Source organism: Mus musculus, chromosome X, assembly GCF_000001635.26.
Source record: "Mus musculus strain C57BL/6J chromosome X, GRCm38.p6 C57BL/6J".
NCBI classification, from domain to species: Eukaryota; Metazoa; Chordata; class Mammalia; order Rodentia; family Muridae; genus Mus; species Mus musculus.
Window position 1 is genome coordinate 75,354,798 of NC_000086.7, and position 143,199 is coordinate 75,497,996.

Here is a 143,199-nt window from a genome sequence, read left to right on the forward strand (position 1 = left end):
CATATCCTATATCTGACATATTCAGTTAAATCTTTCTCTGATTCATCAGTTGGACTGCCCTGCAATTAGACATCACATTCAAACATGGTTGCTTTCTTTTAAAAATAACCTCAACTTCATTGTTAGGAATTAAATGTATGTACTAAGGGTGTGTCTGTATTCTAGCCACACCATACTGTAATCCAGGGCATGTTTGCATTCTAGCTGGATAGTATCTTTGGATACTCCTTGCCAGAGCAACTGTGTTCCTGGATTAAAATTCTTCTACAACTTTCCTCTTTCTTTTTTTTTTTAAATATTTTTATTATTATGTATTTTCCTCAATTACATTTAGAATGCTATCCCCAAAGTCCCCCATACCCTCCCCACCACTTCCCTACCCACCCATTCCCATTTTTTGGCCCTGGCATTCCCCTGTACTGGGGCATATAAAGTTTGCCTGTCCAATGGGCCTCTCTTTCCAGTGATGGCCGACTAGGCCATCTTTTGATACATATGCAGCTAGAGTCAAGAGCTCTGGGGTACTGGTTAGTTCATAATGTTGTTGCACCTACAGGGTTGCAGATCTCTTTAGCTCCTTGGATATGTTCTCTAGCTCCTCCACTGGGGGCCCTGTGATCCATCCAATAGCTGACTGTGAGCATCCACTTCTGTGTTTGCTAGGCCCCGGCCTAGTCTCACAAGAGACAGCTATATCAGGGTCCTTTCATCCAACGCTTGCTAGTGTATACAATGGTGTCATCGTTTGGAGGCTAATTATGGGATGGATCCCTGGATATGGCAGTCTCTAGATGGTCCATCCTTTTGTCTCAGCTCCAACTTTCACCTCTCCTTTAATTTGTTTACTTCCTTGAACATAGGATTCAGTTGTATTCTACTTCCTGGTGCCCCTTTATTCTTTGAACTATACATTCTGTATTTTTTCTTTTTAAGCATCCTATGCTTGGTAAAAATGCTCTTCATAAGACTGAACCACAGGATAAAGTCTACACTAGGCTTTTTTAAAACTTCTTTTGTCAATACAATTAATCTGAATATTTACTTTAGACAAGGGCAAAAAGCAGCCACATTATTCTCTAAAATATCATAAGAACAGTCTCTAGACCACATACTAAAATTCTTCTCCTTTGAAAACTCTTTAGCCAGGCTCTCATGGTTCAAATCACCCTCAGCACCAATGGGTTCCTTAATTCTAATAGGATGGCCCATTAAGGCCCCAATTAAAGCATTCTACCTTTTTCCAAATCCAAAGTCCCCAAATCCACATTCTTCCAAACAAAAAATATGGTCAGGCCTATCACAGCAATACTGCACTCCTGGTACCAATTTCTGTCTTAGTTATGTTTCCATTACTGTGAAAAGGCATCATCACCAAGGCAACTCTTTTAAGAGACAACATTTAATTAGGCCTAGCTTACACATTCAGGAGGGGGTTAGTGAGCAGGATATAAAATGAATACGTAAAAAAATTAAATTAAATTTTAAAAATGTATAAGTTTATTATGGTCTCTATGTATTAGTCATAAAATATTGGCTTATAAATTATGATGTATGGTTAAAATCTGTAATATTGATAACAGAAAGTTGGTGTAAAAATAAATGACTAAGGGTTAAAGCCATTTTGGGCAACAACACATGGCTGAGCCAAACAGGTCTCTAAGAATACTTTTAAATTAGGATAATATTTTTATGTAATTCCTATCCTAAAAACCAGACTTATAAAAGATAAAGTTTAAAACAATGTTTCTTAATTGACACATTAAAACTGCATCTTCATGCATTCATATACAAGAAATTTTCTTGCTGACAGCCAAACTTTGTAATATTAGAACAATATATTTGGTATTTTACAGACACTAGATTGGTAAACAGTTAAAATGTAGTTTTGTGGAGAGAGAGATGGCTCAGCAGGTAAGAGCAATGACTGATCTTCCAAAGGTCTTGAGTTCAAATCCCAGCAACCACATAATGGCTCACAACCACTCATAATGTGATCTGACACCCTCTTCTGGTGCGTCTGAAGTCAGCTACAGTGTATTTATGTATAATAATAAATAAATATATCTTAAAATAAACAAAAAGAAAACAAAATGGAGGTAAACCTGGAAAAGGAAACCTAGGAAAGAGGTCAGGAATTACAGATGTAAGTATCACCAACAGAATACAAGAGATAGAAGAGAGAATCTCAGGTGTAAAAGAAACTGTAGAAGAGATTGACACATGTGTCAAAGAAAATTCAAAACATAAAAAACTCCTAACCCAAAGCATACAAGAAATGCAGAACACAATGAAAAGACCAAATATAAGAAAAACTGGATTAGAAGAGAATGAAGATTCTCAGTTCAAAGGACCTGAAAATGTCTTCAACAAAATCAAAGAAGAAAACTTCCCAATTAGGGAAACAACACCCTTCTCAATAGTCACAAATAGTATAAAATATCTTGGCGTAACTCTAACTAAGGAGGTGAAAGATCTGTATGATAAAAACTTCAAATCTCTGAAGAAAGAAATTAAAGAAGATCTCAGAAGATGGAAAGATCTCCCATGCTCATGGATTGGCAGGATCAACATTGTAAAAATGTCTATCTTGCCAAAAGCAATCTACAGATTCAATGCAATCCCCATCAAAATTCCAACTCAATTCTTCAACGAATTAGAAGGAGCAATTTGCAAATTCATCTGGAATAACAAAAAAACCTAGGATAGCAAAAACTCTTCTCAAGGATAAAAGAACCTCTGGTGGAATCACCATGCCTGACCTAAAGCTTTACTACAGAGCAATTGTGATAAAAACTGCATGGTACTGGTATAGAAACAGACAAGTAGACCAATGGAATAGAATTGAAGACCCAGAAATGAACCCACACACCTATGGTCACTTGATCTTCGACAAGGGAGCTAAAACCATCCAGTGGAAGAAAGACAGCATTTTCAACAATTGGTGCTGGCACAACTGGCTGTTATCGTGTAGAAGAATGCGAATCGATCCATACTTATCTCCTTGTACTAAGGTCAAATCTAAGTGGATCAAGGAACTTCACATAAAACCAGAGACACTGAAACTTATAGAGGAGAAAGTGGGGAAAAGCCTTGAAGATATGGGCACAGGGGAAAAATTCCTGAACAGAACAGCAATGGCTTGTGCTGTAAGATCGAGAATCGACAAATGGGACCTAATGAAACTCCAAAGTTTCTGCAAGGCAAAAGACACCGTCAATAAGACAAAAAGACCACCAACAGATTGGGAAAGGATCTTTACCTATCCTAAATCAGATAGGAGACTAATATCCAACATATATAAAGAACTCAAGAAGGTGGACTTCAGAAAATCAAATAACCCCATTAAAAAATGGGGCTCAGAACTGAACAAAGAATTCTCACCTGAGGAATACCGAATGGCTGAGAAGCACCTGAAAAAATGTTCAACATCCTTAATCATCAGGGAAATGCAAATCAAAACAACCCTGAGATTCCACCTCACACCAGTCAGAATGGCTAAGATCAAAAATTCAGGTGACAGCAGATGCTGGCGAGGATGTGGAGAAAGAGGAACACTCCTCCATTGTTGGTGGGAGTGCAGGCTTGTACAACCACTCTGGAAATCAGTCTGGCGGTTCCTCAGAAAACTGGACATAGTACTACCGGAGGATCCAGCAATACCTCTCCTGGGCATATATCCAGAAGATGCCCCAACAGGTAAGAAGGACACATGCTCCACTATGTTCATAGCAGCCTTATTTATAATAGCCAGAAGCTGGAAAGAACCTAGATGCCCCTCAACAGAGGAATGGATACAGAAAATGTGGTACATCTACACAATGGAGTACTACTCAGCTATTAAAAAGAATGAATTTATGAAATTCCTAGCCAAATGGATGGACCTGGAGGGCATCATCCTGAGTGAGGTAACACATTCACAAAGAAACTCACACAATATGTATTCACTGATAAGTGGATCTTAGCCCCAAACCTAGGATACCCAAGATATAAGGTACAATTTGCTAAACACATGAAACTCAAGAAGAATGAAGACTGAAGTGTGGACACTATGCCCCTCCTTAGAATTGGGAACAAAACACCCATGGAAGGAGTTACAGAGACAAAGTTTGGAGCTGAGATGAAAGGATGGACCATGTAGAGACTGCCATAGCCAGGGATCCACCCCATAATCAGCATCCAAACGCTGACACCATTGCATACACTAGCAAGATTTTATTGAAAGGACGCAGATGTAGCTGTCTCTTGTGAGACTATGCCGGGGCCCAGCAAACACAGAAGTGGATGCTCACAGTCAGCTAATGGATGGATCATAGGGCTCCCAATGGAGGAGCTAGAGAAAGTAGCCAAGGAGCTAAAGGGATCTGCAACCCTATAGGTGGAATAACATTATGAGCTAACCAGTACCCCGGAGCTCTTGACTCTAGCTGCATATATATCAAAAGATGGCCTAGTCGGCCATCACTGGAAAGAGAGGCCCATTGGACTTGCAAACTTTATATGCCCCAGTACAGGGGAATACCAGGGCCAAAAAGGGGGAGTGGGTGGGCAGGGGAGTGGGGGTGGGTGGATATGGGGGACTTTTGGTATAGCATTGGAAATGTAAATGAGTTAAATACCTAATAAAAAATGGAAAAAAAAATAAATAAAAATAAAAAAAAAAAAAAAAAAGAACTCAAGAAGGTAGACTTCAGAAAATCGAACAACCCCATTAAAAAATGGGGCTCAGAACTGAACAAAGAATTCTCACCTGAGGAATACTGAATGGCAGAGAAGCACCTGAAAAAATGTTCAACATCCTTAATCATCAGGGAAATGCAAATCAAAACAACCCTGAGATTCCACCTCACACCAGTCAGAATGGCTAAGATCAAAAATTCAGGTGACAGCAGATGCTGGCGTGGATGTGGAGAAAGAGGAACACTCCTCCATTTTTGGTGGGATTGCAGGCTTATACAACCACTCTGGAAATCAGTCTGGCGGTTCCTCAGAAAATTGGACATAGTACTACCGGAGGATCCAGCAATACCTCTTCTGGGCATATATCCAGAAGATGCCCCAACTGGTAAGAAGGACACATGCTCCACTATGTTCATAGCAGCCTTATTTATAATAGCCAGAAGCTGGAAAGAACCCAGATGCCCCTCAACAGAGGAATGGATACAGAAAATGTGGTACATCTACACAATGGAGTACTACTCAGCTATTAAAAAGAATGAATTTATGAAATTCCTAGCCAAATGGATGGACCTGGAGGGCATCATCCTGAGTGAGGTAACACATTCACAAAGAAACTCACACAATATGTATTCACTGATAAGTGGATCTTAGCCCCAAACCTAGGATACCCAAGATATAAGATATAATTTGCTAAACACATGAAACTCAAGGAGAATGAAGACTGAAGTGTGGACACTATGCCCCTCCTTAGATTTGGGAACAAAACACCCATGGAAGGAGTTACAGAGACGGAGTTTGGAGCTGAGATGAAAGGATGGACCATGTAGAGACTGCCATAGCCAGGGATCCACCCCATAATCAGCATCCAAACGCTGACACCATTGCATACACTAGCAAGATTTTATTGAAAGGACGCAGATGTAGCTGTCTCTTGTGAGACTATGCCGGGGCCCAGCAAACACAGAAGTGGATGCTCACAGTCAGCTAATGGATGGATCATAGGGCTCCCAATGGAGGAGCTAGAGAAAGTAGCCAAGGAGCTAAAGGGATCTGCAACCCTATAGGTGGAATAACATTATGAGCTAACCAGTACCCCGGAGCTCTTGACTCTAGCTGCATATATATCAAAAGATGGCCTAGTCGGCCATCACTGGAAAGAGAGGCCCATTGGACTTGCAAACTTTATATGCCCCAGTACAGGGGAATACCAGGGCCAAAAAGGGGGAGTGGGTGGGCAGGGGAGTGGGGGTGGGTGGATATGGGGGACTTTTGGTATAGCATTGGAAATGTAAATGAGTTAAATACCTAATAAAAAATGGAAAAAAAAATAAATAAAAATAAAAAAAAAAAAAAAAAAGAACTCAAGAAGGTAGACTTCAGAAAATCGAACAACCCCATTAAAAAATGGGGCTCAGAACTGAACAAAGAATTCTCACCTGAGGAATACTGAATGGCAGAGAAGCACCTGAAAAAATGTTCAACATCCTTAATCATCAGGGAAATGCAAATCAAAACAACCCTGAGATTCCACCTCACACCAGTCAGAATGGCTAAGATCAAAAATTCAGGTGACAGCAGATGCTGGCGTGGATGTGGAGAAAGAGGAACACTCCTCCATTTTTGGTGGGATTGCAGGCTTATACAACCACTCTGGAAATCAGTCTGGCGGTTCCTCAGAAAATTGGACATAGTACTACCGGAGGATCCAGCAATACCTCTTCTGGGCATATATCCAGAAGATGCCCCAACTGGTAAGAAGGACACATGCTCCACTATGTTCATAGCAGCCTTATTTATAATAGCCAGAAGCTGGAAAGAACCCAGATGCCCCTCAACAGAGGAATGGATACAGAAAATGTGGTACATCTACACAATGGAGTACTACTCAGCTATTAAAAAGAATGAATTTATGAAATTCCTAGCCAAATGGATGGACCTGGAGGGCATCATCCTGAGTGAGGTAACACATTCACAAAGGAACTCACACAATATGTACTCACTGATAAGTGGATATTAGCCCCAAACCTAGGATTCCCAAGATATAAGGTACAATTTGCTAAACACATGAAACTCAAGAAGAATGAAGACTGAAGTGTGGACACTATGCCCCTCCTTAGAATTGGGAACAAAACACCCATGGAAGGAGTTACAGAGACAAAGTTTGGAGCTGAGATGAAAGGATGGACCATGTAGAGACTGCCATAGCCAGGGATCCACCCCATAATCAGCATCCAAACGCTGACACCATTGCATACCCTAGCATGATTTTATTGAAAGGACCCAGATGTAGCTATCTCTTGTGAGACTATGCCGGGGCCTAGCAAACACAGAAGTGGATGCTCACAGTCAGCTAATGGATGGATCACAGGGCTCCCAATGGAGGAGCTAGAGAAAGAACCCAAGGAGCTAAAGGGATCTGCAACCCTATAGGTGGAACAACATTATGAACTAAGCAGTACCCCGGAGCTCTTGACTCTAGCTGCATATGTATCAAAAGATGGCCTAGTCGGCCATCACTGGAAAGAGAGGCCCATTGGACAGGCAAACTTTGTATGCCCCAGTACAGGGGAACGCCAGGGCCAAAAAGGGGGAGTGGGTGGGTAGGGGAGTGGGGGTGGGTGGGTATGGGGGACTTTTGGTATAGCATTGGAAATGTAAATGAGCTAAATACCTAATAAAAAATGGAAAAAAAAGTTCTTTAAAAAGGAAAAAAAATGGTTCCTAAACAGTTACAGCTGGGTTTAATATAATATATATATATATATATATATATATATATATATATATATATATATATATACATACCTGTATTGTAAGTCGTTATTTCTAGTTATAGAAGAAAAGATTGTGGGTCTTAACACAACTTAGTCATTTAGATAAGTGTGGGATTTACAGTTTAACAAGGAAAGTCATGTCTAATGAGTAGAAAATACTTTGTGAAATAGCTCCCAATTAAATTAGGCTGCTTGTCCTAGTCATTAAAATTCAGATAATGAGCTTGGATAATAGGGAGACCAAATCCTATCAGACAGCAAATTGAGAAACTTAGCTACAATGCTAATTCTAACACTAATAAATACTTTTACCCCAAAAATACATGTTGCAAATGGACTGGATAAAAGAATATCATACATGTTTTCTGATATTCTTTAAAGCCATTCCTTCCTTTCCCTATTATTTCCCTGTTATATACCATACTATGCAATGGAAAAGTAGGATTTAACTATGTCAAAAATTGTAAGACTGCACCAACAGAAAATAGTTAATAAATAAAAATTTAAATGTCAAAAAAAAAAACCTTCCCCAACCTACAGGAATAGATGGCCATAAAGGTACAAGAAGCCTATAGAACACCAAATAAATGGGACCAGAAAAGAAAATCCTCTCATCACATAATAATCAAAACACTAAATGCACAGAATAAAGAAAAATATTAAAAGCTTCAAGGGAAAATGGTCAAGTAACATAAATAGGTAGACCTATCAGAATTACACCAGACTTCTCAACAGAGATTATGAAAGCCAGAAGAGCCTGATCAGAGGTCATGCAGACTCTAAGAAAACACAAATGCCAACCCAGTATACTATACCCAGCAAAACTCTCAATCAACATAGATGGAGAAACCAAAATTTTGTTTTCCAGAAAAAAACCAAATTCAAACAGTATCTATCTATCTATCTATCTATCTATCTATCTATATATCTATCTATCTATCTATCTATCCAGCCATACAGAGGATCCTAGAAGGAAAACTCCAACAAAAGGTAGGTATTTGCACCAAAGAAAGGACAAGATATTAAGCATCTTACAACAAAACCAAAAAGGAGAGAACCACAAGCACATAAAGTCACCTACAAAAACAAACATATCAAGAAGCAACAGTCATCTCTCTTTAATATCTCTTAATATTAAAGAGTCTTCTCATATTCCACCTCTTTCATTAGGAAATTCCAAAGAGTAGGAAGTTTGTTTGCTATTTGGCCACATTAGTTTGAAAATTCCCAAGTTAAGACCTTTCCACTTCAGAATGACAACTTATAGGTGTGATTTATTTTATTTTATTTCATTTTATTTATTATTATATCTATGTACACTGTAGCTGTCTTCAGACACACCAGAAGAGGGCGTCACATCTCATTATGGATGGTTGTGAGCCATCATGTGGTTGCGGGGATTTGAACTTAGGACCTTCTGAAGATTAATCAGTGCTCTTAACTGCTGAGCCATCTCTCCAGCCCAGACAACTTAGGGTATATAATATAGACTATGTGTTCCAATAATTTACTAATGATTTCCTTTATTTGTAAATGCTATAGACTATTTTGACAGTATTGGAGTCAACTGGCAACCCATTCACCTCTTTCCTATATTATGAGGTTAAGCAGAAACTAGCTAGAGTGGAGCCCATGGTCAAATATGTTATTTTAATGACCTCATCTTAATCTGCTAAACAGCTATTAGCATGTGATAATAAGGAGATGAGGAACTATTAAAAGTCCTTTCCTTAAAAATCAAATTCATCTTCATTTGATGAGACATAATCTCCCCTAGAAAATTATTTGGGCAAAGGATGGCTGACATGATAGGTTTTTTAGGATTCTCAGCCTGATTCCACAAGGGAGAACACAGGGGCTTAGAATAAAAATAGCAGCATTCCACCCACTCCCACTTTCCAAGACATTTCTCATTGGGAGGAGGGTCACAAGAAATCCACCAAGTAATAATTTGACTTTGTCCTAAAAGTTACAGGGTTATCTGGTAATAGTAGATCTTTTCTCAAAAATTTCAAAGTCCTAAAGGAGGGAACTTTTTTCCTTTGGCATAGCTTAGTTAGGCAAGATACTCACCTCTAGGCCAATCAACTACAACCAAAAGACAGCATTAATAGATAAACTGTTCATCTCTGGACCAACACTGTGACCACAGAGGATCAGACTTTTAAAAAGTGGCACATCCTGTTTGAAATATATTTAGAAGGGGCATTAAAAAAAAAGATGTCTGTATTTATTTTATGTATGTGAGTACACTGTCACTCTTCTTTAGATAAACCAGAAGAGGGCATCAAATCACATTATAGATGGTTGTGAGCCAACATGTGGTTGCTGGGAATTGAACTCAGTGCTCTTAACAGCCGAGCCATCTCTCCAGCCCTGAAGGGGCATTTTTTTTTAATATAGGATCTCACTTTATAGCTCAGGTTGGCCTATAATTTATAGTGATCCTCCTGAGTGCTGAAATTAGAGGTGTGTACTATAAATCTTTATTAGCAATGCTTTGGTGCTTCCATGGTCCCAATGTAAAAAATAAAACATGTTAGACAAGTATTCTATCACTAAGCTATACTTCAGGCCTCATAAAAATATGTCTAATGGGTGAGGAACATATAATTTTAGGAAGAAAAAGCAAATGGCGTTTTTTATACTTTTGTTCTTATATGGAACAGTGACTACATGCTAGGTATTATGTTATATACTACGGAAACAACAAATGTACACAATGAACCTATTTTGAAATATTTACATTCTAGTATCTTTGAGGTACAAACTGTAAAACTAATATCAGAAACCATGAATGATGAATGCCTCAATTAAAGATTAGTTTGCTTCTTGTGTCTTTGCCTTTCTTGTGAACTCCTTATATAAATTTATATTAGTAAAACTCTTTCTTGTGTGACAAGACCTTTTCATAGGCAGATAAAATAAGGTTGGTGCTCCTCTTCCCCATATAGCTCTTCCATAGTTTACAATATCAATAAATATTTTTGAAAGATATTTCCTTATTATCATCACCTTATGTAAAAATCAAAGCAAATCTTGAGTTTTCAGTGGCTTTCCCATAATGTTAAAGAAGTCTACCCAGAAATGACAGTAAAAGAGAAAGAAATATAGAGTGAAATTGTGAGAAAAAAAATGATGCGAACGTATCACTTGGACCCAGCCACACCAAGTTTACTTCATGGAAATTTCCAGTTATATAAACAAAATTCAACATTACCTATACAAATCCCTGCACAGTAGAACAGTGTTTCAGAGTTTAAGTTTTAGGGTTGGCTGGGTCTACTTGTGGACCTGATTCCACTACTGGCAAGCACATGGTCTTGAACATATAAGTAATTATTGCTGATACTGTTATTAAATTTGAATACTTATATACAAAAGAATGGATAGAATTCAAGGTATGACATTGCTATGATTTAATCATGTCTCTCAGTTTCTTATGATGGAGACTTTGTCCCAGTGTAACAGTATTGAGATATTTAAGAAAGAAAGGTTAATTTTGGCTCATTGTTCCAAATGTTTACATCTATGATCACTTATTATATTATATTACATGGAGTAGTCACTATAGTTGATGCTCTTAGAACTTAGAACTATTAATTAAATAATCCTCTGACTTTGTAAGGGATCCAACTAAGTATTTTATTTTATAGTAATCCAAAATGGAGTAACATGCCCTTATTATCAAGAACATACTTCTTATTGTTCTACAACTAGAATGGCAGGGCAATAGGAGAGAATTTGACTTACCCTCAGAAGCTTTCCAGTAGGACACACCAACAGCATGAAGACTGACAGGATGAGAAGCCATGTTTTTAAGTGTAATGACCACTGTGTCATGAACCTCAGTCCAAATGGTAGGACCTAGCAAACCTGTTAAAATAAGATATCCCTCAAAGGTTACTTGAAGAATGACATACCAGAAATCCTGTCATTATAAAAGTAAGGGTTAAAGTCACAGCAGAAAACCCTATGGGTGGAACAACATTCTGAACTAACCAGTGCCGCCCCGGAGCTCGTGTCCCTAACTGCATATGTATCAGAGGATGGCCTAGTCAGCCATCAGTGGAAAGAGAGGCCCATTGGTCATGCAAACTTTATATGTCTCAGTGCAGGGGAATGCCAGGGCCGGGAAGTGGGAGTGGGTGGGTGGGGGAGTGGGGGGGTGTGGGGGGGACTTTTGGGATAGCACTGGAGATGTGAATGAAGAAAGTACCTAATAATAAATAAATAAAGAAATAAAAATAAAAAGATGTCATAAAAAAAAAAGTCACAGCAGAAGCTGATGAACAGCAGTTATGTTTTCCATTAACCCAAGTTTAGCCTCAGGGTTGTTCTGAGGAACTATTTCTGACAAACCTTTCAATGTATTCATTAATTTAACTATCTAGAAGAACAGCATTAAAAGCAAATAAAACAAATTCAAAAGTCTCAATAAATAAATAAATTTGGCATCGTTTAATAAAATGGCTGAATTAACATAAATGATTGGTAGAATAGAAAATAAGATTATAGAAGTATACAGGGAACATAATATGTAGGACCTTACTTATGTGAGGGGGAAAGGAAAAAAAAGTAGAAAGATCATAGGTGATTCCTATGATTGCATCTAGATTATCACAAGTTAGTTCATGACACAGAAATCAAGAAGAAATTAAGAGTTATAGTCTGTGGATATTTTTATAAGATGCCTCTAAATGGTTTATTGAATGAACTAAAGACAGTGGAGTAAAACTATGAAATACCTTTGTTTTTCCAAGATGACACAGTTTTTAACTGTATTCTGTGGAATTTCTCTTTCTTGAACTTTGACCAAGTCTCTAGTAATCATCCAGTATTAATAGGTGGTAATGGTTTTCCTTCTCAAGTGGCCTCCCTCCCATCTTGGAGTAGGGAACATACTAAGAATGTCTTACAAATAAATTCTCAAAAGTAAATCTTATATATTAGTAGCCTTCTTTCATACAGATTGCAGAGGAGTCATGGGCCAAAGGTTGATGAACCAGTTTGTGGCTACTACATGAAAAAAGGCTTAATTCTAAAGAGACAGCTCTTTAGAATTGAGAGTATTTCTTTCCTACAATTCTCAGCAACAATTCTTTTTTTTTCTCCTGTGGTCTTTTATTTGTGTTCTCTGATGATCATTTCCATAAAGGGTACTTTAAATTGTCCTTTCCATTTGCACTCAGCTCCTTTTTTAAAAAATTTTTATTAGGTATTTTCCTCATTTACATTTCCAATGCTATCCCAAAAGTCCCCCATACCCACCCCACCCCCACTCCCCTACCCACCCACTCCCCCTTTTTGGCCCTGGCATTCCCCTGTACTGGGGCATATAAAGTTTCTCAGCAACAATTCTAAGGCAGGTAATAATGGTGTTACTCAGTATTAGAACACTTGTTTAACATGTGCAAGGTCCTGGGTTGGATCTCTACCATTGATAAAAAACATTCCTAATGCAAAAAATATCTTAAGATCATGCTACAAGTTTATTTGACATTTAAGTGGAGATAAACAGTTGATATTTAGAGAAAGAGTCAAATAAATATAGAAGTGCAGTTATTAGAACATATATGAAAATTTAAAGCTACAAAACTGTAGAAGATAAAACTGGATTGAAGAGGGAAAGAGAAGGAAATAATCCAAGACCAAGCTTGTTGAAGCCAAGCAGTGGAGACAGAAAATACTGCCAGTTTATTTCCCTGAAGGTAGTTAAAGATACCTGGTTAAAGAATATAACCTTTGGTAACCACCCTCTGTAAGTGCAGTCCTGCCTGAGGTTAAGGATCCTTACTAGGAAATGCGGTGCCTAGTATCATAATTAGCACTCAATATTGTTTTCATTACCCATCCAGGGTGGCCTGGGCTTGGCAATGTTGAAAAGCTGGTCCTTGTACTCTACAAACACAGTCTTTTTATACATGATGGAGGTGTTGAATGGAAAAGATGTTGACATTCTAGGAAGAAATCTGGATAAAGAAAAGAAAATGTTATTCATTTTGAAGGACTTTGATTCCACTTCAAAAATCAGATGGAAACCCATTTTTTCATCCCATTCTCTTCTAATATCCATAAACAAATTAGAACTTGCAAATACATCCTGAAATTTCTTCCTTTTCTTCCCTATAATTATTGATTCAGATATTACCCTGCCTCTCCATAACAATTTTCTGCATGCAAAAGAAAGAACAAAAGTGAGGAAAATTCAGTAATTTTTTGTGTGTTTGTTTCAAAACTGTAAAATCAAGGTCAGCTTTTGCTCAAGCATTTACTGCATAAATCAAGACCTTTATCCATCCAAAGCCATAAAAGTCACATAAAGAGGAACAAAAGCTATCAGTATTTGAGCAATGTTACTTGAAAGTATTTTTTGTCTAATTTGGTTTGGACAATTTAATATCAGCTATTGTAAATGTATTTTTTAAAGTGGCAGTATTTCTCTATATCCCTGGCTAGCTCCCAAATGAATAAGACTGAGACTTCTACTTATTTAAACAAGCTTTACAGCACAAAACCTTGATCTATTCTCTAGCTACCTCCCAGCCAAAATCCCTGAGATGCTTGCATTTTATTATTGGTCTTGCCCTTTGGGTTTCAAATGTGTTCTCCCAGCATGTACCCTCTCACCCTCTCCATGTCTGAATACCCCTTCTTCTCCCTCTCTCCCTCCCCTGAATGTCAGAAGTCCCACCCTACTCTCTCCTCTGCCCAACCATTAGCTGATCAGCTTTTATTGACAATGCAGAAAATAAATGGTGAGTATTGTTTACACAAACTTGAAATAGGAGATATTTGGGATAAGCATTACAATGCCATGTCTAGATTGCAACAAGGTGTGGGGGCAGAGAAATTAGCATTTGAGTAATACAAGGATAATCTTTACACAGTGCACAAAAAGATTATGCCTACAAGCTATAAATGCATAAAAACACTAACCTCTAAACTTGGGCAGAGACCTGCTTATAAATCTGAAAACTTAAATGAAACAAGTGCATTACATATAAAGGTTAGGAACAAGGTTATAAGACCTCTTCCACTGGGGGTGGAGGGTAGGAGAAATAGCTCAGAGATTAAGAGCACTTGTTGCTTTGTCAGAGCAAGTTCAATTCCCAGCACTCACATAACCACCTCTCAATTGTCTGTAACTCCAGTTCCAGAGGATCCAATAGTCTCTTCTAACTTCTGCATACATGTGGTAAATATACATATACATTCAGGCAAAACACTCATACATATGAAATAAAATAAAATAAAATAACCTTTGTGAAACATGTAGACACCTAAACCATGGAGACACTATGGTGACCATGGGAAAATCCATCTGGGCACATACCATGACAGAGCTACCCAGTAGGTCCCTGTATTTGTTCCCTAAAAGATGTAACATACAGTATGGATGAGAAATGTGATGTCTTAATTCTTTTAGCAAAACATAGAACTGTGTCTGTCTGCCAATAGAGCAAATTCTGTCCTTCCCTGCCACACATGTGTGTGCAGGTCCTTTGTAGTCATCTAAAACATGAATCATAAGAAATGAGCAGTAGAAAGGAGAGAGTCTGAGACACTGGACAGAAGGCTGCACCCTTTCAGAGGGAAGTAAATGTAGAAGTAAAGGTTGGAAGGAGTAGCTGAAAGAAAGAGGCAGATTTCATAAGAAATACCTAACTGGGTGGTGGTAGTGGCACATGACTTTAATCCCAGCACTTGGGAGGCAGAGGCAGGCAGATCTCTAAGTTTGAGGCCAGCCTGTTCTACAGAGTAAGTTACATGATAGCCAGGGCTACAGAGAAAAATCTGTCTTGAAAAACAAAACAAAACATCTAGAAGGGATCTCACAAGTGATGACCATCTTTGGTTCCATTCACATAAAGAAAAAAAACCTGCTAGAAGAATAATTCATAGTCACAAATCCAGTCACAAAGGAAGACCTTAACAGTCCTCTGTTAGGATCTAGCAGTCAAATGTCTGAACTGATACTCTGTTTTTCAGAGACCTCTGTCAAGGACACTGACCAATCAGGGAAAGATGGAGCTTACCTCACTTCTATCATATTCTACTGGCCTGCTCTTCCACTTAGCCCCAAATTTCACTCCACTCCAGAGTTTCCAGGATACCTGAGAGCCAGTTGACTGGCTCTGTGAACAGAAGGCCTTGACAAAAGACATTCTATACTGGCTGTGGGCCAAAGGCCCAGGGTTGATAAGGAAGCTCTTCCAGTAAATAGAGTTTCTTTGAAGAAAAATGCATGGTAGAACTACATGGGTCAGAGGTCTAAACTAAGTGTAAAAGTTACAGGGGCCAGGGACCCTCTCATCCACTTTTGCCTCATCATACTTGTAGCCTTGCAGGAGATACCAGATGATGACCAGTTTCTGGGTAGAGGCACTCCCCTGGGCTTACAGACGGGTCAACATCATACACTGGTATAAGATAAAAATTGACTATTAATATACCACAACCCATTTGTTGGTGGCATTGGTATATAGTGGTAGAGGAAAAAATGCCTCAAATGGGCCGAACCTTAACCAGTTACTATTTAGTATACTGAAAGAGAAATTGCTCAGGATTCAGTTATATACAGACTATATGGCTGCTATATAAGATTATGTTCAAGCCGGGCATGGTGGCGCATGCCTTTAATCCCAGCACTTGGGAGGCTGAGACAGGTGGATTTCTGAGTTCGAGGCCAGCCTGGTCTACAAAGTGAGTTCCAGGACAGCCAGGAATATACAGAGAAACCCTGTCTCAAAAAACAAAACAAGGAGAAAAAAAAGACTATGTTCAGCAAGAAATGCCTTTGTTTTCTTGTCAGTAGCCTAGTAGAAAGGATTAAAAGATCAGTGACAAAGATTTCTGGAATAGAGACATACTAGTGAGTGTTCCAAAAGTAGAAAGATCTTCATACCACATGTCAGTGCTATACGAAAATTTCCATTGTTGAAGAAGCACAAAACAACATAGACAAAATATCATACAATCCATGCTATAGGCTAGCCTATTTACTGTTGCCACCTATTCCTAATATGCCAGCAACAGAAACCTATACTGAGTTCCTAATATGTCTGATTACCATGGAGACCAACCTGCTTCTCCATATCACATTAACTACTTTGGATCCATTCCATGCTAGAAATGACCATACTTCATTCTGATAATCAGACACAAATTATCTAGGTATTTGTTAGCCTTTCTTATGTGTAGTGTCTCCACTCACATGACTATCTGAAGCCTTACAGAGAATTAGAGTCTAGAATGTAAAGTCACACCAAGGAAACATTGTTCATACAAGGAAATGTGTTGGCAAGCTAATGGTCAAGGTATCTACTAGTTCTGTTTAACTCTCCCCATGAAGAATCTGTCAAAAGACAAAGATGAAGATCTAGCATGGAAGCTGGTCTCTGTGCTGATAGAATGGTAAAGGGGGAGGGGGTACATTCCCCTTGATTCACCAGACCCCCAGTGATCCACCTATGGAATTTATAATTCTCCTCTCTGACACAGTAAGCCAAGTGGGTTCAAAGGTCCCTGTACCAAAACTTCAAGTACCCTAATGAAATAGAAGCTAAGCCAGCTGCTTGAGAATTTATAGCTAATACTTGTGAAAGGAAGAACCAGCAAGTCAGAGGATGAATGCCTTCAATACTTACCCTCTGCAAGTATCTTGAGCAACAAAGAAGGGTACACCTAAGCATACTCTAATCTTATTCATCTCTAAAAATTTTCCACAGCATTGGTCTTGGCTATGTGTATTTCTGTCACTATTATATGTCTGTATCATTGAGTTTATTCTCCCTCTAGTTCATTCTCTTTACTCCCTTGCATGCTCTTTCATACTCGACAACACATCTCTAGTTTGTTACCTTTATCTTTTTTTCTATTTCATTTTCTTAGTTCTACTAAGTATGTTCTACCTATTTTCTTCAAATATTTTGATGTTTGTGAAGAATTCTCACATCCATATCCAGAGATAGGTAACTACCACGGTGCTTTTATTTTAAACATTTCTGACTTTTAAGACAAAAGATGGATACACAAGAGAGCTGTGTGTGAGTGTGTGTGTGTGATGGTCCATGATTATAATCTCAGCATTTAGGAGTCAAAAGCAGGAAGATCACTGGGAGTTTACAACCAGCCTAATTTCCATTGTTCCAGGACATTCAGGACAACCAAAATGAGACCCTGTCTTAAGAAAATACAAGGAAAAAAAAAAGATAAGAAAATATACAGAGAAAGTTTTCTAGGGAAAGCTCTTAGATGAGCACACAAAGCAAAAATCAAAAGCACGCAGAAGAAACACTTTTTCCTTCTCTGAAGAAGCTAGAAAAAATGAAAGTTCCAGGACAAGCAAGCTGTGGTTCAATTTAGAATTCTATTTAAAGTGACATAGTAGATATGTATTAAGTATTATCAGAATGAGTTACTGAGTTCTAGGATAAGTCTGTACCAGACAACATATAGCTCCCCAGCCTGAGACATTCTCAGAGTATTTCCCACTGTAACCGAAACAGGATTTACTTGCTAGCCTCAGCTTCAGTGACAGTAAGTGGCAGTGTTCCAAGGTTCACAAATTTTGTTTCCTCCTAACTTTTGTGCTTCCCTTGGAATTTGATATATAATTCTGCCAAAATGTACTTGGCAATAATTATTCCTGACATGAATTGTTGTTTCACTTTTTTATCTAAAACCAGCTGGAAAACCCATTATATTTTCTGACTCTTGCTTAGAAGAGGCTGAGCAGCTGCAGGAACAGATAATATAAATTTGAATCCCCTTAGCTGTTTATTTCAAACTTTGGCAGAGTCCGTCAGGATGTGTTTAGAGTCAGCTTATCCTGTTGTCAAAATAACTTAGATTATAAAATTGTATTATTAAAACAAAAATTCTCATTTTTTTCTGGTAAATACATGTGACTTCCTGCATAATAAAAAGCTAATGAATTATTTACTATATGGGATTCACTTTAAGAGTGTGTAATATATGTGTGTACTATCTCCCTCTCTCCTTCTCTCCTTCTCCCTGCCCTCCACTCTGTGTGTGAATATGGAAGTCAGAATTTGTTGTTTGGTGTTTTCTTTATCTCTATACCTTTTTAAAAAATCTTTATTATGTGTTTGTATCTGTGTGAGTATATGCTACATAAGTGCAGGTACTTGCAGAAACCAGAAGACAGCTTTGCATCCCTAAGACCTAGAGCCACAGGTGGCTGTGAGCCATCATGTGAGTGCTGGAAACTGAACGTGGGTCCTGTCCAAGAGCAGAAACAACTAAAGCACTGAGTCATCTCTCAGGATTCGACCTTATTTTTTGACACTGAACCTGGAGCTTACTGATTCAGATAGGCTGACTATATGGTAAAGTTCCAGGGATCTGTCTGCCTCTGCTTCCCCAGTGCTAGAATCTTTTACGTGGTTGCTAGTGATATGAACTCAGTTCTTCATGTTTGTAAAGAAAGTGCTTTAATGTTTCAGTCATTTCTCAACCCTCCTCAATTCAATTTTATAGTCAAAGTATTATTCGTTGTGCCAGGCCACTAGATTGCCATTATATAACACACACACACACACACACACACATACACACACACACACACACACACACACACACACGGTACACAAATATATAGCCTCTTTTGGACTTTCTTCAGGGTGCTATGCCTCAACTTCTCTGCATGACCCCTTTAATCCTGTGCCTCCAACTGCTACTGAGGCTGCATCCATGAACCCTTTATGTCTTTAAAACTAGTACTACCCGGGAAACTCTTTCACTACCAAGTTCAGCTGCCTGTATGGGGTACAATCTTGGCTTCCTATGGAGCACAGCTTCTATGTGCTGACTCTGAGGAAATATTTCCCACATGATTTTTACCTTAATGATGAATCTCTTCCTAATCACCAATTTCTCATCTCCAGCTAACCAGCACCAATTTCTCAGTAACACAAAGGTTTCACTTTAATGATGCTGGTCTCTTCAGCTCTAGCTGACCAGAACCAGATTCTTAATTCAAAATGTGTAACAGCTTGATAGAGTCTTTAAATGACTCTTAAATTTTCCTCTGGATCTTTATAATCCAGGCCTCCACCTGCTGCATTTCTCTTAACATACTTAACTTTCACAGTCCCAGAGAACAGTTTACCAAGGTCTGAACACTCAGTGACTTTTCTAGACCAAAGTTCCAAAGTCCTTCCATGATCCTACCCAGAACAACAGTCAGGTCTGTCACAGGAATGCCCCACAATCCTGGTACCAATATCTTAGTTAGGGTTTTTATTAACATGATGAAACACCATGATCCAAAATAACTTGGGGGGGGAAGAAATTTATTTGGCTTACATTTCCACAACACTATTCATTATTGAATTAAGTTACAACAGGAACTCAACTAGGGCAGGAACTTGGAGCAGGAGCTGCTGCAGAAGCCATAGAGGAGTTCTGCATACTAGCATACTTTTTCTGGCTTGCTCAGCCTGCTTTCTTAGAGAACCCAGGACAACTAGCCTAGTAGTAGAAAGATTGCAAGAGCCAGAGGATCATGGACTTTGCTGTGAGACTGTGTCCCCTAGTAATATCACCAACATAACCTCTCAAATGTAAGCTGAACAAGGGTGATACCAATACATATGCCAAAGTGGATGGGGAAACGCTCAGGAGGTCTTACCACTACACTAATTACTACAAGTAACTAAGGAATGCTGAGAGAGGTAGAAATAGTCTTTCCTAGAAAAGAACACACTAACTATCCAATGGTTAGCCCTGAAAACATACATACAGACTGAGGTTTTATATATATATATATATATATACATACACACACACACATATATCTAAGCAATGAAAATTAATTAAAAAATAGGCTATAAATTTGAAAGAACAATATAATGGAGAATTTAGATGGAGGAAAGGGAAGGAAGAAATGTTGTAACCATATTAGAATCAAAGAAAGTTTAAAAGTAGGTCTTTAAAAAAAAAAGAATATGAACAGGACTGGAGAGATGGCTCAGCAGTTCAGAGCACTGACTGATTTTCCAGAAGTGCTGCGTTCAATTCCCAGCAACCTCACAACCATCTGTAATGGGATTCGATACCCTTCTCTAGTGTGTCTGAAAACAGCTACAGTGCACTCACATATATAAAATAAGTACATAATATCTCTTAAAAAATAAACAACCCAATTTTAAAAGAAGGCTGTGGAAGTGAACAGAGTTCTCATGAGAAGAAATAAAAAAGCTAATAAACACTTTTAAAAGTGTTTAACATTATTAGCAACTAGAGAAATGAAAATGAAAATTACTTTGAGATTCCTTCTCATCCCAATTAGAATGACTATTACCATCAAAATAAGTAAATAAATAAATAAATAAATGGACAATAAGTTCTGGTGAGGATGTGGGAAAAGAGGAACCCTTATTTATGGAGTGTAAACTGGTGAAGCCACTTTGGAAATCAGTGTGGAGGTTTTCACAAAGCTACAAACAGAACTACAATATGAGCCAGGTATGCCACTACTAGATATATGCCTAAAAAACTCCATATTCTACTATGGAGGTTTTGCATATCCATGCCCATTACTGCTTTATTCACAATACCAAAGAAATGGAATTAACCTAGATAGCAATCAAATGATGAATGGATAATGAAAATGTAGTGTGTATATGCAAGGAACTATATGAGCTCTGGACACCCCAAGACCAAATTCTCAGCACAAAGGATCTTTATTTTCCCCAGAAGGACAAAGAGCAGGGAACGAAAGACAAGACAGGAGATAGAGGAGAAGGTAGAAGGGGAAAGAAACATGGGAGAGGTTTAAGATGTATTTGTCCTGGAATTATGGGTGGACAAGGACTGCTGCTGGATAGAGGAGACACATGTGGCACATAGGCAAAGGGCAGTTCATAAAGGTAAAATGGGAAACCCTGTGTTAGGATGAGGTGCTTAATTTTAATTGGGCATGTTAATTAGGTGAGCCAAAGGGGGATTTTGATCGCTGGACTTCAATACTTTGAAGGCTGAACCTTGGTAGTCAGCCTCAGGAAGAGGAAGTGGCCAAATAAGGAAATAGACCTTGATGACTAGCTTTAGGAATGTAAGCTAATAGCTTTTAGTAAGGCAGAGGGAATGGGAGACAAGGGCAAGGCCTGCCAGAGTCATGTTTGCCATGCCAAGGCTGGCCAGAGTCTTTCAATATATACAATGGAATTCAATTTAACTGTAAAGAAAAACAAAACAAAACCATGAAAGTTACAAGTAAATGGATGAAGATGGAACACAGAAAGAGAAATGTCACATGTTCTCTCTTATTTGTGGATCTTAGCTCTGAATCTTTAGGTTTGATTCTGTAACTTGGACTATCTGAGGAAGCCAAAAAATAAACAGAGACCACTGGGGAAGGGGGACAGAAGGAGCTCTAGAAATAGGGATGGCAGAACATAGTGGTAAAGAAAAACTGGAGGGGAGGCTTTCTAGTTGTTAGTTGGGAGGACTCTAAGAGAAGCCCCAAAACAATATAGGCTATTGTCATTGCTCTTGGCTACAGGCCAAATTATGAAGATAACATACTATTGTTGAAGACATCACATGCTTTGGTCATAGAAGTTGAGAGGAATTCAGCTAGTACTAACCTGGAAACCCCCTCCTTGTGGGTTAGCATTCATAGTGTCAGAAGGTGCTATGCAAGCTACCAACAGGGATAAGTTATCAGTTCTACCCAATGTAAAGCCCAAGAACCACAACAATGATGAGACCAGCAAGATGCCTCAATAGTTTAATAGTAGCACTTGTGTCTTAGAGGTAAACAACAGCTGTCTAACTAGATCTAAAATCTGTTCAGTTGAAGGGAATTCATTGCCTTGCCAAGAACCTCTGGCTAAAGAGATAACAGGCCCTACAGGAAGATCTACTACTACCCTACCACTAAAGTAATATAGTTTCCATCTGCCTTCTAAATACCCATCCTTATACCATAGGTAAGTACAGCTCTGATATCTCAAGCTTCTTTGTGCAAGAGACAGAGTCTATTAGAGAGAGCCACAACTAGTCAAAATGTAGAGAATAGGTGGCCATGGGGACCAGACCCAAATGGGAAATCTGTAATAAAGTATATCTAGGACTTAGGAAACATAATGGAAAAGTAGACAGAAAGATTATAAGAGACTAAGGACCAGAATGACTGTTTTGGGATAGTGTCTTCTGGGCAGAACAGGCATTCTGTACCAATGGACACATAAATTTGAGAGGAAATATTTGGGGGTGCATGAGAAAGTCGGAAGGGCAAATAGGGGGTAAAAATGATGCAAATAAAATTTACTCATGTATAAAATCCTCAAATTAAAAAACAACTCAGAAATGTTAAATTTTGTGGTGCATACCTGTTATTTCAGAACTCAAGAGGTAGAGACATGAGGATCAGAAGTTCAAAGTCATCTTTATCATCTACATAATAAGTTGGAAGCCAATATGGGCTACATGCAATCCTGTCTCAAATAAAATAAAACCTCCAAATTCATTCTTTTAAAGAACTACCACAAACAAAACAGGGAAATTTTTGGCAAGCTTATTCACAAATAACTAGCAAAGACACAGGAATTTAAGGGCGTGTAACTACAGACAATTTAAAGATTCATGAAAAAGTAAAACACTGTAGCAAAGCAATTGTTAAAACTAAAAGAGCTTTCCACTGGAAATGTTATCAACACTATCCTAAATCTCACTGGGGACAAATGGAATCATAAGTAAGTCTTGCCTAATTTTTAAATAACAGAGAATTCTATAGAAAAGGATGGAATACTCACCAATTTATATGATAAATTAAACCAAACTTTAATACCAAAACTCACTAATGATGATTAAAAATAAAGCTAGAGAGGTGAATGTGGTGGTGCAATTATGATAGGCTATTTACACAGATGGAAGTCAAGCTAAATAGATCACTCTCTAGATACCATTCAAAATAAATGTCAAGATAAATTAGAGTCAAAAATACTAAATTCTTACAACAAAATCTAGAAGGACATACATATAACCTTGAGGTGTGAAAGACATTTTAACCAACACTGTCAAAACTAAGGATGTGAAAAATTAATATTTGACTATAAAAATTAAGTGTTTTCATAAGTAAGTTATAAAGTAAGGCAAGAGATAGATAATCTTAGGAGAAATTATAATATAAATAAAGGATAATGAATACATGTAATAAGTGTTTTTGCAGCTAAAAAAAATGGAAGACCCCAAAGAAATATGGGTGAAACATAAAAAAAGTAAAGTCTGAAAAATTAACTCTGATAGCCAACACGCATTTTAAAAGATGATGAATCTCATTACAAATAAAATATTACAATTAAAGATACAATATTCTATGCTTATAAGACTGGAAAAAATTAAGCAATAATGTTAGACTTATTCCTGATGCAAATGCAGAGGTAAGTATAATCCCATGCTCTGAAGATCAAAATGCATGAAGAGTCTTGAACGTTCTAAAAATTTAAACTAAAACAGCTGATTGTGGTGGCTCATACCTTTAATCCCAAACTTAGGAAGCAGAGGCAAGTGGATATTTTGGAGTTCTGGGCCATTCTGGTCTTCATAGTGAGTCCCAGGCCAGCCAGAGATATAAAGACAAAACAAAAGAAAAAACTAAAACAGAACTATGTCCTTTGTTCCAGCAAGATACCACCAGATAATCTATTCACTAAAATAACAGTAATGTGTCTGGGATTTTATCTCAATGATAAAGCATTCATAAATAAAACAGGAGACCCGAAGTACCACAAAATGAGTGAATTGGTGAGTTAATGAACACAGTACATAACAATATATGATAAAGACCCTCTCCATTCCAAATGGTAATGAGATGAATGTGTTTATTTTTTTTGTGTAGATGTGTACTTTTGTGTAGAAATAATGTGTGTAACAACAACATTGTAAAAGTTAAAAATTACTGACTGGACCCCTTAGTCTACGCAGTCTAATTGCTTAGAATGTCTTTTCCCTACCACCCTCTCACACACATACACACAAACAAACACACACAGAGTTTTGATTAGTAATTATTAATTTTATAAAAATGGAATATTATACATAATTTATATGCTTTTACACTAAGAAACACCTAGTAGACTTTTCTCCATGTCAGTAGAAACAACCTTAATTCATCATTTGTAATATATGTATGAGTTGGGTCATACAAATAAACACAGTCAAAATCACATCTTCACAATGTTGCACTTGACAGAGGATTTTTACCTTGAGTCTGTATGCAGCACACTGAGCAGATCACTCTGAATATAGTTCCAGGACAATTCCACTGCACCAAGGTAGTATCTTCTGATGGCACTAGAGCAGAAATTGAAAAGGCTCAGAAAGAAGCAAGCGAAGAGTGCTATTTGCATGGCTTTTATTACTAGAAAATGTTCAACTAAAGAAATGAAAATTTAACTCTTCTCTAAAATAACTTTAGCTTTTAAGAACAAAAAGAAAATGTAATGATTTAGTAAAAAGTCCTAAATATTTTGCAGAGCATTTTCTGGAAGTTTATCTACTGTGAGTGAAAGTAGCATTAGCACAAAACAGATCTGAAAGGATTACTTCCTTTTGGGTAGTAGGAAGCAGGCACAGGAAAACTGGAATAGGAAGAGTGGCTGAGCTAAGGCTTAACCCATTTCCTGCTGGGTGCATCCTAACAAGTTTGAATCCTTAAGAAAAGGAACAGAATACTGAGGAGGGGCGTTCAGGTGTATTTAAATTCCTAGCCTATTCTAAAAGACTGTTCCTTGGTACCTGTAGCAAAGAAACTCTAGATAGTGAAGATTCTGGAGTCTGCATGGAATGTAAAAGCTTCCACTTTGGGATTCACCAGATTCCAGCCTACTTTCTCCGCAGAAACTTTCCAGCTGCCCACATGGCCTAGAGATCCAGATAGGATACCTGTACCATATGTTTTATTTGCTGTTGCTTTTTTATTAATGATTACTATGGGAGGCCCCAGGTAGTCATAGGCAGAGCTACTCTTGGACAGGTGTTCTTGAATTGTATAAGAAAATAGGCGGATCAAGACATAATGATCAGTCAGTAAGCAATGTTCCTCCATGATCTCTGATTCAGTTCTGGCACCCAGGTTCCTGCCCTTTTGAGATTCTGTCCTCATTTCCATCAGTGAAATTGATTAGTGAATTGTTTATTACATGGAAGTATAAGTTGAAATAAACCCTGTTGCTTTTGGTCATGGTGTTTTATTACAGCCAGAGAAACTTTAACTAAGACACCCTCCCTCCTCAAAAAGCTGGAAACAAACTTATCATATGACCCAGCTATATCACTCTTGGGCATACATCTAAAAGGATTGTACATTCCACTATAGAGATACTTGTATATCCATATTCATTGCCATTCAATTCATAATTGAATGAAAAAGGAAAGAGCCAACATCCACCAACTGAAGAATGGATAATGAAAATGTGGTACATTCACACAATGGAATATTTATTACTCAGCTGTAAAGAAAAATGAAATTAAATTTGCAGGTAAATGGATAGAGCTGGAAATAATCATTCTCCATAAGGTAACCTAGACCCAGAAAAACAAATGCCTCAGATTCTCTCTCACATGTGAATGCTAACTCTGAATCTTTAGATATCTGTCTTAAATTGGAGTATCCATAGAGATCAGGAAACTAGCAAGGGGCCAACAAGGGAAGGCAGATTTCAAGGGAAATGGGATATACTGCAGTTGATATGAAAAGGGAACAGGAGAAGTTGAAGGGTTACGTGGGGTAAGGATAGGAGGGCAGGAGAGAGAAGTGAGTATGGGTAGTGATTATTAACACTAAAGATACTTGAAAAAAATATGAAAACCTACTACTGTAGAAGCTTTTTAAATAAAATATACATGTATACATATATAAGAATTTAAATGGAGTTACCCCTACATCAGGATGACAATGTCCCTACTAAACACTGCAGGGTAACAAATATAAAGCCCAGTGCCAGGAATGGGTCACCTCTTTTGGAGTTTGTTGGCTCCATAAACCCCCAAACATTATAAGGTACTGCCAATTTTTTGGCAATCTACAGAACTTCATGGTTAAGATCGTATTGCTGATGACACAACATAGTTGAGTCATAAAACATGGGGAAATCAAGCTGGCACTGACAAGATTTCACAGTGCTGGAAGGTTACATGTGTGCTATTTGGGGTGACAAGTTATTGACAGTCTTACAAAGCATCTAAGAACCCTGTGAGGTACTATATAATGACTGATATGTCAAAATAGCCTCATTGCTATGGTAGTGGCATAAATATAGTAGGAGTAACTAATCACTTCATGTTTGTATTTAAGGCCCACTCCACAGGATAGAACCGATACCTGTTAGAAAGCCAAAACCCCATGGCTGCCTAAGTCATAGGGAAGAACTGCTTTCCTAAATGGACACAAAAATAAACTGTCTCCTCCCAATTTTTTTTACTATTATACCGATAAAATAGGGGATCTTTCACTCCTCATCTAAGAATCTTCTTTTTTCTAATAGACTCACAACTAGTATATGTACAGAGGATAAGAGGCAATAAAGTGCTCAATTCTAATTGAGATATTTGTATCACTCCCCTCTCCAGTCCCAAGGGATCGGAAGTCCTGTTTGGCCTCAGGTACTGCGTACACGTGCTGTACTCAAACACATGCAAATACTCATATACACAAAGTTAAAAAAAAAACTTTAAAGCGGAAGAAGCAGCAGTCATAATACAAGTGTACATTATTAAGTGGTTGGAATGCTTTTAAAAAGTGTAAGATGTGTTTTCCTGAACTTAAACAGCCTTGAAATTAATGTCAGAATTAACATAAGTTCATTGTTTACATAAATATGCAAAATCTAAAATAAATTAAAAAAAATAAAGGTGAGATAAACTCTGTCACCACCAAGGCAGAGAAGCTTTCTGCACACGTAGCAAGCATTCATTCCTCTGCGCAAGTGTGGGGCTGCAGCTGAGGTGGTTGTAGCAGCTGCTCCAGGACAGGAAAGATGTCTAATGGGACCAGGCCCCGCTGTCTCCGACTGCCAAGGGACTGGAAATATCTGCCCCCCCACCCCCTGCCGGAAGCCAGCTGCGGATGACTAACGCCTGTTCCTGGTCTCGTGGTCTGAAGCTGTGTCATCGCGATACTAGGGTCCCCCCCCCCCCCGCGCCCCCGAAATGGCCGCTAACAGTCAAGGTAAAGGCGGGAGCACGCGCGCAAGGGCCAGGGGTGGAATCACCTTTGTCGCTTAGAGTGAAGTACTGCTGGTTGCATGCTGAGTCGCTTGCTGGGTTCCTCCCTCCCCAGGGAGCTTCAATAGCACCTGGATAGGGCAGCGCGGAGACTTTTCTGGCGGGTGTTCTGGGATCTGGCCAAGGTCATACTTAAGCTGGCTTTTGAGTTACCCAGGGATGTTATCTCTGCCTAGCTCTTCTAGCCTTTCAGTGCCGCCCCTACCGAGGTGTCCCTAGGGAGATCCAGTTACTGTTCTCAGAAGCGATCTGGCTCCCTGACAGGAGTGTTTTTGTCTCTTACTGCCTCTCAAACACCTACAGTCCTCATTTTCATTGGTACTTTCCTAATTGATTGTTTTGAAAACAGTAGGAGATATAGTCGGCCCACTCAAAATAAAATCCCAGTGGAGCACTTTTTTTCTTTCTTTTTGTCCGTTTTCTTTTCTTTTCTTTAGTTACGTTAAGTCAGTCAATTCATTAAGCTCACAGTCATTACACTTGATGCAATTGCTGAGCAGAATACCTAGAAATTTCTGAGAAATCTTGTCTTACATAATTGTAGTGCTTACAATAATTATCGTTGTTTTCCTGGGCCTATAGACAAGGCTTGTAAATGTTGTTTACCAGTGTTTAATGAGCGGACTCTAATTGTTATCCATCCCATCTCACCCACCATCAACAGATAATTTGGTGTAGTCCAGTCTGGCCTCAAACTCAGCTATCCTTGTGTTTCAGCCTCTAGAGTGCGTGGAACTATACCCAACTAAATCCCACTTTTGACTAGAGCCATACGTTGAATGTATTGTATATGGTTTTTAAATATATATATATGAATATCTAGTGCTTCTAACACTATTGAAAGGACTTGCTTTGTACTGTGGAGTTACCTGAGTACCTTGATAGGAAAATGATATAATAGTATATGTAAATGTATTTCTATACTTCTTATTCAACTAATTTTGTGTATACTTAGGTCAATTCAACATCCTCTCTCTCTCTCTCTCTCTCTCTCTCTCTCTCTCTCTCTCTCTGTTTTTTGAGACAGGGTTTCTTTGTGTAGCCCTGTCTGTCCTGGAACTCAATCTATAGACCAGGCTGGCCTCAAACTAAGAAATCCGCCTGCCTCTGCCGGGCATGCACCACCACTGCCTGGCTTTTTCTTCTTCTTTTTTTTTTTATTAGATATTTTCTTTATTTACATTTAAAATGTTATCCCCTTTCCTGGTTTCCCCTCTGAAAACCCCCTATCCCATCCCCCCTTCCCCTGCTCACCAACCCACCCACTCTCTCTTCCTGGTCCTGGCATTCCCCTACACTGGGGCATCTAGCCCTCACAGGACCAAGGGCCTCTCCTCTCATTGATGACAGACAAGGCCATCCTCTGCTACATATGCAGCTGGAGCCATGTCCCTCCATGTGTACTCTTTGGTTGGTGGTTTAGTCCCTGGGAGTACTGGTTGGTTCATATTGTTGTTCCTCCTATGGGCCTGCAAGCTCCTTCAGCTCCTTCGGTCCTTTCTCTAGCTCTTCCATTGGGGGATCCTGTGCTCAGTCCAATATTTGGTCAAGAGCATCCACCTCTGTATTTGTCAGGCACTGGCAGAGCCTCTCAGGAGACAGTTATATCAGGCTCCTGTCAGCAAGCACTTTTTGGCATCGACAATAATGTCTGGATCAATGCAACATCTTATTGAATACTATAGCCTTTTGAATCTTGAACTTAGCCAGGCAGTGTTGGCACTCACCTTTAATTCCAGCACTGGGGAGGCAGGGGTGGGTGGATCCCTGTGAGCTTGAGACCAGTCTGGTTAATTCTGGGGCTCCACAGAGAAACTTTGTTTCACTGCTCCCAGCCCCAAAAACCTTTAATTTAGGTGGCTCTAAATTATACTGTAGTTTTGAAAGTTTGAACACTCTTAAACTTTCTTCCTAAGTTTTTTTTGTTTTTGTTTTTGTTTTTTTGTTTTTTTGGGTTTTTTTTTTTTTGCCGTTTATCATATAGAAGATTGACTTTTCTCATATGGTCTGTTTTCAGTGGGACTTTGATATTCCCATCCCAGTAAGAATTGGAATATATATTCTCTCTTCTTTAATCTGGATGGGAACTACTCTAGGCCAGTTTAGTGGTAGCAAAATTCAATAGCTTCTGAGGCCAGAACTTAAAATGATGACAGTTTTTTCTAGGTCCTTGACCTTTCCTTCACTTGAGACAGTCACCTCTTAAACTTAGCTTCAATGGTATTAAGGAAGTCCACTCTAGCCTCTGAGAAAAATAGTCTGTATATGCAACTGTAGACTTTTTAGATTATTATTTATTATTATATTATTCCAGACCCTGCCCTGTAAGTTTTCTAGCTGAAGCCTCAGATATCACAAAATGACAGAGAAGCCTTAATGGTGTGATTGAATTCCACATGCACAGAACCAACCAGAGATAATAGACAAAATAACTTTGTTTCATGATGTTTGAGCAATTTGTTGTACAGCTATTATAACTTCAACACTATTTTTGGTTCTTTGCCTGTCTATATACATTTTAAAATCCCTTAACCCAGTGGTTTTCAACCTTCCTAATGCTATGCCCCTTTAATGCAGTTTATCATGTTGTAGAAACACCAAGCATAGAATTGTTTTGTTGCTACTTCATAATTGTAATTTTGCTACTATTATAAATTGTAATGTACATATCTGATATGCAGGGTAGCTGATGTTTAACCCCAAAGGAGTCTGGATACACATGTTGAGAACCACTGCCTTAACCTGTAAAGGACATTTTGGTTTTGCTAAGGATTATATAATAATGAGAATGAACATCTTAATATTGAAACTCAGGTAGGAATCTAGCTCACAGGCTTAGCTTTTTAATCCCCTTAAATTTAGGAGGGGAGTGCTCTATAGTTTATCATTTTTTTCTTTTGCCTGCTAATATTTAGAAAGCACCTGCTTAATTTTATATATATATAAAGTTTTACAAGATAATTTAGGTATTGTTTTGTACAATAGCATTCATTTAGATAGCAGCCTGGATATTCATTCAAGTACTCTTCATTCCCTTGTTCATTTCTAGAGTTCTACTTAGCATTTCTTGGTTGAGTTACATCAGTTTGCCTCTTGAATGTTATTTCTCTCTTATTCTGGTAATCTTCTTGGACTCCAATTATATATGTGTGAAATATTCTGAAAATTTTTGCTTTGTTTAATTTTATAAAAATTATTTATTTATGTATTTATTTATTTAATAATGTATATGAGTACACTGTAGTTGTGTTCAGACACACCAGAAGAGGGCATCAGATCCCATTACAGATGGTTGTGAGCCACCATGTGGTTTCTAGGAATTGAATTCAGGACTTCTAGAAGAACAGCCAGTGCTCTTAACTGCTGAGCCATCTCTCCAGCCCCTCATGTAATTTCTTGATCATTTCTGATTCTGCCTCTATTTTCTATTCTTTTTTTAAAATGACAATTCTTGGGTTTTTCTTTTGTTTGTAAACAGTCTTACATGCTGAGTTTTTAACATTTGTTATCTTAATGCAGTATGTTTCCAAGGAAGAAGGATTGGACATAGTAGGTAAATCCAAGATGATCTTTGTTCAAACCAGGCATTATACTTTTTTTTCCCCTTTGGTTTTTTGAGACAGGGTTTCTCTGTGTAGCCCTGGCTATCCTGGAACTTACTCTGTAGACCAGGCTGGCCTCGAACTCAGAAATCCACCTGCCTCTGCCTCCCAAGTGCTGGAATTAAAGGCTGCACCACTACTGCGCCACCACTGCCTGGGACATTATACATTTTGTTAGCTTGTTTCCCATTCCAAAGCTTTGTTTCCTGATTACAAAATGGGATTAATAAGTAGTACCTATCTTTTCCTGTGCATTTAATTAAATAGTTTGTTACTAAGTACATTGTCTAGTAAAAAGCACCCGGTCAAATATTGTTTACTTATTCATTGGAGATCTATATAATACAGAAAATTGGTTTGTAGGTGGCTCCTAAAGAGGGGAATTTAAAAATACATATTTAGAATGCTTTTATTCCATAGCACTGTTTTTCCCTATGTCAGTTCAATTGTTTTTAAATTTGAGAGGAAAAACAATAGCAGACTAAGCCTAAGTTTTCAAGGTGCTACAATACATATATTCAAATTTATTTATTTTAGTCAGAATTTCTAAAATTCCAATCCAGAATTTCAGAGATATTTTACTATTTAAAATAGTTACCTGTCTGCTTTAAAAATCTCTTAATCTTGTTAGGAATAGTGGAAAACTATTATGAAAGTAAATATTTTCTTATTTTCTTAGTTCTTTTTTTAGTTTTTTATTTGCATATACTAATCATACACCATGATGGATTTTATTATGATTTTTATACATTTATACAATGTGTTTTAATCATATTTACTTTTGTCCTTCCCTATTCCTTCTGATCCCCTTCAATTGTTGTCTTGTCTTCACTATACTTTTTTTTGATGACCCATTGAGTTTCATTAGGCTTATTTATAGGAACATGTGTGAGAGATTGTTTACTAGCCCATAGGCACCTTACCATACCACTGAAGAAAATGTCTACTCCTTTGGCAGTAACCAGTAACTACATATCTTCATTCTTTTATAGGAAACTTTGATGGAAAATTTGAAGCACTGGATCTTGCAGAATTAACTAAAAAACAACCATGGTGGCGTAAGCTGTTTGGGCAGGAATCTGGGCCATCAGCTGAAAAATATAGTGTAGCAACCCAGCTGGTAATTGGGGGTGTTACTGGATGGTAAGTAGTGTTAAAGATTTGTAGTTTTTTGTGCCTGATTTAGTAGCATAGTTATAGAAACTGTCTACTCTAATTAATGAAAACACACTGACTTTACTGAAATTGTTCAATATGTAGTGGACCATCAAATTAAAGTACTATTTGATATTTATGCATGTACTGTCAGGTCCAAAAGAAACTTCACCCCCCCCCAAAAGACACTCCAAATATCCAGAAATAAGCTCAACCTGGACTATAAGAGGATTTCTGGTGGTTAGATGAAAAGTCAACATTCCTTAAGAACTTTTGAAAGATTCTCTTCTGTCAAAAGGAGTCATTCCCTTATCTCTGGAAAAAGAGATATATGGCTCTCCAATTAACACATATCAGCATATTAAGGTCCATGCTAGTTTTCAGGCTCCCTAAAGTCCCTATTCACAAGTACTTGTTATACATTTCAAAGCCCTAGCATTGGACTTTCTCTCCTCACAGCTACTCACACTTCATATAACCTGGCTATTCTCTCCTAAGATGCCCATGTCCAGACTGCTGACTATGTGTAATTTACTCCTCTTTCTGCTCTGGACTCTTCCAGATACCTCTGGCTGCTCTCTCTCTCATATCTACAATAAAAATCACCCCCTTAACTGTACCATGGAATGTCTGGTGCCAAAAACCTTGCATATAGGCAGGCACTATTTAAAGCTTATATATAGGTATCTCATCTCCTTCTTAAAATGACTTGGTAATTGTAATATCTATGTCCATTTTGTAGAAATTGAGGCTCAGAAAGTTTATCTAGATTCTAGGTCAAGGCAACATAGTAAGTGGTAGATTAAGATGTTAACCATTTATATTAGCTGTGCCAGATGTTAATGTTGCAGTTTTCATTTGTTGATGTGTATAAAATGTTTAGAGCCAATTCAGTGAGTGAGTAATGAATTCATCAATCTCAGAAAGTCCGTTTGAAAAATGTTATTGTAATGCAAATACACAGAACAGCTATCTATAAGGAATAGTTGGAGAACAAATTCCCATATAACAACCACTGAGGCTAAAAAATATGGCTAGTGTCCCCCAGAACTCTAAAAGTTGTTGGGGAGTTGCTTCTTTACTTAATTTTAATAATTTAGTGCAGTCAATTTGGTTTTGAACTTTGGATAAACACAATCACTATGAATTCTTTTGATTATTGCTTCTTTGTTGTTGTTTTGTTTTTCTGAGACAGGATTTATTTGTAGTTCTGGGTGTCCTAGAACTCATACTATATAACAGGTTGGCCTCAAACTCACAGAGACCCACCCACCTCTGCTTCCCGAGTGCTGGGATTAAAGACATACACTAGCACTGCCTGGCTTGATTCTTGCTTTTAAAAATGTTTTCTGTATTCAACCATATCATATGAAGCTCTAGCTTCTTCATTGTCATTTGTATTTAGAATTCCACTGTACTAATATACCATAGGATATTTTCCCAGTTGACCATTTTCAATTTTTAAATAATGTAGACAATGATGATATGAAATTATTATGCAAATTTCCTATTGTGAATGGGTACATTACTTCCTTGGTGTCTGTACCTAGTAGTCACTAAATTATTGGGTGTATACGTCTTTACCTTCATGAGATAGTGTCAGGCTGATGCCTAAAAGTGGTTACATTGCCACCAAGGACCAAGTGTTTCTGTTACACTACATCCTTGACCATATTTGTTGTTGCCATACTGGTAATTTCTTGCTAGCCTTTACAAGTAGTGTTTTTCTCATTGAGATTTTGTTTGCATTTTTTCCAAGTAGGGGTAAAAACTGAAGGCTTTTATATGTATTTATTTACTACTTAGACTTGTCTTTTATTAAATTCCATGTTTTCCCCCTCTGAAATTGTCATTTTTTGTAGTATTCATTTTTAAGAGTTTTGAGTGTGTGTGTGTGTATGTTGTGTGTGTATGTTGGTTTTGTTTTGTTTAGTTTTGTTTTGCAATGGAGTCTTTGGCTCAGCAATGAAGAAACTTAGCAGGGCCAGGCCTGGCAAACATGGTAATGCCCTCTTCCTTCTCCCATGTAAACCATAGATTACATCCTTAGTGCTAGCCATCAAGGTCTCTTCCCTTATTTGGACATGTTCTTATGCTAGACGCATTCCTCAGGGATGCAATCTATGTGAGAGGGAAGGGGAAAGGGCAAGATGCTGCCAGTACCATGTTTGGTAGGCCTGAGTCTGAGAAGTCCCTTCAAGCATGGTTCAGAACTTGTGATCCTCCTATCTCTGTGTCCCAAGTGCTGTTGTATACACAGATATTTATATTATGACTCATAACAGTAGCAAAATGACAGTTATGAAGTATCAATGAAAATAATGTTATAGTTGGGGGTCAGCACAACATGAGGAGCTGTAGTAAAGGGTCGCAGCATTAGGAAGGCTGAGAGCCACTGCGTTAGGATGATTCCTAGAACTCAGAGCTGTTTTACTCACAGTTACAACTTCATAACAAAATCAGGCAAGAAAAGATACACACAGGACAGCAGCCAGAAGAAACACATAAATGGATTTTCTACTTGTCTTTTATAGAGTCTTCTATATAAAGTGGATTTCTTGTATATAACTTATAGATAGATTTTACTTTTTTAAAGCACCCAGTTTTATATGGATTTGACCTTTAGTCCTCATGCTTACACAGTAAGTACTTTGTTCACTACACTATCTCCTCAGCCTCCTTCTCTTAAAATTCCAGTTTGAAATATCTTCCTTAAAAAGAAAAAAAAAGAACTATCTTCCTTTTGAAGAGAGTGTTTAGACTCTTTGTGTATAATTTCTTGAGGCAGGGTCTCTCTACATAGCCCTAGCTATCTGGAACTCTCTATGTAGACCACACTGGCCTCTGCCTCCTGAATGAATGTCAAGATTAAAGACATGCATTACTATGGCCAGCTTGCATATACACTTTTTGTTGACAAGCTTCATATAGGGTGGTACATGCATGTATTCTTGGTATATGCAAGGGGCCTAGTTAAAAAAAAAAAAACCCGAAATGGATGCTCCATGGTTAGAAGTGGGAAGAAATTTTTATTGTGGATAAGAGAGAGAAAGAACATCCAAGGCCATCTGAAAAAGTCCAGAGCCAAGAGAAAAAGAATCAGACTGGACATAGCCATATCTGCAAAACAAGGGAGAATAGCAGGGAATAGCAAGAGATAGAGTAGTGGGAATGGTAGTGAGAGAACAGTGGAAATAGTGAGAATTCGGGGGAGGGGGTACCTGGTCTATACAGAGAATAAAGTGGGTCTGGGGGAAAGGAAACCTGTTAACTGAAACAAACTCGGGGTTTGGGGTAGGGGTGGAGGTGAAATGGGCTAGGATGCTAATGTGGACTTTGAAATGTATAATGGGTACTCATGAATAGGGACTCTAGGAGCCTAGAGGCTAACATGAGCTTCTGTTTCTATACATTGTAAGAAGGAGCTAAATCATTTCAAAGTAAGTAGGATATTGTTAGAAGTTTGTGCTTGTGTGCATCTGACAGCGTGTCACGTCCGATCTTGGTTTGGTTTCATAGGTGCACTGGTTTCGTATTCCAGAAGGTTGGAAAATTGGCTGCAACAGCTGTAGGAGGTGGATTCTTTCTCCTTCAGGTTTGTCTGTTAAGTTTTTCTAGGTGTTTGGAAATTCTACCTGCTCATTAACATATTGTGAGAAATTGTAGCCTTGGATATATTACATTAAAATATAATGTAATTGTTTTTGTGTGCTATTTTTCAATGCTACTAATCATTTGAGTGAAATCTTAATTCCTAGTCACATTTTATTTCATGTTTATACTGTTAAGAGCCACCACGTGGTTGCTGAGAATCAAACTTGGATTCTTTGGAAGAGTAGCTAGTGTCTTAACCACTGAACTATCTCTCCGGCTAATTTTTTTTTTCTTATTGACTTCTATAACAACTTCACTGTTTATAAGTGCTAATGTTTTACTTTACATATACATGTGTTCTCTAATTTATTTGGGTAACTAATTGGTTGATGGTGTTATGGATAACCCTAATTTATCAGAAACAACATACTTGAATCGATTTTATTCTGTCCACATTTCCATGAAAAATTATTTACATTGAACTTACTACTTTGGCTTTCATTTTAACATCTTATTTTTAAATTTTATGTAAAACTTTGTAAAACTCAGTGTATACATTAAATGATTGCCAACAGTTGAAGACAGTTCTTTATTTCTATTACCAAATATGGAACATTGAATGTAGTATGTACATTTTGCCCAAAAGTCACAAAAATAACTAATTTCTCCAATAATGTAAGTCAAAAGAGTTTTGATTACCTATTTGCAAGATTTATCTTGACAAAAAGAAATGCCAAAGACCATGTTCCTTATTACTTTTTTATTACTGTTAAATTTGTAGCTGGCAAACCATACTGGATACATCAAAGTTGACTGGCAAAGAGTAGAAAAAGACATGAAGAAAGCCAAAGAGCAGTTGAAAATTCGTAAGAATAAGCAAATACCAACTGAGGTCAAGAGCAAAGCTGAGGAGGTAAGACTTGTTTTGTTCAGATTTAATATATGAAAAGTACAGGCAGTTTTGTGTAGAAAACAGGATATATAATTATCTTAGCAGTATAAAAAGCTTTATGATAACAAAGAACTTGGAGCAGTGAGACAAAAACTATATTCTATGTCACTCTTAGAATATCATTACTGTAAAAACAATTTGCATGGGACAAGGTCTCATTATATAACCCAGGCTGGCCTAAAATTCCTGCTTCAACCTCTTAAGTGCTAGGATAACATGTATGTGCTACCTAGTGTATTTCATGAAGGCACTTTAAAAATGTATTTTATTTTATTTTTTATCTGTATGTATTTTTGCCTATATGTATATCTGTATACGTACAGATACAAGTGTGTACCTGTGGTGCTTGTAGGGGCAATAAGAGGGCATCAGATCAGGGGCTGGAGAGATGGCTCAGCAGTTAAGAGCACTGACTGCTCTTCTAGGGTTCCCAAGTTCAATTCCCAGCCACCACATAGTGGCTCACAACCATCTGTAATGGGATGCAGTACCCTCTTTTGGTGTGTCTGATGGGTGCAACAGTGTACTCACATAAATAAAATAAGTAAATCTTTTAAAAAAGGGCATCAGATCTCATGGAACAACAGTTACCAATGGCTATGAGCTGTCATGTGGGTGCTGAGAATTGAACCTGGGTCTTCTGTCTTTCCAGCCTCTTGTAAAGCTTAGTAATTGAAATATTTGATGACCTTTGTCAGTAAATGAGAATACAAAGGAAATGAAGATAGTAGTTGTACTTAACTAGTTCTTATAAGAGTGGGGGTACCACAGTTGTTGGGGTGTACTGCCAATGTGAACATTTTGAATTACATTTTATCTCTGTGCCTGCTCATCTTTGAAATAGCCAAACTGTTTGTTCTGCACATGATTAGTAGAAATGCTTAGATTATAGATTGGTAGCCTTTTTCTGAAGATAACCAGATGGTAAATATTTTCAGTTTTTGAGTTATGGTCTCTATCACAACAACCTGACTTCCTCATATAGAGTGAAAATAGCCATAAATGATATATGTCCTCCACACACATGAATGCGCATTCATATATACATACTCCTCAGATAAACATATGAAAATATAAGTAATTTTTAAAAGATTTTTCTTTAGTAGACCTCTGTTTGAGGAAATATTAAGGGCTGCAGTGGAAGTGAAACAAGGAGACATAATGTCCTAGATTCATTTTGTTTCTGGAATAAAGTATTCTGACCAAAAGCAACTTAAGGGAGGAAAGGGTTGATCCAGCTTACAATTCTAGGCTTCAGGCCATCATTGAGGGGAAGTCAAGGCAGGAACTTGGACAGCTAATCACATTAATCCTAAATTGAGAGCAGAGAGAAACAAGTGGATCTTTGCTGTCTGCTTTCTCTCCCACACAGCATTTCCTCTGACCAAGTAATCAATTCATCGCCAAAGACCATGCGGCAAGAATTACAGAGAATGTTCTTGGCTGGTTGGCAGACAGGCTTCTGCTCACCTAGCTTTTTTGTACAGTTCATGTCTAGGGAATGGTGCTGCCCACAGTATTGTAGGCCATCCTATAGTAGCCAACAATCAGGACAGTCCCTTACAACATGCCCAGGTCAATATGATCTAGGTCAGTGGTTTTCATCCTTCCTAATGCTGTAACCCTTTAATATAATTCCTCATATTGTCGTGACCCCCCAATCATAAAATTATTTTCATTGCTACTTCATAACTGTAATTTTGCTATTGTTATGAATTATAATGCAAATTATCTATGTTTTCAAATGCTCTTAGGCAACCCAAGAACCACAGGTTGAAAAACACTGAAATAGAAATTCTCTTCTCAGATAATAGTTGGTTGTGTCAAGTTGACAGTTTAAGCTAACTAGGATATCTAGATACAGAGGTAGTGAAGAGACACTGTGTACTTTGCATAATGGTGCAAGGAGGATGGACGGAGAGTGATGGGAATGTAACAGTGCAAATGGCTTACATCGTTGGAAAGTGCTTAACTTCAAGAACTGATTTGGCCTGGCCTGGGGATATGGCTTAGTGGGTAAAGTGATTGCCATGCAAGTCTGAAGACCACAGTTTTGGATTCCTAGCACTCATGTGAGGCCAGGTGGGTGAGGTGGTCTGCTTTCAGTCCCAGGGCTATGGCAAGAATCACCAGAGCAAGCTGGCTAGCCTGCATCGTAATCTCTAGGTCCAGCAAGAGATCCTGCCTCAGTATATAATGTAAGTGAACCAGGAAGACACCTATCAATCTTGGCCCTTCATACGTATGTGCACATATTCATATATATGTATGTACAATAAATAAACACATTACACACACACCACATAATGCAAAAACAAAAAGAAATGATTAGGTCAGAATGTTGGATATGTATTATTTCATATTTCTCCTGAAGTAGTCAGGAGAATAATAAAATGATAAGATAGCCATACAGAATGCCTATCCATGTATGTACTAAACCTTAGATGAATAGGAAGTTTTGTAGTAAAGTAACTTAGTATCAAATCTTCTGTTTTTCAGGTTGTATCATTTGTAAAGAAGAATGTTCTAGTGACTGGAGGATTTTTTGGAGGCTTTCTGCTTGGCATGGCATCCTAAGAACTTCACTTCATTGTTCTATTTTTATAGTTGTTTGTTTCTTGCCAGCAGCTTCTACACTCCAACATAGGACAATCGGCACTCCTCTTCCTCATCTTCTCCTGTGCCTTCCTCCCTGTTGTAGCAAATCTGAATGGCTTTAATAGGCTTCTCCTGGTGCAAGGTCTTCTCAGGCCTTCTCAATTTAACACGTTGGAAGAGACAGTAGGTGTTAACTCTTCCAGTACCCTCCTTACTTGGTTGGTGTGTAGCTTAACAAGAATGTTCCTTTTCCCCTATGTAAGATCCTTTTCCAAACTCAATTTGTTACCTTATTACATGTTACATGAAAAGGAACCAAATACATTTGCCTTTAAGCATGAAAAAATTTTGGTATCTTGGTGTATGCTTTCTTTTTAAATTGGTTTTAGGCTATAGAAAGAGAGGTATTTATACTTACTATAATTATGTTGCCAAAATGGCAGTGTAAGTACCAACACTAAAAATATTAAATGAACTTCTGCAAACAATGCATGAAGTAATATAAGTATTATATATGGTAGGTGGGTCTTTATGGAAACCAGCTGTAAGAACTTCATGAAATACAACATTTAAGCAAGAATTTGAAATGTATTTCTTTTACATACGAGTACTCTATCTGCATGTTCAACTCTGTGCCAAATCCCATTACAGATGGTTGTAAGCCACCATGTGGTTGCTGGGAATTGGACTTAGGACCACTTGAAGAGCAACCAGTGCTCTTAACTGCTGAGCATCTCTCCAGTCCCTTAAGCAAAAATTTTAAAGAGATGTTCCAGGCATTCAGAATAAGAATAGCATATGTGTAATAAATTATTTTCATCAAATGCAATCTCCATCAGAAATATTGCTTAATATAAAAATCCATGTATACTTTACATTATTCCATAATAGCTATTACCATGAGCTCAACTCCAACTACAAAAGCATCTTCCAGAAGTTAAGTCTTCTATCATCTTCATTATACCCACAGGGCTTACTGCTTAATAGATTTCAAATATTTTTGAATATATTAATTGTATAAAGAAAGCTTCCCGTTAAAGGTTAGGTTTACCTCAAATGAATTCTTAGATATGTAGATGATCCTTTGTGCAATAGTATATTTTTAAGGTCATACATTAAGCATAATTACTTTTTTGACATACCTTAACATTGACATACTTTTGAAAATTGAAACTACCAGTGGATGTGTAAAACTAATTAGGATTCACCTATTTGCATTTCCTCACTACGTTTTGATTTTATTTGAGCCAATATAAGTTATTCTACTTGTAATACATATTAATCATCTTTCCTTACATGGTAGTATAACCAGCCTTGGTATATATTTTTCTCAAAAATTTGAAGATGATTTTTCACTATTTACTGTGGAAACATAAAGAGAGTACAGTGATTTCCCCAAGTATCCATTGCTTGCCTATAGCAATCATGTAATTGTATTTTTTATCAATTATTATAATATACCTGCCATTTTATTGTTTGCCATATGTATTCAATACTAAAAATCTAAATATTTTTTTGTTTTAAAACTTTAAAAAAGGGCTGGAGAGATGGCTTAGCCATTAAAGGCTAGGCTCACAACCAAAAGTATAAAACTTTTAAAAAAATCATAATACCTTTTTATTACAGAAAAATTAATAATGGTTAATGTCAAAACCATGCAGTATTTAAAATCCTCTTTGTATGTACAATATATTTATTGACACCTGTGTGCTATCATCTGTTTTATAGTTCTTTGTATTCTTCTTGGGGTTGTGCCATTTATGGTGATTCTTGATGTAGCCATGTTGTTCTCCCTGTGTCTTAAGTATCATTGGCATGGTGAGAGCAAAAGCTACTGCAATGCCCCTTTGGGTATGTGGTGAGGAGTGGTCATCTAGTATCTCTCTAGTGGGTTGGTAGCTGACTTCTGATCCATCTGCTTTCTTTCTGATTAATAGGGGTTACAACTAATAGACTAGTGGACTGGAGTTCCTTCAAAAGGTTATAATAGGTAATGGTCTAGACTCACATTCTACCCTGGTCTGAAATAAAATCTATAATTCTATCCTCAAGTTGGTCAGACTCCACTTGTGTTTGTGTAGAGGTGGTGCAGAGGGTTATTAGTCACAATTAGCACACTTCAAGCTCCAGTTTAGGTCAGTGGTTAGTGAAGTAGCCTCAAGCAGTTTGGGGAACCTCTATTGAGGGCTCATTGAGTCAGCATCTTTGCTTCATCTTAAATGGGAGATTACTGGGGATGTAGCTCAGTGGTAAAGCATTTACCTAGTGTTTGTGAGGGCCTGGGTTCAATCACCAACATTGTGAGAACAGAATAGCCAAGCAGGCTTGAGTTTAAATGGGAGATTACATTTTCTGAAAAAAGCAGGTAGCTGTCTTTCCATGCACAACCTAAATGTTACCAGGGTGAGGCAGTTACACTATTGAATACATTTGGTTTTGATTAGTGTTAATGTTTTCAATGAAAATGACCCCCATAGTCTCATAGGGAATGACACTAATAGGAGGTGTGTCCTTGTTGAAAGTAGGTGTACCTTATTGGAGGAAGTTTGTCACTGGGAGTGGGATTGAGGTTTCAGAAGATCAAGCAAGGCCTAGTGGTTCATTCTCTTGCCTACTGATCCAGATGTAAAGCTCAGTCCTTTCTCTAACACTGTGTCTGCCTGCCTAGATGATAGATGCTTCCCACCATAATGATAATGGACTAAACCTCTGAACTGTAAGCCAACCCCAATTAAATGTTTTCGTTTATAAGAGTTGCTGTGGTCATAGTGTCTCTTCACAGAAATAGAAACCCAAAATAAGACAATTAGCAAGACCTGTTAGGCAGGGCACATTTTTTTTTTCAAATACCCAAAATCCAATAAAATGATAGCCCCTTTACCAGAGGTGATAGAGTTGAATTTCCTTGATGTAAGATACTGAGAAGCTTGGTGTTTAAAACTGTGTTGGTATCTTTACTTCCCCTTGCTGGCAGAAATGCAGTAACATTACTTCCATCACTACTCTATAGCTCCTGGTTCACTTCTGGTACCCCTCAAGGGCACTATGGCTCTGCCCTGCATCCTTACCACTCTGGACAACCTTTGGACCAAATGCACCTCCCATAAGAGATAGGGTAAGATGAGGATGCTGCTACAGAGTTGCAATCCTTATGATATTCTCCATTAGACAGAAGGCCCAGGGGTAGAATCAGAGGCACTTTCTTTTCTGGCATGCCTGTGTGGGCTCAATGGATAGATTACAACATTTCTACTCTACGCAAGGCTCTGTAATACTATTTTTGACCAGAAACCCAGGGGATGTAGGCCCACCCATTGTTTGTGATCATTCTTATAACAGGCTAACAAGACTCCTTCAAATGACCCCTTGTTTGGCATGACCCCTCAACACTCTAGACATTGGTAAGCAGTTTTGAGGTTTTTGACTCCCCCGTATGCCCCGTCATTTGGGCCAGAGCCCTTGCTACTGGATCTGGGAAGTTAATGTCTCATAGATTATGACAGACTAGACATAATTCAAATGGATTCAGCAAAGAAAGAGCTATGTAATTCTAGTTACTCTAGTTTTAAGGTGTGTGTTGTGGTTTTTGAAGGTAGAAGTCTGTAGTTAATTATTAAGAATATCCTCCTCATTTTTTTCATATTTGTCAGAAAAAAATGTACACAACTAAGGGTTAAGCTCTTATTTTAAACCTGTACTTTTTTGTTTGAGAAAATATCACAAATCTCTTCCTGAAACATTGATATACAAATGAATTTGAAATTTTTTTCGTACAGTGTTTCATCTGAGAGGGAAGTTTTAGAAAGCAGGGAAATGAACCTGCTTCCTAAATTAGTAGTTTTCTTTCTTTTTGACATGAGAACTTGACTTTGTGAAATAGAGCCTTTATTTAAAATATTCTCTTTGGTCAGTTAATCAGATTTCTGTGAACTGTTGGAAAACTTTTAGTTCTGGACCTGATTTCCCAGAATCTATGCAGTGTTGCTTAGACCCTGTCCTGCTTTTATTCTTCTTAGGAGCTGGAGAATTTGAAGAAAAGCCAGCCTGCCTGCCTTCTTTTCCTTTGTCATTTCTTCCTCCTACTCCTTTCTGTTCTCAGTACCACTTTTCACATTTTTGATGTATCAAAACTATCTCCTTTTTCCAATAATAAAATGTTAAGAAATTATGTGATTACTAAGAGCATAAGTTCTGATCCTTGCTTACACAAGGGAATCACCTGTAGAATTTTAAATGTTGATGTGTGGCTCTTGTCCTAATGGTTTTTACTACACTGGTCCAAGATGGCATTGTGGCATGCTGAGGTTTCACATACCTCGGATTTTCTTGATGATCAGTGAAGACAGAACCACCGAAGAGTTGGAAGTAGGTGCTGAGAAAATTACAATTCTGTTAACAAGTGAATACTTTTTTGGTTTTTTTTTTGTTTGTTTGTTTTTTTTGTTTTTTTTGAGACAGGGTTTCTCTGTGTAGCCCTGGCTGTCCTGGAACTCACTTTATAGACCAGGCTGGCCTCGAACTCAGAAACCTGCCTGCCTCTGCCTCCCAAGTGCTGGGATTAAAGGCGTGCGCCACCACGCCCGAAGTGAATACTTTTTAAATTGTATTTTAAAATTAACTTGAAATGATTTCTGGATACTGAACACGAGTGTAATATCACAATTTACTAAGTTACATTGTCAAGAAGAAAGGCATACTATGACAAAATGGAAAAGTGGGGATTTTTGCCATCAGTATATGCTGAAACTCTGCTGCGCAAATGTCACCCTACAATTGATTTACCCACTATTATTGAAGAGTACTTCCCAGTGTTACTGTGTCAAAAATCCAGGAGCTAAAACTGAGATAATGCAGGGCAAATTTTTATTTTTAAAATAAAATTGTGCCTAGCTTATAGTCCCCCTTAGTAGGACAATGGGGTGGCATTTACGCTGTAGCAGAGGAATTCTTATATAGGTTCTTCATGCCTTTTGTAAGCAAGCAAAGCTTAACAGAAGCAGAACTTTTGCCATTAGTATTTAGCATAAACATATTATTACAAGTTTTAAATGCCAGTGTAGTCAGCCAGTTTCAGAAAGCCTCATTTTTCAAGTCAAGTTGACCTGGTTCTCAGGAGGTCTTTGTAGTCTGTTGGCTTAAAAGCAAAGCAAAGCAAAACAAAACAAACCAGAAATACAAGTGCAAGTACCAAGACTTTGGAAACAAGTCTGGAACTGACTTGGGAGAATGGAGGGCCTGTTATTATTTAACCCATATTAAACTCAATGGTGAAGGTAGAAATGGGGGAGTCAGCTTCTAACAGTAGCTAAAGTCTGTCAATCACTAACTGATTAACAGCATCACTAATAGCTGCTTGGAACTTTTTGTGTTTCCAAAATGAGGGATGAGATCATAGTTGTCACAAGAGTTCTTCCCCAGAGACTGAGTTTCAGTGTTAGTCTTGGTCAGCGTTATATAAAAAGTACTTCAGTGACTATTCAATTTTTATGTATGCCATAATAGCTAAAGAGAATAAGAATTATGTCAATGTCTTTCAATAGGTCTGTTAGCAAACTAAGACAGAATAGTTTAAAGAAAGGAACAACTACTTGGAAGCTCTTAAAATTCAAATTAAGGTAGTATTCTTAAAGAGACAAACCCTTACAATGTTTTAAAACTTGATTAAGTAAACTGCAATAAAACAGAAAAAAACCCATCTATTTCAGTGATGTCAGATATTAGTGAGTCATATATTAAGTCCTAAGCAATCACGATCAAATGTTATTTTAACTGTAATTTAGATTCATAGATGATATAAATATAATTGTAGTGTGCTTTATTAAAATGGTTTTACTATTAATGAGAGTTCCCTCAAATTATTTCATAGAAATTTAAAACTGCTACCCTCCTTTGTGGACCAACTATCTCTTAGGCAGCATATTCCCAGCCAATCTGTATGAAAGAAAATATCAAAAAACTAAACTCTGGCAAGAATGTAACCCATTTATATGTGTCTAGGTTAGCATTCTTCAAGTGTTCTTCAACAACAGAAGAAATCTTTTATATCATTGTTACAGTGATTCTCAGAAATGCTTTTGAAGAAAAGAGTTGGATTGAGGAGGGTGTGTGGAGGGGTAGTGGTGGCAGAATTCACCAGCATATATCATTATGGGAGGAGAACTGACTCCAGAAAGTCCCATCAGCGTACCCTGAAGACATAGTAGGATTTAATCTCCCTGGTAGGTAGGCAGATAGGAAGAGGGACCATGGCTAAGTAATAAAGGTGGAACATTTTCAAGATGGTTGATTTTCTCCTCACACTCCTGACTTGACACAAAAGCCTGATAGCTCAAAACAAGCTTTTTGTCTTTTGAGGCATGGTGAGAATATGTTATATACAACAAGTGTGGGGTACTCAATAGCCATCCTTTATTTCTTCAAACTGACCAACCCTAAATTAGGGGAGGAAAACTTCAGAGATTTAAAAATCCCCAGCCTTCAAGAAGAGACTGGATTTTTGTCTTCCTGAGGCTTCACTCTGCTTTGCAGAGGGTCTTTTTCTGTGTGTCTCCTGAATGGGTATATCTCCTTACCCACAATAAATGCCTTTCTTCAGCTGTTGATTCTACCTGCGATTTCCCTGGTGCCACCTGTTACCCTCAAGCTTTTTCTTGCCATTCAATCCTTTAACTGGCAAATTAAGACCCCTAGACTATGTCAATGGTATATGCACATGCCTATACTCAAATCACACATACATACACTAAAAGTTAAAAGAAAAAAAAGAAAATATTTGGTGCCAAAAAATGGTATTTGGACATTAAGGAACTAACATTTTCTCATGGTTTTTTGTTTGTTTGTTTGTTTTGTTTTGTTTTGTTTTTCGAGACAGGGTTTCTCTGTGTATCCCTGGCTGTCCTGGAACTCACTCTGTAGACCAGGCTGTCCTTGAACTCAGAAATCTGTCCGCCTCTGCCTCCCAAGTGCTGGGATTAAAGGCGTGTGCCACCACCGCCTGGCATCTCATGTTCTTACAAACACATTTTTATCCTTTTTTTTTGAAACAGTGTCACAACATAGTCTAGACTACTCTAGAGTAACTGAGGATAACCTTGAACTCCTGATTCACCTGAGTGCCTGGTTTATGCAGTGTTGGGGATCAAACCTATGGCCTTGTTCACATTAACCAAGTACTCTACCAACTGAGCTACATCCCTAGTCCCAAAAGGCATCTTACTTTGGGGGAGGAGGATTGGTGAAGGACAATAGTAGTACTAGTAACTATTTAAGGAAAGCAAATGGACATAAAATAGCTGTCTGCTATTAACAGGTTTCCTTTAGTAGTTTGCTTTGATATCATCTGGATCTACTATAGATTTTGGTTATAAGGAAATAAAGAATAAATAAACCAACTAAAATTCTTATTTCTATTGATGCCTGCCTGACTATTGTACAGCAGTTTCCTCTGAGATTGATATTGTTGGGATTCAGACAAACATCTGAGGTGCATATTTTACATACCAAAGCAGACCTGGCCTCCAGGTTCTCCCAGCATTGCTCAGTTCCTACCTGTTGCAGGACATGAGTGGCATATCCTACCCTCTGCCCTGAACTTTACAGCTGAAGGGCTGGACTTCCCCTCCCACAGAAGCTCTATATAATCCAGACAGTCTGGCCTCTCCCTTTCTGCATTTTCTTTCTCACTGCTTATACACACCCTTTCTCTTTCCTCTCCCCTTTGTCTCCCTCCCCATAGTGACTTCCTTGGCGTTTCTTTGGGATCAGTGAACCCACCTGAGAGTGACTTCCCAATAAACCTGGCTTTATATACTTTGGCTCAAATTGGCTTATTTCACCAGCAGAGAAAATAAGCTTATCAGAAATGCTCCATCTTGCAAGGAAGTTCCTTAAGCAGAAAAGTAAACAACTCAAAATAGCTTCAGGAAATCCCTGAAATCAACCAGATTCACTAGGCTTCTCCCCGCACACCCCCTTCAAATAAGCAATACAGCTGCAAAGAAGAAACCAGCTGGGCTACCTGGAAGAGGTTTAGACCAAATAAGTCACTTGAGATACTCTCCAACTTGTTGAACTGGCTGCAGACTATTCAGTATGCTCCAAATTCCCAGCTTTTGTGATGTTACCTGTGCTAGGGTGGGCTTTGGTGATGCAGCAGTCTGTGAGTCATTTCTGCTCCTGTAAGTAACCCCAATAAAACTCATTGGCTCACCAAGTTGGGACTTTAGTGGTACCCATACTCTGGTCTATCATGCCTCCCTATCTGGGGTGAGTAGATATGTGTGTAGCATCTCCCCATGAAAAGTTTTGTCGAAAAACACTGAGTAGAAGGACAGTCCAAGATGGATTCACTGAAGATAACAAGGATGGATGACCTGGGTGGGACCTAGCTCCTTCAGGGAAATAGAAACTGAATGTTCTACATGTTTCAGAGATCATCTGACCCTTATCTCAGCAGAGCAGCTTGACCAGAACATCCTGTTTTTCTAAATGTCCCCTTTGCCAGCATCCTGCTATCATTATGACCAGAAGTACCCCCATAAATTTTTTTTTGCTTACAGCTGGTTCGATGCTCTCCCACCCAACTAAAACCACCATACAAAACCCCAAACTCTGCTTTTTGTGGGGCTGCTCTCCCTTTATTTGGAGACAGCCCAGAAGAACAGGCTTTAAATAGAAACTTCTGGCCTCAGTGCAGTTCTGGCAATTTCTTTCATTAGGCCTCATAGTGACTTCCAGTGAAAAGTGCTTCTTCTATTCCTTCATGATAAATTAGGGATGGCTGAACATGAACTTGAAATCCCACCAATACCTGGTCTTGCTCCAAGCTCATTTGAAATCCCATCAATCCCCACTCTAGAAATCTCCACCCTGTAAAATTCTGCCCCTCCCCCAAAAAACCTATAGAAACCCTGCCTTCCATTCAGTTCTTTGCTGCTTTTCTCCAAGGCAGAGGCCATCACCCTGTGTCTTTCCCTATATATCACATGTGAGATTTGTTATATGGTTTGACTTTGTGGAAAGGATACATTTCCCTTCAGAGTTGTAACACTTACATTGGGGTCACCATTCTCTGAGCTGTAACACTTACAGTAACAAGCCAATGAAAATTAAGCTTGCCCTTGGCCTGTCCCTGAACATGAGACTTGGGAATCCCTGCCCCCATGACTTAGCATTAACAGCCAAGCAATGCTTTTAACAGCATTGTATTTTTCCACTGGCTCACTGCATATTCTCCAAAGACCCCATAAAACCCTGCCCCTCTGTTCCCAGTCAGATACAACCACCATTCTGTGTCTCTTGCCAATAAATCTCTTGTGTGGTTTGTTGCATGGTGTGATTTTGTGTTATTTCTTGGCTCCTCACTGCCAAGATACCCTTGCATTGGAAAAAACTTTTACTATATGCCTTTCCTATCACTGAGTATCTGTGGCTAGGCACTGTAGTGAAGATGCAGAAGGAAAAACATGTTTCTACTGGTATCTGGAAGAAAATGGAAGTATTGGTATTGAGTTAGGTCAAAGGAAACTTTGAAGTAATGTAGCATGTAATCTATGAAGGGTATTATGATTCTAATGCTAGAGAGCCTCATGTGACTTAGGTTTTATCACTGGCACTACTAGTCTTGTTAAATAGCTAGTTATGTATTAGCAGGCCTGAAGATTATTGAGGATGGCTCCTGTCATAATCAGCAGTTTATAAAACCATGAAATGAAGGACTTTGTTTACCAATCCAAAGAACAGGATCTGAGTACCTTTGCCCTTGGATAGATGACATTGTGAACTATTAGGAAGATCATAAGATTTACTATCAAGCCAGGGGCTTTCTGGTAAAGAACAAAGCCATAACTTTGTTCCCTGTCTCTTTTGAGTTAATCTAAATGGGCCTATCAATTACCTGGATAGGAAAACACCCCTGGCAAAGCTGCCTGTTCTGGAAAGTTTAGAAAATAGTATACAACCAGGGCTGGAGAGATGTCTCAGGGGTTAAAAGCACTGGTTACTCTTCCAGAGGACCTCAGTTCAATTCTCAGCACCCACATGGTGGCTCACAACTGTCTGCAACTCCACTTTCACGAACTCCAACACCCATATAGGTATACAACCACACATGTAGGCATAACACCTATTGATATAAAATAAAAATAAAGGTAAAAACATGTTGAAAGAAAAAGAAAATAGTATGCAATCTATATCAATAGATATGTCGGCATAATGGTCACTCTGGCAATTGCCCACTTACTCTTCAGAGTATTATTCTATAATAATCTCTGTTTTCTGCACTATGCTCTGTGTATCTCATTCCTATTCAACAGAGGTCCAAGATTTGGTGAGGAAGGTCAACATAGAGATAACATTCTGAATTCAGTGGTTAAAGGCAAATTCATTAACATCTGTATCTAATAGTCTCTTAAAATTCATTTAGTAACAAACCAAAAATTTAATGTAATACATGTTTATTTTAGCAGCTCCCTTTTACATTAGACATATTTATTCTCTATATAGGGTGATATTTTGGTTTATTTTGCATAGATAATATATTTGCTAACTCTTACAATTGACTTTTTAATTTGCTGTTTGCTGCTACCTAGATTGAAGGAGGGACAGTAAATAAAACATGCTTGAGGGAAACATGAAGCAGAATTTAACATCTCAGTACAACTTTACTTGGATCCAGACTTCATTGCCAACTTCTCTTCCTCTTCTTTCTCAAATCCTGAGCAGACAAGAGATCTTCCTTTGGGATATCGAGCACAACACTTACGAAGTTCTTGGATGACAGCCTGACACTTCGATTCCAAATAGTTGTTGGCTGAAAAACAGGCAACTCTTAGTAATGATCTCAGAGAACTAAGAAGGTACAAGGTAATTAAGTATTTTCCAAACTTTTTCACTTAGCACTTTGAAGAAAGATATACCCAGCTTCATTGCATTCTTTCTGATTTAGAAATCTGTCAATAGGTCAAGAGGTAAAAGAAGAACTCATTCATAATTATCTAAAAGTCCAATAGGAAAAAAATCAAAATTTATGAGTGGTTGAAAGCTATTTTAAAAAAAAATATATATATATATTTGGTATTTTTTGAGCAGGGTTTCTCTGTATAGCCCTGGCTGTCCTAAAATTCACTCTATACACCAGGCTGACCTCAAACTCAGAAATCCGCCTGCCTCTGCCTCACAAGTGCTGGGATTAAAAGCATGCGCCACCACTGCCTGGCTATAATTTCTCTTTTAATTAAGTGTCTTTGGCAATTTTTTGATATGATTAGTGACAAGCCCCTTTTTTAATTTGATGAATTTGAAAAATGCATTCAACCGAAATATTCATAGTTTCATAGCAAACTGCATTTTGATATCAAATTTAATGCCCCCCCCCTAAAATAAAATTGGGAACTAACAATACTTCTTTTTAGGTTTTAAAAGGGTTATAAAACAAAAGGTAAGGTGACCATTGTGTGTACTTTAGGCTGAGAATGCCAAGACTAACACCTATGGAATGCTTAGTTCTTGTATCTCCTGACACCCAACTCAGAATTCAGTGATCAGTTGGCTTCCATGTTCATTTTCTGAGGCACTGGGGATACAATATGTGGCTAGGACATTTGTCAGTCTCCAAACTACACAGACTGAAGGCCTTGGGTATGTGAATACTTGCTTGGCTACATAGAAACATGGGCTAGTGTTGGCTCGGGCTGGCTGCATATACCAGAAGCTTTTAGAATGGGGAACAACATAACCTTAAGCTAGCTAGCCTGATCTATGTTGAAGAAAATTTCACAGGCTGATGAATATGCATTCTGCCGCTATTAGGCAGTATATTCTGTACAAGTCTGTTAAATCTATTTGATTTATAGTGCATTTTAGCTCATGGTTTATAAGTGCCCATATTAAAAATAAATCAGACCTCATATAAATACCTACGAATGTATCTCAAGATTTTAGAAAAAAAAAAAAAAACAACAAGAGTAAGTCAAACTCAAAAGATGGAAAGAAAATAAAAATCAAGTAAAAAATTAATGGAGAACACAAAAAATACAGAGTCAATAGAACAGTTGACTTTTTGAAAAGATAAACAAAATTGACAAACTAGCTAAACTAGTCAAAAGAAAGAAGACTCAAATTAATAAAATTCAAATCCAAGCCCAGTGCTACAGAACTGTATCTTAAACTACTCATGGGGCTGAAATAGGAGGTTCTCAAGTTCATGGCCTGCCTAGGCTACAGAGTGAATTCAAGTCTACACAGGATAATTTAGTGAAACTCTGCCTCAAAATTGAAAAAGCAACAAGAGACATGAGAGTATAGCTCATTTAGTAGAGTGGGTGCACAAGGTCCCAGGTTCAATTTCCAGTACAACAGCAGAAACAACAACAACAATTTACAGCAGAAACAACAACAACAACAATTTACAGCAGAAACAACAAAATAATTAGTGAATATTTTGAAAAATGGTATGTCAATAAATTGAAAAGTCTAAGAAAAATGGACAAATTTCTGTATAAATGAACTCCAAAATATGAAAACTCTAAATAAATAGCAAGCAATGAAACTGAAAATATGATTTCAAAAAGAAAAAAAAGACCTCCATCAAAGAAAACCATAGAACCTGACAAAATTATGGTAGCAGGGATTGAATTAAGGTCTTTGCACATACTAGACAGATGCTCAACAACCATTGTTTTAAAAACAAAACAAAACAAAACAAAAACCCAAAAAACAAAAAAACCAACACCAATGGCCCTCAGACTAGATCAGAAAATACAAAGGGAAAGGATAGAGCCAGAGAGATGGGTCAGCAGTTAAGAGCATTGGCTGCTATTCTAGAAGACCTAGGTTTGTTTCCCAGCACCCACATGGTGGCTCACAACTGTCTGTAGCTCCAATTCCAGGGGATCCAATACCCTCTTCTGGACTCTATGGACACCAAGCACACATGTAATGCATATGTATATATGCAGGTAAAACATCCATATACAAAAAAATAAGGGGAAAGAATTCTTCCAAATTCATTTTACAAAACCACTATCCTGAACAAAGGTACATGCAGATAGCCTATGTTAACTACTTTAATACTTAATTCAGTAACATACTGAGAAGAAATGGTTTTGTTTCAAGCATGTGAATATGGTTCAACATGCAGAAATCAATAAATATAACAAGGAAAGTTAAAACAACTACATTAACATCTCAGTAGATGCTTTTAGTAAAATTCAATATATTTTCATGTAAAATAACCCTGAAGAAACTAGGTATAATAGGATTGTGTCTTCACAGAATAAATGCTATATATAAAATAAAGCTATAGTTAATAACATACAGAATAGGGGGAAATTGAAAGCAACCTTTTCCTCTAGAAAGGGTTTCCATTACCTCTATGTTTATTTAATATAGTATTTGAAATGTTAGGCAGAGAAACCAGCAAGAGAAAGAAATAAAATGAATACAAATAGGAAAGTAGGAAGTAAAATTATTCCTGTTTATGAATAAGATTCTATACTTAGGGGCACTGATTGCTCTTCCAAAGGTCCTGAGTTCAAACCTCAGTAACCACATGGTGGCGCACAACCATCTGTAATGGGATCTGTGGCCCTCTTCTAGGGTGTCTGAAGACAGCGACAGTGTGCATAATAATAATAATAATAATAATAATAATAATAATAATAATATGCTATACTTAGAAAAGCCTAAGGCACCACTGAAAGCATTAGAACTGATAAAGTCAGCATAGACGCAGGATACACAATTAACATATAAAAATCAGTAGTAGCCGGGCATGGTGGCACATGCCTATAATCCCAGCACTTGGGAGGCAGAGGCAGGTGGATTTCTGAGTTTGAGGCCAGCCCGGCCTACAGCTTGAGCTCCAGGAGAGCCAGGGCTATACAGAGAAGCCCTGTCTCAAAAAACCAAAAAAAACCAAAAACAAAAAACAACAAACAAACAAAAAACAAACAAACAAAAAAAACCCAAACCAAAACAAAACAAAAAAAAACCCAAAAAATCAGTAGCTTTTCTATATTCTAATAAACTCATTAAAGAAATAAATGAGAAAAATAATAGTCTCAAAAATAAAATGCCTATGAATATTCCTAACTAAGGTGGAAAAAAAGACTTTTCAATGAAAATTACGAAATTCTGAAAAAGAAATTGAAGGCATTAGGAAATGAAAAGAAGACATTCTATGCTCATAGATCTGGAAAATACTGATAAAAATGACAATACTGCTTATAAAAATGACAATACTGCTTAAAATTCATATAGAAAACCTCAAACAGCCAAAGCAGCATTGAGCATAATTAATGGAATACAACAAAGGGCCCAGAAGTAAATCATGCAGCTACAGCCACCTGAGTTTTGATACAAATGCCCTCAACTTTTTGCTGTAGGTGTGGCTGGCTGGAGATCAAACTGAGAATTAGTTCTTCACTGCCCAAATCCTAGTCCCTGAGGTCTAGTATTAAAATCTGTTTTTGTGGTATGTATGTATGTATGTATGTATGTATGTATGTATTTGAGTTTTTGAGATAGGCTGTCATTTTGTAGCCTGGGCTGGCCTTGAACTTATTTCCGTGCTTCTGCTTCACTCTTTCTGTTTGTATGCAGGATGGAAACTAAGGCCTACTATATTCTGAGTAAGTGCTCTATCCCTGAGCCATATCCTCAACTCCAAACCAAGGCTTTTTATTGAAGTATTTTCCTTAGCTCAGTAATTCTTAACTATGGTTGTGCATTAAAATTACCTGGCTAGCTGTGTAAACTGATTCCTGCTCAGACTCTATCTTGAGGAAATCTGCTTTACATGTGTGCTAAACATGTTTTGAAGTTCTCCAGGTAATTCTAATGTACAATTGGACTCAAGAACCCATAGCTTAAATGACATTAGTTTGTGTATGGTGCTGAGGACCTTGGGGGTTTTGCACGTATGAGGCAAGTGCACTCTTACCACTTAAGACAGCCTCCTAGTCCCTACATCACATCACTTTTAATATTCTAAACATGTCATGATACAATGGAGAAAATATTTATGAATTAATTATAGACGTGTTACATTTAAAGTTAATGAAAGTTGCTGATAGTTTCTTATAGTTAGGTGACAGGTAAAGTTGAAAAATATTTTTTAAAAAAAATCTATATACTACCTTGTAAACATTTTTGTATTTCACAGGCTTGTTTCTGGCATGGATCCTTTTGTGGCATATCCAGAAAACTAAAACAAAAAAATTATAGTTTTTCTTTTTTAGTTTTAGTCATAAAGACTTTGTAGCCTATCTATATGGAATTTTCTTGAGGCAAGTAGAATGACCTTAACAATAGCTTGAAAAATAAATGCGCTAAAAATACTCTTTCTTCATTGATTGGATGAATCAACTATATTTTATATCACTACCTCATTAATATGGAAGATATAGATTTTCATGAAAAAAAATCAGTTTAGTCATCTTGAATATTGTAAACCAATGTTGGAATGACACCACAGTTTTAAATGTCTGGCTCAATGCCTGGTTCTATGATTCACAAAATAATCCCTGTGGTAAATGATTAAACTCCTTGAATGATTTTTTTTCTTTCACTATTCATGCCAATGGGAATTATACATACCTCAAAGAACTGATGGAAAGACTAAACACAATAAAAAATATAAAGTGCACTGAACAGTAACTGGAAAGCAATAAGAACTCAATACATGGTGGCTATTATACCCAAGTGCTTTTGGTTTAAGGCAGAGTCTTATTATGTTTCTTAGGCTGACATCAAACTCCTGGGGCCAAGTGTTCTTCCTGCCTTAGTCTTCCAAATAGCTGGAATTATAGGCATACATCATTGGTCTGGGCCCAAGACTTATTTTAAAACGCAAAAGCCTATTTCAATGTACATAAACTGTCATATTTTAATCCAGGAAATTCTTCACAAGTAGTATAAACACTTTCCCAGGAATTAGCAATGTTAGTTGCTATTACCTCTTGAGAAAGGTGCCAATTAAAGTTAACATTATCTTTTGAGCTCATATGGATGCCAAATATGTAAAATGTTGTAATTAAAGAAATAATTTAGATTCACAAAATTTTGATCAGAAACTTGTAAGAACAATTCAAAGACACAGTTTCAGAAAGAAGAAAGGCAAAGGAGCCTTTGCAGCTAATTTCATCAGTACAAATAACCTTTTTCTCCCAGAACTCCTTAAGTTCTCAGTAGATCCAAATTAGGTCAGTACTGGGATGGGAAACACTAGAACAAAATCTCATATATTTACAGGATGGAATAAGAAAAAGCAGGTGAATTTGCTGCAGGGGAAATAAGCGACAAATACACGTTGATGCTGCAAAAGCTGCTCTCTTCTCTCTAAATCGGCACCAAGTCCTTGGTGATGAGGGCATCTGTTCTGTAGCATGCTCTGATTTTTGTGGGATTCACCAGATCCTAGGTTCAGCCGATGAAGTCCATTAAAGATTCTATAGCAATTCCCAAAGGAGTCAATTTAAAGTTACATATCCTGACTAAATGCTTTTGTTGGCTTGATTTCTGCCCTGTGTAACCCTTTCTCTGTAGTGTCACTGGCAATGTTCTTCATGGCCCTTCCTAAATATCTCTGTTCTTGAGCAGTTTTTTTCAAACTAATCCTCCCCCTAATCCCCCGGCCTAAGGGTGGGAGCACGGCAGTGGTGAATGAAGTGATTGCCATGTAATGAATTGAACAGAGGAGCGTATCTTCCTAGAAATCCAGCACCTGAAAAAAAAAATCATTCAAATCACTACAACTGAATAGAGTATAAACAAAGAAGGGAAAGGAGGAGGGAAAATAGAAATACATACCAGGTTAATCATCAGGCAAAAGTTTAAGGAGTAGTTCCTGTACTCCCCTGACCTGTCAGAAAAAGGAAATTATATATAAAGTACTCTGTTATAAGAGCCCCAGGACAGGGAAAATGATTGAGTAACATGTGTACCATTAAATGATGCTGAATCTGCCACAAGCGAGAGTTGTTATCCATGTAGCGCTCCTCTGGGTAGAGTTGCCACATGAGAGGTAGTTGGGAGGTAAGAAGGTGACTTGGCTTAGTTGCGTCACCTAAAGGAACCTGAACTTGCTGGACTCGAGCCTTTAGGAAACTTGTCTCCTAATAGGAATGATCAAAAATAAAACCAAAACCATCAGAATATTCAGACTAGATAGAAGCCAGGTTACTTGAAAGCAAAATTGAAAAAACAAATTAAAATAAAAGCAGTTACCTCTTCCACCACAGCTACCCATGTGCGCTGATATTCGTCGCGGTAGACTCCTTCTTGGTGAACCCAGAGATGATCGGGTGGAGCCCCCACATCCTCTCTTGCCATTCTGGGCTTTGAGTTCCAATTCTAGCCCTGCTTTTCTCCACCTAAGCCTGCAGCATCCGCGCACAGGACACAGGTGTGACTTTTGAGGTTTGGATGAACTCACTAGTGAGCAAGGTGACCTGGGACTAGCAACCACCAACCTGAACCAAACCTCATACATATCTATTTGTACAACCCAAACATATCAAATGGCATCTTAAGCTTTTTGAAAATAAAACTGAAGTGACACTTAAGCAAAGCCTAGGTAATGTTAACTTTCTATGGCAAAACACTCAAGAATTCTCTAAGTAAGTTCTATAGGGAGATGAGAACTGCAGGAGCCTGGTTTGTTCATTCGTTCATTCATTCTCTCTCTCTCTCTCTCTCTCTCTCTCTCTCTCTCTCTCTCTCTCTCTCTCTCCTCTCTTGTATTTACAAAACAGTATTCAAAGGTAGTGTGTTAGCATTACAAAATGCAAAGAAGTGTATCTAAAGACACAATTTTAGTTTACAAATTAAAAGGTCAAAAATATCTCTCTGTGTTTACAATTCTCAGAGTTTTGAGAGGCAAGGAAACTCTCCATAATAGTCTTCTGTCCAGCTTCGGATCTCATAACTTCACATGCATTTTTCATGAATAGAATCTTGTAGAAACCAGTCATAGGATCATGGTGCAGATTCACTGTATTTCTACCTTTACAGAGCACACATTCATCAGTGGGTATCTGTGCCATGATAGAGACCCTCCCATTCCCAATAAGTAACTTTTAGTGGAAAAGGAAATGAAGCATAGTTTGGGAGATGGTTAGAACCTTCAAAATGATAGTGTTCAGACCAAACCAGATGTCAGTTATGATGTGGAATGAGAAGAAGGCAGAAATAAAGGAATTAAAATAAAACCTAGTCCTTTTTTTTTTTTTTTTAGGGATGCCATCCTGAATTTGATTTTTCCTTAACACTGTTTTTCTGCCTGTGCCCTAAAAGGTAAGTAGGAATAAAAATTGTTGTCTCAAAATGGGTATGTTGGTGCATGCCTGTAACCCCAGGATGACAGAGGCTGAGCAAGGTTCAGCCCAGTCTGGGATACATAGAAAGTTTGGCTAATCTCTAGGTTAAGGAGATAAGGAGGCCTTGTCTCAAAAAAAAAAAAAGAAAAGAAAATAGAAACAAAGAGAGAGAGAGAGACAGAAAGAGAGAGACAGAGGCAGAGAGAGAGAAAAGAAAGAAAGAGAAAGAAAATATAGTGACTAATAAATAGGCATCATAGTTAGCCATTTATTCCCTGAGTGATTATGACTTTGAACCTCTCACATGTTCCCCCTTTCACCTGGATGTACTCTCATTTCCAACTTATTTATGAAAGAAACCTTTTTCTATAACCAAACCTCCTTTCTATAATATGGCAATATCACCTCTTCTGTACAGTCAAAAGTTATGAGTTATCTTGAATTTTTTCCATTCATTTGCTATAGTTTATGTAACCAATTCTAGCAATATCATTATTGCCACTGTATTCAACCCCAAATTTCTTTCAAATACCAGGGCTGTCTCAAGCTTCATACTTTTGCTGTTCCATGAGTCTCTAGCTATAAAACTTGGAATTTTTTTCATTCAGCAAATACAAATGTTCTGCCTTTCTTCTAGAGCTTTAGAAAGATCATCCCCAGCAAATTCTAATATAAAAATAAAATGAGTGCACACACATACACACAAACACACACACACACGGAACATTTTGAAAGGAGAATCCAACTGTTAAAGGCTTCAAGACCATTTCAACTTCATAGGTATAGATAGGTCCTAGCAACAACCAACATGTTGACATTTACATTTCTTTTGAATCAAAACAAAACTTTATTGGTCATACTGACATTGAAAGGAAATAATTCCAGTGGAAGAGAAGGCAGATAGCATGTAATATTCTAAATTATTATAAGGCACTACAAAATGTTCTTAGAAGAAAGGCATTATAGTGTGCTGCTATAACCTCCAGAGGATAACAGGTTGAGCACTGACAATACGAGCCTGGGAACAACACTCGGCACATTAACCTGGATTTATGTGTCCTATCATTAAGAGGGCAAATTGGCCCAGAGGCAATTCCAGTGATCAAGGGTCTAATAAGCCACCACATAACTATGAAACCGTCGACACCCTCAATAGAGAAATGCAAAGGCTTAGCAAAAGGCATCCAGATCAAAGTCTATAAAAAATCACATGTTGGATGAATGAAACATCATTTCTATAAATGTGATTCTTAGAACACTTTCCCAACATTTTCCTTGGTCAAATAAGTTTGGGAATATTGGAGAGTATAAAAGCACATTAGCATAGTAAAAACTCCAACCAACTTATACTGTACAGAGATTTTATATAGTTTTAACATTTCCCAAATTTATTTGACTAGAGAACATTTTTTGGCATATGGTATTTGTTCACAAATTTCAGGATTCCCCCAACTAAGGAATATCTTAATCTCAGGATAAACTTAGTTACAAGGTACAATACAATACATGGAATATAACCTATGCAATTTAACTTAAAATACTACCAGTTTCAAATACAAATATATCCCCAAAATGTTTGCATAACTTTACAGCTATCACAACCACTAAGAGATTTCCTCCATAAAAGTTGCCTTCATTCCGAAAGCCATGTTGACTTAGACAAATTATTTTTAGATACTTTGTAAATTAGGTTCTAAATGAATGATGGAATACAGAAGAGCTTTCTTTGGTTGTAATTTAAGTAGAACCATCATTTTTCCTTACAGAAAGGATGATTTTATATATTTTTCTTTAAAAGAATATGATTTGCTTTAATTTTGAGGTGTTTAAGTTTTTTAACTAGCATCAATAAGTTGAATGCCCTAGTTATTTGAAGTTATTTAATAATGCCATCCAATTATAACTTCAGTTGGCAAAGAATACAGGCCTAGGTATCAGCTTGCCTGATGAATGAATCCCGCTTCTGTCACTGAGAAGCTTTATGACCATCAGACAACCTACTTTTTCCTCCACTTTCTCTGAGGTGTAAAATTATGAACACATTGATTGTAATGATACTTAGTAAACACTTCTCATAGGTTTTAACATACGTTTAGGTATATTAACCCATTTGATCTTTACAGTCTTCATGGGATGCTATGAGTCAGGGATTAGTATTATTCCCACTTAAAGGTGATGAATATAAGGCACACAGAAGTTAGGTAACTAGTCTACTAGTTCACACAACTAGAGGTTGCAGAGCCTGATTCCAGTTGAGGCAGTTCATAGACACTATATATGTAAATTCTTAGTAGAGTCTTTAGCCTATAATAAGCTTGCTATAAATATTAATCATTACTTCCCTCTCCAGTCAAATGTTTGGAGCTATGATAGGTAGCATGAACACTCTAGAATATGAGACTGACTAAAATCAACAAACAAAAGTATTTTTCTTCTTGAAGGTAGCTAAACAAATTGATAAACTAAAAATATCCCTTAAGCAAATATAGTAAGATGAGCAGTCCATGCTGCCCCATCAAGGCAGGACATGTTAGCTATGAACAGTAACTGAAAATAACATATGATATAAAACTGAAACTTAGAGAGAAGATATAGATAGGTCCAATTACACCCCTGCAATTTCTCCAATCTTTATCATTATAAAACTTAAATCATGGAAAGATGTGGACTAAGCATTAGGCAAAAACAGAGGTTGCTAGCATATATATTGTACCACAGTGCTCTGGACTTGGGACAGTATTTGTATGGAGACTTAGGTTGGAACTGACTTGGGAGAAAAGAGCAAAGCATCAACACCTCTTCAAGTAACACCTTCAATATGTTCCCTTTCCAGTACTGCCATATCTGTCTGGCTTCAGAACTACAAAAGGAATTTTTAAAAAAAACAAATTCAAACAAAAGCATATGAGATGTGGAGGCTGTGTGGTATATATTTTGCATTCATTTATAATCAGTACTAAACCCCTTGTGTAATTGGTAAACTTGTAATTTTTTAAGGAAGATTTGTATATTTTCCCCTCAGTTCATTGGCATATTTTAAAATAAAATTAGTTTTATATATAAGTTAACCATGTCTGACACCAAGGAAATGATCAGAGGGAATCTGTAATTTTCTATAATTAGTTACTTGATGTGATACATTCAAACTTGAACAATAAAGTCCCTCCATCCTTCTCTTCCTGTACCAGACAAATATATATCTAAAAGCTTTTGTAAAAAGTAGCAGCAAGCAAACTGGAGTTACTTTTTCAGATACAGTAAAACACTGTTTCTGTCAAAGGCTACTCACATGAATAAAATGTTTCTTGGACTAATTATTCCGCCTCCAGCACAGCTAGGCTAAAACTTCCAGGTCCCCCACCCCGGGACACTCAAGCAGGGTTCGCGTTGTGAGCCTAGGACGAACCAAGGGGCATCCCGAGCCGAGGTCACTAGAACTGAAGGTAGGAGGTGCAGGCCAGCAGCCGGAAGTGGTCCAAGGGCTGTGACTTGGAAATAAAAGAAAATAAAATAAAACCTTAACTGTTTTAGGACCGACTTTCAAAAGAGGCCCTTTATTCGCAGCGATGTCGCCTCAAAGTGCTGTCCGTGACGCATGTAGGCCGCGCCGGGCTCTCATCAGCGGGCGGGCAAAATGGGCGCCAGCACTATGAAGGCGTCTGCCCTGGCGGCCTGGAGCTACTCACAGCCTACGTCCGCCCCGGCGGGGGAACACCGCCTCCCTGCTGCCCAGCTAGCTGCCCAGCCTGACGCGTAGACCTCTTTCGCCAGCCACCACCCAACGTCCCAATGCTTTGCTAGCCGAGACCAACCCGCTCTTCTCCCAGGTGCTGCTAGGCGGGCACCGCCTCTGAGCCCCAGGCTCCGCCCCTGTGGAACCCGCGCTGTTCTTCCAGGGCTGGGCGGAGCCTCAAGCTAAGGGCTGGTCGCTGCGTCTGAGCGCCGGGTTGGACGAGCCGCTGTGCGCCCTTGGCGGACGTGAGCGGAAAGAAGATGGCGGTGCAGGTGGTGCAAGCTGTGCAGGCGGTTCATCTTGAGTCTGACGCTTTCCTAGTTTGTCTCAACCATGCTCTGAGCACAGAAAAGGAGGAAGTGATGGGTCTGTGTATAGGGGAGGTAAGTTGGCCACCTTGGCTGAAATCTTGCTGATCAATACCCTGTGTTCCTGGAGGCGGCTGGGAGGCCATAGGGATGTGATTTGGATCCTTTGAGGTGTTTTATTTTGTTGTTCGAGACAGGGTTTCTCTGTGTAGCCCCGGCTGTCCTGGAACTCACGCTGTAGACCAGGCTGGCCTCGAACTCAGAAATCCGCCTGCCTCTGCCTCCCGAGTGCTGGGATTCCGGCTTCCTTTGAGTTTTTAATGCTGTCGCGGGGTACTTTTCTTCTGGCGCTCTGATCCATGCTTATGTTCCTGTAAACCCTCAGCGGTCTGCATGAACTCAGGGGATGGGGGTTATCATACCAGTGATTAAAACTGCAAACCAGGCCAGAAACACATTCTGGCATGAGTTATCCAGATATTAGAAAACCAGTAGCCCAGGTTACAGCCTTGTGTCTTGCCACCAGTTTTTCCTATGTGAAGCAGAGCTAGCTATCACTAAAGCATTTTTAAAGCCCAGCAAAGAACTCAAACAGAAGGGTTTCATGGACTCCAAAGTCTCTTTGTGGTTAAATGTTACAGATATTTGAAAGTAGATGAGGAAGTACAGTGTAGCTTTAAAGTACTCAGAATGAATTCTCCAGTCTTTCATACTGTTGTGTGTGAACATATGGCCTAATTTTCATGTAAATGTGCATCCCTATAACTAACTAAATGTGTCATTAATATTTTCTGCTCTTTCCTACTCTAGTTGAATGATGACATAAGGTAAGACTATATTTGTTTATTTACATATTATAAACTAAACTGATTCTTAGTGAAGAAGTACAGCAACTTTTTAACAGTATTTACATGTTTTATCTTAATATTAACAGTATAGAGATGCCTCACTATAATCTGAGTTCTACCGTGATCCTAAAGATTCATTTTAACCTTATATCATAGCATAATCTTTATGTAAAATATATATGCTCCTATGTGGAAAATCTGGCAGAAGAAACCAACATCATAAGTGAATTTGTAAAAGTTCTTAAACATAGAATTTTGTTGGAGATCCAGAGCCTAACTGATTACTGCATAATAGCTAAATGAATAGAACTTTGTTGACTGGAATAAAGGCAGCTTATTAAAAATGACTATCAATATACTTGACATTTGGTTCTATTACATTCCATTTTCTCGCTTTATTTGTTTTATATCTCTCTTCCCTGAAACACCAGGGATAGGCCACTTACTTTCCTTATGGCAGATAATGCCTACATATTGAGAGGCTTTTCCCTTGTTGACCCATTACCCATCTAAATTATCAGTGGATTTCTGTCCCACCCCTGTGAATCCTACAGATCCTAGTAGCTTAAAAGCTTCAGAGATGGTAAAACCTTTGAGTCTCTATTGTTTAAACTGCAAAGCGTAGCTTATTGTTTATCAAGCCTTCTCCTTAAAACCTGGAATCTACTCTGTTCTTCTTCCTCCCTCTTCTGTTTCAGCTAAGGTTACATTGCAAAAACTGTTTATGTTAGTTTTCCTTGACTCCTTTTTCTATTCTAAACCACAATTACTCTCTTTTCTAATCTATCTCCAATAGGAGTGACTCCAAATTTACATACACTGGAACGGAAATGCGCACAGTCCAAGAAAAGGTATGTATGATAAAATTCTGGATGATCAAAATTTATGATTGGGGAGAAAGTTCAGCAGTCTGTTTGAGGACTTCAGCCAGGATATTAATCCACTTTGTAATTGTGCAGCATAGTTTTTTTCCATACTAAAATCAGATGAAAAATCTCATGAGAATGGGACCTAGTTAGTTTCTGGCTTTTCTCCTGAGTGTTCATTCCCACCTCAGTTTTCCTGCCATTCTCTAGGCTAATTGTATAAAACTAGTTAGATTTTCCTTCAATATATTAGAGCCCAAGGAGTCTGTAAAGTACAGTAAAAGTAATTGTTTCTTATCCTTTCTCCAAGCTACTAGGGAAAGCATCTACTTACTTACTTACTATCTTTATTTCCTATATACAAATTCCTTCACTATAACCTCTAAGCCTCCTTAATTCCTGTATTAAAGTTTTCTAGAGGAACAGAAGCAATAGAATTGAAATCTCTTTCTTACAAGAGGAAATTTATAGGATTTATTACCCAGTTGGGGCCTGGGTGGTCCAAAATTGGCCGTGTGCTTGCTGGAGAGTGGGATAATTCCATACAGGCTAAATCAAGAAAATGAAAGCCTCAGCTCAAGGAGGATAAATGCTGTAGCTCTACTGCAGGCCTAGAAACTCCCAGGAGTTTAGCTGGTGTGCATCTTCACTGGATGGCTGAAGGCTATTGGGTCTGGTGGCTGTTGGTGATAGATACAATGCTACATGCACTAGCTCAGGAAGGATGGAACTAGCCTGCCCTGCTCTTCTCTTTCTTTAATTTCATCTGGATTCCCAGACTATTGCATGGAGAATCCACATCCAGGGGGAAAGACTCTCCTGCTACTCTCCTGTAAATCAGTCCTCCTTTAAAATGCTGGAATGGGCACACCAACAGGGAGTGTCCCTAATCTTACTCAAGAAACCATTCAACCCAACCAAATTGACAACCTAGATTTACCATAACATTTTTCCTATGTATAAGGCTACAAATGATATACTTAAGTCACTCTCAGTTTTTAAAAGGAACAAAAGCCTTCTTATTAATTCTATATATCCCTTTGGTCAATACTCTTTTGTAAACTTTTTTATTCCCCTTGATCTTTTTATTTGGAGTTTGTTATTTTTAGTAGTTACTAATTTATATATAAATTTTAATTGCCATTTTCTTGCTTACTATTTAATCTACCTTTTGTCTTGAATTACTCTTTTTCTCTTTTCTTACTTTCTTTTGTATTATTCAAATATATTTTATTATTCTATTTGGCCCTCCATTTATTAGTTACAATAACCTTTTATTTTTTACTGGTTATTCTACATATTTTAATATGTTTTCTTCATTTGTTAAGTGTAATACAACTATTTTTACTGTTTTTCCAATACAATTTTGTAATATCTTAATAAACTCACTCTAAGGTGAAAATATCATACACCCAAGTGTATAATACACCTAAAGTACCAGACTTCCTAGGAAGACTCAAATTTAGAGTACAATTTCTGTCTAATGTATACCACCTCCCCATCAATGTAAAGTTGAAAAATCCTTGGTAAAATAATTATAAGTTGGGGAGTATTCATAATAAAATTTTAGAACATTTGTTATGTTAATTTATACCCTTTACTTTTTGGGTTATTGTCATACCTTTTAATTACATATATTAGTATATTATATATTGTATATGTATGTATGTATAAAAGCTTTATTTAACATTATTACTACTATTTTGTACACTCTGTATTCATTGTGTTTATACAGATATTTATATGGCACTTTCCTTTTTGTAATTTTCTGGAATTACCTTTCTTTCTGAAGAACTATAACATTTCTGTTTTTATAATTCCCTCCATTGGATATCTGAATATGTCTTTTATTTTATCTGCAGTTTAAAGGATACATTCTTTGACTATAGAATTCCTGGTTTGCATCTATTTTATTTTAGTATTCTAAGATATAATCTTTGGGATTTCATAGTTCCTGTTGAAAAGTCAGTTATTTGTCTTGTTATTCTTTGAGAGGCTATGTATGCATCTATATCTGTTTCTAATTTTCTTTTTCATCTGTTTTATGCCTGCCATACATTGTAGTAGTTACTGGTGAGAAAGCATAAATAAAAAATGGTCTCTGTTCCTGAGAAGCTTGCATCCTAATAGAGGAGAAAAGTGTGAAAATAATTATGACACAGTGTGTGTTCTAGTAAAAATAGGTGCATAATGATTATGAAAGAATACGTATGCAGGAGAAAATGATTTTATGCTTATTATATGATCAGGAACTTAATATGAAAGTGCTCTCAGAATATTTGTGAAAATATTTACACAGAAGGGAGAATGTGTGAAAAGCTACTGAACCATAAAATAGCAACACATGATTTATAGAAACTCCAAGTAAGACAATAATAGAAAAGCATAACAACCTTCTGAGATTTAAACTCTATAGAGCTATCTGTGTTGTGTTTTCAACAAATTATAAAGCCAGGTGTGATTGTTTACACTTGAGTCTCAGCGCTAAGGAGGTTGGAGCAGAAGGATTATTGTGAATTTCAGGCTAACCTAAGCTGCAAAGTGAGTTGCAGACCATCCTAGGCTATAGACTTGAGACCTTGTCAAACAACAACAAAAAGAAAGGTTATTCTTTGAGCAACATCTTATTAATTTTTAAAAGAATAGTCAGTATTTTTTATGCAAATTGTACCTTGTCTTGATTTTTGTCTGTTCAGGATAGTTTATCCTACCAAAATGCTGACTATTCTTTCAACTACATTCACACTTTCTTTAGTAAGTAACTACAGCCAAAAGATGAAAGTAAAGTTAATATAAGGTTATATTTCATTTAGATCTAATATGAAAAGCATTATTTCAATATGTAGTCAGTAGTTAAGAAATGTTGACATAGTTCACATTCTTCCCACTCCCTCTTTGTAGTAAGACTTTTAAAGATTTATTTATTTATTTATTTATTGTATATGAGTACACTGTAGCGATCTTCAGGGACACCAGAAGAGGGCATCACATCCCATTACAGATGGTTGTGAGCAACCATGTGGTTGTTGAGAATTGAATTGGGACCTCTGGAATAGCACCCAGCACTGAGCCATCTCTCTAGCCCCTTAATCACAGATAAGCCTTTTAATCACAGTGGGTATTACATTTATGGCTTATTTAAAAATTAGACTTGACATATTTTAAGAGTTATGCCTAATGGCTTCTATATTGTACAGTAGGGAGATCATAGCTTCCTTCAAAAACTTGCTTTCAGATTTCATCTTTGTCCTTTCACTTCTGACATTGAAGGCTACTCTCCATCCCTACCCCAAACTTGAACCATTTCTCTGCTCTTTATGTCTTCTTTGTCTTTCTTCTCCCTTTTACTCTACAATATTCTAAATGTGGGCACCCCTCTTGATTTAGGGCCCAGGCCTCTGGTGATTACCTTATGAAAGTTTTGTTGATGGTTCCCAACTGATTCTGCTTGAACCTAAGCTACAACACTACTTAAAAAAACATTGCCATATTTAATTTTCTTTCTTCCTGTTCATCCTGTAAGCCATTGCGTGATATTAAAAACTTTCTACATTTTTTCATTCTGTCTGTTCTTAGCCTTACTGTTTACCATTCTACCTCAAACTCTGAAAATCTCTCAAACATTTTACTCACACTGTACCTCTTTTGTAGTTTACATATCTATTTGGCAACTATAGAAATTCTATATGTCCCTACACAGCAATCAACAAATACATACATTTGCCTACCTTCTCTATGAATATTTTTTTCTAATTAGTCTTCTCAGTTCTAGCACCAATTGTCTTCATTATTTTTGTGAAGTTTCATCTATACTACTTTCTTCTCAACCATACTCCTTGCCTTTTGAACACTGTCTTATATTCCTTAATATGATAATGCATTTTGTACAACTTAGATGAATATTCAAAAAGTACATTCTTGATCTAAATACTCTGAAATATATATCTTGATTGGGATATGGTGCATTTAAAACATTTATTTACTGGGAATAGTGATGCATGCCTATAACTATAGCACTTGGGAAGCAGAGGTAGGAGGATCAGGAGTTCAAACCCATCCAAAACCTATATAGCAAGTTGAAGGCCCACCTGGACTACATGAAACTGTCTCAAAAATACAATAATAATAATAATAATTAAATAAACCAAAATTGCATTCATAAGAAAAGCATCAGTTTTTGAAAGTGAAATTTCCTACTGCTACTTTAATAAAATGTAATCCTATAATTATAGGCAATTGGGGAAGGAAGTATTATTGGCCAAACACAGAAGTAACCATTTCTATGGCTTTCCCTTTAGATGGATACCATCAGAATTGTTCATATCCATTCTGTCATCATCTTGCGGCGTTCTGACAAGAGAAAGGACCGTGTAGAAATTTCTCCAGAGCAGCTGTCTGCAGCTTCAACAGAGGCAGAAATATCCTTAATAATGCATGAGATGCTTTGTAGGCTCTGGGCTATACCAATGTAATTGCTATCTTCTTTAGTTGGTTCCATAAATTTTCTTCCTGGTGAATATTCCCCTTCTTCGTATTTACCCTTTAGATCTAATTATTTGGAAAAATCATCTCTCTCCCCCTGTCCCCCCCCCCCCCCCGTGTGTATGTATGTATTCAGGTATTGTTTCTTAAACATTTTCTACCTTTAAAAAATTTACTTTACAAAGTAGCAAGTTTTTATATCTTTTCCTACATTCTTACTTTCAGTGGACTCCCCTTATTCCATCTGTTCATTCATCTCCCTGCTCCCTCAACTTGCTGCCCACTTAAATCTGTCCGAAGTATTTTCTTTTTGCTTACACAATGTGTTCTATTACTCAGTCCATCCTGCTTTCTTAAAGCTTTATTCCTACCCCTCATGGGCCCCTTTGTGGTTTCCTCATGTGTACACACATTTATTCCCATGAAAATACACATATATAAAAGTTAAAAGCTAGGATCCAAATATGAAAAAGAACATATATTGTTTGTCTTTCTGGGTCTGGTTTACCTCATTCAATATAATATTTTCTAACTCTGTTTACTTATAAATCCTAAAGGATCAATAATGATTTTATTGTGTGTTTATACCATATTTTAATTATCTATTTATTGATTGATGGCATCTAGGCTGCTTATTTCCTTGTTATTATGAATGGAGCATCAATGAACATGAGTGTACAAGTATCTCAGTATTAGGTTATGGATTTTTTGGAGTATATTCCTGGGAATGGTATAGCTGTGTCTTATTGTAGTTATATTTGAGTTATATATTTGAGGAACTTTAATACTGATTTCCATCATCATGGTACCAGTTTACACTCCCACCAATAATAGTTCCTTTCCCCTATAACCTTGCTAGCATTTGTTTTCATTTTTTAAATTTATTATTATTTCTATTATTATTATTTTGGTTTTTCAAGACAGAGTTTCTCTGTGTAGCCTTGGCTGTCCTGGAACTCACTCTGTAGACTAGGCTGGCCTCGAACTCAGAAATCCGCCTGCCTCTGCCTCCCAAGTGCTGGGATTAATTGTTTTCATTTTTAAATTAAGATTTATTTTATTTATATGAATGTTTTTCTTGAATGTATGTCTTATATCATATATGTACCTTGTGTCTGTAGAGATGAGAAGTCATTTAGATCCCCTAGAACTTGAGTTACAGATAGATGGCTGTGAGTCACCACATAGGTGCTGGGAATTGAGCCTGGGTCCTCTTCAAGAGCAACAAACAATTTTAACCACTGAGCCATCTATCCAGACCCATTATTTGTTTACTTGATGATAGCCATTCTGACTGGATTATGAGTTCTGGGCATGGAATGCAAGACCTTGCACTTACAAGGCAAGTACTTTGTGAACTGAGCCATCTCCTCATCCCAGGTTCATTAGAATTTCATTTCTTCCTGTTTCTTTTATTGGAAGAAATAAAAGTTTTAGATGGTCCTGCTCATAAATATTCATAGGTCTTAGGATAAAAAACAGTAACAGTGAGCTTTATAGGCAGTCCCCTTTTCCTCCCATCATACGTCTTACATATTAACTCTCTATTCCTTCTTACCCTTCCAGTTTTTCTGATTTCTAGGTTGTTCTCTATCTTATCCTTGAAAAGATTAGTTTATGAAACTTTCCCTCAGAAAATGCAGTTTGGAGAACTTAACATGTAATTCCATGCTAAAGATAACCAAAGAATGATTTATTTTCCTGTAGTCTGAATTGTATGCCTTACCTATGGCAAGTTGAACTTGCATCAGTGCCTCTGCTGGTTTATTGTTTGTTCTACTGGACTAAGTGTCCTGACTCTATCCGTGCATAAGACTGGAGAAAATGAATTTTTAAATAATTTTTGTACCTTATTATTTTGGGGTTTTTAAGAAGAGGTCTTATACTGTCTGGTTTGGCCTCTATTTGAGTGCTGGGATTGCAGGTATCAGCCAACAGACCTCATACCTAGATTTTTTTTGTATACTTTTCAAAGTTTACACTGTTCATGTATACTATCTATATTTAAAATTTACTTTTTTATCTATAGGTCCATTTTATTTTTTTTATTTTATTTTATTTAGGTATTTTCTTCATTTACATTTCCAATGCTACCCCAAAAGTCCCCCATGCCCTCCCCATCCACTCCCCCACCCACCTACTCCCACTTCTTGGCCCTGGCGTTCCCCTGTACTGAGGCATATAAAGTTTGCAAGACCAATGGGCCTCTCTTTCCACTGATGGCCAACTAGGCCATCTTCTGATACATATGCAGCTAGAAACAGGAGCTCTGGGGGTACTGGTTAGTTCATATTGTTGTTCCACCTATAGGGTTGCGGATCCCTTTAGCTCCTTGGGTACTTTCTCTAGCTCCTCCATTGGGGACCCTGTGATCCATCCAATAGCTGACTGTGAGCATCCACTTCTGTGTTTTCTAGGTCCTGGCATAGTCTCACAAGAGACAGCTCTATCTGGGTCCTTTTAGCAAAATCTTGCTAGTGTGTGCAATGGTGTCAGTGTTTGGAGGCTGATTATGGGATAGGTCCATTTTATAATAAATTGTTAATATTGAATTTAACATTTCTATGTTAATAATTTAGTGGAATTCAGTAACAAAATACACACTTTGTACCATCAATATCTGTTCTTCTTTTTTTTTTTTTCCAAGACAGACATTTTCTGTGTAGTCCTGACTGTCCTGGAACTTGCTTTGCAGATGAGGCTGACCTTGAACTCAAATCCACCTGCCTCTGCCTCCAAGTGCTACTAGGATTAAAGGCATGTGCCACCAATATGTTCTTATTACTTGGAGTACAGTCTTCCAGTCAGACAGGAAATACAGAAGCAATAATTTTACTTTCTTCTTCCTGTGTCTAGATTTTAGGATTTAAAATTTTTATATACATTTAGAGTATTTTGTTGATATCATATATTTTCTTTACATATTTCAAATTTTTATATTTTATAATACTTTGAAATATGAGTAAGATATAGAATGGTCTAGATTGTATACAACCTTTTAAAAATACTTTTCGGGGCTGGAGAGATGGCTCAGGGGTTCTGAGCACTGACTGCTCTTCCAGAGGTCCTGAGTTCAATTCCAAGCAATCATATAATGGCACACAGCTATCTGTAATGGGATCTGATGCCCTCTTCTGGTGTGTCTGAAGACAGCCACAGTGTACTCACATACATAAAATAAATAAATCTTTAAAAAAAACTACCTCTTTTTCAAAGATCATGGATTGCTTATACATAAAAATATACTCTTACTAGTCATATAATATTTTAATATTCAAGTATATTTATGCTTTGTGTGTTTATATTTTGAAACAATTTTAGCTTTTAATAGAACTGTTTACACAAATTTATCAAATATTTAACAAATTACATAAAATAATCATGAAAAATTGCTACTATCCTTTAAAAAAAAAAAGCTGTGTTTGTTTTAAGTATATGGTTGTTTTGCCTGCATCTATGTATGCCATGTGTATGCCTAAGGCCCAAGGAGGCCTAGAAGAGGGTATCAGATTCCCCTGGAGTTGGAGTCTATGGATTTGGGTCCTCTGGAAGAGCAGCCAGACATCTCTTCATTACCTCCTATAGGTTTGTTTGGTTGGTTGGTTGGTTGGGTTTTTTTTTTTGTCTTTAGTTTTATGCATTTTCTATCATCTACGAAATCTGTTCCTTTAGGGCAATAGTAGCTTTTTATCTAGTTAATGTCATCACTGCTGCTTTCTTAGCCTAATGTAGCAGTCATTCATTGCAGGGTTTCTGAACACATAAGTCGCTCTGCTGTATCAGTTGGAGCATTGAAACTTGATGGCATTGATATTCATCATTTCTGTATATTTAAACTGCAGGACCATATTATTAGCCACCTCTACAAATTTTGTTAGAGTATAAAGCTTCTTATGTTATTAAAATATAGTTTACTTCATTTTACATCATGGTGATATGTGTAATGCAACAATCTTTTCTTTTTTTGTCATTACTAGCTCTGAACCTTTTTTATTTTTATTTATTTATTTCTTAGAGAGGAAAGAGTTTATTTCATCTTATATCTTACAGCACATTATGAATGGTAGTCAAGACAGGAAATCAAACATGAACTTGGAGGCAGGCACTGAAGAAGAGGTCATGAAGGAATAGAATTACTATCTTATGCAGATTGATTTCTTATTCCAACTGTTCAGGGATGGCACTTGCAATAGTAAATCATCAGTCAATAAAATACTCCTGTTAACCTATATGTGATAAAAAAAAAAACCAAAAAACAAAGAATGAATGAAGGAAGGAAAAAAGAAAAAGATTTTCTCAAAGAACCAGCTCTTGGTTTTGTTGATTCTTTGTATAGTTCCTTTCGTTTCTACTTGGTTGATTTCAGCCCTGAGTTTGATTATTTCCTGCCGTCTATTCCTCTTGGGTGGATTTGCTTCTTTTTGTTCTAGAGCTTTCAGGTGTGCTGTTAAGCTGGTAGTGTATGCTCTCTCCAGTTTCTTTCAGGAGGCACTCAGAGCTATGAGCTTTCCTTTTTGCACTGCTTTCATTGTGTCCCATGAGTTTGGGAATGTTGTGCCTTCAATTTCATTTAATTCTAAAAAGTTTTTAATTTTTTTCTTTGTTTCTTGCTTGACCAAGTTATCATTAAGTAGGGTGTTGTTCAGCTTCCTTTTGTATGTAGGCTTTCTGTTGTTTTTGTTGTTATTGAAGACCAGCCTTAGTGCATGGTGATCTGATAGGATACATGAGATTATTTCAATCTTCTTGTATCTGTTGAGGCCTGTTTTGTGACCGATTATATGGTCAGTTTTGGAGAATGTACCATGAGGGGCTTAGAAAAAGGTATATTCTTTTGACTTAGGATGAAATGTTGTATAAATATATGTTAAATCCATTTGGTCCATCACTTGTTAGTTTTACTGTATCTCTGTTTAGTTTCTGTTTCTATGATCTGTCCGTTGATGAGAGTGGGGTGTTGAAGTCCCCCACTATTTTTGTGTGCGGTGCAATGTGTGCTTTGAGCTTTAGTTTTGTTAAAAAAAAGATTTATTTATGTAGACACTTGTAGCTGTCTTCAGACACACCAGAAGAAATTATAAATTATTTATGTATGTGAGTACACTGTAGCCATTTTCAGACACAGCATCAGATTATTTTTTTTAAGATTTCTTTCTTTCTTTATTATATGTAAGTACACTGTAGCTGTTTTCATACACACCAGAAGAGGGCATCCAATCTCAATACAGATGGTTGTGAGCCACTGTGTGGTTGTTGGAATTTGAACTCAGGACCTACAGAAGAACAGTCAGTGCTTTTAACCACTGAGCCTTCTCTCCAGCCCCCAATAAGTTTCTTTTATGAATGTGAGTGCCATTGCATTTAAAGCATACATATTCAGAATTGAGAGTTCATCTAGGTAGATTTTTTTTTCTTTTGCCCAGTATAAAGTGTCCTTCCTTATCCTTCTTCATAACTTTTGGTTGAAAGTCGATTTTATTCGATGTTAGAATGGCTACTCCAGCTTGTTTCTTGGGACCATTTGCTTGGAAAATTGTTTTCTACCCTTTTACTCTGAGGTAGTGTCTGTCTTTGTCACTGAGGTGCATTTCCTGTATGCAGCAAAATGCTGGGTCCTGTTTACGTATCTGGTTTGTTAGTCTATGTCTTTTTATTGGGAAATTGAGTCCATTGATATTAAGAGATATTAAGGGCAAGTGACTGCTACTTCCTGTTATTTTTGTTGTTAGAGGTGGAATAATGTTTATGTGGCTATCTTCTTTTGGGTTTGTTGAAAGATTAATTTCTGGCTTTTTCTGGGGTACAGTTTCCCTCCTTGTGTTGGTATTTTCAATCTATTATCCTTTGTAGGGCAGGATTTGTGGAAAGATATTGTGTGAATTTGGTTTTGTAATGGAATATCTTGGTTTCTCCATCTATGGTAATTGAGAATTTTGCTGAGTATAGTAGTCTAGGCTGGCATTTATGTTCTTAGTTTCTGTGTGACATCTGCCCAGAATCTTCTAGATTTCATAGTCTCTGGTAAGAAGTCTGGTGTAATTCTGATACATCTGCTTTTATATGTTACTTGACCTTTTTCCCTTACTGCTTTTAATATTCTTTCTTTGTTTAGTGCATTTGGTGTTTTGATTATTATCTGACAGGAGGAATTTCTTTTCTGATCCAGTCTATTTGGAGTTCTGTAGGCTTCTTGTATGTTCATGAGCATCTATACCTATTATCCTTAGGTTTGGTCTTCTCATTGTGTCCTAGATTTCCTGGATGTTTTGGGTTAGGATCTTTTTGCATTTTGTATTTTCTCTGGCTGTTAAGTCAATGTTTTCTATGGTATCTTCTGCACCTGAGATTCTCTCTTCTATCTCTTGTATTCTGTTGGTGATGCTTACATCTATGACTTCTGATCTCTTTCCTAGGTTTTCTGTCTCCAGGGTTGTCTCCCTTTGTGATATCTTTATTGTTTCTATTTCCATTTTTAAATCTTGGATTGTTTTTTTTTTTGTGTGTTTTCCTGTAGTTCTTTAAGGGATATTTGTGTTTCCTCTTTAAGGGCTTCTAGCTATTTACCTGTGTTCTTATGTAGTTCTTTAAGGGAGTAATTTATGTCTTTCTTAAAGTCCTCTATTATCATCTTGAGAAGTGATTTTAGATCCTAGTCTTGCTTTTCCATTGTGATGGTGTATCCATGACTTGCTTTGGTGGAAGAATTGTGTTCTGATGATGCCAAGTAACCCTTGGTTTCTGTTGTTTATGTTTTTGCCCTTGCCTTTCTTCATCTGGATATCTCTGGTGTTTGTTGGTCTTGCTGTCTCTGACTGTGGCTTTTCCCTCCTACAAGCCTGTGTGTCAGTACTCCTGGGAGACCCCTTCTCTCTGGGAGGAATTTGGATATAGAAAGCTTTGGCACAGGGTCAGTTCCAGGGCACAGATAGAAACTTGAAGGATTCTGTCCCAGGCTGCTCCTTGGTTCCTGTGTCCTGAGGTCTCCGGGCAGGTCCCTCAGAGCAGAAGTGGTGAGTTACCTGTGCTCACTAGTGTGCCTGCACTCCTAGGAGACCAGCTCTCTGCTGGCACAGTATTTGTGTATGGAGCACTGTGGCACAGGATCAGCTCCAGGTACAGATGGAAACTGGAAGGATCTTGTCCCAGGCTCCTCCTTGGTTCCTGTTTTCTGAGGTCTCTGGGCGGGTCCCTCGGAGCAGAAGTGGTAGTCTTTTTTTTTTTTTTCATTTTTTATTAGGTATTTAGCTCATTTACATTTCTAATGCTATACCAAAAGTCCCCCATACCCACCCACCCCCACTCCCCTACCCACCCACTCCCCCTTTTTGGCCCTGGTGTTCCCCTGTACTGGGGCATATAAAGTTTGCAAGTCCAATGGGCCTCTCTTTCCAGTGATGGCCGACTAGGCCATCTTTTGATGCATATGCAGCTAGAGTCAAGAGCTCCGGGGTACTGGTTAGTTCATAATGTTGTTCCACCTATAGGGTTGCAGATCCCTTTAGCTCCTTGGGTACTTTCTCTAGCTCCTCCATTCGGAGCCCTGTGATCCATCCATTAGCTGACTGTGAGCATCCACTTCTGTGTTTGCTAGGCCCCGGCATAGTCTCACAAGAGACAGCTACATCTGGGTCCTTTCAATAAAATCTTGCTAGTGTATGCAATGGTGTCAGCGTTTGGTGCTGATTATGGGGTGGATCCCTGGATATGGCAGTCTCTACATGGTCCATCCTTTCATCTCAGCTCCAAACTTTGTCTCTGTAACTCCTTCCATGGGTGTTTTGTTCCCAATTCTAAGGAGGGGCATAGTGTCCACACTTCAGTCTTCATTCTTCTTGAGTTTCATGTGTTTAGCAAATTGTATCTTATATCTTGGGTATCCTAGGTTTGGGGCTACAGAAGTGGTAGTCTTACCTGTGCTCACAGGGGTGCCAGCACTCCTGGGAGACCAGTTCTCTCCTGGCAATATTTGGGTATTATAATGCAACAATCTTAAAATATGTATTTTATTATTTTATGTGTGGGTATGTGTACCATATGTGAATAAAGGTGCCTAAAAAGTCCAGAAGAGGGCATTGGATCCCATAGGGCTGAGTTGCAAGCAGGTTTGAATTGCCTGATATGGTCTTGCTGGTAACCAAACTTACAGCTTCTGTAAGTACAGTATAGACTCTTAACCAGTAAGGCATCTCTCTAGCCCCTGTGTAGCAACTCTGTCACCAGAAAGTACAAGCTCTAATTGTCAATCAGAATCCCATATTAGGATGGAAGAATTATCACCAGTTTCTTTTAGCATGGCCTACTTCCTTGCCTTTCAATTTTTCCACAGTTATTTATTGAAGGAATTAAAGAATTCGATTGTTGAGATACTTCTTTATCAGATAGATTTTTACCAACCAAAACTTTGAAAACTTTGCTAACATTTCTTAGAATATGCACCTACATACACGTTCTACTGAATCCCAAAAAATGTGATAATCTCTATAGAGAAGAAAAGCCTGGCCATGAACGCTATCAATTACTTTATGAAGATTCAAAGCAAACTGGTTGCCAGTCAGCTACTACAAGGTTCCACATCTATATGAAGCTGGGGCTTGAATAACAGGACAGACCCCCAAATGTGATAGCTCATCTATATAATTCTTCTGTGTTTCACTATTGCTAATGTGCCCAGCAAAATAGAGGATGATGGCACATTTCTGTAGCCCCAGTACTTACAAGGTAGAGGCCAGCCTGGGGGATATAGTGACACTCTGTTTCAAAAATAAAATAGTTTCATTTCTTTCAACTTTTAATTTTGTTTTTATTTATTTGTGTATTTACTTATTTTAAAGACAGGTCTCACTATGTAGCTCTGGCTACCTTGGAACACACTTGTATTTTTTTTTTTTTATGAGTAAACTTAGGTTTTTCTTGTTGATGTTTTTTTGGTTTTTATCTTTTTGAGACTAGGTCTCACTATGTAACTCTTGTTGGCCTGGAACTCACTGTGTAGACCAGGTTTCTTTCAGACTCAAAGAGATCCATCTGCCTCTGTGATAAAAGATGTGTACCATTATGTGCAGTTTAAAATGAGGTTTTTATTTTTAAGAACTAATAATATTTTTTTACAATATTATCTGGTTATTTCCTTTGTTTTTATATTGGCTTGACAATCTTTTTTGTTAATACGGGTATTTTATATATATAAAATTATCTTTTTGCAAAAAGGGTGGTAATTTTTCCTATTTACTTAGGGTAAGTATATAGTGCTCCCCAATATAATTGTGGTTCTTTTTATATCTTTATATTAACTTATTAATCCTGACTGCCCTTTATATTTACAAAAATTCTGTGTCTGAAATCTTTATAAATCTATTAGAATTTACAAAAATAATGCAGAGAATGTCTTTGTAACCTTGACCTATTTTATCTGTTAGCTCTATATTACAAATTTATGGCATAAAAAAAGATAGGAAATTGACAGTGATAGAATATTTAAAGTTCTGTGCTACTTTGTCACATGATATATATAACTTCTGAAATAGTCAACTTTCAAAGCTGGGGATCAGCAAGATAGTTCCATGTGCTTTCCACAGAAGCTTGATGACTTAAATTCTATCCTTAGAACCCACTTAAAGGTACAGCAAATCATACACACAATAATAATAAAAGTTCAAAAATATGAACCAACCAGTACCCCCCAGAGCTGGTGTCTCTAGCTGCATATGTGGCAGAAGATGGCCTAGTCGGCCATCATTGGAAAGAGAGGCCCCTTAGTCTTGCAAACTTTATACGCCCCAGTACAGGGGAACGCCAGGGCCAAAAAGTGGGAGTGGTTGGGTAAGGGAGCAGAGCGGGGGGGGGGGGGGGATAGGGAACTTTCGGGATAGCATTTGAAATGTAAATGAAGAAAATATCTAATAAAAATATAATAAAAAAAGTTTTAAAGATATAACACCATTTTCTCATTCTACATTTCATACACCCACCCAACTTTTTCCTGCCACAACTAACCCTTGACAATCACAAATGTGTTCTTCTCTAATAATGTGGGGTTTGATGTCCTTATCCTCTAGGTTTTTCTGTATTGCTATATAGATCCATGAGCTCACTTCTAAGCTGATGTTAAGCAACTTGGAGAGCATCTGAGCCTTTTCATGGTGAACTGTATGGAGCAGAATAACTGATTATAGGAGGTTTTCCTTACTTCTAAGGCTTGACTTCAGTTTTCCTTCCATATTCTGTGTAGTCTGGAAGTCACCTCACAGGCTTACTTTGTTTCCTATCTATCGAACATTGTCATTCTGTATATTTTAAAAACAAATAACTGGCCATATAAAATTCTTATAGTTATAAAAAGACTGTTTATTATTGAGATTACTTATATTCAAGTGGAAACTAGTTCATTCCCAAACAGGTAATGGCTGGATATAAGACTGTACTTCACCATTATAGTTGAATTTGTCAAGCATTTACTGGGAGGCAGGCACAGAGCTAAACATATTAAACAGATTGCCACATCTACTCTTCACTGCCATGTGATACATTCTTCTCAATCTATGGCTTAAGAGATAGGCTAAAAGAATAAGCAAAATTTTCTTGTCATTTGAACATTAAAAACATTAAAGCAAAGTGTGTTGGTTCCATCTGTAATTTCAGCATGTGGCAAGCAGAGGCAGGAGGATTGCAAATTTGAGGCCTGCCTTGCCTACATGGTGAGATCCTAGCTCAAAAACTCTTGTATTGGGCCTCAGGTTTATTTGTATAAAATGTAGTGTATGTAGGGTGTGTGCGTGCACACCACTCATATATACACACTTAATTTTATGTATGTGAGTGTTTTGCCTGCGTGTATATATGGGCTTTATGTGTGCCTGGTGCCCTTGAAGGCTAGAAAAGGGTGTTGATTCTCTTGGAACTGAAGTTACAGATGGTTGTGAGTTGCTATGCAGATGCTGAGAATCAAACCTCAGTTCTCTGAAAAAGTAGCCAGTGGTCTTTAACCACTAAGTAATCTCTCCAGCCTCTGAGTATGTTTTTCTTTTAATATTTTATTTTTTAAAATCAACATACAATTAGTTTTCTTTATTGCACTTTAAAACAATTTATTTTTGTTGCTCTTTCCCCTTCTCCCAATATTCCTGTACCTCCAGTTAGCCTTTTCTGTTTTCATGTCCTATATGTTTTGTTACCCTTCATATCCCCTTCCTCAGCACCTCTTTTCCCCTTTTGTGGTTCCACTTCTAGTTCTATGACCTGTACCTATATATACACAGAATGGGAGAAGATCTTTGTTGGCTGTACTGTAGACAAGCAGTTAATATCTGGAATGTATAAAGAATTGCAAGAATTAAGCACCAGGAAACCCAGCCAATCAATGAATTGAGTAGACAGTACTTTCTTTAAAAAAAAAATCACTTTCTTCTAATTAACTCATAAACCTCCCCAGGTAGTTTAAGCTAGCCACTCAAACAATTGCCCAGTTTCCAACTTTATACATCTCAGTACAGTTAGAATGGCCATTTGAACCACTTCACTTAGGGTTTTTCAGTTTCATTATCATTTTCATTTTTTAATGCGCATGGGTGTTTTGCCTGCATGCATATTTATTCACCATGTGCATACAATGTCTTGGAGGCTGGAAGAAGGCATCAAATCTCTTAGGCAGTGGAGTTACAAATGGCTGTTAGCTGCTATTTGGGTGCTGGGAATTGAACCCAGGTCCACTGCAAGAGCAGACACTGCTTTTAACCTCTTTAGTCCCTCAATTACATTTTTATTCATATGGCATTAAATTCTCTTTAATAACTCATGTTCTCAAAAGAAGAAGCCTCTGTAGTTACTTCATAATATAAAAATAAATAGATCTTATTTTATAAAAGAAATATGACCAGCCAATAAATATTTTTAAAGTGTTTAATATATAGCCATCAAGGATATGTAAATCAAAATTATGTGGTACACTCATTTAAGTCAAGATGTCAGTCGTTGGTTATGTTTTAATATAGGTAATTTGTAGGAAAACTAGGCAGCATTTTACAGGATAGAAGAAACTGAACTGTCATTCATAATGTACAATTATAGTTATTAAGTAGCAAAAAGATAATTTTATGGTTGAGGATCACTACAACACAAGGTACTGTATTAAAGGGTTGCATCACTAGGAAGGTTGAGAACCAATGGACATGTACACACACACACACACTTTATTATGTTTCTTTACCAAAAGTGGGAGTGGACAGAGAAGTCAGAAGATTCTCAAGTTGAAAATATAAAAGAATCCTGAAGGTTGAAACAAGCTTCTTTGCAGAGAATGGAAAGATTTGGATAACCAAACATTTGCACAATTAGAATAAGATAATGTAATAGAAATACAAATAATATTTAAAGAAAAGACTAACTTTAAGGTATAACATTGGCAGTTCTGGTCATGAACCTTATTTCACCATTAATTATGTATTTTGACCCTTTATTATAAGCATAAAGATTTTTTTTTATTTTGAAAAGACCTTGACAAACATACAGGTTGGCTGAACTAACAGGTCGTCCCATGAGAGTTGTTGGCTGGTATCATTCCCACCCTCATATAACTGTTTGGCCTTCACATGTTGGTAAGTTTTTATATCATTTCTCCTCCATTACATATCACAGTCATCAAAAGGCTTTTATTCTAAAAAATATTTTTGTCACTTCCAAAGCCTATCTTCTAGACCTTGAGGGAGTTATCAAGTTTTGGGGGTAGCTGAAGTTTTCAATGTTTTTCTATGTTTCATTTCAGAGTAGGGACACTCTTGGGCTAAGCAGCTTGGAGTTACTTCTTAATAGCAAACTTTTCATAATATTTCTTTAACTTGGCAAAATATGCTCTAACATTCATATTATTACAGTATATCCCTATTTTCCTATGGAATATGAATGTTGATAGGATAATTGATAGACATTACTGTTATCTCTGGATAAACTCTGTTAAATAAGATTCCTCCCTAACCCCCCTCTAAGACAGGGTTTCTCTGTGTAGCCCTGGTTGTCCTTGGAACACACTTTGTAGACAGAGCTGGCCTGGAACTGAAAGATCTGCCTGCTTCTGCCTCCAGAGTGCTGGGATTAAAGGTGCGTGCCACTAAGCCCAGCCCACTTAACAGAATGCTTTTATTTATATTTCAGATGTTCGTACACAAGCCATGTACCAAATGATGGATCAAGGCTTTGTAGGACTTATTTTTTCCTGTTTCATAGAAGACAAAAACACAAAGGTTGTGTATGTTTAACTGTATGCATATACAGACGTGTGTGTGTGTGTGTGTGTGTGTGTGTGTGTGTGTGTGTGTGTGTTTGTGTGTATATAAAGTAAACACAGAATAGAGAAAAATCTTTACAATTTTTGTAGGATTTTTCAGGGGAGTTTTCAATGAGAAGGGTTATTGAGCTAAGACTGGAGGAAGGTAAGGAATCATTTCTTGGAGGGGAGGATCATCCCTAGCAGAAGAAATAGCCAGTGCAAGCACCCTAAAGTGAGTGGCATTTTCAGGGAACATTGAGGAAATTGGTGTGGCTGTAGTAGGGAGAGAAAGACCATGACAATGAATTCCCACTTGCCTCAGTCTTAATTTTTATAGTTATATTGCAATACATTATTTCATCAGGTTTTTGCTCTCTTAGAAGTATTCTGGTTTGGTTATCCTTAAAGAGGCCCAAAAAACTAGTTTTTGTAAGACTTTTACTTTGTCTCTGAGTTGGGATGCCATTAGAGGGTGATTTTATGTCCTAGTAGAATCACTCCAATGGACTGGACAGGATCAGAGTGGGAAGGGTGAAATTAATAGCATCAGAGAAACCAGTTAGGAAGATATTGGCAGTAATCCAGGTAATTTGACCTATAATGGATAGAGTTTTGAGCATGGTATGGAGAAGATATGTGAACATAATGACTATGTTCCATAAATTCATTCTCTTCCAAAAACACTAGAATTAAATATCTGGAACTTTAAAATTTTTTGAAATGCTTTGGTTTTGTCACCATTTAATTTGTTTAGTTTCATCATAAATAGTGAATGAAGTTAATCACTTTCCTGGGTCTAGTATTTGTTAATAATTCTGTCTCCTAAGCAGATGTTTGGTTGTGACTTGTTGCCAGTCTTTCAAACTTTTTTAAGACAAAATATATAGAAGAAGAAAAAGAAAATAACAGAAAATCCCCTCTGGGAGCAAACCCAGGGATTTCCCAGTGGTAGCAGCTGCAATAAATTTTTCCTGGCCATTCCTTTGTAGCCTGCTGTTTTCTCTACAGCATTTGACATCATATTTCCTATTTTATCCTTAACTTTCAAGCCTCCCCTGGTTCCATCCCCTATCACTAGATAGGAGCAAAAGAAGGGTAGAGGGGGAAGAGAAAGAGATCCCAAATCTTATATCTTCTTGTATCTTCTTTGCTTGTAGCTGGTCTTTGTGATACTTTGTGAATACTTCTTTTTTATTCTTTTTCTTTTCCCCACCCCCCAGTTTTACCTCCTATCATTGTGTAGGAGAGAAAGAAAGATGGGGTGGGGAGGTGTGGAGAGAGATTTCTGAATCTAATTTCTTTGTCGTTATTTCTTTTTTGAGCACAACTACTGCAACCAACCCCCACCATCCACACCCATCAGGGCTCTAGCATTTATATGCCCTCTGAAAAATTCCCAGAATTCCAAATGTCACACAATCGCCAAAACCATCTGCAGCTGGCAAAACTATGCTTCTACACATCCATAAAAGCCTTTGAGTTTTAGGTTAGAGTGTACTAAATTGCTATAAAATGTCCAATACAAAAGTGATTGAATGGTTGAAGATAAATGCTTGTCATACTGAGTCAATTATTATACATTGTATACTATATAATTGTGGATTGAATTCTATAATATACTTTGTAAAGATGTACAGATATTATATCTCAGGAAAAATTAATAACAAAATTAATCCTTTTGTGTATAACATTTCCTTTCTACTTTTTTTTAATAGACTGGCCGGGTACTCTATACTTGCTTCCAATCCATACAAGCCCAAAAAAGCTCAGAGTAAGTATGACAGAGATGTTATTATTGATGGACCAATGCCTAGTCATAGAATTGACGGTGGCAGGATTTTCCCTGTCCAATTAATTTAAATATTAATGCAGTAGGAAGCCTGTGAATGGACAGGGGAAAGGGAGGCAGAGCTAAGAGTTGCAGAGACAGGGAGTGACACGGGAGAAGGGGGAGGAAGCAAAATGAAGAATGAACAGGATGATTCAGATTCAGCGTGGCTTTAAATAGTCACAGGTCTATCCCTATAATATCATATAGGGATAGAATAATTGGGGTAACTTGCCTAATCCAGGTGGGCAGCTTGTACCATTATCAATTGGCCCTGAAATTATTGTGTGGACATCTTGTGAATTGAGAATTTATTGATATATAAATTTAACTGGTTAATTATAAGCTTCTAGATTCTTGATTTTACCGGGTTACTGGGAATTGTGACAGCTAACCATGAGGTGGGCCGTTATTGCATGGGGCTAGCATGGCAGCAACCCGCCAAGGGAACTTAGCGAGTCAGGTGGAGACATCTTGGGAGCCCTGGGCCAGAAGACTGCTGAGATAAGAATACCCATGTGGCCCACTGGTGCTCGGGGTAGAACGGGAACCTGCTGTTCTTTTTATTATTTCCCACAACACTGTTTCATTTAATTTTTCTCATTAGTAAGACACTAATAGTACTCTATTTCTTAACAGCTCTAATAAAATTTATGTCTTTATCACTTTGGGTATTGTAAAAGTCTAGGAAGCTCGAGTGTCTTTATTTAGCTATATCACCATAGTCTTGGACCATATTTTCCAAATTGTGTTACACTGCTAGTTTCTGTTTCACTGGTATGTTCTAAAACAAAGACCAAATGATAAGAAATTTAGAGATTTTTATAGATACTTCTTTGTTGCTACATAAACTTTTTTTTTTTTTTTTTTTACTGTTGCTAAGGATGGAACCCAGGGCCTCATTAATACTAGGTAAACATTTACCATGGAGATGTAACTCTTGCCTTCCTGCCATGAAAGTCTTTTCAGAATTACAATATTTCATCTAAATGTTTGTATAGATTAATTTGCTCATTAAAACATGGTAATCTATTCCTGGGTATAGCAGTACGTGCCTTAAATCCTAGTACAAAATGAGGCAGGGGCAGGTGAATCTATATAAATTCCAGGCCAACTAAGGCTATATAGTGAGATCCTGTCTTAAACAAACGAACCAAACAACCCAAACTCTATTGTTATTGTTGTTATTTTATCTTGTTGTCACAAAGTTGATGGTCACTAATACCATCCTACTTCAATTCTCCACAATGTGGTTATTATTGTTTGTTTTGTTACTTTTCTAATTTTTTTCTTTTCTTTTTTTTTAGTATTCTTTTTTAAAATTTTTTAATTAGGTATTTTCTTCATTTACATTTCAAATGCTATCCCAAAAGTCCCCCAGACCCTCCCCTCCCCACTCCCCTTCCTACCCACACCCACTTCGTGGCCCTGGCATTCCCCTGTACTGAGGCATATAAAGTTTGCAAGACCAAGGGGCCTCTCTTTCCACTGATGGCCGACTAGGCCATCTTCTGATACATATGCAGCTAGAGACACAAGCTCCAGGGGACTTTTCTAATTTTTAATGAAGTGTAATTCTTTTTATTTTTCTGCTTTGAGACAGGGTCTTATTATATACTCCAGTCTGAGGTTATGATCCTCCTGCCTGTGCTCCCTTGTGTTGGTCTTCAAAAATGTGGGCTACCACACCTAGCTAAAGTTGGCCCTTTTATTGTATTAACAATTTATATTAGACAATATTGATTTGGCTCTTTTTGATTATTAAATTTTCATAGTTACAAACATCCATGCTCAAGATTGTAACCATAATTTCGTTGTATGTGTTTTGTGTATTGGTTAATTTTAACAGAAAATAAATTTCACCATTACGATTAGGTAAGTTCTGTTCCCTTTAACTAGCTAATGTGACCTAGTGTAATGTGATTCTGCTTTTTTTCTTATATAGCTTTTTTTGTTGTTGTTGTTTTGCTTTTGCAGGAGGTTTTGAATAGATTGTATCACCTCCTTGAGATCTGAACTCTTAGAAATAATATGAAAACACTTGAAATCTCCACATTTTAAGTATTACTCCATAAAACAATCCAATGCTGATATGATATCGCCCTTAGGCCTGATGTTCAGCTGATTTTCAGATGAGGGGTGAGAGGGCTAGGGGAGGGGCCCCCACTAGTTTCTTCACTTATTCTCCTGAGTTGTATCCATTATAGTCTAGAGTCTTGATTCATTGTCATCTTGCTGGAAGAGACCCTCTGTAACTTCCTAAGAATGGTATGCATTTAAGACATTTTTGTCTGAATCCTACTTGTGTGAAATGTTTTATTCTTTTTTTTTAAATAAACAATTTAAAGATTTATTGTATGAGTATACTGAAGCTGTCTCAGACACACCAGAAGAGGGCACCAGATCTCATTACAGATGGCTGTGAGTCACCACGTGGTTGCTGGGAATTGAACTCAGATCCTTTGGAAGAGCAGTCAGTGCTCTTAACCACTGAGCCAGCTCTGCAGCCCCGAAATGTTTTATACACTCCTGTCTTATGGGCTTGAAGTCATACATTCCTGTCTTTTTTTTTTTTTTTTTTTTTGGTTTTTCGAGACAGGGTTTCTCTGTGTAGCCCTGGCTGTCCTGGAACTCACTCTGTAGACCAGGCTGGCCTCGAACTCAGAAATCTGCCTGCCTCTGCCTCCCAAGTGCTGGGATTAAAGGCATGGGCAACTACACCCGGCTATACATTTCTGTCTTATGGACTTGAAGTTCTAGTAGACACAGATCCACTAGTTTGTTTTCTCATAGGATTCTCCTCTTTATTAGGACCCATGTCAAATTCCTTCTCCCCCTATATTTGTTATAGTTCTTCCCTTTCTCTTTAGAGAACTAGAAATAAAAGGGGACTTCTATAACATTTATTAGCATTTATTAAAACTGTAAATTAGATGTTATACTCATTGTTAACAAAAGTGTGCCACATAAAAACAGAAACAATAAGATAAATATTTGCCACTGTTATTCAACATTGAATTGGTTCTAGCCAAAGCAACAGGTTCAACATCAGAGTTGGACAAGCAAAGGTTCTTGGTTCATGTTCAAAACACAAAATTAGTTGGTTTTTATATCAGCAGTGCACAAAAGGAAACTGGGAAAACAATTTTATTGAAAATAGCATAACATTTAATAAAATATGTAAGAGAAAATTTAACTAAGGGATGGAGAAATTTCATCCATTATTACTAAAAAGTACTACAAGAAATAAAAGAAAACATACACACACACACAGAAGCCATGGAGGAGTTTGGCTTACTGGCTTGCTGAGCCTGTTTTTTAATAGCACCCAAGACCACCTGCCCAGGGGTGGCACAATCAACATTGGCACTCCCTTATCAACCATTAGTCAAGAAATTGCCTCCACTGATATTCCGACAGGCCAATCTGATAAAGGCAATTTTTTTGATTAAGGGTCCCTCTTCTCAGGTTACTCTAGTTGTTGTCAAGATGACCCAAACTAACCAATACAATAATATACTGAAAGACTTGGTATTGTTAAATGACAGTACTCCCCAAGGTTGTCTACTGTCAATGCAATACTTATGTAATTACAATGTAATTATCAATGCAATACTTATGTAATTACAAAGGTCCTTTTTTAAACAATTCTTTTTTTTTAAGATTTATTTATTTATTATATGTAAGTACACTGTAGCTGTCTTCAGACACACCAGAAGAGGGTGTCAGATCTTGTTACAGATGGTTGTGAGCCACCATGTGGTTGCTGGGATTTGAACTTCGGACCTTCGGAAGAGCAGTCGGGTGCTCTTACCCACTGAGCCATCTCACCAGCCCCCAAAGGTCCTTTTTTAAATGAATTATTTTCTTTATTTACATTTCAAATGTTATCCTCTTTCCACGACCCCCCCAAACACCCTATCCCATTCTAACTCCCTCTGCTTCTGTGAGGGTTTTTCCACCCACCCACCCACTCCCAGCTCCCTGCCCTCAGTTCCCCTACACTGGGGCATCTATCAAGCCTTCATAGGACCAAGGACCTTTCCTCCCATTGATTCATGACAAGGCCATCCTCTGTGACTTATGCAGCTGGAGCCATGTGTACTCCTTTGTTGATGGCTTAGTCCCTGGGAGCACTTGAGGGACTGGTTGACTGATATTGTTGTTCTTCCTGTGGGGTTCAAATCCCCTTCATCTCCTTCCATCCTTTTTCTAACTCCTCCATTCGGGACCCTTCCATAAGTCCAATGGTTGGCTGCAAACATCCGTCTCTGTATTTGTAAGGCTCTGACAGGGCCTCTCAGGAGACAACCATATCAAGCTCCTTTAAGCATGCACTTCTTGGCATCCACAATAGTGTCTGGGTTTGGTAACTATATGGGATGATTCCCTAGGTGGGACAGTCTCTGGGTGGCCTTTCCTTCAGTCTGTGCTCTACAGTTTATCTCCATATTTCCTCCTGTGATTATTTTTTTCTCCTTATAGGAAGGACCAAAGCACCCACACTTTGGTCTTCCTTCTCCTTGAGCTTCATGTGGTCTGTGAATTGTATCCTGGTTATTTGGAGCTTTTGAGCTAATGTCCACTAATCAGTGAATGTATACCATGTGTGTTCTTTTGGGATTGGGTTACCTCACTCAGGATGATATTTTCTAGTTCTATCCATTTGCCTAAGGATTTCATGAATTCATTATTTTTAATAGCTAAGTTGTACTCCACTATATAAATGTATCACATTTTCTATATCCATTCCTCTGTTGAAGGTCCTGGCTATTATAAATAAGGCTGCTATGAACATAGTGGAGCATGTGTTCTTCTTACATGTTGAATCATCTTCTGGATATATGCCCAGGAGATGTATAGCTGAGTCCTTGGGTAGTACTATGTCCAATTTTCTGAGGAACTGCCAGACTGATTTCCAGGGTGGTTATACCAGCTTGCAATCCCACCAGCAATGTAGGAGTGTTATTCTTTCTCCACATCCTCGCCAGCATCTGCTATCACCTGAGTTTCTGATTTTAGCCATTCTGACTGGTGTGAGGTGGAATCTCAGGGTCATTTTGATTTGCATTTCCCTAATGACTAGGGATATTGAACATTTTTTTAGGTGCTTCTCAGCATTTCAATATTCCTTAGTTGAAAATTCTTTGTTTAGCTCTATACCCCATTTTTTTAATAGGGTATTCTCCACTAAACCCATTTGGTCCTGGGCTTTTTTTTGGGGGGGGGAGGTTGGGAGACTATTAATAACTATGTCTATTTCTTTAGGGGTTATGGGTCTGTTTAGATGGTTTATTTGATTCTGTTTTAACTTTGGCATCTGGTATGTGTCTAGAAAATTGCCCATTTCATCCAAAATTTCCAATTTAGTTGAGTATAAACTTCTGTAGTAGGATCTGATGATATATTTTTTTTGTTTTTTTTTTTTTTGTTGTTGTTGTTTTTGGGTTTTTTTGTTTTTGTTTTTGTTTTCGAGACAGGGTTTCTCTGTGTAGCTCTGGCTGTCCTGGAACTCACTCTGTAGACCAGGCTGGCCTCGAACTCAGAAATCCACCTGCCTCTGCCTCCCGAGTGCTGGGATTAAAGGCATGCGCCACCATGCCCGGCTTTTTGTGTGTGTGTGTGTGATTTTTTTTTATTTCCACGGTTTCCATTGTTATGTCTCCCTTTTCATTTCTTATTTTATTAATTTGGATATTGTCTCTGTGTACTTTGGATAGTCTGGTTAAGGGTTTTTCTATCTTGTTGGTTTTCTCAAAGAACCAGCTACTGGTTTGGTTGATTCTTTATATAGTTCTTTTTGTTTCTACTTGGTTGATTTCAGCCCTGAGTTTGATTATTTCCTGCCGTCTACTCCTCTTGGGAGTATTTGCTTCTTTTTGTTCTAGAGCTTTCAGGTGTGCTGTCAGGCTGCTAGTGTAAGCTCTTTCCAGTTTCTTTTGTAGGCACTTAGAGCTATGAGATTTCCTCTTACCACTGCTTTCATTGTGTCCCATAAGTTTGGGTATGATGTGTCTTCATTTTCATTAAATTCTAAAAAGCCTTTAATTTCTTTATTTCTTTTTTGACCAAATTATCATTGAGTAGAGCGCTGTTCAGCTTCCATTTGTATGTAGGCTTTCTGTTGTTTTTGTTGTTATTGAAGACCAGCCTTAGTCCTTAGTGATCTGATAGGATGCATGGGATTATTTCAGTCTTCTTGTATTTGTTGAGGCCTGTTTTGTGACCAATTATATGGTCAATTTTGGAGAAGGTACCATAAGGCTCTGGAAAGAAGGTGTATTGTTTTGCTTTAGGATGAAATGTTCTATAAATATCTGTTAGATCCATTTGGTTCATAACTTCTGTTATTTTCACTGTGACTCTGTTTAGTTTCTGCTTCGATGATCTGTCCATTACTGAGAGTGTGGTGTTGAAGTCTCCCACTATTATATTGTGGGGTGTGAAGTGTGCTTTGAGCTTTAGTAAAGTTTCTTTTATGAATGTGGGTGCCCTTGCATTTGGAGCAAAGGTGTTCAGAATTGAGAGAGTTCATCTTGGTAGATTTTTCCTTATGTTCTGTTGCTTATGTTGTTTGTTTATTTCTTTTTTTGTTTATTGCTATAAATATGTATTTGTGTATGGTGTGTTATAGACAATCAGATCAGAGTACAACTTTTGAAAGTCAGTTCTCTTGTTCTACTGTTCGATAGGTTAAATTAAGTTGTCAGAGTTTCATGCCAAGTGCTTTTATCCTCTGAATCATCTCTCCAGCCCTAGACTATATTTTAATGTGCTTGGATTTTTGATAATTTTCTGCAACTCTTTACCTGAATCTGTACCAAAGTAGTTTTTAGAATCTATTTATTTGTTTGGTTGGTTGGTTGGTTTGGTTTTTCAGTATGGGGTTTCACAATCTTGGCTGTCCTGGAACTTGCTCTGTAGATGAAGCTGCCCTTGTACTCAAAGATCCACCTGTTTTTGCCTCCTAAGTACTAGGATTAAAGGCATGTACCACCATACCCAGCTTTAAAAATAGTTATTACATGCGTGTATATCTGTGTGTTTTTTCCATGTACATGTGTATGATGTGTGGAGGTGTGCTGTGGAATGGTACACATGTCAAACTCATGTATCACATGTCAAGAACTTAGTCAAGAACTTCAGATTCTCTCTCTCTCTCTCTCTCTCTCTCTCTCTCTCTCTCTCTCTCAGATATGAGCATGAGGTGATATCTGTCCAGTGGTTATCACATTTCTCATGTATAGCATGAAGTTTTGATTTAAGAAACATGAAACGTTGATGGTCTCTCTGCTTTTCAGCTTAAATCTCCTTAAGCTTGTGGGTTAAATTTGATGGTGGAGTTAAATTAATTCTTTAAGGCTTCTATGTGTTTCAATTATAAGCCCTGTTCATTAAGGTCATATGTAAAGCCCTATCATGTACTTTTCTCTGCCTCCAGTGAAAAGAGTGGTCACTGGGCTCAACTCATCATCTACTCATTGTTTCTTTCCAGAACATAATTTATTTGAAATTACTTTTGTATTAAACTTAATAGGTATTTTTTCTTTATATCTTATTATCTGGAATATTTTTGTTAAGGTGAGAGGGTTTTAGTGGCTTTCTATATACTCTCTAGTAGAACTACCAGATTACTTTGTGTTCAGTTAGGAATTGGGATAATTTAAGGTTAAGCTATAGTCCCTATGAGCATAGTTCAAATTTTGTTCCTAGTATGTTTACCATTATATGTCTGAGAACAGTTTACAAGTCTTCTCTGCTCTTGCATGTCCTTGGTTACAATTTTGTCATCCTGAATTCAGTACTTTTGAAAACTTCTATAATTTTCCTCATTTAGAATCATATCTTTCTGGGAGAGCTGGCTCTGACTGTGAAGTTCATCTCAGAAATTTTTCCTCTTTATTTGTTGGCCCTGCCATTACTTATTGTCTTGGTAGTTCTCCAGTAATTTCTGTCAGACAGTTTTTACTTTCAGTGAATTTTAATTGTTTTCAATAGGAAGACTGCTGTAACAACTAGTTTATTATCAGATGCAGAATCTCTGTCACAGGCTTTATATAGCTATGGATTTTACCTTGTTTCTAGGATTAGAGTTGGGGTCAACTGACAGAAACTCAGCAGTTTCTTCTATGAATGTACAGAAATATATGTTCAAATGCGGTATACCATTTCTGCTTACGAAGTCAGAAAATTTAGTTGGAAGCCTTGTTAACTTAACTAAGAATAGAAGACTGACTTCTGTGTTTCTGGGCCCATCATTAATAATAATCACTGTGTTTTACTCCTAAAAGTCTTCTGCAAAGGGCACTATTGTGTTTTGTTTCATGAATGGTTCCCTGATTACATGAATATGGAGAAGTGAAGGATAGTTGTAATTCCCTGTTATGTATGTTCCATCTATGTCATAATATGGGACCTAAAGACACTTTGGTGGGTAAGATTAAAAAGCAGAGAACTAGATCTTATTAAGCTTTACCACTACCGTGTACCCATGACTTTCACAATGTATAAGGCCCCCAGCCTGGATCCTCCACTCACTGTTATGTAAAGTTTAAGAATATTATGAGTGAGAAATGCATATAGGTGCCTTGATTGGACTTAAAACAAGCCTGTCTGTGTCTTTCACTCTAGCATGAAATGGAAATATGTGTAATATCTTACCTAGTTTTAGCCACAGAACAGAATAAAAATTGAGCGGTACTAGTAACTTTTGTGAATAATTCCATCTACAGAATGAATCTGATGGAGTCACTGAAGAATCTTCATTGTAATAAATTTATTCAGCTTACTGAATAATGTATTAGTTAATTGTTTCTTTCATCTGTATAGTTGACCATACTGACATTGAGTTCCCAAAGGTTTCTCTTAAATTTTCAGGAATGGATTCAAATTTTCAAAGGGACTAGAGAATATTGAATGTAGAAATAGACTTCTAATTTACTCTCCAGAAAAGCCTAATTTGAACTCTGTCCACTTACAAATTGAGTCACATAATAAATTGTAATAATAATTAATCTTTGAAGCACTTTATATTCCAATGTCTCAGTTAAAGTATAAAGAACTTATAATTAAAGGATAAAATATGAGCTAAACTGTTTGTCTTGCAGGTATGAGAGAATTGAAATCCCAATCCATATTGTACCTCATATCACTATTGGGAAAGTATGCCTTGAATCTGCAGTAGAGCTGCCAAAAATCCTGTGTCAGGAAGAACAGGATGCATATAGAAGGATTCACAGGTAATAGCTTTTACGATTTCTTGTCAATTCAGTGAAGCCCCTTTATCTTTATCAGTTTCTGAGTCCTCTTTCTACCTGACTGGGAGAGAGCTTCACAACAGCCTCAAATCATGTTTCTCACACTATATTATAATGATCTCTTTAACATTGCTATCTTGCCTCTGATATTTGAATTCTTCAAGAGAAAACACTTCCTTTTCTGGTTGTGAAAATAAAATAAATCACATCCTAGTACTCCCATTGCCAAGTACTGGGCCTTGTATATTAAATTCGTAGTGTATCAAGACCTTCAGTGAGAAATAGGAATTTCATAGTCATGCCTTTGAGTCATCTTTTGAATTTTTGAATAAAATTATATCCCTCCCCCCGCCCAAGTAAATTTAAAATGAAAAAGGTGGGAACTCAAATCATTATGTTCATCTAATCCAATGGACAAATGTCTGATATAGGTTATGATTTTATTGTACACCTTTGTTTTTGTTTCATTGCTAACCTAAAGTACCTTATCCCTTTAGCCTTACACATCTGGACTCAGTGACCAAGATCCATAATGGCTCAGGTAAGATTTTTTTTTCTTTTCTGCAGTATATGAAGTGATCTTTGCCATACTCATTTTATAGAAACAATTGTAGTTTATCTTGGAGTTTCCTTTCTAAGAACTGTAACTAATCTTGCTCCTTACATTTCTTTGGAAACCTATTGACCCTTATAGACTATAAATGTGGCCTTATGATAAGACAGAAAGAGGGAAAGTGGATGGGGGTAGGGGTGGGGGTGAAGAGGGGAACCTGATCTGCTATTGGGTGAGGGAAAACTAGAAAGGCTTTTTTATAGATTAGCTCAGTGGTGTCTTGTTATATGCTTACACACTATCTCTTAAGGAATCCAAGTTTCCATAGATTTCTATAGCTCTATAACGTCCAGAAATTTTAGTAATGTGCCTTTAAGAACTGATTTCAACCTCCAACCTATTGTAATAAGAATTGAAAGAGATAGGCAGGTACAGGAAGGGAATACATCAGGCAGGAAATTTTCCATGTGAATAAATAGAGAAGGGGAAAAAACTTAGTATAGTATATATACCAAGTTACTTTCCTCAACATACAGACATTTCCAGCTATATCTACTGTTCAGCTAACCTGGATTTCCCTATTTAATGACTAAACTGGATGTGGTATTGCATTATGTAGTGTAAGCTCTTGAGAGGTAGAAACAGGAGGACTGCCATAAGTTTGAGGGCAACCTAGTTTATATAGAGAATTCCAGAATAAAATCTGGCTACTGAGTGAGACCCTGACTTTAAAAAGAAAAGTAGCACTAAAATAAACAATAACAACAACAAAACATGGATAAAGTAAGAAAGAATGAGGAAGCACTAAGGCCAGGCTTTTCCAAGAGCAGAGGCTGGTTCTTGAAGACAGTAAATCTAACATACACTCTTGAGTTTATCATGGCTTTCTGTGCTTTTATGTAGACTATTTGAATACTATTTTATTCTTGACTTGTTTTAAATTTTTATATGTATTACATATTTTTCAACTTGGGAAAATACCCTTAGTCAATAAATAAAACCACTGAACATGACTAAGTAATTTTTAAAAATCCAATCCAATTTTCCTATTGTCAAACACAAAAGGTACCTAAAACGGGAAATGATATTTTGTAAAAAAAAAAAAAAAAAAAAAAGGAACACTTTCTTTTCAATTAATTAATTAATTTTGAGGCAGGGTCTCTCTATGTACTTTGCTACCCTGGAACTCACTATGTAGACCAGGCTGTTCTCAAGTTTATAGAGATCTGCCTGCTTCTGCCTCATGATTGCTGGGTTTAAACACATGTACCACAACAACCAATGGAAAGATTTCTGATATGATTGGTTAGGCAACTGCTTTGGGAAGAAAAGAAGGGAATCATGGCTTGTTATATTCCATCATTTCTATCTGGATAAAACATGACAATGAGTTAAAATTGGTAAAATATAGTATACAACAATTCTCTAAAATCACAATTATTTAAAAATAGACTAATATCTCAAAAGTAGACAAACAGATCAGTGGACCTGGACAATACCTAGAAGCAGGCCTATGTATATGAAAGAATTCATATTTATTTAAAAATCTCAAATTAGTGAAAGCTACATTAGATACTAAATATTCATTCTTTTCATCTGAAACAAAACAAACAAACAAACAAACAAAAACCATTTAAGTACCTATTCCCTGCTAGATAGCCTTCTAGGCACAGCAGGGCTATAGTGCTGAACAAAAGAAACAAGCTTAACTTGCATAGACTTAATTTTGTTTCCATTTGAGGAGACAGTAGAGTCCTACTGGAAAGTGCTTTCTGAGCCCTTTAACTTAAAGAAATGAAGAGCTAGCCATCTTTCTCCTTTCTTAAAATGAACTTTATATTTTTACATAGATTTCTATTTGGCTTATAGATCTAAGGTTTCAGACTATGTGTCTGCTTTGTTCAGCTCTTCTCTTCCCACAACCCCACCCCCAGTTGACTACTGAAAATCATTTACCAGTCCTACTTATTGTATTTTAGAAACTTGTTCCCCCCCAGCCCTTTTTTTCTGTGCCCACAACTGAGGTACTGTTAGTAGTATAATAGGAACATCCCAGTGAATAGTACTTTTCCAGTTATCTCATCTGTTTTTTTTTTCTTTTTTATTGCAGTATTTACCAAGAATTTGTGCAGTCAGATGTCAGCAGTCAGTGGGCCTCTACTGCAGTGGTTGGAAGACAGATTGGAGCAAAACCAGCAGCATTTGCAGGAGTTGCAACAAGAAAAGGAAGAGCTTATGGAAGAGCTGTCTTCCCTAGAATAAAGCATGAGAACAACAAAAAAATGTGGTAATATTTTTTTTCAATTTGTTTGCTGAATATGGTCCAAAACTATGCACAACTCCTATATAGGCAAATATGATTTTTTTTAGAAATATTAGGATTTAGGTTGTAATAGAAATCATGCTCTAAAAAAAATGTGATGAGCATAGCATTCCTTCATATGTAACCACTAATTCTAAATGTGCTTTCAGAAAAAGAGTTGAGCCTGTTGCATCCTGGGAACTAAAGTGGGAACTGGAAAAAGGGTGAAAAGAAAGAAAACAGATAGTAATAGTCCCAACCACAGTGATATTTGGAATTTTGGCTTGTTGCCTTATTTTTTCCTAGATTATTGTTTTTCAGCTTCCAGAACCGCTTGCATCAGAATTGCTCAGAGTTCAAACTCAATCATTGAGGCTAGAACCTAAAAATCTACATGACCTACTTAGCTGATTCTGAGGCATACTTATATTTGAAAACAAATATTCGTAGGGCATATGGAATGTAAATGTATTTTCTTTAATTCTCTCCCACATTTATTATTTCTTTATTTTCTTTTTTATAGGGCAGATGAAAATACCTGGCATATAATTTATTATATTAAATCAATTTTGAAAAAGATAATGTTGGAGGGACTACATTATATAACTTCAAGACTTATTATAAAGCTACAATAATCAAGATACTATGTTTTTTGCAGAAGAATCAATGCAATAGGAAAGAAAATTCAGAAATAAGCCCACAATAATATGCTTAACTAATTTTGAAAAAGTAAAAATGTGATTCAAGGAAGAAAAAACAGTCATTTCAACGCATTGAACCTCCACAAGCCAACAAAGTATATTCTAAAAGTACCTCCAAATATATCATGCATTTAAATGTACTATGAAAAACCTAGAAAAAATATTCAAGAAAAATTTTCAGGAGTTAAGTACTTAATATTCAACTCAAAAGCACAATTTCATAAGAAAACAAAGTAGATTTATTGGACTTCATCAAAATTAAAGCTTTCTATTCTGCAAAACTATTAAGAGAAAATCATGTAATATCTGATCAGTGAAAAGATATGCTTAAAACTCGAAAATAAACAATACCAGTAGAAAATGAAAAAAGGTTTTAACATTGTCACTACAGTGGGTATATAGATGGCAGATAATTATGTGCATATATATTGAATCTCATACATCATTGATGAATGCAACTTAAAACTACAGTATGGTGTGGCATATACTTATCAGGACTGCTATAGAAAAAGATAGTGAAAATACCAAATACGGTTGAGGATGCAAACTAGATTTCTCATACACCAATGACAGGAATGTAAAAATACAGCTACTGAGTAGAAGAGTTTGGAATTTTTTTTTTTTAAGTTAAACATACACTTAACATGACCCAGCAATAATACTGTCTTGGCACAAAAACTTTTACAAAATTTTTCTTGGCAGCTTTATCTGTGATAGCTGCAAATTAGAAATAACCCAAATACTCTGCAGTGAGTAAATGGCTCAACAAACCATTCTTACTATGGACTACTACTATGTAGTGGAAAGGAACATACTGCTAATATGATGAGCCTTGGGCAGTTATAGTAAATGAAAAAAAGGTTGTCTTAAAAGAGCACTTACTGTATGGTTGCATTTCTAGAGCTTTGTTTAAATGTCAGAATTAATGACAAGAACAGATTAATGATTTCTAGAGTCAGGGAATAGACATTGTATAGCATATGTGTTCTTCCTACAGTGTGACCTAAAAGTTAATTTAGGCTGATGAAACAGTTTTGTACCTTAAATTTAGTGTTTAATATAGAAGTCTGTTCCTGTGCTAACATATTTTAGATTCATATACATATAAATTAATACATGTAAAAATCTAGAAGTGAGTAGGAATTAAGATTCCACTTTATGAAATAATTAGAGTGATATATGAGCCATATGTAGTGTCACATGCCTATAGTCCCAGTGCTCAGGAGGCTGAAGCAGGAACATTTCAAGTTTAGAGCTATTCTGAGCTATATAGTTCCCAGCTGGTTGGGCTACAGTGTGAGACCTTGCTTCAGAAAAAAAGGGCGGGGAGGGTAGGTGATAAAAAGAAAACCTGGGGGTGGGGATAAAATGATTTGAATATTCTTATAAGCCAACTATGAACACAAGTCTGTGCTTCACTTTCATGAATAAAATAAGATTATAGTATATGACCATCAAGTATACTTTTAGATCAGTGTTCATACTTTAAAAATATTGATCATCAGAAAGAACAGTGGTATGAATGAAATGTGATTATTTTCCTAGTTGTACCTGTATGGTTTACCTTTACACAAAACATTGTATTCCAACATATAACCTTGTATCCTCTCTGATTTTTCTTTTTCAATCATAGTCAAATTCTGTTGGGAACAGAAAGTACTTGTTTAGATAGGTATGCTCTCCATCTGGTTTTTTTAAAACCTTTTTGAGATAGGGCATCACTCAACAGCCCAGTCTGGCCCCAATCTAGCAGTTCTCTTACAACCATGCCTGGCTGATTTCTTATTTTCTATACATGGATCCTGCATCTGACCTTGTCTATACTATTTTTGAAACCATTCCTCCCATAGTCAATGATGATATCCACTAGTCAAGCTCATTTGTTTTTGAGAACTGTCATTGGTAAAACTCTAGCTTTTACTATTTTTGTGGATAAATGAATAAATAATAAATAATAAATACTGACTTGACACTTTCATCATTCTTCCAAATCTACCACTTTTGGTCTTTGTTATCATATACTTTATTATTTCTTATTTCCAGACTGTCCCTCCCAAAATTCATTCATACGCCTCTCTATACAGTTACAGACAAATCCATTTCTCTATACCTCTGTCTGAACTCCAGACTCAGATTTCAAGTGACCCATTATATATTTCTAGTAGGTAGTCTTATTGATACATTGACTTTGATAAATCTAAATATGAACATGGTTTTGGCCTAATCTATATTCTCTTATATGTCTTACCTCAGTGAAGGAGGCATCCATATGCAAAAACTGGAATCTAGACAGACAACCCCAACATCTCTATTACCTTTTACAGTATTTGCATTGAGTTATAGCAGTTTGTTTGTTTTTTGGTTTTGGGTTTTTTTTTTGTAATCTAATCAGAGTTGCAATATGTAGAATAGGTATTCGTGAAGAGGAATGGGCAGGTAGAATATCAAGGTTCTCACTGGTTAGGATTACTTCATGAAAACATAAGAGTTCCTTAGCCTTGCAGCACCAGAGCAAGAACAAGATCTAGTGAAAGTTGTCCTGTGTCAGTATCCTCAGAATCAGAGTGAAGAGGAGAAAATGATCTCTTAAACTAAAATGATGGAGCAAATAAGCATGCTTTGAGGAAAATTGAAGTTTTTTTCATACTTGAAACATTATATACAGATATGTAAAAAAAAAGTATAAAATTATTCCCTGTGATGTTAAATAGAAAAAGTTGATATGATCATTTTAAAAGGGAATTACATATATGTATATATTGAGAGAATGATCAGTACATCTATATACCTCCACTTCTTATCTCTCCCCATTAAGAGAGAATAGAAATGGTAGTTCACTAGCTAATGAGCACACCTGGCACCAAGGTACTGGACTTCAAATAGTATTTTCCACTATTAGTGAATAGAATTGAGTCCAGAAATGAATGCATATGTATGTGATAAACTGATTTTTAACAAAAATGCCAAGACTATTTGAATGGGGAAAAATAGTCTTTTCAACAGCTGATGATTTCAGAACTAAATACCTACACAGAATAATGAAGCTGGACCCCTGCCCCATATCATGTATGAATGTTAACTAAAAATGTATCAAATATTTAAATGTAAGAACTTGTAACTATTAAAATATTAAAACAGCAGTAAATCTTTATGACTTTGGTTTTTAGCAGTGGCATTCTAGACAAGCCACAAAAAGACAGTTGTTAGATCTCATGAAAATTTAGAGATGTACATCCAAGAACAAAAAATGAAAACTCAGAAAATGGGCCAAAATATTTACAAACAACCTATCTAAGAATCTAGTGTCCAGAATTTATAAGTAACTCAGACAATAACAGCAAGAAAATCAACCCAATTCAAAAGTGGACAAATCAAAACTATAAGATACCACTTGATGCCTACTTAGAATAAAAAATGTCAGCCCAGTCTTCTGTAAAATGGTAGAGTAACAGCTGTGTGCCCTAGTTAAGAGGGTAGGAGAACCCATTCAGCAAGAATAAAATACAATAACTATTCCAAAGAGCAGACGAGCTTCAGAAATTCATAGTTAGCAATAGAACATCTTAAAACTTGGAAACAAGATGGGTGACGCACTGGATAGAAGTAAACCAAGCTGAATACAGCTTCAGCCTCATTACTGTCCAGCAGGAAGAAGAGAAGCAGAAGCCTCCTTCAAGAGGTAATCTAGGCTACATTGAGGAAAAAGAGATGGGTAGTCCCTTCAGAACAATCCCACAGCCCACACAAAACTCAAATCCTGTTGAAGATTTTGATGAGACAGTGATTCCTCTGTTGGATGGATCAGCAGTGGAAAGGAAAACCATTGTGTCACTCTGTAAGACTGCAGAGCAATGTCCTTGTGCCATCCTAAGAAAACTTAAAAACTGAGCAACCCTGTGGGCAATAGAACAGGAAACAACCACAAACCAGGGAACCTAAATTTAACATGCCTCAGCTGCAGAGTGATAGACAGCCCTGGAGGTAGTTGCAGGGAGTAGACTGGCTATATAATACTTACTAACAAGTCAAAAAGGACAAGAGGCTCACCTTAGTAATGTAAATAGGGTGGTCAGGAGCAGACCTCATCCGTGAATAACCCTGAAGTATGATAGTTTTAAGCTACATGTCACTGAATAAAACAACCTCTGGGACCACCCCCTGCCATTCATTGCTGTAAAGTCTAAGAACTGAGAAGCTCCAGGGGTCTTGAAATCCATGGCTGCATCCCTTCAGCAGATTGTCTACTTAGGGAATCTTGAAAATGTGAAGGCATATCTCTATCTCTGTAACAGATCTTAGTGTTGTAACTGGTTCCCATACTCCCAACCCACTTGGGAGACATTCTCTAGATAGAGAATTATTAATCCCAGAAATTACAGTCTGGGGAGTATTGGGCAGGTAGAAGAATCTGACAGCCCACAAATTGTAAAGTTAAGGCTGGCCAACAAAGAACCCTTCATAGGTTGGTCTGTGGCTTCAGGCACATATATAGCAAAGGACTGCCTTGTCTGCTCTTAGTGGAAGAGGATGCACTTAATCCTTTAGAGGCTTGATGCACCAGAGAAGGGATGCCCAGCAGGGGGAGGCACCCTCTCAGAGGTGAAGGAAGGGAGGGGGTGATGAACTCTGGGAGAGGGAACTGGGATGGGAGGCAACATTTGAGATGCAAATAAAATAATTTTTTTTTAAGGCAGGCTGTGCAAGCTAGTAAGCAGTGTTCCACCATGGTCTCTGCTTTGGTTCCTGCATCGAGGATCCTGCCTTGAATTCCTGCCCTGACATCTCCCACTGATGGAGTTTGACCTAGATTTGTAAGATGAAATAAACTCCTTCCCAAGTTGGTTTTTGGTCATGGTATTTTATTCGTAGCAATAGAAACCCTAACTAAGACACAAAATGAACACACAAAAATTAGTAGCCTTTCATATACCATAATGAACCTGTGGAGAATGAGATCAGTCTAGAAAAAATTCCATTCAACATACTAAAAAACAAAACAAACAAAAACCTATAAATCTAAGCAAGAAGGTGAAACATGCCATGAAAACTTACTCACTGAAGAAAGAGGTTGAAGGCAAAAATACTTCTCATGCTTGTGCATTGTCAGAATTAATATTTAAACAATAGGGTAAATGTTTTGTGTATCAGAGAAAGGGCCCATTTTTACAAGTTCCCTTTCCCCACCATAGAACACTTCATCCAAAGTCCCTCTCTTTGAGTCCTGAGAGTCTCTCACCTCCCAGGCCTCTGGTGCATTCTAGAGGGTCCTCCCACCTCCTACCTCCTGAGGTTGCCTGTTCCCATCCTTTCTGCTGGCTTTCAGGGCTTCAGTCCTTTCCCCCACCCAACACAGTAACTGATCATGTTCCCCTCTTCCTTTCCCTGTCCTCTTTTCCACCCATATCCTTCCCTACTTCCTCCCTACTGTGATTGCTTTCTTCTTTCTCCCAAGTGGGATTGAAGCATCCTCACTTTGGCCTTTTGGCTTGTTAACTCTTTTCGAGTTCTGTGGGCTATATCCTGGGTATTCTGTACTTCTTTTGGCTAATAGCCACTAGGTACTGAGTACATACCATGCCTGTCCTTTTGGGACTGAATTATCTCACACTCCGGATGATATTTTCTAATTCCATCCATTTGCCTGGAAAACTCAGGATGTCCTCAATCTTAATAGCTGAGTAATATTCTGTTGTGAAAATGACCCACATTTTCTGTATCCATTCTTCTGTCGTGGGACTTCTTTCTATCACAAATAAGGCTACTATGAACATAGTGGAACACGTGCCCCTGTGGCAAGGTGGGGCATCTTTTGGGTATATGCCTAAGAGTGGTATAAATGGGTCTTCAGGTAGATTTATTTGCAATTTTCTGAGGAATCTCCAAATTGATTTCCAGAGTGGTTATCCAAATCCACAAGCAATGAAGTGTTCCTCTTTCTCACATGTGCTGTCACCTGTGTTTTTAATCTTAGCCATTTTAATTGGTGTGAGGTGGAATCTCAGGGTCGTTTTCATTTGCATTTCACTGATGACTAAGCATTTCTTTAATCGTTTCTCAGCCATTCGAGATTCCTCGGTTGAGAATTTTTTTAGTGCTATCCTCCATTTTTAATAGGGTTATTTGGAGTCTAACTTCTTGAGTTCTTTGTATAATTTGGATGTTAGCCCTCGGTGGTATGTAGGGTTAGTAAAGATCTTTTCCCAATCAGTAGGTTGCTGATTTGTCCTATTGACTATGTCCTTTGACTTAAGAAGATTTCTAGTTTCATGAGGTTCAATTTATCAATTCATGATCTTAGAGCATGAGCCATTGGAGTTCTGTTTAGGAAATTCCCCCCTGTGCCAATGAGTTCAAGGCTATTTCCCACTTTCTCTTCTATTAGATTCATTGTATCAGGTTTTATGTTGAGATCCTTGATCCACTTGGACTTGTGCTTTGTGCAAGGTGACAAATATGGGTCTATTTTCATTTTTCTACACACAGACTGCCAGTTAGACCAGAACCATTTATTGAAGATGCTTTCTTTTTTCCATTGTATATTTTTGGCTTCTTTGTCAAAGATCAAGTGTGTGGTTTTATTCTGGGTCTTCAATTCTATTCCAATGATCAACTTCTCTGTCTCTGTACCACTACCATGCAATTTTATCACTATTGCTCTGTAGTATAGCTTGATATCAGGGATGGTGATTCGCCCAGCCATTCTTTTATTGTTAAGAATTGCTTTTACATGTGACCAAGCTCCTGAGACTCTGTTGTGTCAGATCTCTTGGGAGTCAAGATTTCTCTGGGTGTTGCAGGGGTGGGTGGGGGGCCAGAGCCCTGGGTTTGATCTAGGCACGGGTGCAAGCTGGAAGGAAACTCTGCCTCTGGCTTGGTAGGAATTTGTGTTTCCTTGGTTCCTGTGGGGGTCCCAGTTATACTGGGTGTTGGGAAAGATGTGGCCTCAACCGTGATCTTGAATGAGTGTGTCAGAGTTCCAGTGTTCCTGGGTGTGACAGATCTCCTGGGAGTCGAGCTTCCTCTGAGGTCCTGTGATCCTGGGCGTGTCAGAGTACCTGGGATCCTGAGCATGTTAGAGCACCTGGGAGTTGGGCTCCCTCTGGGTGTTGAAGGAGTGAATGCAGAGGCAGCACATCAGGTCTGCTCCAGGTACAGTTTCAAGCCTGTGTCACTGTCCTGGCAGGGGCAGAGACTGAAGCAAAGGCCATCCAGACACTGCCCTACCTGGATATCCATCCCACATACAGACACCAAACCCAGACACTATTGCAGATGCCAAGAAGTGCTTGGTGACAAGAGCCTGATATAGCTGTCTCCTAAGAGGCTCTGCCAGAGCCTGTCAAATACAGAGGTAGATACTCCCAGCCAGTCATTGGACTGAGCACAGGGTCCCCAATAGAGGGGTTAGAGAAAGCTTGAAGGAGCTGAAGGGGTTTGCAATCCCATAGGAAGAACAACAATATCAACCAACCACACCCCTAGATCTTCCAGAAACTAAACCACCAACCAAAGAGTACACATAGAGAGATCCATGGCTCCAGCTGCATATTTAGCAGAGGATGGCCTTGTCGGGCATAAATGGGAAAAGAAGCCCTTGGTCCTGTGAAGGCTCAATGCCCCAGTGTAGGGAAATGCCTGAGTGGGTAGGTGGGTAGGGGAAGCAGCCTCATAGAAGCAGTGGGGGTGGGGTGGGGATAGGATAAGGGGTTTCGGGGAAATTGGCAAGGGGATAACATTTGAAATGTAAATAAATAAAATATCCAATAAAAGAAGAATGGTTTTTGCTATTCTATGTTTTTTTGTTTTGTTTTGTCTTTCCAGATGAATTTGAGATTGCTCTTTCCATGTCTTTGAAGAATTGTGTTGGGATTTTGATGGGGATTGCCTTGAATCTGTAGATTGTCTTTGTTAGGATGGACATTTTTACTGTGTTAATTCTGCCAATCTATACTTTACACTGGAGACAGGTCCTACAAATGTGAAGAGTGTAAGATTGTGGGAAAACTTTACATTGGAGGACTGTTCTTATTCGACACAAGGTGGTCCACACTGGAGAGAAACCATATAAATGTAATGAATGTGGCAGGGCTTTTCTCCAGTGGTCAGTGCTTAACTAACACCAGAGACTTCACTGGGAAGAAAAGCACTACCACTGTAACAAATGTGGCAAAACCTTTTGCCAGAAAGCAGACCTCTTTCACCGTCTCAAGAACCACAGAAGAAACAGACCTTATCAATGTCTTCAGTGTAATAAAAGTTTTAATCGCCATTCCATACCTTTTCAGCATCAAGGAGTTCATACTGGGGCAAAACCCTACGAATGCAATGATTGTGGGAAAGCTTTTTGTTTACAACTCATCTCTTGCTACCCATCAGGAAACCCATCACAAGGAGAAACCCTTCACTCAAAGTGGTCCTACACAGCAGCAGAGAAACCACAAAAGGGAGAAGCCCTACAAGTGCAGTGTATGTAGAAAAATATTTGTTCAAAAACTAAGTCTTCTAGAACACAAGCAAATTCATACCAGAGAGAGACTGTATAAATGTGCTCAGGACTGGAAGGCCTTTATTCAGATGTCAGAACTCACAGAACATTAGGGAACCCACACTGGGGAAGGCCCTACAAATGTGAAGAATGTGGCAAGACCTTCAGACAGGAGTCAGAGCTTACTGAGCACCAGAGAATTCATAATAGAAGTGGTCCCTAAAAGTGTAATGGGCATGGGGAATTGTTCACACAGAACTCAACTCTTACTCATCATCAGACTAGTTACAAAAGAGCAAGTACTCTGTGTAATGACTACAGGGAAGCCATCTCACAGTGTCAGCTGATGAGGAATATTGTATTTGAAATGCTTTGTGATGACATTTCAGCCTTTGCTGCTATGAGACCATAAATATTTGATGAGCTCAAAAAAAAAGAGAGAGAGAGAGAGAAAGAAAGAAAAAGAAAGAAAGAAAGGAAGAAAGAAAGAAAGAAAGAAAGAAAGAAAGAAAGAAAGAAAGAAAGAAAGAAAAAAGGAATTACAGAAGAAAGGAATTACAGGAGAACACAAACAGACAAAGGAAATGAATAAAACAATCCAGGATATAAAAATGGAAGTAGAAACAAAGAAATCACAAAGGGAGACAACCATGAAGTTATAAAACCTAGGAAAGAGATCAGGATTCATAGATACAAGCATCACCAACAGAATATAAGAGCTAGAAGAGAGCATCTCAGGTACAGAAGATGCCATGGAAAACATTGACACAATAGTCAAAGAAAATGCAAAAAGCCAAAAGCTCCTAACCCAACATCCAGGAAATTCAGGACACAATGAGAAGACCAAACCTAAGGATAATAGGTATAGAAGAGAGTGAAGATTCCCAACTCATAAATATCTTCAACAAAAGTATAGAAGAAAACTTCCTTAACTTAAAGAAAGAGATGCCCATGAACGTACAAGAAGCCTACAGAACTCCAAATAGACTGGACCAGAAAAGAAATTCCTCCTGACACATAATAGTCAAAACACCAAATGCAATAAACAAAGAAAGAATACTAAAAACAATAAGGGAAAAAGGTCATGTAACATATAAAGGCAGACATATCAGAATTACACCAGACTTTTCACCAGAGACTATGAAAACTAGAAGAACCTGAGCAGATGTCATACAGAGACTAAGAGAACACAAATGCCAGCCCAGGCTACTATACCCAGCAAAACTCTCAATTACCATAGATGGAGAAACCAAGATATTCCATGACAATTCCAAATTTAAACAATCTTTCTACAAATCCAGCCCTACAAAGGACACTAGATGGAAAACTCCAACACAGGGAGGGAAACTACAGCCTAGAAAAAGCAAGAAAATAATCTTCTTTCTACAAACCTAAAAGATAGCCACACAAACATAATTCCACCTCTAACAACAAAAATAACAGGAAGCAACAATCACTACTCCTTAATATCTCTTAGCATCAATGGACTCAATTCCCCAATAAAAAGACATATACTAACAGACTGGATATGTAAACTGGACCAGTGTTTTGCTGCATACAGGAAATTCACCTCAGTGACAAAGACAGACACTACCTCAGAGTAAAGGGCTGGGAAACAACTTTCCAAGCAAATGGTCCCAAGATATAAACTGGAGTAGCCATTCTAATATCGAAAAAAAATCAACTTTCAACCAAAGTTTTCAAAAAAGATAAGGAAGGACACTTCATACTCATCAAAGTAAACATCTACCAAGATGAGTCCTCAATTCTGAACATCTATGCTCCCAATGCAATGGCACCAACATTCATGAGAGAAATTTTACTAAAGCTCAAAACACACATTGCAGTGCCCACAATAATAGTGGGAGATTTCAATACCTCACTCTCATCAATGGACGACAGATCATCATGGAAACAGAAATTAAACAGAGACACAGTAAAACTAACAGAAGTTATGGACCAAATGGTTTTAACTTATTTCTAGAACATTTCATCCTAAAACAAAAGAATATGCCTTCTTCTCAGCAGCTCATGGTACCTTGTACAAAATTGACCATACAATCAGTCACAAAACCATCCTCAACTGATACAAGTAGATTGAAATATTTTCTTGAATCCTATCAGATCACCACAGACTAAGGCTGGTCTTCATCAACAACAAAAACAACAGAAAGCCCACATACACATGGAAGCTGAACAACAATTATAACTTGGTCAAGGAAGAAATAAAGAAAGAAATTAAAGACTTCTTAGAATGAAAATGAAGGCACAACATAGCCAAACTTATGGGACACGATGAAAGCAGTGCTACAAGGAAAACTCAAAGCTCTGAGTGCCGCCAAAAAGAAACTAGAGAGAGCATACACTAGCAGCCTGACAGCACACCTAAAAGCTCTAGAACTAAAGGAAGAAAATTCACCCAAGAGAAGTAGACAGCAGGAAATAATCAAACTCAGGGCTAAAATCAACCAAGTAGAAACAAAAAGAACTATACAAAAAAAAAAAATCAACAAAACCAGGAGCTGGTTTTTTGAGAAAGTCTTTCCCTTCCTTCCTTCCTTCCTTCCTTCCTTCCTTCCTTCCTTCCTTCCTTCCTTCCTTTCTTTCTCTCTTTCTCTCTTTCTTTCTCCCTTTCTTTCTTTCTTTCTTTCTTTCTTTCTTTCATTCATTCTTTCTTTCTCCAATATGTGTGACAGGAGTCAAACTGAAAAAGGAAACTTCAGTTGAGAAAATGTCTCCATGAGGTTGTCTAGTAGGTAAAAGATCATTGAATATTTTCTTGACTGATGATTGACTATTGCAAGTGCCATCCCTGAACAATTGGAATAAGAAATCAGTAACAAGATAATAATTCTATTCCTTTATGTCCTCTTCTTCAGTGCCTGCCTCCACGTTTGTGTTTGATTTCCTGTCCTGACTACCATTCATAGTGTGCTGTAAGATATAAGATCAAATAAACTCTTTTCTCTCCAAAAAATATAGAAATATAATAATATGTTTTTGTTTTAACCCAAGGTGTTGGACATGGAGCTGCTTCAGATTGTCCACAGCAGGTGACTTATGATTTGCCTCATGTTCTAGTAGAGAAATGGTTTTGCCAGTAACAGATAGTTTCTGTAATTGTGTGATGTTTGGAGCTCTGGGAATTTTTCAGAGGGTATATAAATGCTAGGACCCTGAGAGGCAGGATGGGATGTTGGTGATTCCTGATGGGTTTTGGTTATTAGTGGTATTGGTTTATGAGTAGTCATGTACAAAGAAGAAATTAGATATCCTGACGTGGAAGGGCAAACTTGCATCGAAGTACTTGAAGCTGCCAATCAGCAGGATGATGATGTTGCTCCCTTTCCAAACCCTGATTTATTCAGAAATTTCTTTCCATTCCTCTCTATTGTTTTTGCTCTCTTATATAGTAGTAGGGGGTTGAAAAGATAGAAGAAAAAAAAGTGGAGAAGGGTGAAAGAAAGAACCCAGGAAGTAGCCAAAGAGCTATATTCCATTGTGTAAATGTACCATATTTTCTTTACCCAATCTTTATTCAAGGGACAGCAATGTTGTTTCCCGTTTCTGGCTATTATGAATAAAGATGTTATAAACATAGTTTAACCAAAAAAAAAGTGTAATTAAAACGACAAGATTTGAAATAAAAAATATCTTTCTATCTTCAGGAAATGAAAAAAAGATCAATTTAAACTCAATGTGAGAAGAGGAAAGGTTATTATAAGGCTTAGGGTGATAACAAATGACATAGAAGACAATACAGAAAATCAATTGAAAACAAAAAAATTAATGTTCATTCTTTTTAAACATCCACAATTCATAAGTCTTAAGCCATTCTGAGGATTTAAAAAAATGGTGATTCAAATCATAATATTAAGAATGAAATGGTAGACAAAACTGTCAAGCTTGTAAAAAATAAAAAGGATAATTATAGTGAACTATGAATCACTGTATTCTACAATATTAGATAATATATGAAATAAATAAATCTGAAGAAAAGCCCAAAACAAGGCTGCTATGAACATAGTGGAGCATGTGTTCTATTACCAGTTGGAACATCTTCTGGGTATATGCCCAGGAGAGGTATTGCGGGATCCTCCAGTAGTACTATGTCCAATTTTCTGAGGAACCACCAGACTAATTTCCAGAGTGGTTGTACCAGCTTGCAATCCCACCAACAATGGAGGAGTGTTCCTCTTTCTCCACATCCTCGCCAGCATCTGCTGTCACCTGAATTTTTTATCTTAGCCATTCTGACTGGTGTGAGGTGGAATCTCAGGGTTTTTTGATTTCCATTTCCCTGATGATTAAGGATGTTGAACATTTTTTCAGGTGCTTCTCAGCCATTTGGTATTCCTTAGTTGAGAATTCTTTGTTTAGTTCTGTATCCCATTTTTTAATGGGGTTATTTGATTTTCTGGAGTCCACCTTCTTGAGTTCTTTATATATATTGGATATTAGTCCTCTATCTGATTTAGGATTGGTAAAGATCCTTTCCCAGTCTGTTGGTGGCCTTTTTGTCTTATTGACAGTGTCTTGCAGTAAAGAAGCTTTGCAATTTTATGAGGTCCCATTTGTCAATTATTGATCTTACAGCACAAGCCATTGCTGTTCTATTCAGGAATTTTTCCCCTGTGCCCATATCTTCGAGGCTTTTTCCCACTTTCTCCTCTATAAGTTTCAGTGTCTCTGGTTTTATGTGGAGTTCCTTGATCCACTTAGATTTGACCTTAGTACTAGGAGATAAGAATGGATCAATTTGCATTCTTCTACAAGATAACCACCAGTTGTTCCAACACCATTTGTTGAAAATGCTGTTTTTTTTTCCACTGGATGGTTTTAGCACCCTTGTCAAAGATCAAGTGACCATAGGTGTGTGGGTACATTTCTGGGTCTTCAATTCTATTCCATTGTTCTACCTGTCTGTCGCTATACGAGTAGCATGCAGTTTTTATCATAATTGCTTTGTAGTACAGCTTTAGGTCAGGCATGCCAGAAGCTGGAAAGAACCCAGATGTCCCTCAACAGAGGAATGGATACAGAAAATGTGGTACATTTCACAATGGAGTACTATTCGGCTATTAGAAACAATGAATTTATGAAATTCCTAGGCAAATGGATGGATCTGGAGGGTATCATCCTGAGTGAGGTAACCCAATCACAAAAGAACTCACATGATATGTACTCACTGATAAGTGGATATTAGCTCAGAAACTTAGAATACCCAAGATACAATTTGCAAAACACATGAAACTCAAGAAGAATGAAGACCAAAGTGTGGACACTTTGCCCCTTCTTAGAATTGGGAACAAAACACCCATGGAAGGAGTTACAGAAACAAAGTTTGGAGTTGAGACTAAAGGATGGATCACCCAGAGACTGCCGCACCCAGGGATCTATCCCATAATCAGCCACCAAATGCAGACACTATTGCATAAGCCGGCAAGATTTTGCTGAAAGGACCCTGATATAGGTGTCTCTTGTGAGGCTATGCCAGTGCCTGGCAAACACAGAAGTGGATGCTATTGGATGGAACACAGGGTCCCCAATGGAGGAGCTAGAGAAAGTACCCAAGGAGCTGAAGGGGTCTGCAACCCTATAGGTGGAACAACAATACGAACTAACCAGTAACCCCAGAGCTCTTGTCTCTAGCTGTATATGTAGCAGAAAATGGCCTAGTCAGCCATCATTGGGAAGAGAGGTCCCTTTGTCTTACAAACTTTATAGCCCCCAGTACAGGGGAATACCAGGACTAAGAAGTGGGAGTGGGTGGGTAGGGGAGCGGGGAGGGGGTAGGGTATAGGGGACTTCCTGAATAGCATTTGAAATGTAAATGAAGAAAATACCTAATTAAAAATAGGGAAAAAAGAAAAAAAAGAAAGAAAAGCACAAAACACTGAAACATGACCAAGAAGAAATGAAAAATCTAAATAAAACCTGCAAGAAATACAAAGATCAAATTGGCTATTTAAAAATTTCCTGCCCAACATAGAAAGCCCAAGACTACACAGTTTCACTGGTAAATATTTGAGATATTTGTATCAATACCAATTCATCACAAACTCTTCCAAATCAGGAATATAAACAATCCCCAAAACTACCCAACTAATCAATACTACTCAGATGCCAAAGCCAAAGAGATCACAAGACAGCCAAATGCCAATATTCTTCATGAATAAAGGTGTAAGAGTTAACTGTACCCAGTTTACACAATAGAATACTATTCAGCTATTAAAAACAAAGACATCATGAATTTTTCAGGCAAGTGCTTAGAACTTGAGAATATCATCCTGAGTGAGGCATGCACTTATAAGTGCATATAGTTATAAAACACAGGATACCCATGCTACACTCCACAGATCCAAAGAAGCTAAACAAGAAGGAAGGCTCAACTGAGGATGCTTGAATATCACTTAGAAGTGGGGAATAAAATATTCATAGGAGGCAGATGGAGGGAGGGAACTGGATAGGAAAGGGAATGGGGGCTCAGGATCAGGTATGGGGAGAGAGAGGGGAGATGGCCAGATTGTCATGAGAATGAATGGAAATCTGCAGCTGGTGGGGGTGATGTAGGTGAGGGTGATGTAGGTGGGGGGCATCTTGAGACATGGAATAGGAGAGGCTACCAAGAATCAATGGGGGTGACTTTAGCTGTGACTCACAGCAGTGGGGGATATGGAACCTGAAGAAGCCACCTTCTGTAGCCAGGCAGGAACCCAAGTGGAGCCATGGGGACACCAACTCACTCACAAAACTTTTGACTCAAAATTTATCCTGTTTACAAGAAATGCTAGGACAGGGATGGAGAAGAGACTGAGCAAATGGCCAACCAATGATTGTCCCAAATTGAGACCCATCCCTTGGGCAAGCACCAATCCCTAACACTATTAATGATACTCTGTTATGCTTGCAGACAGGAGCAAAATGTTCTCTCAGAGGCAGCTGACTCAGATAGATACAGACCCCATAGCCAAGCAGTGGATGGAGCTTGGGGACTCTTATGGAAGAGTTGGGAGAAGGATTGCAGCCCCAAAAGGGATGGAAACTCCACAGGAAGACCAACAGAGTCAACTAACCTGGATCCTTGGGGCTCCCAGAGTCTGAACCACTAACCAAAGGACATACATGGGCTGAACTTGGGCCTCCACACACATATGTAGCAGATGAGCATCTTGGTCTTCATTGGGTACTGAACAACTGGAGTAGGTGCTATTCCTAAAGCACCTGTTGCCTGTACATGGGACACATTCCACTAACTTGGCTTTCTTGTCTGGCCTCAGTGTGAGAAGCTCCTAGCCCTGCTGGAACTTAATATGCCAGGGTTGGGAGATACCTAGGGATAGCCCCCACTCTCTCAGAGGACAGGGGGAAGGGGGATGGGGGAGGGGGAAGGGGGAAAGGGAGCAAATGTGGGAGGGGGTACAGGGAGGAGGGACAGTGATTGAGATGTAAAGTTAACCAATTAATCACTTAATTAATTAATAATTGTACCTCATGACCAACGTGGAATTTTCCTAAGCATATGAAACTGGTTCAAAAAATGAGAGAGAGAGAGAGAGAGAGTATGAGAGAGAGAGAGAATACAGACCCAGGTGTGGTGGTTCACATCTAAAATCCCAGTATCCAGGATACTGAAGCAGGAATTACTAGTTTCAGTCCAGACTGGGCTACAGAGTAAAATTGTCAAGAAGAAGAAGATGACAAGCATGACGATGAGGAGGGAAAAGAATAACAAAATTACAGGATCAATTTAAGAGATGCAAGATAAGTTGCTGTATAGCAATTTCCTCTAAGATGAAATCTTTTTTTTAATTAGGTATTTATTTCAGTTACATTTCCAATGCTATCCCAAAAGTCCCCCACACGCTCCCCCACCCTCCCACTCCCACTTCTTGGCCCTGGCGTTCCCCTGTACTGAGGCATATAAAGTTTGCAAGACCTATGGGCCTCTCTTTCCAATGATGGCCGACTAGGCCATCTTCAGATACATATGCAGCTAGAGACACGAACTCTGGAGAGTACTGGTTAGTTCATATTGTTGTTCCACCTATAGGGTTGCAGATCCCTTTAGCTCCTTGGTTACTTTCTCTAGCTCCTCCATTGGGGGCCCTGTGATCCATCCAATAGCTGACTGTGAGCATCCACTTCTGTGTTTGCTTGGCCCCAGCATAGTCTCACAAGAGGAAGGAGTTACAGAGACAAAGTTTGGAGCTGAGACGAAAGGATGGACCATCTAGAGACTGCCATATCCGGGGATCCATCCCATAATCAGCTTCCAAACGCTGACACCATTGCATACACTAGCAAGATTTTGCTGAAAGGACCCAGATGAAACCTTTTAACTTGGAGGGAAGTTTAAGACACAGGATGTTGTTCTAAGGTGAGGTGAGGCATTCCATCCTACAAGAAAAGATATTACATGTGAAGTAAATAACTCAATATTTCCAGGAAGTCCCTAAAACTGATTAGATTCACCAGGTCCCTCTGTCCCCAAGCATATGTAAGCAGTAAGGACTGATGAGAATCACTCTCATACAAATTGATGTGTCTAAAAGATGTTCTCCAACCTGTTGAGCTGGCTTCAAGTTGTGCAGTGAGTTCTAGGTTTCCAACTTTCATGAATCTCCATTCATTCTGGTGCATTTGGTGATGCAGCTGCCTTTGAGTCATTGGTTATCTGAGATGAGTAGATATTTATTCCTGTCTCTCCAGGTATAATGTCATGTGATATAAGTGCTTTTGACTAAAACCAACATATTTTTATAAAGAAATCACTAGATATACTAAAAAACAGAAGGAAGTTCATCAACCAGAGAAAGGTCATATATGAAGAACCCACAATTAACAACATACTCAGTGGTTAAATATTTGAATGTTTTCTGAATAAAAACAGTATTAAGACAAAGCTGTCTTGTTCCTGCTACTTCTATCAACATTGTATTGCAGATTCTAGCTGTGGTAATTGGGGAAAAGAAAGAGAAATAAGAGCTCCTCCAAATTGAAAAAGTTGCAAAGCCATCTTCTTTTATTTATTATTTATGGCTTGATACATAGGCTAGGCAAGCCTGAAACGCTATTTGTAGCCCAGGTCTCAAACCCATCATCCTCCTGCCTTTGCCTCTTGAATTCTTGGATTATAGCTGTGGCCCAGCATACCTGGTAAAAATCATGTCTATTTATTTGTATATGACATGCACACAAACTATTATAGCGAATAAATGAGCTCTTTAAAGTTTCACAGGCTAGAAACATGGCTCAATGAGTAAAGGTGCCTGTCCCCAACCCAGCCTGATGTCCCATGTTAAATTCCAGAAACAAACGTAGTAGAAAAAGAAAAATGGCTCCCAAAAATTGTCTTCTTAGCTCCACATAGATTATATTGAACTCTTATGCCTTCACACACACACACACACACACACACACACACACACACACACACACACACACTACATATAATATAAAATAAAGTTGCAGGATACAAAACAAAAATGAGAAGTATGTCTATTTACTAGTAATGATTTATTTGGAAAACAAAACTATTTCCATTTATGGTAAAATAAAAGATTACTTAAGCATCACTTTAGCTGTAAAACATTAAGATATAAATGACATATATAATAAGACTCCTATGAATTATCTTTTGAGCTCCACAGGCACACCATGGTATATGTTTGTGTACATAATAAATAAATGTAAAAATTTAGGTGTATTATAGACTTACATATATGCTCTAAGACTGTAAAACTCCTGCAAAAATAGGAATATGTATACATAACATTAAATTAGGCAAAGTGTCTTTAGATATAACACTAAAAGTATAACAAGGAAAAATGGATAAATTGGACATTTTTAAATAAATAACTATTATTTTAATAGTCACTATTAAGAAAGTGAAAAACAGCTGCTGTATGGTGGTGGAACATGCCTTTAATCCCAATACTTGGGAGGCAGAGGTTTCTGAGTTCGAGGACAGTTTGGTCTACAGAGTGATTTCCAGGACATCAAGGGCTACACAGAGAAACTATGTCTCGAAGCACCTCTCTAAATAAGATAGATATAGATAGATTATATATAGAGAGAGATAGATAGATAGATAGATAGATAGATAGATAGATAGATAGATAGATAGATAGATAAGGCTGTTGAATTTAAGAATATAAATAGATTCCTTTTTTGAGTAAAATTGATTTGACCTTTAATATGATGGAAAGAACAACTTTTATTTCATATTTGGCCTTAAAAGTAGTTAATTAAATATTTCTAAGTGATATTGTAATGTGATTTTGAAAATGATTTAGTTAATATTCATAATACTTATTAAAACTATTCATTTTATCTTATAAAAAAGTAAAAAAAATCAAAAAGGGAAATGAAAATGATAAATCCCAGGAGCCATGAATCCACATTATATAGGTATCTTATAACTTGTGAATAAAGAGATAAAATCAGCTCATAGTCTGGGAGTTAAGGTAGCTTAATGCTAAGCATTGTCTACTATGTGAAAGGCCCTGGATTTTATCCCCAGTACCACAAAAATATAAATAAATTAAACTTAAAATAAGCTAAAGTAGGCAAAAAGGCTTAAAGTATAGTCCAACAAATACTTTCAATAATCAGTAAATCAAAAACAAAACAGACCAAATGCCCATTACCAGAGGAATAGACAAATTTTATGATGTATGCATGAAATGAAATATTAAATTAAATACTAAAATTATTAAATAATATTAAATTTTTAAATGAAGTGCTACCTTCTCTGGCATAAATGATCTTTGAATACACTTTTCTCAGTGAAAACACCAGTCACAAAAGGCCATATATTTTATAATTCCATATCTACGAACTGTCCAAACCAGTACTTTTTGCTTTTAGAAAGCAAAATTAACATTTGGCATCAAAATCAAAACTTGTAGGTATAGGAAGAAGCAGAAAAATGTGATTGTACATAAAACAAAAATTAAATTCATTAAAACATACAAAATATCAGATTTTATATAATTATCAAATGAACATTTAATTTTTTTAGATTTTATTTATTTTTATTTTATGTGTGTGTGTACCTGAATGTATTTCTGTGCACCATGTGCCTGCTATGTCTAGTGAGGCCAGAAGTTCATATTGGATCCCCTGGCACTAGTTACAGTTGAGAGCTACTACAGCTTGGAATTGAACACAGATCCTCTGGAAGAGTAACCAGTGTTTTGAATAGCTGAGCCATCTCTTCTGCTCCACAACATTTTAAAGTAATTATTATAATTATTGTGAATACCTCCAAAGGTTTAATGGAAAAATATAATTACAATGAAAAAAGTAATGAAAGATTTAAAAAAGAAAAATATATTAGAAATGCAGCATAGTTGGGATGGGACTAACTGCCAATTTGAGTCTGCAGATGAAAAATTGTTAGGAACAGCTAAATAGTTTCTGCTTATTTTATTATTAATTCTCTACCTCTATTGAGATGTTAGCTACAAGTCCAGAGCCTGCTCTCAGAGTCCAAACAAGTATCCCATACTGCCCTCTCAAAACCAGTGGCCATTTTTCCTGGCAATTTGCCAGAATCCCTGTGCTCTGCAAGTTCAAAATCTAACTCACAATACTGGAACTCTGTCATGTGACAGAAAGAAACCATAGCTTAGTAGAGGTCACCTGTAGGGAGGGGCTGCTGATCCTTTGCCTAGGGTGCTGGTCCCCTCTGGTCTGGAAGAAAAGGGAACAGACACCTTAGCGGTCTCCATTGCACAACCATCTTTATTGTGGTAATATTCTTTCTGGGACCTGACTAGAATATGGGATCATCTATATCCAATGATGCTTTTGGGGTGACCACCAGTAAGCCCACTGAAACAGAAGCATAACATCTGGCCATTGAGTAGAAAGTTGCCACCTCTACCAGACCTTTTTCCTCCTTTCCCCATCCCCTCAACACCCCATGAGGGAAAGTTCCAGAGCACTGCTCGTACCTTCCACTAAGTAGAAAAGAACCAGTGGAGGGTTTGTTTGTTCTGTTTTGTTTTCAATTTAGGGTTTTTTTTATTTTGAGACAACTTTGTATGTAGCCCACTCTATTCTATGTAGCCAAGATTAGTCTCTGACTTGTTCCAATCCTCCTGCCTCTGCCTCTTGTATTGGGATCACAGACACATGCCAAAAGGCCTGGGGACATATCTCAGTTGGTAGAATGCTTTTCTAGCATTACAAAGCACTGGTTTTTGATTCTCAGCATCACATCCCCAGCATACACTGATATAAATCTGTCAGGGTGGAGCATACCTGTAATTCCAGCACTCAGGAGGTAGAGGCAGAGTGATCAGGAATATAAGGCCATTATTGGATACATAGTGAATTTGAGACTAGCCTGTCATACATAAGAGATCCTATCTCAAAAAAGAAAGAACGAATGAATGAAAGAAAAACTGAAAGAGAAGAAAGAGAAAAAGAAAAAAGCCCTAGCTTCCCAGAAGGGTCAAATTTTTAATTTTTGTTCATAATAACATTAACAGCAATATACATGTATGTATGTGTACATATTACTGTGGGCAAGCCAGATAATTAATTCTGGGGAAATATATACTACCCTACTCCAAATGTGTGTGTATGTTTTTTGAGAGAGACAGAGATACAGATAGAGCCAGAGAAGAGCCATAGAATGAATACCAATGCATCAAATAGTAAAATAAAAAGAGTTATATGAGGATCAACATTGTAAAAATGGCTATCTTGCCAAAAGCAATCTACAGATCCAATGCAATCCCCATCAAAATTCCAACTCAATTCTTCAACGAGTTAGAAGGAGCAATTTGCAAATTCATCTGGAATAACAAAAAACCTAGGATAGCAAAAACTCTTCTCAAGGATAAAAGAACCTCTGGTGGAATCACCATGCCTGACCTAAAGCTTTACTACAGAGCAATTGTGATAAAAACTGCATGGTACTGGTATAGAGACAGACAAGTAGACCAATGGAATAGAATTGAAGACCCAGAAATGAACCCACACACCTATAGTCACTTGATCTTCGACAAGGGAGCTAAAACCATCCAGTGGAAGAAAGACAGCATTTTCAACAATTGGTGCTGGCACAACTGGTTGTTATCATGTAGAAGATTGCGAATCGATCCATACTTATCTCCTTGTACTAAGGTCAAATCTAAGTGGATCAAGGAACTTCACTTAAAACCAGAGACACTGAAACTTATAGAGGAGAAAGTGGGGAAAAGCCTTGAAGATATGGGCACAGGGGAAAAATTCCTGAACAGAACAGCAATGGCTTGTGCTGTAAGATCGAGAATTGACAAATGGGACCTAATGAAACTCCAAAGTTTCTGCAAGGCAAAAGACACCGTCAATAAGACAAAAAGACCACCAACAGATTGGGAAAGGATCTTTACCTATCCTAAATCAGATAGGGGACTAATATCCAACATATATAAAGAACTCAAGAAGGTGGACTTCAGAAAATCAAATAACCCCATTAAAAAATGGGGCTCAGAACTGAACAAAGAATTCTCACCTGAGGAATACCGAATGGCAGAGAAGCACCTGAAAAAATGTTCAACATCCTTAATCATCAGGGAAATGCAAATCAAAACAACCCTGAGATTCCACCTCACACCAGTCAGAATGGCTAAGATCAAAAATTCAGGTGACAGCAGATGCTGGCGTGGATGTGGAGAAAGAGGAACACTCCTCCATTGTTGGTGGGATTGCAGGCTTGTACAACCACTCTGGAAATCAGTCTGGCGGTTCCTCAGAAAATTGGACATAGTACTACCGGAGGATCCAGCAATACCTCTCCTGGGCATATATCCAGAAGATGCCCCAACTGGTAAGAAGGACACATGCTCCACTATGTTCATAGCAGCCTTATTTATAATAGCCAGAAGCTGGAAAGAACCCAGATGCCCCTCAACAGAGGAATGGATACAGAAAATGTGGTACATCTACACAATGGAGTACTACTCAGCTATTAAAAAGAATGAATTTATGAAATTCCTAGCCAAATGGATGGACCTGGAGGGCATCATCCTGAGTGAGGTAACACATTCACAAAGGAACTCACACAATATGTACTCACTGATAAGTGGATATTAGCTCAAAACCTAGGATACCCAAGATATAAGATACAATTTCCTAAACACATGAAACTCAAGAAAAATGAAGACTGAAGTGTGGACACTATGCCCCTCCTTAGAAGTGGGAACAAAACACCCTTGGAAGGAGTTACAGAGACAAAGTTTGGAGCTGAGATGAAAGGATGGTCCATGTAGAGACTGCCATATCCAGGGATCCACCCCATAATCAGCATCCAAACGCTGACACCATTGCATACCCTAGCAAGATTTTATCGAAAGGACCCAGATGTAGCTGTCTCTTGTGAGACTATGCCGGGGCCTAGCAAACACAGAAGTGGATGCTCACAGTCAGCTAATGGATGGATCACAGGGCTCCCAATGGAGGAGCTAGAGAAAATACCCAAGGAGCTAAAGGGATCTGCAACCCTATAGGTGGAACAACATTATGAACTAACCAGTACCCCGGAGCTCTTGACTCTAGCTGCATATGTATCAAAAGATGGCCTAGTTGGCCATCACTGGAAAGAGAGGCCCATTGGACACGCAAAAATTATATGCCCCAGTACAGGGGAACGCCAGGGCCAAAAAGGGGGAGTGGGTGGGTAGGGGAGTGGGGGTGGGTGGGTATGGGGGACTTTTGGTATAGCATTGGAAATGTAAATGAGCTAAATACCTAATAAAAATTTAAAAAAAAGAGTTATATGAAGTAAATTGAAAATATTTTCAGTCTTTTCATTATCTTATTTTGATGCTTTTCATCATCTTTAATTTAGGTATACTACAGTATATAAACCAAACAAATATGAGTGTTGAACATCTAGCTAGTGTCCTTTTTGCCAAAGTTAGGAGCAGCAGCTGGGTGGTGATCTTCAAAGCCCTGATGCCCACACATTACCTCATGGTTTATGGAAATGAGGTGAGTACAGCACATGTGCAGTGTTTCTTTACTTCTATTACACAGAAACATAAACCAAAAATTGCAAAATGTACTTTTTTTAACTCTTTAACAACAGATTTTATTGGTCGAGGAGCAGAGTACACACATTCCAATTCTTATTACATGTACCGAAAAAGAGCCATATACTGTGTTCACGTACCCAAACTCTGAAGTCACATTGTGTTCATGTACACAAATGAAGAGCTACTTATTGTTTTTCTTTGAACTTGTTCAAGTGACCCGGCAAGTTCCCCTAAGACCTCTCATAACTACCAATGCCTGTAATCCTCAGTTCCACCAATTCACAATGTTACACCACACACAGAACAGACTCAGGACTTCCACCTTTCACAGCACATTATCACAACTGTTAGGAAAATGGACTGCCACGACCACAGACATCACAGTCCTGACGGGACAAGGACCAAGGACTGGCTTTCTTACAAAATGGTTCTACTAGAAACACGGGACCAGATAGAACTGAAAATATTCCAGACACGAATGCACGACTGAGAAGCCAAATTGCCATTTAATATGCTTTGTATTATAGGATATAAAACTAGCCCCATCTACGGAATGTTATGGTGACCCCCGAGACAGTCACAGCTTCTCCTGATTCAGTATCCTGCTATTTGCTGGTTGTACAAAAAAAAAAAAAAAAAAAAAAAAAAAAAAAAAAAACCACCCAGCAAATGATTTAACCTCTAAAAAACCATTTACACTTAAAAAAATGGGATGAGGTGGGAATCCCCTCACCTTTTAAAAATGTTTCTAGAGCTACTAAAAAACTCGCATTTACAAAATAGTTGATAAAAATATTCCTCTGGATTGTACAAGAAGGGAGGCGGGACCACTGTCAGACGTGATGGATGCTTAGTCGGACTTAGCTTCTTTCTCTTCTTCAGAGGCTGGACTCTGGTTTTCCGTCTCTCCATTTTCTGCAGGCAGCTCTGTGGTTTCCTGGTCAGCCACGTCAGCCTGTTTGCTCTTCGCTCCCCTCTTCCCTTTTATCTGCACTTTTTTGTCTGATGCTTTATCCTTTCCCGCGGCCTTTTTCCGGCTTCGCGTCCACCTTGGCAGGGGCGGGCTTGGCCGACAGCCTCGCGGAGAGGCACTTGGGCTCCGCCTTGGCCGCTCCATCCGCGCTAACCTTCCTCTTGGGCATCGTGGCGGCGAGGGGTGGGAGACGCATGCGTCGTCGGATCTGTCACCGAGGAGCCGCACTGCCAAGCCGCCGCCGCCGCCGCCACCACCATGCGAACTGCTGCGACCCGTCCTGGGGGCGGTGGGAGAACCGGATGGAACCGGATTCCAAAATGTACTTTTTAAAGGTCTTATTATTTCTTACTTCTATAAGTGGAAGGTAAAACAAGTAAATTACATTTTTTTCTTTCACTGATGATTGTAACTTTGAAATCAGTATTCTTGGAAATATACCAGTTATATACTGCTAAAATATCCACTGGATAATAACGTAACTAATAAAGTACATATTGAATATTTCAATTACTCTTCAGTGATGGGACCCCTCCCAACAAATGTATTACTGCATAAATGTTTTACTTTTTGAGTGAGACTGGATACCTGATGGTATTGTATCTTCACATGCCTACTTTTCCCCATATACATATTTTTAATTACATGGAACAGCTGAAGTATTCTATAGAATTACATTTTTTTCTATTTCAAATTCATAACCCTTTAATTTCCATAAACCTTGGATTAAAAATTAAAGTTTAGAAATATGTTGTAATTTGAAACTTATTGTACAGTAATGGTAATTACACAAGATAGTATCTATAAAGTAGCGCATACATATGTATCATAATAGCTATATCAGAATAAGAACCATACTTTAAAAAAAATTCATAACACTAAAAATGTGAGGTACTTATGGGGTTAATTTCAAATAAAGTCTATCAACCCAAGTAAATACTAGAATGACATCTTTATCCTACTACATATATAAAATCATTTCCACAAAGATAAAATATAGAGCACTAAATTTAAAACTAAAGAAAATGTAGGTGGCTGTTTTATACAGCATTTTGATAGGAAAAACATCATAAAGCTAATCATAAGAAAGTATAATTATGGCTGGAGAGATGGCTCAGTGGTTAAGAGCACTGACTGCTCTTCCAGATGTCCTGAGTTCGATTCCCAGCAACCACATGGTGACTCACAGCCATCTGTAATAAATGCCCTCTTCTGGTGTGTCTGAAGACAGCTTACAGTGTACTTATATACATAAAAAAGTATAATTATAGGAAAAAGGGCAATACAACGAGCACATTGCAAAACATTTAATATTAAATTAAATGTAATATTCCGTAAGAAGGCTGGATTTAAAAATTGATTCTAATACAGAAAACTTTAATTTTTTACAGTTATTTATTGTGTGTGTGTGTGTGTGTGTGGTCACCCATGAAAACAAGTAACTTTACTCACAGAACCGTCTTGATTGCCTGAAGACAAATTTTAGAATGACATTTTATTATGAATAAATATTGTATGTGGTGGTGGTGGTGTGTGTGTGTGTTTAGTGTGTACTAGGACATGTATGCCACAATGCACACCTGGAGATGAGAAGACAGCTTTTGAGAGCTGGCTTTCTGTTTCTACCATGTGGATTCTAGGAATCAAACTCAAAGCATCAGGCTTGATGGCAAGTGCCTTTATTCTCTGAGATGTCTTACAGGCCCTATTTAGGTAAATTTTTAAAATACGCACACTATTTGTTCATGTGAAATTCTAAGAAAACAGACTATAAAGACTTGAAAATTATCCAATTTGAATCTAAATAGAAGGAAAAAAGAAACAGAGCTTGGTAATGAGTGAAAGACGACTTAACAGTAATGTTCTATTCTTTTTGTGGAGAGGATTAAGACAGTCTCTTCACTATGATGCCCTTGGGTGACCTGATACTCACTATGTAGATAGCCTGGCCTTTAACTCATAGAGATGCACCTGCACCTATAAATTCAGTACCTTCTGAATGCTGGAATTAGTGTGTACACCCTTAGCTGGATGTTTCATTCCTCTCATAAAATTAGCTTTGAGGTGGATACAGAGAAAAAACAAGAAGCTGTCAGTTCTAGTTGGTGATGTACCCAAATATATCATTGTTTTTGTATTGTTCTGCAATTTAAAATGAATCAGAGAGAGAGAGAGAGAGAGAGAGAGAGAGAGAGAGAGAGAGAGAGAGAGAGGCTAGAAGGAAAGTCTTGAGAGCCTAACACTTAATTAAACTCATTAATAAACACCATCTGTATATAAAATTTGGTACATTATGTTTGACAGCATTTTATTCAATATCATGCTTCTTGAAGCTCTTTGTTTACACAATTTCCTTGATAAAAGTGTCATAGAAGGTAAGAGGAGTCTGTGATTGAGATATTTCTATGTGACAAAGAATGAAAAATCTGAAACTATTCTTTGTTAAGAAAATGCTTCTGAATTATTGAAGATGTGATGTGGTGCAAATCTCGCGGAGGTAAATAATTCCTCAATTCATTGATACAAATTTGAGTGCTTACTAGCTTATTAATGGACCTTTAGGTCTTTACTCAATGAGGCCTTATCCAGCCTACCAAAAATTGTCCCACGTTCCTTTCTGTATGCTACTTCCCTGTCTGAGTTTCTTTTATTCCACTGTTTTGTTTTGTTTTGTTTTGGGGTCATTACTTTCTGTCAGTCCACATCTGAAATAAACAAGTACTGAACTTTTTGAACTTCCAACACCTATATCAAGACCTGACTTGCAGTAGGTACTCAACGACTGTTCCATGAATTAATAAATAAAGGTACAGGGGCTCTGCCAAGGAGCTCCTGGGGGAGCCATCTTGGGTCCCGGATCCCTCAGAGACTAGTCTGCGCAGATGAGAGTGCGAACTACAGAAGCTACACAGGCAGAAGTGACAAATCTTCTGGGACAGACCCTGTTTCTGGCCTTCATTTTCAGTCAGTAGGCAAGTCCGAACTCCAGATATCTGTGCACCTTTCCTGCAAGAGGAGAGCTTGCCTGCAGAGAGTACTCTGATCACTGAATCTCAGGAGAGGGCTCAATAAATTGAGGAATTATTTACCTCTGCGAGATTTGCACCACATCACATCTCCCAGGTCTGCTGACAGAGGCTAACAGAATCACAGGAGGAACAAGCTCAAACCAGAGACAACTATAACAACTAACTCCAGAGAATACAAAATGGCGAAAGGCAAACAGAAGAATCTTAATAACAGAAACCAAGATCACTCACCATCATCAGAACCCAGCACTCTCACCTCAGCCAGTCCTGGATACCCAAACACACCTGAAATGCAAGACTCGGATTTAAAATCATATCTCTTGATGCTGGTAGAGGACATCAAGAAAGACTTTAATAGCTCACTTAAAGAAATACAGGAGAACACTGCTAAAGAGGTAGAAGTCCTTAAAGAAAAACAGGAAAACACAACCAAACAGGTGATAGAATTGAACAAAACCATACTAGACCTAAAAAGGGAAGTAGACACAATAAAGAAAACCCAAAGTGAGACAACACTGAAGATAGAAACCCTAGGAAAGAAATATGGAACCATAGATGGGAGCATCAGTAACAGAATACAAGAGATGAAAGAGAGAATCTCAGGTGCAGAAGATTCCATAGAGAACATGGGCACAACAATGACAGAAAATGGAAAATGCAAAAAGATCCTATCTCAAAACATCCAGGAAATCCAGGACACGATGAGAAGACCAAACCTATAGATAATAGGAGTAGATGAGAATGAAGATTCTCAACTTACAGGGCCAGCAAATATCTTCAACAAAATTATAGAAGAAAACTTCCCAAACCTAAAAAAAGAGGTGCTCATGAACATACAAGAATCCTACAGAACTCCAAATAGACTGGACCAGAAAAGAAATTCCTCCCGACACATAATAATCAGAATAATAAATGCACTAAATAAAGATAGAATTATTAAAAGCAGTAAGGGAAAAAGGTCAAGTAACATATAAAGGCAGACCTATTAGAATTACACCAGATTTCCCACCAGAGACTATGAAAGCCAGAAGATCCTGGACAGATGTTATGCAGACCCTAAGAAAACACAAATGCCAGCCCAGGCTACTATACCCAGCAAAACTCTCAATTACCACAGATGGAGAAACCAACGTATTCCAGGGTAAAACCAAATTCACACAATATCTTTCCATGAATCCAGCCCTTCAAAGGATAATAAAGGGAAAACACAAACACAAGGACAGAAAGTACACCCTAGAAAAAACAAGAAAGGAATCCTTCAAAAAACCTAAAAGAAGACAGCCTCATGAACAGAATCCCAACTTTAACAACAAAAATAACAGGAAGCAACAATTACTTTAATTTCTCTTAATATCAATGGACTCAATTCCCCAATAAAAAGACATAGACTAATTGACTGGCTACACAAAAAGGACCCAACATTGTGTTGCTTACAGGAAACCCAACTCAGGGAAAAGGACAGACACTACCTCAGATTAAAAGGCTGGAAAACAATTTTCCAAGCAAATGGTCCAAAGAAAAAAGCTGGAGTAGCCATTCTTATATCGAATAAAATTGACTTCCAACCCAAAGTTATCAAAAAAAGACAAGGAGGGACACTTCATATTCATCAAAGGTAATATCTACCAAGATGAACTATCAATTCTGAATATCTATGTTGCAAATACAAGGGCAGCCACATTTATTAAAGAAACTTTAGTAAAGCTCAAAGCACACATTGCACCTCACACAATAATAGTGGGAGACTTCAACACCCCACTCTCACCAATGGACAGATCCTCGAAACAGAAACTAAACAGGGACACATGGACACTAACAGAAGTTATGAAACAAATGGATTTAACAGATATCTACAGAACATTTTATCCTAAAACAAAAGGATATACCTTCTTTGCAATGACACATGGTACCTACTCCAAAATTAACCATATAATTGGTCACAAAACAGGCCTCAACAGATACAAAAATATTGAAATTATTCCATGCATTCAATCAGATCACCACGGACTAAGGCTGATCTTCAATAACAACATAAATTATAGAAAGCCAACATTCACATGGAAACTGAACAACACTCTACTCAATGATTCCTTGGTCAAGGATGAAATAAAGAAAGAAATTAAAGACTTTTTAGAGTTTAATAAAAATGAAGCCACAACATACCCAAACTTATGGGACACAATGAAGGCAGTCCTAAGAGGAAAACTCATTGCCCTGAGTGCATCCAAAAAAGAAACTAGAGAGAGCATACACTAGCAGACAACAGACTGACAGCACACCTAGAAGCTCTAGAACTAAAGGAAGCAAATTCTCCCAAGAGGAGAAGACAGCAGGAAATAGTCAAACTCAGGGCTGAAATCAACCAAGTGGAAACAAGAAGAACTATTCAAAGAATCAACCAAACCAAAAGCTGCTTCTTTGAGAAAATCAACAAGATAGATAAACATTTAAGCAGACTAACTAGAGGACACAGGGACAGTATCCTAATTAACAAAATTAAAAAAGAAAAAGGAGACATAACAACAGAACCTGAGGAAATCCAAAACATCATCAGATCCTACTACAAGAGGCTATACTCAACAAAACTAGAAAACCTGGATGAAATGGACAATTTCCTAGACAGATACCAGGTACCAAAGTTAAATCAGGACCAGATTAATGATCTATACAGTCCCATTTCCCCTAAAGAAATAGAAGCAGTCATCAATAGTCTCCCAACCAAAAAAAAAAAAAAGCCCAGGACCAGATGGGTTTAGTGCAGAGTTCTTTAAGACCTTCAAAGAAGGCCTAATTCCAACTCTTCTCAAACTATTCCACAAAATAGAAACAGAAGGTACCCTACCCAATTCATTCTATAGCCACAATTACTCTGATACCTAAACCACACAAAGACCCAAAAAAGAAAAAGAACTTCAGACCAATTTCCCTTATGAATATCGATGCAAAAATACGCAATAAAATCCTCACAAACCGAATCCAAGAACACATCAAAACAATCATTCATCATGACCAAGTAGGCTTCATCCCAGGGATGCAGGGGTGGTTTAAAATATGAAAATTCATCAATGTAATCCACTACATAAACAAACTCAAAGACAAAAACCACATGATCATCTCATTAGATGCTGAGAAAGCATTTGACAAATTCCAACACCCATTCATGATAAAATTTTTGGAAATATCAGGAATTCAAGGCCCATACCTAAACATAATAAAAGCAATCTACAGCAATCCAGTAGCCAATATCAAACTAAATGGCGAGAAACTCAAAGCAATCCCACTAAAATCAGGGACTAGGCAAGGCTGCCCACTTTCTCCCTACCTATTCAATATAGTACTTGAAGTTCTAGCCAGAGCAATTAGACAACAAAAGGATATCAAGGGGATACAAATTGGAAAGGAAGAAGTCAAAATATCACTATTTGCAGATGATATGATAGCATATATAAGTGACCCCAAAAATTTCACCAGAGAACTCCTAAACCTGAGAAACAGCTTCAGTGCAGTAGCTGGATATAAAATTAACTCAAATAAATAAATGGTGTTTCTCTACACAAAGGATAAATGGACTGAGAAAGAAATTAGGGAAACAACATTCTTCACAATAGTCACAAATAATATAAAATACCTTGGTGTGACTAACTAAGGAAGTGAAAGATCTGTATGCCAACAACTTCAAGTCTCTGAAGAAAGAAATTGAAGAAGATCTCAGGAGATGGAAAGATCTCCTATTCTCATGGAAAGGCAGGATTAATATAGTAAAAATGACGATCCTGCCAAAAGCAATCTATAGATTCAATGCAATCCCCATCAAAATTCCAACTCGATTCTTCATGGAGATAGAAAGGGCAATTTGCAAATTCATCTGGAAAAATAAAAAACCTAGGATAACAAAAACTATTCTCAATAATAAAAGAACCTCTGAGGGACTCACCATGCCTTACATCAAGCTGTAGTACAGAGCAATTGTGATAAAAACTACATGGTACTGGTTCGGTGACAGACAGGTAGATCAATGGAATAGAATTGAAGACCCAGAAATGAATCCACACAGCTATGATCACTTAATCTTTGACAAGAAAGCTAAAAGCATCCAGTGGAAAAAAGACAGCATTTTCAACAAATGGTGGTGGCACAACTGGCAGTCATCATGTAGAAGAATTCGAATTGATCCTTCTTATCTACTTGTACAAACCTCAAGTCTAAGTGGATCAAAGACCTCCACATAAGACCAGACACACTAAAATTAATAGAGGAGAAAGTAGGGAAAAGCCTCGAAGGTATGGGCACAGGGGAAAAATTCCTAAACAGAACAGCCATGGCTTGTGTTGTAAGATCAAGAATTGACAAATGGGACCTCATAAAATTGCAAAGCTTCTTTACTGCAAAAGACACTGTCAATAAGACAAAAAGGCTACCAACAGATTGGGAAAGGATTTTTACCAATCCTAAATCTGATAGGGGGACTAATATCCAATATATACAAAGAGCTCAAGAAGCTGGACTCCAGAAATTCAAATAACCCCATTAAAAATGGGGTTCAGAGCTAAACAAAGAATTCTGAACTGAGGAGTAGCGAATGGCTGAGAAGCACCTAAAAAATGTTCAACATCCTTAATCATCAGGGAAATGCAAATCAAAACAACCCTGAGATTCCACCTCATACCAGTCAGAATTGCTAAGTTCAAAAATTCAGGTGACAGCGGATGCCTGGAGAGGGTGTGGAGAAAGAGGAACACTCTTCCATTGCTGGTAGGATTGCAAGCTTGTACAACCACTCTGGAAGTCAATCTGGAGGTTCCTCAGAAAATTGGACATAATACTACCTGAAGATCCAGCAATACCTCTCCAGGGCATATACCCAGAAGATGTTCCAACTGGCAATAAGAACACCTGCTCCACTTTGTTCATAGCAGCCTTATTTATAATAGCCAGAAGGTTGAAAGAACCCAGACTTCCCTCAACAGAAGAACGGATACAGAAAATGTGGTACATTTACACAATGGAGTACTACTCAGCAATTAAAAACAATGGATTTATGAAATTCTTGGACAAATGGATGTATCTGGAGGATATCTTCCTTAGTGAGGTAACTCAACCACAAAAGAAGTCATTAGATATGCACTCACTGATAAGTGGATATTAGCCCAGAAACATAGAGCAACCAAGATACAATTTGCAAAACACAAGAAAATCAAGAGGAGGGAAGACCAATGGGTAGATACCTCATTCCTCCTTAGAATAGGGAACAAAATGCCCACGAAAGGAGTTACAGAGACAAAGTTTGGAGCTAAGACGAAAGGATGGACTATCCAGAGACTACCCCACCCGGGATCCATCCCATAATCAGCCACCAAACCCAGACACTATTGCATATGCCAGAAAGATTTTGCTGAAGGGACCCTGTTATAGCTGTCTCGTATGAGGCTATGCCAGTGCCTGGCAAATACAGAAGTGGATGCTCACAATCAGCTATAAGATGGAACACTGGGCCCCCAATGGAGAAGCTAGAGAAAGCACCCAAGGAGCTGAAGAGGTCTGCAACCCTATAGGTGGAACAACAATATGAAGTAACCACTACTCCCAGAGCTCATATCTGTAGCTGCATATGTAGTAGATGGCCTAGTCGGCCATCACTGGGAAGAGAGGCCCCTTGGTATTGCAAACTTTATATGCCCCAATACAGGGGAATGCCAGGGCCAAGAAGCAGGAGTGGGTGGGTAGGGGAGCAGGTGGGAGGGAGGTTATAGGGAACTTTCGGGATAGCATTTGAAATGTATATAAAGAAAATAAGGAGAAAAAATAAATAAAGGTACATTTGAAGGTTGAGTAGCTAGATGTTGACATCCTACTAAGACCTTTTCCCAGTTTGTCTGTGAAGTATGGGGAATGATCATTTTTCTGAGAGCAGGAAAGTAGAAGAGAAGTGGAGGGAGCAGGCTGGGGACAGTAAAGAAAATGGTAAGAATTTACAATCATTTTTTAATTGAATATATGAAAAAGCTGATAAAATTAAATTATTTCTTCTGTTCAATAATGTTATCATCAACACATAACATATCAAAAATTTAAGAAAATAAAAAATAATCTTTAGCAGAATGCTTGAGAATTGTCAGATTAGATTAATGAAAAAAGTCTAGCTTTTATACATACTTAAAAGCTATTGAAGTACACTGGTGAAGTGGATTTGAATTTGTTGACGTATTACAGATAGTATCATTGAATTAGAAATAACATACCTCACTTTTAGGTTATACTGTGTCAACATTATAGCAGGTTCCTGGATGGAAAGTTGCTCACATACAGAATGATCTCATCCGACATCACAAAAATCAAGAAAGGGTCAGTAAATATAATTAATTTGTAAGTAAACACTGAAACACATGTAGGTGACTGAAATATGTATCATATATTCATACACATTTGAAATATGTATCATATATTCCAGGCAGTGGTGGTGCATGCCTTTAATCCCAGCACTTGGGAGGCAGAGGCAGGCGGATTTCTGAGTTCGAGGCCAGCCTGGTCTACAGAGTGAGTTCCAGGATAGTCAGGGCTACACAGAGAAACAAACAAAACAAACAAACAAACAAACAAAAAACAAAAAAAGAGGAAAAAGAAAACACACACACGCACACACACACACACACACACATATATATTTGCTTCAGTACTTCTAAAACTCTTAATTACTGGTTTTCAGGTTTTTATGATTTTCCTTTATCTTTTGTAAGGCACATGGTATGATGAGAACTATGAATACCAATAAGCTTCTAAACACACTTCCAGTCATTCAAATTCAACTTGATGCTCTTCTTAATTTTAGTGTGAGATCTTTAAAGAATATTAATAAATGGTATAATTTAACTGTATCTGGGAGAATGAATCATCTTTAACTATTGGGTAATTAGATAATTCTTTCAATTGTAGACCAATCCTAAACAACTAACCAATGAGATCATACAATCTGCTTTTATATTCTTCAACTTTCTTCAGCTTATAATGAAGGGATCCTTAATATTTTTGACAAGTTAAAACTTATTTTTAAAATATTAATTTATAGAAGAAAAATTTAAGTGTAGTTTATTTGTAAAATTTTTATTTCTGTATTTAGCTTTATATTCATTATAGATTCAAAATATAAGATTTTTGAAGGCAATGTATTTTTAAATAATTAAATATCACTACATTATATAATAAGGAAAATTAGTAAAGTTCTAATTTTCCTCTCATGTTATCTATTGTTTTTTTTTTTATTTTCTTTATTTTCTTAACATAAAGAAGAACCACAATGTAAGAATAGTTTGGATATTTACATCAAGTTTCATGGAAGAATAGCCAAAATGACAGAATTCCTAGAGGTTGCAGAGGTTAAAAATTCACTTGTATCCAAGGAGTTTTTGTTGCTCTGTATTAGTTTAGTATCATCTTTATTCTCATATCAGAAGCAGTTTCAAAACTAGATCAAAATCTATATGACATAAATCTTTCCAAGCACAGGCCAATAGACAAAACAGGGCTGTGGTGAGTGAGAGAAAGAAATAATAGCAAAGGTAAACCTGTATTTTCCCTCGTGCTCAGAGTAATCCAAGCAAAACAAGGTGAATCACTCCTAGATAACTGACCAGAAAACTTCTAAAAACCAAAGAGAATGAACATAAAATATCAATGAGAACTGCAGTGTGAATAATGGCTGACTTCTACATGAAAAGTTATAACATCTACCCTGGGTGGGGCAGTCTCTGGATGGTCCTTCCTTCAGTCTAAGCTCTGAACTTTGTCTCTGTAACTCCTTCCATGAGTATTTTGTTTCCCCCTTCTAAGAAGGATCCCACCCGGGGATCTATTCCATAAACAACCACCAAACCCAGACACTATGGCAGATACCAACAAGATTTTGCTGACAGGACCCTGATATAGCTGTCTCCTGTGAGGCTAGGCCAGTGCCTGGCAAATACAGAAGTGGATGCTCACAGTCATCTATTGGATGAAACACAGGGTCCCCAATGAAGGAGCTAGAGAAAGTACCCAAGGAGCTGAAGGGGTTTGCAGCCCCATAGGAGGAACAATATGAACTAACCAGTACCCCCAGAGCTCCCTGGGATGAAACCACCAATCAAACACATGGTGAGACTCATGTCTCTAGCTGCATATGTAGCAGAGGATATCCTAGTTGGCCATCAATGGGAGGAGAGGCCCTTGGTCTTGCAAAGATTCTATACCCCAGTATACCCCAGTATAGAGGAATGCCAGGGCCAGGAAGTGGGGTGGGCTGGTTGGGGAGCAAGGGGAGGGGATAGGGGATTTTTGGAGGGAAAACTAGGAAAGGGGATAGCATTTGAAATGTAAATGAAGAAAATATCTCATAAAGAATATATTAAAATATTTATTGCTGATTTACAGTAAAATAGAAAACAAATAAAAATCTTTATTACTTAAAAAATGTTATAACATATGGACCATATGAAGAGGTTAGGCATGGCCCCCTGGTGAGGGATGCAGCCACCCACTCTTCTCAAAAAATTTTAACCCAGAATTGCTCCTGTCTAAAGGAAATACAGAGACAAAGAGTGGAACAGAGACAGAAGGAAAGGCCATCCAGAAACTGCCCTACCTGGGGATCCATCCCATATGCAGCTACCAAACCCAGTCACTATTGTGGGTACCAAGGAGTGCTTGCTGTCAGGAGCCTGATATGGATGTCTCCTGAGAGGCTCTACCAGAGCCTTACTAATACAGATGAGGATGCTCTCAGCCAACCACAGGACTGAGCATGGGGACCCCAATGGAGGAGTTGAGAAAGGACTGAAAGAGCTGAAGGGATTTGCAACCCCATAGGAAGAACAACAATATCAACAACCAGACCTGCCAGAGCTCCCAGGGACTAAACCACCAACCAAAGAGTACACATCCAGCCACATATGTAGCAGAGGATGGTCTTCTCTGGCATCAGTGGGAGGGGAGGCCTTTGGCCCCGTGAAGGATTGGTGCCCCAGTGTAGGGGAATGTTAGGATGGTGAGGCAGGAGTGGGTAAGTGGGGGAGTACCCTCATAGAGGCAGGGGTAGGGGTGAGATAGGGAGTTTTCAGAGGGGAAACTGAGAAGGGGGATAACCTTTGAAATGTAAATAAAGAAAATAACCAATAAATTTTTTTTAAAGTTATAACACATTTGCATGATAGCTAATACACAACTTAGCTCTTCTCCAAATATCAATGACTCAATACTGAGAGACCCTTTCTTTTAGAATCTATCCTTAGGATAAGCATAATTTTGTGCTCAATATGTTTGCCTGGCATTTTTTTTTATCCAGAAAGACATCACTCTTGAGATACTTTTTCTTTATATATACACAATGGCCTATCTGTTACATTTTTATTGGTTATTTTCTACTCCATACAGTTATAGGTATGCTTTCCTCCTCTTATTGTGAATGCAGGAATTTGGAGTTGGGCAGAAAGACATTCCATATCTTTGTCAGGTCAGTGGCAAATTATATATACAGTTACTTTTTGTATTAGCATGTCAATTGTATTGCTTGTTGTCAGAGACTCTTTTGTCATAAAATGATGTGTGTAAATTTTTACTTACCTATAAGTTACATACACAGAGAGAAGGAGGTCTAGGGAGAGAGAGAAAAAGTCTCATGAATAATAGTTGGATTATGCTTTTTATTATAAATAAAGCTGGTTATTTCTTAAGCCTGCACAGGGGTAGAATGTTAGTGCCTATCTCATAACAGTGCAGTAAGAAGCAAATGAGCTCAGGCTTTTTCCTTCCCCAGAAACAGGGGCTAAGTGGTTTTGACGAAGATACCCTTATATCCTTTATTTCTTTAAAATTGGCACAGATTTATGATGTTCTCCTGGAAGACATTGCTTTTGCAATATTTTTTTTACTTGGATAGCATTCTGGCTAGTTTTGTGTCAACTTGACACAGGCTGGAGTTATCACAGAGAAAGGCGCTTCAGTTGGGGAAATGCTTCAAATAGATCCAGCTGTAAGGCATTTTCTCAATTAGTGATCAAGGGGGAAAGGCCCCTTGTGGGTGGTGCCATCTCTGGGCTGGTAGTCTTGGGTTCTATAAGAGAGCAGGCTGAGCAAGCCAGGGGAAGCAAGCCAGTAAGTAACATCCCTCCATGGCCTCTGCATCAGCTCCTGCTTCCTGATCTGCTTGAGTTCCAGTCCTGACTTCCTTTGGTGATGAACAGCAATGAGGAAGTGTAAGCTGAATAAACCCTTCCCTTCCTAACTGCTTCTTAGTCATGATGTTTGTGCAGGAATAGAAACCCTGACTAAGACAGATGGGGTGGGGTGTTTTGGGATTAAACTCAAGACCTCTCACTTGTTAGTCAAGTTTTGTACCATTGAGTTATACATCACTAGCCCTTCTATCTGTCTGTTCATGGCATTCATAACATATTCTTTTAAAATTAACATATACATTAATGGGTTTCATTATGGCCTTTTCATATACATTTTGTTTTTGTTGAAATTGTTCCCACTTTACTACTGCATCATCCTGCCTCCCTCATGATGGTCTCCTTCCTCTCTCCTGTAGCTGCTCCTTTACTTTTATGTCGCATGTTTTCTAGTGCTCTTTTTTTAAATTTTCTTCTCTCCAGGAAGACTTCTTTCTCTTCTGAGTGTCTCTTCTTGATGACATGATCTACACACACACACCTATGTATGAATAAATAAGGTATCTTTATGTATATTTAGAAACTTTAAACTAGCCAATTTTTACATTTTCTTTTTTGAGACAGGGTCTCCATAAGTTTCCCAGACTTACCTAGAACTCACTATGTAACCCAGGCAGACTTTCAGCTTATGATCCTCTTGTATCAGCCTCTTTGAGTGAAGGAATCTCAGGCCTGCACCAACATGCCCATCTTTCAACTAACCTTTAATGAGATTTGGCTAGTTATAGGCCTAGAGGCTAGGGAAGAAGGTAGGACAGATCCTGATGTGAAATGGAATTTGTGAAGTACAGGGATTTATCTGTATTATTTCCAAAAAGGATGCTGACAAGTTCCTGGAAAAATCTGATTACTTAGAACATTCACAGCAATCCCTTCAGGCATCCCCATTTTAGGGTTTCAGTGGTGAGAAGCACTGTTGACTGAAATAATGCTGGGCTTCCTTAATAATCAATCAGATGATCCCAGTATTGGAGAAACAAAGATAAAATGAGAATGTTTAGGTTGGTACAGGAAAAAGCAAAAGAGAGACACAATATCAACCTCTTAGTTCCTGAGAAAAGTGAAACAAGCTAGGATCATGACTAGATAGCTACAGACTTTACTGCCCTCGTTTTAAATTCACATTGGCATTCCTTGTCCTGTGGAGGTCCTGAGGGCAGCAAAGAGATCCTTGCTGAAAACTACAACCTCTACCATTGTCAAAGCTCTCACAAACTGACCTACATGAGCACCCTGAGTTCTAAGAAGACATCTGCCAGGAAGAATACCCAAGTGTAGGGTCATATCTCCCAGTAGACTACCCATCTCTTTCTTTCTTACCTCACTGCTGGTCTCTAGGATACTTGTGTCGGAAAAGTAAAGTACATGCACTGAATATTCTGCAAGAGGCAAATGAGAGCCTTGTTGGTCAAAGCTCAGGCAAGTATTCAGACATTTCTATGCAATGCTGCTTTGTTCACTGGAAGAGCTTCTTTATCAAGCCCATGGCCCTTGGCCTCCAGCCAGTACAGAACATCCTTAGTCAAGGCCTGCAGCTGGTAGAACTACTCCCCAGTCAACTGGCTGTCTCAGCTATTCTGGAAACCCTGGAATGGAGTGAAATTCTCTGCTCTAGGTAGGAGAGTGGACCACAAGAATGTAAGAATGAGCTCTTAATCTCTTACCTCTCATTCTCATCTCTAGCTCTCCTTCAACCTCTCCTTCCCCCCTTCTCTCCACGTGTCCATGGCCAGCTTCTCCTTTTCTACCTTCTCTCCTTTTCTCTGCAATAAAACCATTTTTAAAAATGCAACGATGAGGTCTGCTCCACATTGTACTACTTGGTCAGTGTCCTTGACAGAGGCTTCCCGAAAAACAAAGTACCAGTTCAGATTATTAACTGCTAAATTCCATGGAGAGCTGTTAAAGTCTTCCTTTATGACTGGATTGACTTCTAGCAGGTTTTGCTCTGTGTGGATGGTTGTTCAGCTGGTGACCACTTGAGAGATCCCTTCAGATGTTACCTTTCTGGGGAGGAAATCTGCCTCATTCTTTTAGCTACTTCTTATATCTAATTTTCAAAGGATCTGCTCTGTCTGAAGTCAGACACACTTACATCTTTGGCTAAAATTGTTCAGAGATCATATATCTGGCCCATACTGCCTGTCATAGTTCTGGATAAAAACATGGGGATCTGATAGATGGCTCTTCCACGAGGTTTGCCCAAATGGATTTTCTCACTGTCACCACAGTGTCTTCATGGTTTGAATAACCAGGTGTTTAATAAAGGAGATCTTACATACTTGCTCTCACTGTTTACATGCAATACACTTCCTGCATTTAACTTTTTGGATTTCTAAGCAGCCTCATCCCAAAATGTTTCTAGCCGACATGTTTAAATACTGAAAAGTTTTGTATTTATCCTTTTGGAATTGTCCTTGGGCCATATCTACACCACTGTAACCAGTGTTTTTGCTAAATCTTCTAGCCAGCGCAGCATTTTGTATCGTCTCTCTTTACTGACCCCCCAGTCTCTTCCAGTGAGCCAATTTTATTCATGATACAATATAGGACATCAATGGAGAATTAATCTTCTATGAGAGGAAGCCTTCACTTTCTATTTTTAATTGATATGGGGAATGAAAGATATGTCTATATTTATTTAGCAAATATTAGTTAAACATGGACTGTATGTCAAACACTTAAGATTTATCATTGAACAAAACAGAAAAAAACTATTCTTTTAGCACATGTGGGATTTGTTGGGTTTATCAGCTTTTGTTGTTTTAAAAAGAGTTTACTTTTATTTTTACTTATTCTGTCATACAATACATTCTGACTACAGCCTCCCCTTTCTCCACTCCTTCTAGTCCCCCCTCCCCTCTTCCCCAGATCCACTTCCTCCCATCTCCCCCCAGAAAAGGCCAGGCATCTTAGATACATTAACTGGATCTGGCATAACAAGATATAATAGGATGCGGTACAAACCCTCACTTTAGGGCTGGATGGGGTAACCCAGTAGGAGGAAAAGGGATATAAAAGCAGGCAAAAGAGTTAGATACACTCCCCACTCAACACTGTCAGGAGTGCCCTCAAAACACCAAGCCAACAGCCATAACATATATGCAGGGGACCTAGCATAGACCATTTAGACTCCTCGATTGTCCCTTCAGTCTCTGTGACTCCTCAGACCTCTTTAGTTGATTCCACTGGTAGTGCTCTCCAGGTGTATTTGACCACTTTAGCTCCCACAGTCCCTCCTCCCCAACTTTGCTGGGTTCACCTGAGCTCCAAGAGAAGAGAGCTGATGGAGACCTTCAACTTGGGTTCTTTCTCAACCTAATGTTTTTCTGTGGGTCTCTGCATCTTACCCCATCAGCTGTGGGAGGCAGTCTTTCTGATGACAACTGGTCTAGGTACATCATTAGGGATCATTTCATTGTTTTTGTTGTTGTTGTTGTTGTTTGTTTGTTTTTCTTGGCTAGTTGTGTTTGATTCTACCCTAGGCCTCTGGGCTATCCAGCCTCCAGTTTCTGGTCATCTAGGTAGTGTCTGTCACGAGCTCCCTCTGCTAGGGTCACCCTCATAAATTCCAGGAAATTTCCTCTGCACTAAGTTTCCACATCGCCACCCCTACCTCATGTTATCCAATTCCAGTTGTCTCTCTTCAAACTTTCTCCCTCCATTCCTACCCACACATGATACCTCCTATGTCCATCCCTGTCTATTCCCATTCCACCGGAAAAATCTATTATATTTCCCCTTTTTAGAGAGATTCATACAACCTCCATCTCTTCAAAGACTTCCTTGTTACTTAGCCTCTCTGAGACTGTGGATTATAGTTTGGTTATCGTTTACTGAATGCTTAGTACACTCTTATAAGTGAGTGTATAGCATGTTTGTTTATCTGGGTTTGGGTTACTTCACCTGGGATGATTTTTTTTTCTAGTTCCATTTATTTGCCTGCAAATTTCATGATGTTATTTTTTTAACAGCTGAGTAATACTCCATTGTGTAAATGTACCACACTTTTTTCTATTTTTGTTCCACATCCCATACCTCTTCCCCGCCCCCGCTGACCCCAGTCTTCAAGAAGATGTCCCCACCCCCACCCCATCAGACCTCCCCATTCCCTGGGACCTCAAGTCTCTTGAGAGTTAGGTGCATCTTCTCTCACTGAGTCCAGACACAGAAGTCCTCTGCTATATATGTGTTGGGGGCCTCATATCAGCTAATGTATGCTGCCTGGTTTGTGTCTCAGTGTCTGAGCAATCTCAGATGTTCAAGTTAGTTGAGACTGCTGGTCTGTCCTCCTATAGGGTTGCCCTCCTCCTCAGCTTCTTCCAGCTTTTCCCTAATTCAACCACAGAGGTCACCAGTTTCTGTCTATTTGTTGGGTGTAAAAACCTACATCTGACTCTTTCAGCTGCTTGTTGGGCCTTTCAGAAGGCAGTCATGCTAGGCTCCTGTTTGTAAGCACACCATAGGACATCATGAGTTTTGCAGGCAAATGGATGGAACTAGAAAATATCATCCTGAGTGAGGTAACTGAGACCCCAAAGGACATGCATGGTATGTACTCACTAATCAGTGGATATTTGCCAAAAAAAAGTACAGAATACCCAGGATACAATCCACAGAACTCAAAAAAGTTTGACAAGCTGAAGGGCCCAAATGAGGATGCCTCAATCCCACTTGGGAGGGAGAAAAAAGCAATCTCGTGGGGGAGGAGGGAAAGGGAGGGACATGGATGAGAAAGGGGACAGGGAAGGGAAGAGGGGAACATGATCAGGTACGGGGGTGGGGGGTGCGGGTAATAGGACTGAAGCTCTGAGGGCCAGAACAAAGAATGGAAACAGGCAACCTCGGGAGGTAGGAGGTGGGGGGCCCATCTAGAATGTACCAGAGACCTGGGAAGTGTAGACTCACAGGAATCAAAGGGAGGGACCTTGGATGAAGTGCTCTATAGTGGAGAAAGAGAACTTGTAGAGCCCACCTCCAGCAGAAAGACAGGGCATCAAGTGAGGTATGGGGTTGCCATCCCACAGTAAAAAAACTCTGACCCAGAATTGGTCCTGTCTAAAAGAACAACAGGGACAAAAATTGAGAAGAAACTGAGGGAAAGGAGGTCCAGTGACAGGCCCAAATTCGAATCCCACTCAAGAGGAGGCCCCAAGGCCTGACACTATTACTGATACTATGGTACTACACAGTTCAACTGAAGCACTAAAACAGCATTTAGATTCTTTGCAATTGAAAAATGACATACTGTCTCCTTATAAGCATGCTAATAAATATCTTTATGTTGGCAAAATTGGGTTTCTTCTAAATAATTTCACCCTCAGTTTTTAATAATATGAGACTGTCTAAATAAAGAACTATAAGTATGGTGGAATACTATTCTATTTGGGATGGTTCTAGAAGATATATGTGCTTCTAGTCATCCTCACTATGCCTCACCTTTCATCACTTTAGCTTTTAGCATGTACTTATGCAATTCATTCTAAATAGTCAGGTTGTTAAAGCTTCAAGACTTTCTTGCTTTGAAGGTAATATGACATTATTACATGATTATGTATTATATATTAAATATATAATTATAATATTTATTCTTATAATCAAAATCCCAATGCTGCCCCAAAAATATGGTTGTTCATGGAAAGAGATGAGTTAGGAGAATTTTCACTGTACACCATCATTTTGTAAATATATTTAATACTGTGTAAATAATTACCTGTTGATCTATATATTTCACAAAGAAGATATGTAAATTTCATGTGATATCTTGATATATTTAAAGTGAAAGTCTTTTGTAATCCCTTAAGGTTAATTTTCCTCACACCAACTAATAAAAGCCAATAATTTGATTTTCAGGAAATTTCTAGGTGGTTGGCATCATGAGGTAGCTTGAAATAGACTATGATGGGCGGGCAGTGGTGGTGCACCCTTTTAATCACAGCACTTGGGAGGCAGAGGCAGGCAGATTTCTGAGTTTGAGGCCAGCCTGATCTACAAGTGAGTTCCAGGACAGCCAGGGTTATACAGAGAAGCCCTGTCTTGAAAAACCCAAAAAAGAAAATACATAAATAGACTATGATGAAAATATTTACACTATAAAAACTGCCAAACATCAGAACCCAGACCTCTTTTTATTTGGAAATGTGATTCTTATAGATTTACTCATATATTTTAAATGGACTTAGTGTATTTTGATGATTTTATGTTATTCCATACTGTAGGCATAAATTCTTTAATAACTGGATATACTGGTTTATATGTATTTTAATCAAACATTGTTGTTAATTTAAGATTTAACCTTTATCTATTCTGTCAATTTTATTTTTCTTTTGTTCATATATTTTCAGCGAACACATCTTCTGCATGTTTATTTGGTAAGTTTGGACATAATTACAATGAACAGAAATCCTCTGATTAAAGCCATATATATATATATATATATATATATATATATATATATATATATATATATATATAATTTCTAAAGTAATTGATTACTGTCACTCTTCTGAGTGCTTATAGTTTGAGAATCATTAGACTACACACACACACACAAATATATATATGTATACATATATATATGTACACACACACACACACACATATATATATATAATTTCCTTCTCATGTAGCACAGGTTGCCCTGGAACTTGCTATATAGCCAAGGGTGACTTTGAATTTCTGATCTTCCTGATTCAATTTCCTGGGTGCTGGGATTATAAGCATGTACCACCATGCCAACCTTATGTTGCTAATGGTTGAACCCTGGGCTTTGTTTATGATAGGCAAGTATTGTATCTATTGTCTGTATCTTCAACAATAGTAGATGTTTTAAGACAGTTAATATAATGGTTAAGAAAACCTCTGGTTTCAGTTCATTGTGAATGTGAATCATAAGTATAGTGTAGGGGATCTATGAGACACATGGTTATGATTACTAAGAGATCAAGGCTGCTTATTAGCATCGTAATACATACCAATTCCATTGCTTCTTTAAGTGAAATTGAAAAAAGCTTTTCTTCATACATCAGTGATTTAAAAATATTGGTCAAATGGCCAAAGGAGCCTTAAAAATCACTCCTCCTTGGAGGAGCCTATACTTGGGTGCAGCTCACTTTGCTTCTTTGTGCTTCTGTTTCCTTGTTTTCATATGGTTGCTGTCTGTAAGGATTATATTGGATGGATGTCTTGAAGTTATCTTAAACTGGATTAATCTAAAATAAAACTATTCATTATATCTTTTTTTAATTAGGTATTTTCCTCGTTTACATTTCCAATGCTATCCCAAAAGTCCCCCATACACACCCCCCCAATCCCCTACCCACCCACTCCCCCTTTTTGACCCTGGCGTTCCCCTGTACTGGGGCATATAAAGTTTGCAAGTCCAAAGGGCCTCTCTTTCCAGTGATGGCTGACTAGGCCATCTTTTGATACATATGCAGCTAGAGTCAAGAGCTCCGGGGTACTGGGTAGTTCATAATGTTGTTCCACCTATAGGGTTGCAGATCCCTTTAGCTCCTTGGGTATTTTCTCTAGCTCCTCCATTGGGGGCCGTGTGACCCATCCAATAGCTGACTGTGAGCATCCACTTCTGTGTTTGCTAGGCACCGGCATAGTCTCACAAGAGACAGCTATATCTGGGTCCTTTCAGCAAAATCTTGCTAGTGTATGCAATGGTGTCAGCGTTTGGAAGCTGATTATGGGATGGATCCCTGGATATGGCAATCACTAGATGGTCCATCCTTTCGTCACAGCTCCAAATTTTGTCTCTGTAACTCCTTCCATGGGTGATAAAACTATTCATTATATCTTAAACCTTACTCTGTTGCCATTGGAATTCACTTAGTAAATGGCACATACATGGGTAGTTATCTGTGAAATATTTTGTCTTCAGGGTTTTTTTTAATATGTAAAATCTCTCTCTCTTCAGTCCAGTCTATCATATTTTACTCATTCTACTGTTCTTTCCATGGACCCTAATGGCCAGTACCTTTGTTGAAATCACTGCCATTTATCTCCTGAAATACTCCAACCACCACCTAATTTGCATTTCTCAAAATCCTTTTCCATATTAGAATCCTATTGATAGTTTAGAAACTTGAATATATTCATATCATTTCCTTTATTAGACTCTTTCAGATTTTATTCAATGACAGAGCCCCCATGTTTCATTTCATGTCATGCTTGCCTATATCTTTGGGATACTAGTACAGTTTCACTTGGATGTTGTACAGGGTTGTTTTCTTTCTCAATATATAATGTCTTTCCTCTTCATCACGCTCCAGTCTTTATAGCCTGTCTGGCCTATATCTTATCCTTTATGCTTTGGATTAACTAGCACAGTGTAGTAATTTTTCCCCTTGAGACAGAGTTTGATGTGGCCCAGACTGGTCTCAAACTTATTATACAGTGAAGTTGGCCTTGAATTCCTGATCCTCCTGCCTCGGCCTCCCAAGTACTAGGATAATGGCCTGCACTATAATGTGTGGCAAGTAGTAACAACTGATTCCCTAATGAAGTAAATTTCTCTAATATATTCATATAAGATCTGGCATTTTTCCATTTATAATATTTAAAAATTACAAAATTTCAGATAAAACAACAATAAAAATGAGTTAGACACTAAATTTATGTTAGTAACCATGTTTCAGCTCTATATAGAAGTCAGCTAATATTCATTTGGATATCCTATTGGATTACTGCTTTTTGCATACCTACTGCAGGTCATTCTTTGTACAGCACAATGACCTTATTAATATACACTATATCATATCTATTCTCTGTTCAATTCTTCCAATGACTTCTCTATTTTAATGAAGTTAGCATTAGATGATGGCCTCAGAATAAAAGCCAGAAACACTTAAAAGGCCCTCAGTGATTTGATAACACATACCCTACACCTGCCTTTATGATCTTTTTGATCTTGCAATTCCAGGCACAATTTTTTTCTCTTTGTTCTTCATACCACAAATATTCCTTCTTCGAGGCTTTTCCTCATGACCATTTGTTGTTCTCTGTTGTGGATAGCCCCGGGGCTAATTATATTTGATATTAATTCTGTTCTCCAGTGAGGGGTTGCAAACAAGGAATGAGTCAGCATTCAGGTGATTTCCTGTAAACCTGCTTCCCACCTTAATTTGTAAAATAAAGGAGAGGTAATGATTGGGCAGATAAAGGGAAGATGGAGCAGAAGGTGGGGAGAGAGAGAAGGAGAAAATGGAAGAGGGAGAAAAGCAGAGCAGAAGCACATGGCCTAGAGAAACAGTTCCGTCTCATATTCATTGTCTGTAACTTACAAGCATCCTACTCAGTCTTTCCTATATAAAATTTCAATTATGTCATGCACTAAACTAATATATAAAACAAAACTTTCACATGGAAAACCTGATAAATTATCATTAGAATATATAAAAC

The 143,199-nt window shown here is 37.8% G+C and overlaps 5 protein-coding genes and 2 pseudogenes across 17 annotated transcripts in view; 3 read left to right on the forward strand and 4 right to left on the reverse strand.

The window, feature by feature from the left end:
* F8 (coagulation factor VIII) overlaps positions 1 to 27,941 on the reverse strand; it is a 212,395-nt gene extending 184,454 nt beyond the window's left edge. For 3 of the 7 annotated variants that reach the window (NM_001161374.1, NM_001161373.1, NM_007977.2), the window contains exons 1-3: positions 24,690 to 25,244; positions 13,302 to 13,423; positions 11,205 to 11,327 (exon numbers count right to left, since the gene is read on the reverse strand). In NM_001161374.1, the coding sequence (NP_001154846.1) occupies positions 11,205 to 11,327; positions 13,302 to 13,423; positions 24,690 to 24,835 (391 nt within the window). In that variant the 5' untranslated portion in view covers positions 24,836 to 25,244. Of the gene's footprint in view, positions 1 to 11,204; positions 11,328 to 13,301; positions 13,424 to 24,689; positions 27,594 to 27,697 lie in introns of those variants that run through there. The other 4 variants (XM_006527790.4, XM_006527792.4, XM_006527791.4 and 1 more) reach the window with 4 other exon arrangements.
* Fundc2 (FUN14 domain containing 2) lies at positions 27,602 to 42,361 on the forward strand. The gene is made up of 5 exons (NM_026126.4): positions 27,602 to 27,654; positions 32,305 to 32,455; positions 35,987 to 36,062; positions 36,843 to 36,974; positions 39,513 to 42,361. Exons 1-5 carry the CDS (start codon positions 27,636 to 27,638, stop codon positions 39,588 to 39,590), a joined length of 456 nt encoding a protein of 151 aa, NP_080402.3. The 5' UTR covers positions 27,602 to 27,635; the 3' UTR covers positions 39,591 to 42,361.
* A 7,687-nt stretch (positions 42,362 to 50,048) lies between these two features.
* On the reverse strand, positions 50,049 to 61,787 carry Cmc4 (C-x(9)-C motif containing 4). Of its 2 annotated transcripts, NM_001294277.1 has the most exons (4): positions 61,741 to 61,787; positions 61,218 to 61,416; positions 54,749 to 54,816; positions 50,049 to 50,421 (listed from the first exon to the last, which is right to left on the reverse strand). In NM_001294277.1, exons 3-4 carry the CDS (start codon positions 54,804 to 54,806, stop codon positions 50,273 to 50,275), a joined length of 207 nt encoding a protein of 68 aa, NP_001281206.1. In that variant the 5' UTR covers positions 54,807 to 54,816; positions 61,218 to 61,416; positions 61,741 to 61,787; the 3' UTR covers positions 50,049 to 50,272. The 2 variants fall into 2 exon arrangements, with proteins under 2 accessions (NP_001281206.1, NP_034969.1); NM_010839.6 differs by having other exon boundaries at positions 61,218 to 61,787.
* Mtcp1 (mature T cell proliferation 1) lies at positions 55,645 to 61,787 on the reverse strand. The gene is made up of 5 exons (NM_001039373.5): positions 61,218 to 61,787; positions 56,838 to 56,989; positions 56,555 to 56,725; positions 56,421 to 56,472; positions 55,645 to 56,334 (listed from the first exon to the last, which is right to left on the reverse strand). Exons 2-4 carry the CDS (start codon positions 56,940 to 56,942, stop codon positions 56,425 to 56,427), a joined length of 324 nt encoding a protein of 107 aa, NP_001034462.1. The 5' UTR covers positions 56,943 to 56,989; positions 61,218 to 61,787; the 3' UTR covers positions 55,645 to 56,334; positions 56,421 to 56,424.
* Positions 61,788 to 61,830: 43 nt separating this feature from the next.
* Brcc3 (BRCA1/BRCA2-containing complex, subunit 3) lies at positions 61,831 to 100,905 on the forward strand. Of its 6 annotated transcripts, none has more exons than XM_030251295.1 (11): positions 61,831 to 62,044; positions 62,780 to 62,796; positions 63,614 to 63,668; positions 67,982 to 68,101; positions 80,668 to 80,755; positions 81,309 to 81,397; positions 83,139 to 83,194; positions 92,359 to 92,490; positions 93,006 to 93,049; positions 95,172 to 95,345; positions 100,759 to 100,905. In XM_030251295.1, exons 1-10 carry the CDS (start codon positions 61,922 to 61,924, stop codon positions 95,321 to 95,323), a joined length of 876 nt encoding a protein of 291 aa, XP_030107155.1. In that variant the 5' UTR covers positions 61,831 to 61,921; the 3' UTR covers positions 95,324 to 95,345; positions 100,759 to 100,905. The 6 variants fall into 6 exon arrangements, with proteins under 6 accessions (XP_030107155.1, NP_001345665.1, NP_001159931.1 ...); NM_001358736.1 differs by having other exon boundaries at positions 95,172 to 95,348; positions 100,755 to 100,904; NM_001166459.1 differs by having other exon boundaries at positions 95,172 to 95,348; positions 100,759 to 100,904.
* Gm15379 (predicted gene 15379) lies at positions 104,019 to 104,859 on the forward strand (annotated as a pseudogene).
* A 15,423-nt stretch (positions 104,860 to 120,282) lies between these two features.
* Gm8666 lies at positions 120,283 to 120,828 on the reverse strand (annotated as a pseudogene).
* Positions 120,829 to 143,199: the final 22,371 nt, after the last annotated feature.

Bases quoted from the DNA above. Each gene is read 5' to 3' on its own strand.
- Fundc2 (NM_026126.4), top strand. The intron at 32,456-35,986 runs GTAAGTAGTGTT...TTGGTTTCATAG, and splicing joins ATTGGGGGTGTTACTGGATG to GTGCACTGGTTTCGTATTCC. The intron at 36,975-39,512 runs GTAAGACTTGTT...TCTGTTTTTCAG, and splicing joins TCAAGAGCAAAGCTGAGGAG to GTTGTATCATTTGTAAAGAA.
- Brcc3 (XM_030251295.1), top strand. From the start codon at position 61,922: ATGGCGGTGCAGGTGGTGCAAGCTGTGCAGGCGGTTCATCTTGAGTCT. The intron at 81,398-83,138 runs GTTGTGTATGTT...TTTTTTTAATAG, and splicing joins TAGAAGACAAAAACACAAAG to ACTGGCCGGGTACTCTATAC. The intron at 93,050-95,171 runs GTAAGATTTTTT...TTTTTATTGCAG, and splicing joins CAAGATCCATAATGGCTCAG to TATTTACCAAGAATTTGTGC.
- Mtcp1 (NM_001039373.5), bottom strand. From the start codon at position 56,942: ATGGCAAGAGAGGATGTGGGGGCTCCACCCGATCATCTCTGGGTTCAC. The intron at 56,726-56,837 runs GTAACTGCTTTT...CATTCCTATTAG, and splicing joins GGGTAGCTGTGGTGGAAGAG to GAGACAAGTTTCCTAAAGGC. The intron at 56,473-56,554 runs GTACACATGTTA...TTTTTCTGACAG, and splicing joins AGATTCAGCATCATTTAATG to GTCAGGGGAGTACAGGAACT.
- Cmc4 (NM_001294277.1), bottom strand. From the start codon at position 54,806: ATGCCACAAAAGGATCCATGCCAGAAACAAGCCTGTGAAATACAAAAA. The intron at 50,422-54,748 runs GTAGTATATAGA...CCTGTTTTTCAG, and splicing joins AATACAAAAATGTTTACAAG to CCAACAACTATTTGGAATCG.